This window comes from Dendrobates tinctorius, unplaced genomic scaffold, assembly GCF_039654945.1.
Source record: "Dendrobates tinctorius isolate UK_male_01 unplaced genomic scaffold, ASM3965494v1 ptg000035l, whole genome shotgun sequence".
In the NCBI taxonomy this organism is placed as follows: domain Eukaryota; kingdom Metazoa; phylum Chordata; class Amphibia; order Anura; family Dendrobatidae; genus Dendrobates; species Dendrobates tinctorius.
In genome coordinates, this window is record NW_027361703.1 from 1,748,824 (window position 1) to 1,893,002 (window position 144,179).

Here is a 144,179-nt window from a genome sequence, read left to right on the forward strand (position 1 = left end):
CCATCTATATGCCCCCTGTGATCTCTGTGGCACCAGCTATGCACCCCTCTGTAATCTCTGGCCCCAGCTATGTGCCCCCCAGCTATGTGCCCCAATATGATCTCTGCGAACCCATGTGATCTCTGTCCCCCCAACTATATGCCCCCTTGTGATCTCTGTGCCTCTCAGCTATGAGCCGCTGTGATCTCTGTGCTCCCAGTTATGTGCCCCCCCTGTGATCTCTGTGACCCTAGCTATGTGCCACCCTGTAATCTCTGTTGCCTCAGCTATGTGCCTCCATGATCTCTGTGGCCCCAGCTATGTGCCCCCCTGTGATTTATGTGCCCCATAGCTATATGTCCTCCTGTGATCTCTGTGCCTCCCAGCTATGTGCCCCCCTGTGATCTCTGTGGCCCTAGCTATGTGCCACCCTGTAATCTCTGTTGCCCCAGCTAAGTGCCTCCATGATCTCTGTGGCTCCAGCTATGTGACCCCCTGTGATTTATGTGCCCCGCAGCTATATGTCCTCCTGTGATATCTGTGCCTCCCAGCTATGTGCCCCTGTGATCTCTGTGCTCCCAGCTATGTGCCCCCCTGTGATGTCTGTGGCCCAAGCTTTGTGCCCCCCTGTGATCTCTGTTTCCCCAGCTATGTGCTACCCTGTGATTTCTGTGCCCCATAGCTATATGTCCTCCTGTGATCCCTGCGCCCCCAGCTATGTGCCCCCTTGTGATCTGTTCCCCATGTGATCTCTGTGCTCCCCCAGCTATATGCCCCCTGTGATCTCTGTGGCACCAGCTATGCACCCCTCTGTAATCTCTGGCCCCAGCTATGTGCCCCCCAGCTTTGTTACCCAATATGATCTCTGTGCACCCATGTGATCTCTGTCCCCCAATATATGCCCCCCTGTGATCTCTGTGCTCCCAGCTATGTGCCCCCCCCCTGTGATCTCTGTGGCCCTAGCTATATGCCACCCTGTAATCTCTGTTGCCCCAGCTATGTGCTCCATGATCTCTGTGGCCCCAGCTATGTGCCCCCCTTGTGATCTCTGTGCCCCATAGCTATATGTCCTCCTGTGATCTCTGTGCCTCCCAGCTATGTGCCCCTGTGATCTCTGTGCTCCCAGCTATGTGCCCCCCTGTGATGTATGTGGCCCTAGCTATGTGCCCCCCTGTGATCTCTGTTGCCCCAGCTATGTCCCCCCCTGTGATTGCTGTGCCCCATAGCTATATGTCCTCCTGTGATCCCTGTGCCCCCAGCTATGTGCCCCCTTGTGATCTGTTCCCCATGTGATCTCTCTGCTCCCCCAGCTATATGCCCCCTGTGATCTGTGCCCTCCAGCTATGTACACCCCTGTGATCTTTGTGGCTTCCAGCTTTGTGACCCCTGTGAATGCTGTGCCCCCCTGCTATGTACCCCCTGTGATATTTGTGCTACCATGTGATCTCTGTGCCCCCTGTGATCTTTGTCCCCCCAAGCTATGTGCCCCCCAGCTATGTGCCCTCCTGTGATGTATGTGGCCCTAGCTATGTGCCCCCCTGTGATCTCTGTTGCCCCAGCTATGTCCCCCCTGTGATTGCTGTGCCCCATAGCTATATGTCCTCCTGTGATCCCTGTGCCCCCAGCTATGTGCCCCCTTGTGATCTGTTCCCCATGTGATCTCTCTGCTCCCCCAGCTATATGCCCCCTGTGATCTGTGCCCTCCAGCTATGTACACCCCTGTGATCTTTGTGGCTTCCAGCTTTGTGACCCCTGTGAATGCTGTGCCCCCCTGCTATGTACCCCCTGTGATATTTGTGCTACCATGTGATCTCTGTGCCCCCTGTGATCTTTGTCCCCCCAAGCTATGTGCCCCCCAGCTATGTGCCCTCCTGTGATCTTTGTACCCCCCTTTGATTTCTGTGCCCCCTGTGATCTTCGTGCCCCCCAGGTGATCTCTGTCCCCCTGGTGATCTATGAGCCCTACCCGGTGATTTATGTGCCTCCCTGGCAATGCCTGTACCCCTCAGTGCTGTATATCCCCCCTCCCCCAGTGCTGTAAATCCTCCCCAGGGCTGTATGAGCCCCCAACTGATATGTATATTCACCAGTGCTGCATTTACCCCAGAAGTGCTGTATATCCCCCCAGTGCTGTATATCCCCCTATCTGTGATGTATGTAGCCCCCATTGATGTATGTGACCCCACCAGTGATGTATATTCTCCCCAGGGACATATATACCCCCAGGGCTGACGGTGCTTCCTAGTGATGTATATAGCCCCTCAGTGATGTCTATTCCCCCAGCCTCCCCAGGGAAGAATATGTCCCAGCCTCTCCTGTGACATCTATGCCCCCAGTCCCTCCTGTAATTTATATGAGCTCAGAAGTTCCTGTGATGCAGCAGTCTCAATGTTTCCTATGTTATGTATGTACAGCAGTCCCAGCGTCTCCTATGTGATGTATATACAGCAGTCCCATCGTCTCCTATGTGATGCATGTACAGCTGTCTCAGCGTCTCCTGTGATATATACAGCAGTCTCAGCGTCTTCTATGTGATGTATACACAGCAGTCCCAGCATCTCCTATGTGATGTATAGACAGCAGTCACAGTGTTTCCTATGTGATGTATATACAGCTGTCTCAGTGTTACCTATGCGATGTATATACAGTAGTCTCGGCGTCTCCCATGATTTACAAAACTTATTATGACAAAAAGTTGACTGCGCTCCTGGCCGTCACAAACCTGGAAAAGCAGCTGTGAGAAGCAACTTGATCAATTCCACCTAACATTACAAATGCACCAAAGAGAAGCAGCTCCAGCCATCACAATAAGGGTGAGTTACCGTGATTGATTGATTGACTAAATATACCGGGGTAATTTTCAAGGTGGTTATTTTTCTGTGGCCCCCGAATGATGGTAGAAATTTCCCCCACCAAGAAACAGGTTACCCACCCCTGCTCTAGTGCATTCCCTACTGAGACAGCTAGAATGTATGGGCTGTAGTCAGGATCTGGAAGGAGCCCATACGTTCTAACTACAACCCTGCTGTTAGTCGAGCCCTGCAGTGCAGCTCCAGGACGTATCAGGGACAGCTGGAGCTCCCACCTGCATGCCTGATCTCGGCTGCTGCCTGCTTCCATTTAAGTTCGGGTCTGGGTGAGTGTTCCCAGCCCTGAAACAAGTATACAGCCGGGGTCACACTTGTGAGAAACTCGCACGAGACTGGCACCTCAATACTAGGCACTGCCATCAGAGGTTCAGACCGGAGTGTTCAGCTGCATAGAAAAACATGCAGCCGCACACTCCAGTCCTGAGCAGTGCCGGGTATTGAGGTGCGAGTCTCGTGTGAGTTTCTCGCAAGGGTGACCCCAGCCTACGTGAAAATATGTTCTGATTCCCTTGCCTTTTCCCTTCCCTGGTCCAGAACTGGCTGCAGGCTGCCTACTGGGACTGGGGATATCAGTTATCATAATTAGATTTTCCCCTTCTTAAAGTGGCCAGTCCTCCAGCAAGTTTTGCACCGGGAGCTTATTTGTCCAAGAGATGCTATGATTTCTATAGGGACTGATTTTCCAGAGGTCATATCACAATAAGCCCCTGCAAAGATCACCAATCTTTTTTTGGATGCTGTATGTGATGGAGCCGCGTGAGGACAGTGTGAAACAGTAATACTGCTTGTATACTGAAGGGTAGTTATGAACAATTATTTTTTTTTATGGTATGTGCACACTATCAGTAAACACTGCGGCTTGGACGCTGTGTACAGCCCCAGCATCCAGATGTTAAAGCATAGTGGATGGGATTTCAAGAAATCCCATGTTCACTATATGTCCGTAGATGCCCGCAGAGACGCACATGTCTCTCCAGACCGCAGCATGTCTATTTATCTTGCGTAGACACGAGTCTCCGCAAGATAAATTTCACCAGTAAAACGTATTGGACACAGGTGGAATCACCTGCGTTCAATAGCCAGCAGCGCTTTGGATGCAGTGGACATCTGCTGTGTCCAAAGTGCTGCTAATTACTGACCATATGCACATTCCCATAAAGGGGTTGTCCAGGCTTATGGCAAAGTTTGCACTCTATATGACTAGACAAGCTGTGAGGATTCTCCATCGCCGGCGGGAACAGGCATTCACATGACTGTTAATATGCGGTATGCATGTGGACAGCCATATTCTGACCAGTCTGCATAACCTCACTCAATATACAGTACTTGTATTGAACGAGGCCAGATGTGTCTCACAATGTGGCCTGATATATGCAAATCGCATATGGCCGCTTGGTCTCATCACCGTAAAATCCTGACAGCTGCACCTGCTGGGAGGATTCCCAAATCTGCAGTCATATAGAGTGACACACTGTGATAAATGTTGACAACCCCTTTTAAGAATGCTTGTTTCACAATAATATTTCAGTTAGACAGGCTTCTGATCACAGGTGAAAAAAGATAATAATAATAATAATAATAATAATAATAATAATAATAAATTTTATTTCTATAGCATTTTACATTTCAGAGGGGACTTGTACAGACAATATACATTACAGCATAACAATAATCACATAGATCATAACAGATACCAAGAGGAATGAGGGCCCTGCTCGCAAGCTTACAATCTATGAGGAAAAAAGGGGAGACACGAAAGGTGGGTGGTAACAGTTACCCTGATTGTATGTGGGTCGCCCCTCACACCCAGGGCAGCGGGGTACTCGGTACCGGGCCAGTGTCAGGGGGAATGTGTCACAGCAGCGGTGACCCGGTCCGTGGCCCTTGGCGCCCAATATCAATGGCAGTGATGTTAATGATGTTAAAGTTTATTGGAATAGTTCGTGATGCCACCTGTGGTGTTTGGCAAGCAAAATGTTAAGCCAACGCTGCGTGCAGATCCACTGGGACTGATGGTGTGGTGCAGCAAAGATGGTGTAGCTCCCCACAGGTGGAGCTGTAGTCCCAGGGCAGTGTAGGTGCAATGGATGAGGAGAGGCGCAGAATGGTATAGATGCTAGTACACAGGTGTAGCGGTGCTGGAATAACTGGAGGACACCAGAGTATGCGGTTCCAAAGCTTTACTCACTGTTTGCAGTTCACACAACTGCCTGCCTCTGCACTGTGTTCTTCAGGTCAGGGCCCCAGCCAACCTCCAGGCAGGATAGGATTCTCCTCTCCACACTCCGCCAATATGTACTGTTATGAATGAGTCACCGTAGGAGGCAAAAACAGAAATGCTAGCTAAGTCCAGAAAACCAGAGAAGTTGGCAGCTATCGGATTGCAGACCCCTGAACCTATCAACAACAACTAGCAGTAGCCGTGGGGGGTTCCTACGGTGCCCTAGACCCCCCGATCACAGCCGGAGAACTACATAGCCTAAAGACAGAAAGGGAAATCTAAACTGCCCCAGAGCAGACCCCAAAGCAATAGGCAGCCCCCAACATATAATGACGGTGAAGCAAGAAGAAAAAACACTAACACAGATAGAAAGATAGGCTGAGCAAATGATGGGGCCCAAGCTAACTAGATAGGACAGGATAGAAAAGCTGCTGTCTGCAATCCGCCAAAAACCCTATCAAAACAAGAGCCAACAGACTGACAGGGAAAAGGCCCTGAAGACGCTAGGCTTCAAAAAGACTATATCAGTACTCAGGTATTTTTCTGAAGACAGAGCAAAAAGACAAAAAGGAATTCAGCTCACCCCAGCAGGGAATGGCAGAATCCAGAAAAGCAAGGCAAAATAAAACCAAAACACAAATGCAAAAAGCAAAGCAGAAAACTTAGCTTTTGAGGAGCAATAATCAGACTGGTCTCCTAGAATACCTCAGAGAAATCACCAGCGAGGCAGAAGGGCGTCGGCTGCCTTATATCCAGTCAGCAATTCCCGTCACCCAGTCATCCTCTACCAGCTCAGGTGCTTGGTAATCAGCCTCACTACCTTCCTTCACCAGAAGAGGGAGTTCATTAGACCTCAATGGTGAAGGGGAAAATGAACTCATAACAGTACCTCCCCCTTGAGGAGGGGTCACCGAACCCTCATCAACGCCACCAGGGCGATCAGGGTGAGCCCGATGAAAGGCATGCACCAATCTTTTGGCATGAATATCAGAGGCAGAGACCCAGGAATAATCCTCCTGACCATAACCCTTCCACTTAACCAAATACTGGAGTCTCCATCTAGCCAGACGGGAATCCAGTATCTTCTCTACCTCATATTCCATGTTACCTTCAACCAATACAGGGTCCGGAGGTGCCACCCCAGGAACTACTGGTTCAACAAACCTCTTCAACAAGGACTTATGGAACACATTATGGATTTTAAATGTGACAGGAAGAGCCAAACGAAAAGAGACTGGATTAATGATCTCCAAAATCTTGTAAGGTCCAATAAATCTAGGCTTAAACTTAGGAGAAGCTACCTTCATAGCGATATTTTTTGATGATAACCAAACCATATCACCCACCTTAAACTGGGGACCAATGGTCCTATGTCGGTTGGAAAACCGCTGGGCCTTTTCCTGGGGGAGAGATAACTTATCCACCACTTGGTCCCAGATCTGGTGCATTCTCTCCACCACAGTGTCAACACCTGGGCAGGCAGAAGGCTCCACCTGCCCTGAAAAAAATCGAGGATGAAACCCAAAGTTACAAAAAAAAGGTGACATCAAAGTGGCACAACTAGCTCTATTATTTAAAGCAAATTCGGCCAAGGGCAAAAATGAAACCCAATCATCCTGATCAGCGGAAATAAAACATCTCAAATACGACTCCAAGGTCTGGTTTGTTCTCTCCGTCTGCCCATTGGCCTGAGGGTGAAACGTAGAGGAGAAGGACAACTGAATTCCCAGCTTGGAACAGAAAGTCCTCCAAAATCTAGACACAAACTGAACTCCTCTGTCAGATACAATGTTCTCAGGAATCCCGTGCAAGCGAACCACCTGTTGCAAAAACAGGGGCACCAACTCAGAAGAAGATGGCAACTTAAGGAGTGGTACAAGATGAACCATCTTAGAGAACCTATTACAAATCACCCAAATAACAGTCATTCTCTGAGAGACAGGCATAACAGAGATGAAATCCATTGAAATATGGGTCCATGGCCTCCTGGGGACCGGCAAAGGCATCAACATCCCACTAGAGCGAGAACAAGGTTTAGACCAGGAGCAAGTCCCACAGGACTGCACAAAATTCCTGACATCACGAGACAAGGCGGGCCACCAAAAAGACCGACTCACCAGATCTCTAGTACCAAAAATACCTGGATGACCAGCCAATGCAGAGCAATGAACTTCAGACATCACTCTCTTCTTCCACTGGTCAGGAACATACAACTTTCCACTGAGACAATGCTCAGGTTTGTCCTCCTGGAACTCTTCCAGAGCACGTCTCAAATCGGGCGAGATGGCAGAAAGAACTACCCCTTCGCCTAAGATGGTAGCAGGCTTGGTCACCACAGGAGAATCAGCAAAGAAGCTCCTAGAAAGAGCGTCAGCCTTGACATTCTTAGTGCCAGGAAGAAAAGAGACCACAAAATCAAAACGTTTAAAAAACAAGGCCCATCTAGCCTGTCTAGGGTTCAAGCGTTTGGCCGACTCCAGGTAAATCAAATTCTTGTGGTCAGTGAGGACCACGACTTGATGTTTAGCTCCCTCCAACCAATGTCTCCACTCCTCAAATGCCCATTTCATGGCTAACAGTTCCCGATTCCCCACATCATAGTTACGTTCAGGTGGGGAGAACTTTCGGGAAAAGAAAGCACAGGGATTAATTTTAGATGTTACAGTATCTTTTTGGGACAAAACAGCTCCTGCACCAATCTCAGAAGTGTCCACCTCTACCTGGAACGGGAGTAAGACATCAGGTTGCCGCAAATCCGGGGCAGAAGTGAATCTTCGCTTCAGCTCCTGAAAGGAAGAAACAGCCTCCGGAGACCAATTCAACACATCAGCACCCTTCTTAGTCAGATCAGTCAATAGCTTGGCAATACTAGAAAATTTTGCTATAAATTTCCGATAAAAATTAGCAAAACCCAAAAACTTCTGAAGGGCCTTCAAAGAAGTGGGCTGAACCCAATCATAAATGGCCTGTACCTTGGCCGGGTCCATTTCAATAGTTGACGGAGACAAAATAAATCCCAAAAATGAAATCCTCTGTACCCCAAAAAGGCATTTCGATCCTTTGACATACAGGGAATTCTCCCTCAAGATCCGGAACACAGTCTGAACATGTTCCACATGAGAATCCCAATCCTTGGAGAAGATCAAAATATCATCCAGATAGATAATCAAAAATTTATCCACAAAGTCTCGGAAAATGTCGTTCATGAAGCACTGGAAGACAGTAGGGGCATTAGTGAGCCCAAAAGGCATCACCAGGTACTCAAAATGTCCCTCTGGAGTATTAAACGCCATCTTCCATTCATCCCCATGCTTAATGCGGATAAGATTATACGCCCCCCTGAGGTCAAGCTTGGTAAACCAGCAAGCACCTTTAACTCTGGAGAATAGATCCGAAATCAGGGGTAACGGATACTGATATTTAATAGTAATTTTATTGAGGGCACGATAATCAATACAAGGCCTTAATGAGCCATCCTTTTTGGCCACGAAAAAAAACCCAGCACCTAATGGTGAAGAGGATGGTCTAATATGACCCTTCTCCAACGCCTCCTTAATATAGGATCGCATAGCCTCGTGCTCGGGTACAGATAAATTGAAGAGCCGACTCTTGGGAAATTTGCACCCCGGGCTCAATTCAATTACACAGTCATAACTCCTATGAGGAGGCAAAGACGCAGACTCATTCTCACTAAATACATCATAAAAGTCCGCCAAATAGTCAGGAACATCATGCGACTGAGGAGAGGTGGAAAAAACCAGAGCCTCACTAAGGGCACACCGACAACCCCAACTCACCACAGACACAGATTTCCAATCCAAAACTGGATTATGAATTTGCAACCAGGGAAACCCCAGAACAATGGTATCATGCAAATTATGCAACACCAAAAATCTGCAATTTTCTTGATGGCCTGGGGCGACCCGCATTACCACCTGGGTCGAAAACTGAGATTTATTTTTCGCCAAAGGAGTAGCATCAATCCCCCTCAAAGGGATAGGCATCCGCAGAGGTGTCATAGGAAATCCACAATGTTTAGCAAAATCCAAGTCCATTAGGTTCAGGGCTGCTCCCGAATCCACAAAAGCCTTGGCGGAAAATGTGGACATGGAGCAGATCAGAGTAATTGCCAGAAGAAACTTAGGTTGAACACCACCCACAGAAAAAGTGTGTGCAAAACGTTTCTCTCGTTTAGGACAGACAGAAATAATATGCGAGGCATCTCCACAAAAAAACACAGCTTATTACGCCTTCTGAACTCCTGACGTTGCTCCCTGGACAAAACTCTATCACATTGCATAGGTTCAGACACTTGTTCAACAGGTGGCAACACCTCTCGTGCAGTCCTGCGTTCACGTAAACGCCGATCAACCTGAATGGCTAATGACTAGAGTTGAGCGATACCGTCCGATACTTCAAAGTATCGTATCGGATGGTATCGGCCGATCTTTAAAAAAAGTATCGGTATCGCCGATTCCGATACCGGAAGTCCCATTCAAGTCTATGGGACTTCCGGTATCGGAATAAGAAAAACCCTTTCCTGCCCTTGTACAGCCTCTCTGGGGTCTGTACGGGCCTTTCGGGGGGCTGTGCCGGCCTGCCAGGGGGTCTGTGCAGGCTCCGGTGGGCTGTGCCGGCCTGCCGGGGGGCTGTGCCGGCCTGCCGGTGGTCTGTGCAGGCTCCGGTGGGCTGTGCCGGCCTGCCGGGGGGCTGTGCCGGCCTGCCGGTGGTCTGTGCAGGCTCCGGGGGGCTGTGCCGGCCTGCCGGGGGGCTGTGCCGGCCTGCCGGTGGTCTGTGCAGGCTTCGGGGGTCTGTGCAGGCATCGTCCGATGGGACTACAAGTCCCATCGGGCGATGCCTGCTACCATGACAGTGATTGACACATTAGCCAATGATGGGACAGTAGTAGTCCCATCATCCGGCTAATGTGTTAAATGTAAAAAAAAAAAAAAAAAAAAAAAATTACATGCTACATACATACAACATGCATACTACATACATGCTACATTCATACTACATACTACATACATGCTACATTCATACTACATAAATACTACATGCAACATACATACTACATACATACTACATATATACTACATGCATGCTACATACATACTACATGCTACATACTACATACATACTACATGCATGCTACATACATACTACATGCTACATACATACTACATATATACTACATGCATGCTACATACATACTACATGCTACATACTACATACATACTACATGCATGCTACATACATACTACATGCTACATACATACTACATATATACTACATGCATGCTACATACATACTACATGCTACATACATACCACATATATACTACATGCATGCTACATACATACTACATACATACCACATACATACTACATGCATGCTACATGCTACATACATACTACATATATACTACATGCATGCTACATACATACTACATATATACTACATGCATGCTACATACATACTGCATGCTACATGCATGCTACATACATACTACATACATACCACATATATACTACATGCATGCTACATACATACTACATGCTACATACATACCACATACATACTACATGCATGCTACATGCTACATACATACTACATATATACTACATGCATGCTACATACATACTACATGCTACATACATACCACATACATACTACATGCATGCTACATGCTACATACATACCACATATATACTACATGCATGCTACATACATACTACATACATACCACATACATACTACATGCATGCTACATGCTACATACATACTACATATATACTACATGCATGCTACATACATACTACATATATACTACATGCATGCTACATACATACTGCATGCTACATGCATGCTACATACATACTACATACATACCACATATATACTACATGCATGCTACATACATACTACATGCTACATACATACCACATACATACTACATGCATGCTACATGCTACATACATACTACATATATACTACATGCATGCTACATACATACTACATATATACTACATGCATGCTACATACATACTGCATGCTACATGCATGCTACATACATACTACATACATACTACATACATACTACATGCTACATACATACCACATATATACTACATACATACAATACATTCATACAATACATACATAGACATACAGTACATATAACATAGAGTAACATACTTACCAATACTTGTCACATTGTTCCCCGAAGCCATTGTCGTCTACGGAATAAATATTAACATAACAAACCACAAAAATACTCACCCACGATCCGAAGCAGTCCACGAGTGTGTCCCACGACGATCTTGGGTAGAGAACTGCAGCATCAGATGATGCTGCCGTTCTCTACGGGCTGCAGGAATCCAATGACGGAAGGTAGGTATCCTTCCGCACTGTATTCCTCCGCCACTTAAAAAAAAAAAAGTCCCTAGTCTCACTTTATGCCATTGCTGTGTGGGAATTTCCCACGCAGCAATGGCATAAAGTGAGACTAGGGACTTTTTTTTTTTTAAGTGGCGGAGGAATACAGTGCGGAAGGATACCTACCTTCCGTCATTGGATTCCTGCAGCCCGTAGAGAACGGCAGCATCATCTGATGCTGCCGATCTCTACCCAAGATCGTCGTGGGACACACTCGTGGACTGCTTCGGATCGTGGGTGAGTATTTTTGTGGTTTGTTATGTTAATATTTATTCCGTAGACGACAATGGCTTCGGGGAACAATGTGACAAGTATTGGTAAGTATGTTACTCTATGTTATATGTACTGTATGTCTATGTATGTATTGTATGAATGTATTGTATGTATGTAGTATATATGTGGTATGTATGTAGTATGTATGTAGTATGTATGTAGCATGCATGTAGCATGCAGTATGTATGTAGCATGCATGTAGTATATATGTAGTATGTATGTAGCATGCATGTAGTATATATGTAGTATGTATGTAGCATGCAGTATGTATGTAGCATGCATGTAGTATATATGTAGTATGTATGTAGCATGCAGTATGTATGTAGCATGCATGTAGTATATATGTAGTATGTATATAGCATGTAGTATGTATGTAGCATGCATGTAGTATGTATGTAGTATTTTTTTTTTTTTTTTTTTTTTTTTAACATTTAACACATTAGCCGGATGATGGGACTACTACTGTCCCATCATTGGCTAATGTGTCAATCACTGTCATGGTAGCAGGCATCGCCCGATGGGACTTGTAGTCCCATCGGACGATGCTTGCACAGACCCCCGGACATCAGCACAGCCCCCCGGCAGGCCGGCACAGCCCCCCGGCAGGCCGGTACAGACCCCCACAGGGTGCACAGACCACCGGCAGGCCGGCACAGCCCCCCGGCAGGCCGGTACAGACCCCCACAGGGTGCACAGACCACCGGCAGGCCGGCACAGCCCCCCGGCAGGCCGGTACAGACCCCCACAGGATGCACAGACCACCGGCAGGCCGGTACAGACCCCGGGCAGTCCACACAGCCCCCCGGCAGGCCGGCACAGCCCCCCGGCAGGCCGGCAGAGACCCCCGGAAGGCCCGAAATGACGGCGCATCATGATGCGCACACACCGCGCATCATGATGACGTCAGTCTGTCAATCAACTTTGAACTTCCGATTCCGATGCCGAATTCCGATATTGAAAAAATATCGGAAGTCGGTATCGGAATTCCGATACAGCAAGTATCGGCCGATACCCGATACTTGCGGTATCGGAATGCTCAACACTACTAATGACATAGAATCGTCAAGACCAGAGGGAACAGGAAATCCCACCATAGTATCTTTTACAGCTTCTGACAAACCCTTCCGAAAGAGAGCTGCCAAGGCATTATCATTCCAGGTAGTAAGCACTGCCACTTTCGGAATTTTTGACAGTACAATTCTGCAGAATCTCGACCCTGGCTCAATGCCAACAGGGTCTTTTCAGCCTGATCAATAGCATTAGGTTCATCATACAACAACCCCAAGGCTTGAAAAAATGCGTTCACATTAGTCAGAATAGGATCATCTGGTATCAAAGAAAACGCCCAATCCTGGGGATCGCCACGCAGCAAAGAGATGACAATTTTAACCTGCTGCGCGGAGCTCCCTGACGAGTTAGGCTTCAAGGCAAAAAATAATTTACAATTATTTTTGAAATTCAAAAATTTAGACCCATCCCCAAAAAACACATCAGGAGTAGGGATCTTTGGTTCAGCAGCATGTGAATGAGCAAGGTAGGCGGAAATTCCCCGCACATCCGCAGCGAGCTGCTCCACACGATCAGACAATTGCTTTATCTCCATTGAGAGAAAAAAAATTCCCCCTACGGCCTCAGATATATAGAGGAAAAAATATACACAATTTTTTTTTTTTTTTACAATTCTTTCCTGCTATTGAGTACCCTAGGATCTGCGGTATGGCTGGTGATTCTGTAATGAATGAGTCACCGTAGGAGGCAAAAACAGAAATGCTAGCTAAGTCCAGAAAACCAGAGAAGTTGGCAGCTATCGGATTGCAGACCCCTGAACCTATCAACAACAACTAGCAGTAGCCGTGGGGGGTTCCTACGGTGCCCTAGACCCCCCGATCACAGCCGGAGAACTACATAGCCTAAAGACAGAAAGGGAAATCTAAACTGCCCCAGAGCAGACCCCAACGCAATAGGCAGCCCCCAACATATAATGACGGTGAAGCAAGAAGAAAAAACACTAACACAGATAGAAAGATAGGCTGAGCAAATGATGGGGCCCAAGCTAACTAGATAGGACAGGATAGAAAAGCTGCTGTCTGCAATCCATCAAAAACCCTATCAAAACAAGAGCCAACAGACTGACAGGGAAAAAGGCCCTGAAGACATTAGGCTTCAAAAAGACTATATCAGTACTCAGGTATTTTCTGAAGACAGAGCAAAAAGACAAAAAGGAATTCAGCTCACCCCAGCAGGGAATGGCAGAATCCAGAAAAGCAAGGCAAAATAAAACCAAAACACAAATGCAAAAAGCAAAGCAGAAAACTTAGCTTTTGAGGAGCAGGAATCAAATTGGTCTCCTAGAATACCTCAGAGAAATCACCAGTGAGGCAGAAGGGCGTCGGCTGCCTTATATCCAGTCAGCAATTCCCGTCACCCAGTCATCCTCTACCAGCTCAGGTGCTTGGTAATCAGCCTCACTACCTTCCTTCACCAGAAGAGGGAGTTCATAAGACCTCAGTGACGAAGGGGAAAATGAACTCATAACAATGTACCTTACTGAACGGCTCCTCCAATGTGCCTTTAGGTGCGAAGCACTCCAGTACTTAGTTACCCTGGAATGCCTCTCTCTAGGTGTTCCTAGTCTCTACTTGTATGACAGACAGCTGTAACCTGCTTCGGGGACTCCTCTCTGAGTCCCGGCTCACTATCCAAGTGCTGTTGTGTCCCAAGTCTATGGTGGGAGTAAGGCGTTGGTGGCTCACTACTCCTCCGGTGTCTGTTGCCGGACATAAAGATCCAATCAACCTCGGGGACCGGGCCCCGGCCTTTGCACTCTGGACTGGAAGGGTTCTCTCTCTTTCTCAACCTGCTTCCCACCATCCTTCTATTCTCCTTCGTTCCGATCTGTTCTATCTCTCTTATGGAATCTGTAGTCTCCAGTCTACATCTCTTTCTCCTTCTCTTCCTTCCCGTGCCAGCTGGCCCAGTTCAATGGGGAAGCTGCAGCACTCCTTCCTCCATCCCTTCTTCCAGGGATCCCCACTCCTCACCGAGTGGCTGTTCTCTGCTACTCCGCCTGCCTTCTTCTGCGGACTGACCTGAAATCCTACACCTTCCCTCTCTTTTATATCTAACTCCACCCGCCACCCCAGCACCTCTCGTGTTACGAAGTAAGGGACCACAAAAGGCACCCTATGACCTTTCCAGCATAAAGCATGGATGGGTCCCTGCTGAACTATCCTGTGTGTGGGGTGCAGGTGTGGGAATGTGGAAGGGAGTTCCCACCCTACCTGGATGGTTGGGTACCACACCTTAGGAGAAGGTGCAGTACCTCTGTGGCGACTGAAGCCTCAGGGGAGCCACATATGGACCAGCCATAATGTTAAGTGTGTAACAGTTCAGATGCAGAGGGCTAATGGATGCATAAAGCATGTGGGAACATGATGCGGGGAACCTGGTTATGGTAAAAAACTTTTGGCTATGCCACATAGGGATAGATTAGGTTAATGTGTTGAGGCGGTAGGCCAGTCTGAATAAATGAGTTTTCAGGGCACGCTTAAAATTGTGGGGATTGGGGACTAATCGTATTGACCTGGGAAGTACATTCCAAAGAATTGGCGCAGCACCTGTATAGTCTTGAAGACGGGAGTGGGAGGTTCTGATTATTGAGGATGCTAACCTCAGGTCATCAGCAGAATGGAGGGCGTGGGTAGGATGGTATACTGAAACAAGGGAGGAGATGTAGGGTGATGCTGAGCCATGAAGAGCTTTGTGGGTGAGGGTAATAAGTTTGTACTAGATTCTGGAGTGGATGGGTAGCCAGTGTAATGACTGGCACAAGGTACAGGCATCGGTGTAACGATTGGCGAGGAGTATGCTCCTGGCAGCAGCATTCAAGACAGATTGGAGGGGGGAGAGTTTGGTAAGAGGGAGACCGATTAGAAGGGAGTTACAATAGTCGAGACGAGAATGAATAAGAGAAACAGTCAGAGTTTTTGCAGAGTCAAAAGTAAGAAAAGGTCAAATTCTAGAAATGTTTTTGAGGTGCAGATAACAAGAGCGAGCCAGTGATCGGATGTGGGGGACAAAGGAAAGCTCAGAGTCAAGTATGACCCAAAGACAGCAGGCATGTTGCTGAAGAGTATTAGTAGAGCCACACACGGAAATGGCAATGTCGGGTATAGGTACATTAGTAGCTGGAGGAAACACAAGGAGTTCAGTCTTTGACAGGTTCAGTTTTAGATATAGTGAGGACATGATGTTAGACACAGCGTTTAGACAATTGCCGGTGTTTTCTAGAAAGGCTGGCGTGATGTCAGGAGAAGAAGTGTATAATTGGGTGTCGTCAGCATAAAGATGGTACTGGAAACCAAATCTACTGATTGTTTGACCAATAGGGGCAGTATACAAAGAGAAGAGGAGGGGGCCTAGGACTGATCCTTGAGGAACCCCAACAGTAAGGGGAAGATGAGAGGAGGAGGAGCCAGCAAAAGATACAGCAAAGGAGTGGTCAGAGAGATAGGAGGAGAACCAGGAGAGAACGATGTCCTTGAGGCCAATGGAACAGAGCATAGTGAGGAGAAGCTGATGATCCACAGTGTCGAATTCTGCAGAGAGATCCAAGAGAATTAGCATGGAGTAATGACCCTTTGATTTAGCTGTTAGTAGATCATTAGAGACTTTAGTGAGGGCAGTTTCAGTATAGTGTAAAGAGCGGAAACCGGATTGGAAAGGGTTGAGAAGAGAGTTTTCTGAGAGATAGCGGATAAGACGGGAGTGGACCAGGCGTTCCAGGAGTTTAGAGATGAAGGGAAGATTAGAAACAGGTCTATAGTTAGCGGCTCAGTTTTGGTAGAGGGATGTTTTTTTAAGTAGTGGATGTATGATGGCATGCTTAAATGAGGAGGGAAAGATACCAGAAGAGAGAGAGAGGTTAAATATTTTAGTTATGTGAGGGGTGACAGCAGGGGAAAGGGGCTGGAGTAGATGTGACGGAAATGTGTCACTGGTGCAAGTGGTTGGGCGAGGAGATGCAAGGAGCCTGCTTACTTCTTCTTCTGTGACTGGTTCAAAATCAGAGAGTGAGCTAGATGCAGTGGGGGAGGGAGGACAGTGCATGGTATGAGGTGATTGGGAGATAATTTCCTGTCGGATCTGGTCAATTTTTTCTTTGAAGTAATTGGCCAGATCGTCAGCTCGAAGCTCCGTGGTTGGGGCCTGTACTCTTGGGTTGAGTAGAGAATGAAAAGTGTCAAAGAGACGTTTAGGGTTATGGTTATTGGACAGTGAAGTGATGAGGGTGTTGAAGTAGGTTTGTTTTGAGAGGTGAAGGGCAGTGTTGAATGTTCGAAGCATAAACTTATAATGGATGAAATCTTCGGGTAGGTTGGATTTTCTCCACAGACGTTCGGCGCACCTGGAGCACCGCTGCAGGAAACGTGTTTGCAGGGTGTGCCAGGGTTGTCGCCGTCTGTGTTGTGGTGTTCTAGGTATAGGAGGAGCAAATTCATCCAGGGAACTTTGAAGTGTTTCATTGTAATGCTTCAATGCAGAATCAGGACATGAGAGGGAGGAGATAGGGGCCAATGAAGACTGCAAGTTCTTCATAAGTTTCTGGTTGTTAATGGCCTGTATGTTTCTATAAATATAGACAGTGGGGGTGACCTGAGCTGCCTGGTGGTTCTTGATAGAGAATGAAAGAAGGTTGTGGTCAGAGAGCGGGAGAGGGGAGTTTGCAAAATCATCCACTGCACAAAGCCAAGAGAAGACCAAGTCGAGGGAGTTTCCGTCTTCATGCGTTGGAGAATTAGTAAGCTGCAAAAGGCCAAATGAGGAGGTTAGAGATAAAAGGTGAGTAGCAGATGGGGAGAGTGGAAGAGCAATGGGGATGTTGAAATCTCCCATTATGAGGGTAGGGATGTCACAGGAGAGAAAATGTGGAAGCCAAGTGGCAAAATGATCCAGGAACTGATGGGAGGGGCCGGGAGGACGATATACCACCGCAACTCGCATGGAGAAGGGGGTGTAGAGTCTGATGGCATGGCCCTCAAAAGAAGGAAAGACAAGTGAGGGTACTTGAGGGATAACCTGAAAGGTACATTTTGATGATAGGAGCAGACCAACGCCTCCACCTGCTCTATTGTCTGATCTTGGGGATCATCCTAAAGGACGAATAATCACAGTCATCCATCTAGTCCATGTAACAGAGCCCAAGTTAGACGTGTTGTCTAGTCAGGGAATACTGATCACCCCTCTGCAGGATAAGTAATCATTCTGAGACTTGAGTAGAGTAATGTTTGGATTCGGCTTTACTGGGAGCTCAAGCAGTTGACACATGACTGTAAGTATGCTTTTACCAAGCAGATTCTCATCCATTTTTCTCAAAGGGGTTATCTAGTCTAAATCCATGAGTCTCAGCAACCAAACCTTCTGGCTGATTACACCGTTGCCTCCAACTTGTTCCCATGACAAGTTAGCGCATCAGATTAAAGGAGGCAGCAGGAAGGCACTGAATAAAGGACTGCTAGGTTAAATAAATTGGGCCCCACTTTGTCTGTAGGCAGTCAGGTCCTCCGTGTCTCCTAACCTGCAGGGGAGATGGTACAAACTAACTGGTTTAGGATTTGAGGAGGTGGAATGGTGACCTGAATCCAATAATAATATGACATTCAAAAAATCAAATCCCAGCAAGCAGTGAGGTAACAGCATGTCGGCTGAGGCTTACATAGAAGAATAAAAAGAGGAAGACATCGATCATAAGACATTGTGTAAGAGATTGCATCCTGTATGTGCTGCACACAGATTTCCATCACTCAGCAGGGTTCCCCATCTCATGTATTCCCTCACATTGTCTATTTACTACTTCTCCTTGTTGTAAATGCCACCTCAGCCTTCATTACCCAAATGAAAACTTTGGCATTTTCCTCTGTATGACCAAAAAATATAAAATTGGAAGCAAACAAATGTCACTGGGCTAAAACCTTTTACAGTATCTACATTAGAGATGCTGCGAATTGATTCACAGGACCAGCTCACCTGCATTATACAAAATATAATGACACGTCACTCCTCAAATTATGGTGGTGCCCGGATAAGGGTAACCAATCCTTAATCAATGTAAAAAATTAAACTGGCACTCAAAAGATCAATGCTAATAATGAATATTTTATTTTATTTCGGTGGGCATAATCCAAAAAACATGACGTTTCGGTCTATTCATTGACCTTCATCAGATGGTTTAAGATTGAAGCCCATTAGAAGAGAGAAATCACGGGAGAATCATGAATAGGTCATAGGAGACAATCTGATGCAGAAGCGCTGTGCAGTAACAGGTGGGAGCTGATGAAAAATGGGCTTCAATCTTAAATCGTCTGATGAAGGTCAATGAATAGACCGAAACGTCATGTTTTTTGGATTATGCCCATCCATTGATCTTTTGAGTGCCAGATTAATTTTTTACAGCTCACCTGCATTGTCTGCATAGGGATATGGACATGCTGCCCAGGTTTCCCTCTTTGAGAAACAAGTTTTATTGTTGAAATGTGTTATGTGGTGTAATGTGAAATGTCATACATAAAGTAATAAGTGTTAATGATGTGCAGTGTGAATTGTAATATGTGCTGTTAGTGATAGACTGTGTTCTACCAGACAGTAGAGCAAGATAGAGTTAATGTGGTGAAGCTGTCTTCTGCCCAGCAACAGGTTGTTGACATGAGAGTTAAGAGTTGGGATTAGCCCAGAAAGGGAGGGCTTATGTAGCAAGATCAGAGAGGACTGTTCCTAGTAGTGAGGGGTAGATAGGGTCTGGAGTGCAATGTGCATAGAGAATGGAACAAAAGGTCCAAAGTGAGCAGTGCCGCATTCTGGGGTGGCCCTAAGTGAAAGAAGACCGAAGACAAGGGATAATGAAATCCGGAGCAGAAGTAACTGACAGAGTGAACTTCCGGAAACGGGTACTAGGAGAGAACGCCTAGCCATGGGTCCCCAAGCTTTTAACGCTGGAAGGTAATCTACCTAGAGAGGACTGAGTATGTGGCACGACCAAAATGTCTCGGGAGAGCATTCCAGTGTCAGCATTACTAGCTATAATGGCACCTTTAAAAAGAAAAGGACGTGGAACCGCAGGACAAGTAAAGGACACATAGTAAAGTAGTGAGAAACAGTGGACATAGAGAACCCTGGAGTAGACTACTAAGGAAGGAAACTGTGTGGAAAATGCTTTGAGTTGTAAAGGAAACATTCATAAAACTTTGTACCTGCTATCCCTTGTATTTATCTCCTACCAAATCTCCGTTCAGTAAAAAGTATATTATTAACTGGTGATCTCTCTCATAGAACTGTGAAACATTTGGTCTTGGCAAACCAGCAACATTGGTTACATAAGACCTGTATGGGTGTAAATCCCTCGCAGCAGCACAACTCCACACACCCAGTCAGGACGTCCACTTTCACGTAAGGCCTGTTTCACACATCATTTTTTTCAAATCAGTCAAAATCCGCCAAAAAGTGAAAATGACGGATCCGCAAAAAATGTGTAAAAATGGATGCCAGCTGATGGTACGGATCCGTTTTTTGACGGATCCGCTATACGGATTTTTGTATGGATCCGTCAAAAAGCGGACCCGTTTCATCCGCTTGCATCCGTTTTTTCCATCCGTTGGATCCGTTTTCTGGCGGATCCGTTTTTCCACACCTCCAAAATGGGATGCTCCCAAATATGATTGGCTCTTGGAAAATGCTCCCAAATGTGATTGGATACTGGAAACTAGGGAAAACTATATCTAGGGTGTTGTAATACAAAATCTTTGAACGGTTTTAGAACTAGTGGCAGCGATGGAAGGAGTTATTGCGAGTACTGACAGCTTCTGTGTGGAATTTGATCTTCACTGCAATCAGTTGGCAATTATTGCTCTCCAGAGGGAGAAAAGAAGACTGCGAATCCAGCGTCTGAGTAGACGACGGCAGTGGATTCATCCGATAAATGCACAGAGATTTACCTTTGGCGTGTTTTCTACACTATACCTGGAATTTAGGGATAACCCGGACAAGTTCTTTAACTATGTGCGCATGAGGCAGGACTTGTTCGAGATATTGGTGGAGCGTGTTGGAGCACAAATCCGGAGAAGGGACACCTACATGCGCTTTTCTATTTCACCGGCGGAGCGTTTGACGGTGACCCTTTAGTAAGTTATTTTTTAAAAGGTTTCAGATTCTGCAGACTTTTATTGTTATGTTATGGCTTGTAGTTTGTATTAATTTTACTTTTTTCCCTTTTTTTACAAATTTCCTGGCAACTGGAGAATCATTCACCTCCCTCCATTACCAGTTCCGCCTTGGTATTTCAACTATATCTGGAATTGTACAACAGACCTGCCGGGCATTGTGGGATTGTCTACAGGAGGAATACATCCCACAGCCAATACAGGAAAGGTGGCTGGAGATTGCCGACAACTTTCAACAAATCTGCCAGTTTCCAAATCGCGTTGGTGCTGTAGATGGGAAGCATATCAGGGTTGTGAAACCCATCGGATCTGGATCAGAATTTTACAACTACAAGAAATTCTTCTCCATTGCAGATGCCAACTGCAAATTTATTGCCGTGGACATTGGTGCGTATGGGCGTTCAAACGATTCTCGGGTCTTCAAGATGTCCGCAATGGGCGTCGTTTGTATGGAGACAATTTTGACTTCCCACCTCCAAGACCACTCCCTGGAACAATAGGCCCACCAATGCCATTTGTGTGCGTTGGAGACGACGCATTTCAGCTGTCCAAACACCTTCTCAAGCCATATGGTAGTCGTGGATTGACACACCGCAAAAAAAATTAACTATCGATTGACCAGAGCGCGAAGAGTGGTGGAGTGTGCTTTTGGGATTTTAACTGCCAAATGGAGAGTGCTGTTAACGGCCATAAAAATGAAAACAGAGACTGTGGATGAGGTGAAGGCATGTGTCATCCTGCACAATTTTGTACTTTCAAAGGAACCTGTTTCCATGGAAGAAAATCTTTCTGAAACCACCTTGTGGGATTATCAGCAGTCAACTGTTCGGAGTACTGGGTCAGTGGCAAGAATGAGGGACACATTTGCATATTATTTTCTGACACCAGAGGGAAATCTTGACTGACAAGATGACATGGTATAATTTTTTTTTTATACCAATTGTGGGTAATAAGTGTGTTTTTTTTTACCTTGTACACCACCGGTGTACTTTTGAAATGTTACCAAGTGTTGTGGGTTTTTTTACCTTGTACACCACCGGTGTACTTTTGAAATGTTACAAGTGTTGTGTTTTTTTTTACCTTGTACACCACAGGTGTACTTTTGAAATGTTACAAGTGTTGTGTTTTTTTTTACCTTGTACACCACAGGTGTACTTTTGAAATGTTACCAAGTGTTGTGTTTTTTTTTTATCTTGTACACGACCGGTGTACTTTGAACCATTACCAAGAAATAAAGAACAAAAAAGAAACTACACAATAAAGTTCTTTTAAAAAAAACCTTGTTTATTTCTGAAATTTTTCAGTTATATATTTGAAAACTTTTTTTATGGTTTTTGTTAGAAAAAAAACAACAATTTTTATTAAATCACAAATGCTGATACTGTTGGGTAGAGATACTATCGGAGGCGTTAACAGGGTTGACCACATCAAGGGGGGGTGGAGGACTGGGAAGGGAGTTGGTGAGGATCAGAAGTGGAAGGGGGGTTGAAAACATGAGGTTGGGACGGGAGTGGATGGACAGACGAGGTTTATGGGAACATTGAAGGTGTGTGTGGGGGTGGGTATGGTGAGGGCTTTGGGGTATAATGCAATGGGGAAGGAAGGTACTGGGAAGAATGGAATGGGGAACTAGAGAAAGGAGAGGGAGTGGTAGGAGGAGGGATGGTTGTATGATGGATGGTGGTGGAAGGATGGACGGTAGAAGGATGGACGGTGGAAGGATAGACGGGGTAAGGATGGACAGAGGGAGGTTTGACAGAGGGAGGATGGGATGCTTCTGAGAGTATCTCCACTAGAGCATTGTGACAGGCTTGCATCACACGCATCTGCTGGTGAGTACTTAAACCTTCCATTTGCTGAACAACTGATTGAAAAAAAATATGTCTCTGCGTCTGGTTTGACTCTGAATTCATCCGTTCCATGTATCTTCTGAGTTCCATGATACTTTGATTGATCATGGTCAACCCATAAGATAACTGTTGTCCATAAGTGTGGAAACCCTGCTGGACGGATGAGTTCAGACTCAAACAGTCAGACAAGGTCATCCTTTCCTGACCTCTCAGACGCTGCCGGCCAGAACCAAAAGTTGGTCGAGATGCTGCGGCAGTGTCAGAGGGGTGGGGTAAAGGGTACTGTCAGTCGTCACCAGCAGCTTCATGTGATGAAGTCTGCCCTGCTGCTCCAGTGCTGGTGGAGGGGATAAAGGGACGAGACAAGAGGGAAGGTAGAGAGGGGTCGGATACCTCGATGTGGTCACCGGGGGCGGTCTCACAAGGGATCCCTCCAGAGGGAGGCAACTCAGATGCAGGCTCCCGAGTGCTGCAGACGGTGCTAAAAAAGAGAAAAAAAAATTATTAATTTATTGATATTTAATTTAACTTTGCTGAAAAAAAAGGTGGTTAAACATGTAAACATTTGTACTACAGAAATGGTGTGTGGAATATTTACCTTCTGCTCACCATCGTCGACCGGAGGAACGCCAGGGCTCTGTAATTTTTATACTGGGTGCTCCTGCGTCCTCCCGATCCACTCGGGGCCTGCATCTCCTTGTTGAAGTCCCTCTTGAAGCGATCCCTGAGCGACCGCCACCGTGTTATTACCCTGTCACCTGTGAAGGAAAAAAACAAAGTGGTTAGTATTCAACACTTCACATGCTGGAATATAAGTTACTGAAATGGGAATACTTATGCACAAAATCCCTGGCCCTTGCATCGAGCTCCTCCCAGTTTTCAACAACCTCCAAACACACCTCATCCCAGAGCCGTCGGGTGGTTGGTTGGTCAGCGTGGTATCGGTTTGCCATGTTCCACAGCGGCTCCCGTGGTTGCACTGCCTGGATGAGGTAATCCACATCTATTATCAGAGCCTCTTCCAATGCTCTCTGTGGAGCACGCTGTGAAACCTGTGAAGAAAAAAAATAAAAACAAAAAATAATTATTACATTCAATTCAAACACATGAGGTTCATTAATCAATCACCCAAATAAAGGGTTACTTACCGTTCGCCGACCACCAGAGGCAGCACCTCGACGACGCTGGGATGTCCTGGGAGTCGCTCTAGTGCGGGCACCAGATTGTGAGGACTGTAAAAAAAAAAAAAATTGGGTTGGATGGATGCGTAGTTATTGTGTGTGCTGTGATTAATGTTTGTGTTGGGTGTATTATTTATGTATGTATGTGAGTTTTTGTATGTGCTAAACTTCCACTCTGCGCCCCCCTCCTTGTATTTCTCCACCCTGCATGTCTCCTCCTGGAAGCTCCTCAGCTTCAGCTTCCTGTGAAAACATAATACATGCATATAGGTTAAAAAAAATTAAAAAGTTAAAATACGCGTAAAAAAAATTAAGATTTAAAGAAAAAAAACATTATTTACCTCAGTTCGTTGATGATGTGAGGGGGAGCTTTCAGAAGAAGACATTCCTGCGGCCTGGCTTGTGGGTCTACTCTGCTGCGGCCTGGCGGGTCCTTCCTGAAAGGATCTGCAAGTATAAAGACACTTGCTAAGCTACTATACAAAGGATATTAAAAGCTTTCAGGCCTTTATACTTACTGAGAACAAGGTTGTATGGGGATTCGGCTGCGGCCTGGCAGTTCTGTTGCAGCCTGGCGGGTTCTTCCTCAAAGCATCTGCAAGGAAAGAGAATTTTAATAACATTAAAAAAAATGTGATGGTGTGATATGTTATGTGGATGTCATTTTTTGTATATTCCTATTTTTCTATTTCAGTTATTTTCATAGTGTTTTTCTTGTTACATTGTAAAGGTACTGTCACACTTAGGGATGTACCAGCGATCCCGACCAGCGATATGATGTGGTCAGGATCGCTGGTACATCGCTAAGTGGTCGCTAGTGAGCTGCCACACAGGTAGATCTCACCAGCGACATCGCTGGGGACGGGGGTCGCTACTTACCTGTCACACCAGGCGATCCTGCGTCCTCCCGCCCGGCTCCACGCATCGCTCATTGTCACTGCAGGAAGCGCCGCAGGAAGCTGACGATGAGAAACAATCCTGAACGTTCTCGCGCGATCAGCGATAACCAGCGGGGGAGCGGGTCGTAGGTAAGTATCAGACACAGCGATATCGCTATAACGTCACAAGTTATAGCGATATTGCTAGCGATATCGCTTAGTGTGACAGGCCCTTAAGTCTACAGCCTCACTGTATCTGTCTCTTGATGACCCCCTGTAGTGCATTAATCCCTAAGGCCCTTTGTTCTCCTCTGGGAGGCCTGGAAACCGCCCCAGCTTGTCTGACTTTCCCTGGACAAGGAAGGGGGTCAGGGGAGAACAGGAGCTGGGCAAGTCAGTTCCGGAGTGGACAGGATCGTGAAAAGACTGCATTTCAGAGAGAAGGACCCATTTTATCCTCTGGTGCTAGAGTTTTGGAATCTCATTTCCCTGGACATTTTATGCGGTTACTGGACTGCATTCTTATTCTGGACTATCTTATCCTTTGTGTGGTGGACTGAATATGGACCTTTTCGTATTTTTGCCTGAATAAAGGTCTTGGAATTGTTCACTCTTCGCTTGCTCTGTTGATTGTGTGATACCAGAGAAGGACCCCGTGACAAAAACCTTCATTGCTATTAATGTGTTTAAATTCCCTGAAAATCTCTCACTCAGAGTGTAACCACACTGTGATTGCAGGTGTGTAATTCCTGAGTATACCCACACTTTGTGTTTGCATGTGTGTTAATTCCCTGAAAAACTCTCACTGAGAGTGTAACCACACTGTGATTGCAGGTGTGTATAATTACTGAGTATACCCACTTTGTGTTTGCATGTGTGTTAATTCCCTGAAAAACTCTCACTGAGAGTGTAACCACACTGACTGCAGGTGTGTAATTCCTGAGTATACCCACACTTAGTGTTTGCATTTGTGTGAATTCCATGAAAATCTCTCACCGAGAGTATACCCAAGTGTTTGCATGTGTGTAATTCCCTGAAACTCTCACCGAGACTATACCCAAGTGTTTGCATGTGTGTAATTCCCTGAAACTCTCAACGAGAGTATACCCAAGTGTTTACCTGGTTTTAAAATGATACTACAGAGAGTTTTTAAAAACAGTTTTTATTTTTAAAAAATTTTAGTTTATTTTTTTTTTACACAAGTAGGAGCTACTCTGCTCTTTATTTTAAATGCCACAATAAATTAAAATTAAAAAAACAGTGATATACAAGAGAAACACCACATACAATACACAACACAATCACAGCACAATTGCAAATATTATAATAACATTCAGTACACATGCAACAGAAAAGCAAAGTATGAAAAAAAACCATAATAAAAATACACACACACATGCAACACTGGGAGGCCACAAACATACATGCAAACACACACTCATAAACACACAGACAAGCCACACAAACACAGGCAGACAAGCCACAAACACACACAGACATGCCCCACACAAATAGTTTAGCACAATTGCAAATATTGAAATAAAATTACAGTACTATGACAATAAAATTCATACACATGCAACAGAAAAACAATTAAAGTATGAAAAAAAAGCATAATAAAAATACACACACCCACACACAAACATGCAACACTGGGAGGCCACGAACATACATGCAGGAAGGCAGACCACACACACAAACACGCAGGCAACACACACAGGCAGACAAGCCACAGACACACACAGACATGCCCCACACAAATAGTTTTAATACTCACACAATTGCAGGCTTTGGTGGCTTGGTAGCAGGCCTCTCCATCCTGGCTTGGTGTTGGGCAGGTGCTGGCAGGCCTCTTGCTCCAGGGGTCTTGAAGCTGGGGTATGGCAGGCTGGCAGACTCTCTCTCTTCTCAGCTGGGGGTCTTTCTGCTGGGCAGGTGCTGGCTGGCTGGCTCTGTCTTCAGTCTGGCTGGTGCCGGATGTGTGGGCCCAATGATTAATTAGCCCACCTTTATATAGCTTTGGGACTGTCTGGAAAAGTATCTTTTTTTCTGAGCATGCTCAGTGCAATTTAGCGGATTCCACCGGCGGATTCCGCAAAATAGCGGATCCCCGTGGATCCTCCGCCCATAGGCGCCCATTCTACCACATGGCGGACAACGGCAGATCCGCCGTTGTCTGCCATTTTGACGGCGCCAAAAAACGTTGCATGCTCCGTCCACCTCAGACAGAATCCACCTGGAATCTTGCGGATCCGCCGAATAGCGGACGTAACGGACGACCATCTGCCAAAATCCGCCACTAATGTATCTCAATGGGAAAAAATGACGGATCCACTACAAGAAAAGCGGATCCGCCATTTTCAAATTTTGGCGGATTTTGACTGATGGTGAAAAACTGATGTGTGAAACAGGCCTAAGGTGTCGGAGTGCCACAGACGAGGGCCTCAACCACAGCTACTGACTCGCACCATGTTACACTAGCAAACTGTGGCTGTTAGATGGGAGCCTTGCAAACTACCTCCTATATGCCAGCATCTATAACACTTGATTAGCCAGACTGATGTGACGTCACATTTGCGCTACCCTGCCATGAAGTTTTTGTTCCAGGCGGGCTAATCAAAGGAAGAGCAGAGGCTGTCGTCAGGTGGTTTGCAGTACTTCAGTCCAACAGCCACAGATTACCAGTGACCACTGGGTCAGCTCCTGCAAATCGATTCACACTCTCAAATCTACATGTTTTATGGTCATCCATTTAGAAACCAATTGCACAGTGATTCAGATTGCCCTGCTATCCCTTAACCCCTTAAGCCCCAAGGGTGGTTTGCACGTTCATGACCGGGCCAATTTTTACAATTCTGACCACTGTCCCTTTATGAGGTTATAACTCTGAAACGCTTTCATGGATCCCGGTGATTCTGACATTGTTTTCTCGTGACTTATTGTACTTCATGTTAGTGGTAAAATTTCATTCCTATAACTTGCGTTTATTTGTGAAAAAAATGGAAATTTGGCGAAAATTTTGAAAATTTTGCAATTTTCCAAATTTGAATTTTTATGCCCTTAAATTACAGAGATACGGCACACAAAAAAACTTAATAAATAACATTTCCCACATGTTTACTTTACATCACCACAATTTTGGAACCAAAATTTTTTTTTGTTAGGAAGTTATAAGGGTTAAAAATTGACCAGCGATTTCTCATTTTTGCAACACCATTTTATTTTTATGGACCACATCACATTTGAAGCCACTTTGAGGGGTCTATATGATAGAAAATACCCAAAAGTGATACCATTCTAAAAACTGCACCCCTTAAGGTGCTCAAAACCACATTCAAGAAGTTTATTAAACCTTCAGGTGCTTCACAGGAATTTTTTTGAATATTTAAAAAAAAATGAACATTTAACTTTTTTTCACAAAAAAATACTTCAGGTTCATTTTTTTTTATTTTACCAAGGGTAACAGGAGAAATTGGACTGCAAAAGTTATTGTGCAATTTGTCCTGAGTACATTGATACCTGATATGTGGGGGGGGAACCACTGTTTCGGCACATGGCAGAAGTCAGAAGGGAAGGAGCGCCGTTTGACTTTTTCAATGCAAAATTGGCTGGAATTCAGATCGGACGCCATGTTGCGTTTGGAGAGCCCCTGATGTACCTAAACAGTGGAAACCCCCCACAAGTGACCCCATTTTGGAAACTAGACCCCCCCAAGGAACTTATCTAGATAGTGATCACAACTTTGAACCCACAAGGGCTTCACAGAAGTTTATAACGTACAGCGGTACAATTAAAAAATCATATTTTTTCCACAAAAATGATCTTTTCACCCCCAATTTTTATTTTTTCAAGGGTAAAAGGACCCTAAAAGTTATTGTGCAATGTGTCCTGAGTACGCTGATACCACATATGTGGGTGTAAATGACTATTTGGGCGCATGGCAGAGCTCGGAAGGGAAGCAGCGCCATTTGACGTTTTTGGCTGGAATTGAGATCGGACACCATGTCGTGATTGGAAAGCCCCTGATGTACCAAAACAGTAGAAACCCCCCACAAATGACACCATTTTGGAAACTAGACCCCCCCAAGGAACTTATCTAGATGGGTGGTGAGCACTTTGAACCCCCCAGTGCTTCACAGAAGTTTATAACGCCCGGGCGTGAAAATAAAAAAATCGTATTTTTTCCACAAACATGATCTTTTAGTCACCAATTTTTTTATTTTTCCAAGGGTACAAGGAGAAATTGGACCCCAAAAGTTGTCCCATTTGCCCTGAGCACACTGATACCTCATATGTGGGAGAAAACTACTGTATGGGCACACGTCGGGGCTTGGAAGGGAAGTAGTGATGTTTTGGAATGCAGACTTTGATGGAATGGTCTGCAGGTGTCATGTTGCCTTTGGAGAGCCCCTAATGTACCTAAACAGTGGAAACCCCCACAAATGACCCCATTTTGGAAACTAGACCCCCTAAGGAACTTATCTAGATGTGTGGTGAGCACTTTGAACTCCCAAGGGCTTCACAGAAGTTTTTAATGCCCAGGCATGAAAATAAAAAAATCGTATTTTTTCCACAAACATGATCATTTAGTCTCCAATTTTTTTATTTTCTCAAGGGTAACAGGAGAAATTGGACCCCAAAAGTTGTTGTCCAATTTGTCCTGAGTACCGTGATACCTCATATGTGGGAGAAAACTACTGTATGGGCACACGTCGGGGCTCGGAAGGGAAGTAGTGACGTTTTGGAATGCAGACTTTGATGGATTGGTCTGCGGGTGTCATGTGCATTTGGAGAGCCCCTGATGTACCTAAGCTATTGAAACTCCCCACAAGTGACCCCATTTTGGAAACTAGACCCCCCACGGAACTTATCTAGATGTGTGGTGAGCACTTTGAACCCCCAAGTGCTTCACAGAAGTTTATAACGCATGGGCGTGAAAATAAAAAATCATTTTTTTCCACAAAAATGATACTTTTGCCCCCAATTTTTTATTTTCCTAAGGGTAACAGGAGAAATTGGACCCCAAAAGTTGTTTTGCAATTTGTCCTGAGTATGCTGATACCCTATATGTGGGGGTAAAACACTGTTTGGGCGCATGGCAGAGTTGGCTGGAATTGAGATCAGATGCTATGTTGCATTTGGAGAGCCCCTGATGTGCCCAAACAGTGGAAACCCCCCAATTCTAACTCCAACCCTAACCCCAACACACCCCTAACCCTAATCTCAGCCCTAACCCTAATCTCAGCCCTAACCCTAACCCTAGCCCTGGCCCTAACCCTATTGGGAAAATGGAAATAAATACATTTTTTTAATTTTATTATTTTTCCCTAACTAAGGGGGTGATAATGTGGGGTTTGATTTACTATTTATGGCGGGTTTTTATGTTTGGCAGCTGTCACACGCTAAAAGACGCTTTTTATTGTAAAAATAATTTTTGCATCACCACATATTGAGAGCTATAATTTTTCCGTATTTTAACCCACCGAGTCATGTGAGGTCTTATTCTTTGCGGGACGAGTTGATGTTTTTATTGATACCATTTTCGGGCACGTGACTTTTTTTAACGCTTTTTATTCCGATTTTTGGGACGCAGAATGAACAAAAACTAGCGTTTCATGAATTTCTTTTGGGGGGGTGCGTTTACACCGTTCCATGTGCGGCAAAATTGATAAAGCGGTTTTATTCTTCGGGTCAGTACGGTTACTGCGATACCTCATTTAGGTCTTTTTTTATGTTTTGGCGGTTTTATGCAATGAAAACTATTTTATATAAAAAATAATTATTTTTGCATCGCTTTATTCTGCGAGCTATAACTTTTTTATTTTTTTGTGGATGACGCTGTATGGTGGCTCGTTTTTTGAGGGACAAGCTGACGTTTTCAGCGGTACCATGGATATTTATATTTGATTGCGCGTTATTGCAGTTTTTGTTCGGTGGTATGATAATAAATCTTTATTTTTTGCTTCGTTTTTTATTTTTATTTTTTAAGGGGTTCACTTAAGGGGTTAACTAATGGGACAGTTTTATAGGGCGGGTTGTTACGGACACGGCGATACCAAATATGTGTACTTTTATTGGGTTTTTTTTGTTTTTTTTTTCAAAAAATGAATTTATTGGGGAATATTTTTTTTTACTAATTTATTTGGCGATTTTTTTTAAATTATTTTTACACTTTTTTTTTTTTTTTAACTTTATTACATTGTCCCATTTGGGACATCACTGTCCTGTGACAGATCGCTGATCTGTCACATCACAGATCACTGTGACAGATCAGCGATCTGTCACAGGCATAGACGCAGACTTCCTCATGCCTGCGCTGTGCAGGCACTAAGGAAGCCAGCTCCCTACAGGCCCCCGAAGGTCCCCGTCGCCATCTTGGATCCGGGGGCCTGTAGGGAAAGAGCTCCCCGCAGCAGCGCTGCACATTGCGCTGCTGTGGGGGGCTCAGGGAAGCACGGAGGGAGCCCCCTCCCTGCCGATGCTTCCCTTTAACCCCCGGTACACCGCGATCGTGTTTGATCGCGGTGTGCAAGGGGTTAACGTGTCGGTGGAGGTCCATGACCGCTCCTGACACATTGTGTCGGGTGTCAGCTGTGATAATCAGCTGACACCTGGCCGCGATCAGCGGCGATAATCAGCTGACACCCGGCCGTGATCAGCGGCGCTCACCACGTGGGCGCCGCTGATCGCTATGACGTACTATCCCGTCCCTGGGAATTAAGTCCCAGGGCACATGGACGGGATAGTACGTCATATGGCAGAAAGGGGTTAATGTCTTAATTTTTCAATATTCCTCATTGAAGCTTATGAACTGACAATTGGTTGTTCCCATTCCCCCTGTCACAAGGGCGGGTCGCTACATTGTCTGATATTATCAGAACTAACTGAACAGTGACAAATAGTGTAGAAACACAAACCCTATTGTCAATTTATTTACACATTTCTATGAAAAATAACAGAGGAACAATCCAAAGCAAAACTGTAGGATATCTCATGATGGATACAATTATTTATTAACCCTTCTCTGCCATCTGACGTACTATACCGTCCATGTGACCCGGCAAAATTTTACTATGGACGGTATAGTACACCGCGATCGACAGCGCACACGGGGTGTGCGTGGCCGATCGCCGTCGGGTGTCAGCTGATTCTCACAGCTGACACCCGGCTCTAGGTGCCTGGAGCGGTCACAGACTCCTCCCGGCACTTTAACACCTGAGATGCTGCGATTGAACACAATCACAGCATTCCAGGAGCAGCCAGAGGGTTGACAGCCCCTCTGCCTTTGGATTGGAAACCCCGCGTCGTGACGCAGGGTCCCGATTGCGGCCATGGTAACCCGATGTCGTCATGATGACATACAGGTTACCAGAGCTAAGGAACTTCCTGTCATGCGCAGTGCATGATCAGGAAGTCTCTCATTGTCAGAGCAGTTAGTGCAGCACTGACAGCTTCTATAGCATGCAGATGCTGCTTCAGGGAAGAAGCGTTAAAGTAAGCACTGTTCCCCAGCACCGGGTGCTGATCATGGCTCTCATCATTCTCCCCTGCTCTGCTGGCGATTGGCGCGAGCAGTGGAGAATGATGAGAGTTACATTTAAGTAATAAAAGAGACAGCAGGCGGCGGCTGATGGGACTATTACTCCCATCAGCCTACCCCTGTAGGCTGGTAAGGGGCCATGGATATTGACCCCCCCAGCCTAAAAATAGCAGCCCACAGCTGCCCAGAAAAGGGTTATCTATTAGTTGTGCCAATTCTGGTGCTTTGCCCGGCTTTTCCCACTTGCCCTGTAGTGGTGGCAAGTGGGGTTCATATTTGTGGGGTTGATGTCACCTTTGTATTGTCCATTGACATCAAGCCCACCACCAGCTTAGCAGCTGTGAGTTTTGTCTGGCTGGTTATCAAAAATAGGGGGGAACCCAGTCCTTTATTTATTTTTTTACTTACCATATTTACAGTGCAGGAGCAGCAGATGAATACTCCCATCCGCTGCTCCTGTTTTCACTGTTATTAGCAGCAGCAGGGGTAATAGTCCCATCAGTCGCCATCTGCTGTCTCTTAAATGTAACTCTCATCATTTTCCCCTGCTTGCGCCGATCGCCGGCAGAGCAGGCAAGAATGATGAGAGCCATGTTCAGCACCCGGGGCCAGGGAACAGCGCTTACAGTAACGCTTCTTCCCCGGCGCCGTTGCATTTCACATGGATGTCATCCATGTGTGTTATGCATATGCACTTGTGCTGGATGTTTTGTGGCCCGTGCTGACATTAAGAAACGGACATGTCAGTGTGTTTTGCCCATAGACACACGGTCCGAGCTCTGCCATGCTGCCATGCGCCCAAGCAGTGGTTTACACCCATATATGGGGTATAAGCACACTCATGATAAATGTACAACTTTTGGGATCCAATTTCTCCTCTACCCTTGGTAAAAATAAAAAAAATTGGATCTGAAGTAATTTTTTTGTGAAAAAAAGTTAAATGTTTAGTTTTTTTTTAAAAAGCATTCCAAAAATTCCTGTGAAGCACCTGAAGGGTTAATAAACTTCTTGAATGTGGTTTTTAGAATGGTGTCACTTTTGGGTAATTTCTATCATATAGACCCTGTAAAGTGGCTTCAAATGTGATGTGGTCCCTAAAAAAAAAAATGGTGTAAAAATGAGAAATCGCTGGTCAACTTTTAACCCTTATTACTTCCTAACAAAAAAAAAATTTGGATTCCAAAATTGTGCTGATGTAAAGTAAACATGTGGGAAATGTTACGTATTAAGTTTTTTGTGTGCCATATCTCTGATTTAAGGGCATAAAAATTCAAAGTTGGAAAATTGCGAAATTTTCACCAAATTGCCATTATTTTCACAAAAAAACATAAGTTATATCAATGAAATTTTACCACTAACATGAAGTACAATATGTCACGAGAAAACAATGTCAGAATCACCGGGATCCATGGAAGCGTTCCAGAGTTTTTACCTCATAAAGGGACAGTGGTCAGAATTGTATAAATTGGCCTGGTCATTAATATGCAAACCATCCTTGGGAGTAAAGGGGTTAAAACTGACAAGGCAGGATTGGGAACAGATCCTCTTGTAAGTTATGGTAGGTTCAGGAGACAAACGAAAAATAGAAATTATCCTTTGGGCACAGGCAGACAGACGACAATCACATCAGAGTGCATGGACTGGCCGGCAGCTCTCCTGGCCCGAGCCTGACAGCTGCATAGAAATACATGCTGTCACGCCTGGGTCAGGAGAGCCACCGGCTAGTTTGAGCATTGCAATGTGATCGTCGTCCATGTTGGCTCTCACAGAGATAGCAAAAACCTAATAACAGATATCCCTTTAGAAATACATGCAGTCGCACCCTCCAGTCCCGAGTGCGGGCAGCAGTGCTGGGTATTGGCGCGAGTTTCTCGCATCACACTCGCAAGCGTGACCCCAGCCTAAGAATGATTCACACTGGCGCTAGCAGTGGAAATGTAAGTTCACACAGAGGTGTTGGTGCATTGTGGGATTTTTTGTGCTGTTTTGTGTATGGGGCTTTATTCTGCTTAATTGAAAAGTTTTATCAAGTTGCTTCTTATTCCAGATGGAAGAAACGGCATCATGTGTACTATAGGTGTATTTGCGCCAACTGAATAGGAAGCTTATTGAAAGAAAGTTGTAATCATTTATTTCATGTGGAGCAGAATCCACTCCAAAATCCACATAAAAAAACCTCCATGTGCGTGTACTCTAAGGGCTCACACTCATCTGCATTTACAAAATCGTTCTGATGCTAGTCCCGAAAAGTGGGACGAGTGTCGTGCGAGTACAATGCGATTTTTCTCACCTAGAATCCGTATGACATGTCTATGCAATGCATTTTTAACATCAGCTTTAACATACAGGAATTCTGTCATTTCAAGCTAGTTTACTAAGTAATAAAACAGTCTTAGGTATAGATAATGATGGATAGATATAGATATGGGCAGCACGTTGGCTCAGTGGTTAGCACTGCTTGCAGCGCTGGAGTTCTGGGTTCAAATCTCACCAAGGACAACATCTGCAAGGAGTTTGTATGTTCTCCCCGTGCTTTCGTGGGTTTCCTCCCACATTCCAAAGACATACTGATAGGGAATTTAGATTGTGAGCCCCATTGGGGACAGTGATGATAATGTGTGCAAACTGTAAAGCGCTGTGGAATATGTTAGCGCTATATATATAAAGATTATTAGATATATAATCAGTGCAGTGTAGCTTACCGTATGTGTATTTAGCTCATAATTAAATGCTTAAAAAAAATGGCGTGGGGTCTCACAAATTTTTAATAACCAGCTGAGGGAAAGACGGCAGCTGGGGGCTGATATTTATAGCCTGAAAAGGGGGTAATAAACATGGAGCTTCCCAGGATATCAATATTCGCTTACAGGTGTCTACTTTGCCTTTACTGGTTATTAAAATGGGGATCCCCAAAAAGTGGGGTCCTCCATATAATTAATAACCATCAAAGACCAAGCAGATAGCTATGGGCTGATATTTATAAACTAGGAAGAGTTCATGTATATTGGCCCCCTCCCAGACTAAGAACATCAGCACTCAGCTGCTCCAGAAATGGCACATCTATAAGATGCGCCAGACGCTCTTCCCACCGCCCCGAGGAGGGGTGGCAAGTGGGGTAATAGGGTTTGATGTCAGTGTAATGCCAGCATCCCTGCATGTCGCCTCCTCCTCATGGCAGGGACACTGGCGTACTCACCACTCCTGGCCATAAGCACCGTGTCCTGTACTTGCTGTGCACATTTCCTAGTGACGCGCCCCAGAGGCCGTCAGATACTTGGCGCCGGGCCCGTTAACTTCAATGGGAAATGTCACCGTGGCAGTCACCCGGTCCGTGGCCTCAGGCGGTCATGTAAAAGGGGTTGAATTGAATGGGGATAAAGTCTATGAAGTGAAGTGATTTGTGATGCCACCTGTGGTTTCTGGTCAGATTGACCAGCGCTGCGGTGTTGCTTCTCTGGGACAGATGTTAGGTGCAGCTGAGATTTTGAAGCCCTCCACAGGTAGAGCTGTAGTCCCAGGGCAGAAGAGTTGAGTGGGTAGATGGTGAGGTAGTGTAGAGAGGAAGATGTAGCAGTGCTGGATGAGTGGCACAGAAAGAATGCAGAGGACACAGTGGCATGTAGTTCAATGGGCTTTGCTCACAGTTCTGGTGCGCAGAGATGCCCACTTTAGTGCTGCGTCCTCCAGGTGAGGGGTCCAGAGAACTTCCGGATAAGATGAAATGCACCTTTCCAGCTTTCCCTGGCAGTGTGTGCCTTTCCTGTCCATCTCCACAAAAATGCTGCTTTTCCCATCTGACTTCCACTACAGCACTTCACAGTTATCATTCTGGGCCAGCAGCTGCGAATCCTGTTCAGACAATGCCTCACCGTCTCTGTGACTCTACATAGCCGCCTTTCCAGTCGGACTACCTGTGGTAGGGGCGATGGTCCGTAAAGTAACCAAAGCTGTCGGCTTGCTAGTGGCACCGTGAAGAATGCGATCTAGACTAGGGGCCGTTCCCTTTGTGACCAATTTCTTCCTCCACCTGACCTGTAGTCAGCGTGGATAAAGGACCCACGGGGAGTTCGCTCCAGCTATGTCCCAGAAGAACATTCTTTCCTAGGGAGCTTCCCTTGTATTCCAATCCGTCCAGCAGCCTCTAAGTAGTAGAGCTGCTGCAGACACGTCCTTCTGCTTTCCCTCCCTCAGAGGGATCTGATCTCACTTTCTATCCTGCTCCCGCTCTAAGCTAAGCTCCGCCCACCTTCCAGCACTCTTCGTGTTCCAAGCAGGGAGCCATAAAGGGTGCTCTGCTACACTACTGGTGTGTGTGGGAAGTGGGTGTTGGAATCTGGTCGGGTGCACTCACCTTACCTGGTTGTGGGATACCACACCGCTGGGTGAGGTGCAGTACCTCTGTGGCGACTGGACCCTCAGGTGCGCCACACTAGCATCATGCTTAGGGTGCAGGAACTTACTGGTTCTTAAAGAGAAAGTGCATTCGGTCCTGAATACTCGCTCCTGGGAGGTATCTGATACACATTGGGAGGTGCCTGTTCAACATCATGGACTTTATGTCTGCTTGTCTGTAAGCTGCTAAGGCCATTGTCAGGTCCACGCCTTGCCAGAACCTGCTTACGCCACCCTGGAGGCTGAATACCCAGGCCAGAATCCTGAACCTGTAATGGGTCATGTCTGAACCTGTGTCCCTGGGTCTGTATGCCCAAGCCTGAATCTGTACCTGTGCCTGAATTAGGACCTGACTCTTAGGCTAGTTTCACACGTCAGTGTCTCCGGTACGTGTAGTGACAGTTTTCTCACGTACCGGAGACGCTGGCACATGTAGACCCATTCAAATGAATGGGTCTATGCAGATGTCAGCGGGCTTTCACGGGCCATGTGTCCGTGTGCAAAACACGGTGACATGTCCGTTTTAACACGGACACACGGCCCGCAACACGTGCTGCACACGTGCACATGGAGAACTGTTCACACAGTCCTCCGTGCTCACGGACGGCCACAGGTATGAAGCGGCTACTGTAAGCGCTGTTCCCGGCGGCTGGTGCTGGTGTTTTGCCGGCAGGAGAGCAAAATGAATGAAAACCCGACGTGGGGTTCCCCCTCATTTTCATAACCAACCAGACGAAACTTACAGCTGGGGGCTGCATCCCTCCGCTGTCAGCTTCAGCAAGGTTGGTTGTGAAGAATAGAGGGGTCCCCACGCTGTTTAATTATTTTTGACAACCAACCTGACTAAAGTCGACATCTGAGGGCTGATATTGTCAGGCTTGTAAGGGGCCATTGATCTTGGCCCCCCATCCTAAAAACAGCAGCCCCCAGCTGCCCAGAAAAGGCGCATCTGTCACGGTCACGCGTGGCTGGACACAGCGCCTCCAGCAGGGCGGATTTAGATGACACGCGTGACCCTGGATACACCGCCTCCAGTTAGGCGAATTTAAATAATAAAATGTGCAGCTGGATACGCCGCCTCCAACAGGCGAATTTCGGAAATACACGTAGGTCTGGAAACCCCGCCTCCAGTAAGGCGAATTTAAACAATAAAAGGGAAAACCTGGGTAACAATAACAATGGTGGCCCTGCGATAGGGAACAGGGAAGTGGAGACCTCCTGCACTCCCCTGAGTCAGCGTCTCTACACTCCTAACGTTCCCTAGGCCGGTTCCGCACCGGGCGACGATCAGGAACCTAAAAACCCTGACTCCCCCTGCACCTAAACGCTCACTAGTGAAGTGGACGGTGCGGAAACTAATCCCACTACTGCACTAAAACACACATAAGGAAAAGAGACAAAACAGGGAAACACTACTTAGCTTTGCTGTGCTGCTTACGCTCCCAGCAACAGAGCCCACCACCTGCGTGCATCTTTTCCTCCGACCGGATCCAACACCACAGTGCAGCCTTGGAGCAAACAGAGTCCACCACCTGCGTGCAGCTGTCCAGAAACAGAGTCCAGCATCTTGAGTCCAGCTTTCCAGCAACCGAGTCCAGCATCATGAGTGCAGCTCTACACCATAGCTGCCACTCCACCAAGCCATGCAAGAACTCCTTGCTGACACCATAGCTGCAACTCCACCAAGCCATGCCAGCCCTCCTCGCAGACACCATAGCTGCCACCCCAGGACTCTCACTGAGCTGCCCGGGACTCTCCTTCAGCTCCATCCTTCACCCAGGCTTGCTTGTAACTGAGGACTATCACCAACCGTGATTACCACACCTGACACTCTATTATAGAGCAATCACACCTGTTTTATAATTATGTGCACAAAACTCAAGTAATCAAGTGCAATGACGCTCACCACCACCGGGGGGCAAATTTAGAACAAAAGACACCACAGTGCAATAATCCTAATAGCCACCGAGGGGAAAACTAACCCTGAGCAAAACAGCTCACAGAAAAAAAAGGTTACTTGAGCATTTTCTCTTTCATATCCCACCTGGATCATGACAGCATCTATTAGATGCGCCTAATCTGGAGCTTTGTCCAGTTCTTCCCACTGCCCTGTAGCAGTGGCAAGTGAGGTAATAAGGGGTTAATGGCATCTTTTGATTACAAGGTGCCATTAAGCCAGGATTAGTAATGGAGAGGTGTCAATAAGACACCGATCCATTACTAATCCTACAGTAAAGAGTTAAATAAACACACACACACAATAAGAATAAATTATTTTAATGAAAGAATACAACACACACATTTTCATAATCTTTATTACACTGGTAATTCCATAGTGAGGCCCTCGTTCTTCTGAAAAAAAGTTGAAAATAATAGAACAAATCTATGCATTACCTGTCCGTCGCTAAGTCACGTCCCACGGCGTAAATCCATCTCAGGGGTTATTATATTTACAGTTGGAGCGCTGCTAATACAGCTGCTGCCGACTATAACTGACTGGGGAATGAATGGGTGCAGCCAGCGCCTGCTTAGTAACTAGCGGTGACATCACCGCTCATAAATGAGTGCGCTCTGCTCCATTCATTCCCCAGACAGTTACAGTCGGGAGTGGTTGTATTAGCAGCGCTCCGACTGTAAATATATTAACCCCTGAGATGGATTTACGCCATGGGACGTGACTGAGTGCCGGACAGGTAATGTATAGATTTGTTTTATTATTTTTAACTTTTTTTCAGAAGAACGAGGGCTTCGCTAAGGAATTACCAGTGTAATAAAAATTATAAAAATGTGTGTTGTATTCTTTCATTAAAATATTTTATTCTTATTGTGTGTTTATTTATCTCTTTATTTACTGTAAGATTAGTAATGGATCAGTGTCATATTGACACCTCACCATTTCTAAATCGGGCTTACTGTTACCTTATAATAGAAAGGTGGCATTAACCCCTTTATTACCACACTTGCCACCACTACAGGGCAGTAAGGAAAGAACTGGGCAAAGCTCCAGATTAGACGCATTTAATAGATGCGCCTTTTCTGGACAGCTGGGGGCTGCTGTTTTTAGGCTGGGGGGGCAAGATCAGTGGCCCCTTACCAGCCTGAGAATATCATCCATCAGCTGTCGGCTTTAGTCAGGTTGGTTGTCAAAAATAGGGGGGACCCCAGGCCGGTTTTTTAAATTATTTAAATAATTTAAAAAACAGCGTGGGGACCCCCTCTATTCTCCACAACCAACCTGGCTGAAGCTGACAGCTGAGGGTTGCAGCCCTCAGCTGCAAGTTTCATCTGGTTGGTTATGAAAATGAGGGGAACGCCACGTCGGGTTTTCATTAATTCTGCTCTCCTGCCGGCAAAGCAGGAGAGCAGAATTACAGCCGCGGTCAGCACTAGACGCCGGGAACAGCGCTTACTGTAGCGCTTCTTCCTGGCGCCGTCCGTGTGGTCCTGATGCGGCACACGTGTGCCACATGGAGGTACCACATGTCCACATGGACACGGATAGCTCCGATACCATTTTTTCCGGTACCAGAATTATCTGGACGTGTGAAACAGCCCTTATCCTGTTTGTATCCAGTCTGTATCTTTCCCTGTATCTGCTGTGTCAGTATCTGAACATGTCCTGTATCCTGCTGTGTCTGAATCATCACCTATTTCCATACCTGCTGTGTCTGATTCAGTTCCTTCCTTCAAACCTGTTTTCTGAATTAGTCCCTACCCTATACCAGCTGTAGCAGATTTCTTTCCTAATGTGTTGTCTCACTCTGTGCCTTTCCTTAAACCTCCTGTATCTGAATCAGTACCGATCGCTAAAACCTGCAGTGTGAAAACCAATACCCATCTCTATTCTTTTGTCACTGTGCAACATTAATGATCTGTGTGTACTCTTGGTTCTTCATAGTAAGTACACTGTGTAAATCTGGCTCTGTCTGAAAGTGTGTACTTGTCCTTATGTTCGCCCTGTGTGAACCTGGTCCAGTCTGTCTTGTCTGTACCTATCCTTACCCTGTCAGTTCTATGTGACTTTGATCCTGTCTGAAACATGGGAAACTCCGGTTCCCTGCTAATCTGCATCTGTAGTTCCCTTCTAGTACGCATATGCGGTTCCTGTCCACCCAGTCCGATCTGGGTCCCACCCGTTCCTGTATCCCAGTGATACCCACCAGTGATCCAGTCCTTTCTAAAGCTGTTCCTGTTTGTCCAGTCTGAACTGAGTCCTACCTGTGCCTGCTGGCACCTGTCTACCAGGGTGTCAGCCGTGCCCGCTTGCCTGACAGTATATCAGTTGTGCCTGCACCGACCTGCCTACATACCAGCTGTGGATGTATCTGCCGTGAATCATCTGTGCCAAACAGTATACCTACTGTACCTGACTGCACCCTACTCGTCACTTTGGGGGTCAGCTGCTACTGCCGGACGCTGCCTTGTAGTGGTACCTGGCAGCTACTGGCCGCACAAGCCTGACCTCACCACTAGAGGCTCCAGCGAAGACCAAGGTAGCTGCTTAGTCATGTCCCTCTGGGATAAGTCTGGTCTGTGGCACAGTGGGGTCCACGATCCATGCTCCAGCATGAGCACAACAGTCAGCCTTCTATTGTCAACTGACGCTCTGCCCAGGGATTAGTAATGGAGGCGTCTATAAGAGGCCCCATAGTCCCACAATCATATTGTAAAAAATACACAGCCAGAATAAAGTCTTTTAATTGAAAAAAAGACACAGACTCCTTTATTTTAAATAAATATGGATGTTTATTTTTTTTATTTTACACTAATAGGAAAAAAGGGACGAGGAGTATTTATTTAAAATAAAGGAGTCTGTGTCTTTATGGGGCGACTGAGGGCTTGATGGTCCAGCCCGAAGCTGTCTGCCTAGCCTTTGCTGGTTATTAATTATATAGGGGACCCCGCGTTATTTTTTTGGGGGGTCTCCCATTTTAATAACCTATAAAGGCTAAGTAGACAGCTGTGAGTTGATATTAATATCCAGGGAAGCTCCGTGTTTATTACCCCCTTCCGAGGCTATAAACATCAGCCCCCAGCTGTTGGCTTTCCCTCAGCCAGTTAACAAAATTGTGGGGGATCCTACGCCTTTTTTTTTTAGGTTAGTTTTTAATCATTATAAAAACATGTTAAACAACTTAAAAACGTTGGGCAAGAAAATACACATGAAGATAAAATATAAGGTCCTTATATCCAAAGCAAACTCATCACTGCTATTATAGGCCCTCTTAGGTATTTTAATACCCCTTTCTGTAAATCCGTTAACATAAATTGTTTAAAAATGTATTCATTTTCACTATGGGTAAGTGCGCACGTTGCGGATTCGTCTGCAGATTTTTCTGAACGGAATCTGCAGAACCCACAGCTCAAAATGCCTGCGTTTTACCTGCGGATTTAGCCTGCGTTTTGACATCTGCGGATTCCTATAATGGAATAGGTGTAAAAACGATGCGGAATCCACACAAAGAATTGACATGCTGCCGAAAATAAACCGCTGCATTTCCGCACTGAGTTTTCCGCAGCATGTGCACAGTGGTTTTTGTTTTCCATAGGATAACATGGTACTGTACATCCCATGGAAAACTGCTGCGGATCCGCAGGGACAAATCCGCTGCGGATCCGTAAACGAATCCCCAAAGTGTGCACAAACCCTAAGGGTATGTGCACACGTTGCGGATTTTTTGCCTCTGCGGATCCGCAGTAGTTCCGCAGGCATTGTACAGTACAATGCAAATCAATGGGATTTCAAAACCGCAGTGCACATGCTGCAGATTTTTCCATGCGGATTTGCTGTAGTTTTAAATCCGTAGCATGTCAATTCTTTCTGCGGATTCCTCAGCGGTTTGACACCTGTTCCATTGTCCAGGTGTCAAACCGCAGGGGAAAACCGCAGGCAAATCCGCAGGTCACTTTACCTGCAGTTTTACCTGCAAATCTGCGCGGAAAAATCTGCAGATGAATCCGCACCGTGTGCACTCACCCTTAAACAGTGGACACATAGGGGGTAAGTGAGGGAAGGGGACTAGAGGGGGAGAAGACCCCATGGTCCGGGGTTTTGGGTAGGAAAGGGTTTTCCTTTTCCAAAGATTTTATTCTTTTAAACAATGGGGAGAGGGGAAGACAGGGGTGGGGGGGTGGGGAGGGATGGGAATGGGAAGAGAAGGAAAGATAAGGGGAAGTAGGGAAATTACAAGTTGACATCATGTACAGAAAATGCAAAACATGCATTAATGATGTCATTTTACAAACGTATCTTGCCAACGCCTAAATACATAGAATACAAGATTGTACAATAGAATGATAATAGCAATAAAGAACATAAAAACACACAAATGAGCATAATGAGTGTCATTACAGATCTAACCCTATGTCAAATAGTAGATACAAGATCAGTTATGTCAGGCAAAACTAAAACAGCTTTTCTTATATCGAGATTACTAAGTGTTAAAGGATTCATTCAAGTAATAGGAGTAGGGAAAGTTTGGTCCCATTTAGACCATTTCCTGTAGAAGTTACTGAATTGGTCATTAGCCAATGCGAAATGCAACTCATGAGATCTGTGTTGTGCGATCAAATGTAAGATATCATCAACTTTGGGAAGGAAACGGTTCTTCCAATGGAATGCAATGGAATTTTTTACCACAAGACAAACATGGATGACTATATCTTTTAAGGCAGGGTCCAATTCCTCTACATTAAGGGAAAATAGGGCCGAGTGAGGTGTGAGGGTTGTGGTTTTGCCTGTAAGTTTGCTAATGATGCGGGAGGAGATCTGCGACCACAAGATATTAACCGCTGGGCAACTCCAGAAAACATGTAGGATGTCTCCCTTCTGACCGCAGTCCCTCCAGCATAGAGGCGAGTTCGTAGTCCTAATATGGGCAAGTCTATTGGGGGTATAGTAGCAACGTGATACAACCTTAAAATGGGTCTCCTGCAATGACATGGAGAGTACGGAGTGATATGATAAAGAGAGAGAGTCATCCCAGTCTTCTACAGTGAAGGATGAGTTTAAGTCTTTCTCCCAACTCAGCATTGAAGGGCTTTTTGTCAAGGCCGTATCTTGGTTGTAGTTATCATAAACAAAGCCATGACTCCAGAAAATACGATGACCACAATTATTTAGTATTTTTATGGATGACTCAGTGAAGTTTAGTTTCTTGTCGAGAAATATTTTTATATTATCCTTAAGAGTAAGGTATTCGAGAAACAGGGACGAGGAGATATTATAAGTAGTTTTTAGTGTTTGAAAGGATAAAAATTCCGTCCCATTAAAAATGTCATCTAAGTTAGATATTTTTAAATCTGCCCAGATGGGGGAAAATGAATGGTTAGTAAATGAGTGTTAGGGGGAGTTTCTTAAGGATGGTCGTTTTATGGGATCCTCTCTTTGGTTTAGAGATCTTAAACCAGGCAAGTGCAACAGCTTGAAAGATTGGATGGGCAACAGAGTTTGGAAGGTTGTTAGCTATGGCAATATAGATTATGGATCTAGGGTGCTTATTGTTATTAAGTGTAGACTCTAAGTCAAGCCAAGCCGGGGGATCTGAATCTATTAACCAATGGGGACTTTGTTTAAGTAACAAAGAATAATAGTGGGCTGTGATGTTAGGGAAGCTTATACCTCCATTCAATCTTTTCTTAAATAAGGTTTGAGTGGCCGTTCTGGGCTTCTTATAGCCCCAAATGAAAGAATTAATCTGTGCCTGTAAGTTAGAAAGATGGATAGAAGGGATAGGGAGTGGTATACACCTTAAAATGTATAATATTTTTGGCAAAGTAAAAAGCTTTATTGTAAGGATCCTTCCCCACCATGATAGAGATCTATCCCTGAAAATCACGCAATCCTTATTTATTAATTCAGATAGTTTTTTAAGGTTGGATTTAACTAACCCAGTGAGGTTACTGTTCACCGTGATTCCCAAATAATCAAATTCCTTGTCACACCAGTTAAGAGAGGTTACACTTTTAATACATCTGGTTTGGTCCTTACTGATGTTTAACGGGAGAATGTTAGACTTGGGTTCATTGATTTTAAAATTGGACAATGATGAGAATTTGTTAATTTCTGAGAGAGCCTCAGGGATGGAGATCTCGGGTTTGGTTAAAGTTAGGATAACATCATCAGCAAAAAGACTGATCTTATGATGACGATTTAAGGTGTTTAATTCTACTATTTTGGTTTTTTTCTGATTTGTTTGGCCAGGAAAGGGTTTTCCAAGCCAAATATATCATCCTCATCATATGGTTCAGGTGGCATCTCAGCACTGAACTCGACATTTGGATAACTCCCTCAGCCATTGTGCTCTAGGTTTTGCCACACATTCCAAACACACAAAAGTGTTTGTGGCAGGAGACATGGTGGTGAGGAAGGTGTTGGGTGCTAAGATTGATGGACTGGAGAAGTTTTTGATGGCTTCCAGGAGGCTGGGACTGGAGGAGGTGGTGCTAGATTCCGTGTGGCTGGCACTGGAGGAAGTGGTGGTGGCTGGGGGGAGGCTGGGGCTGGAGGTAGTTGGTGTCGAGCAGGTGGCTCAGCTGAGTGGCCTTCCTTCTTTGGGGTCCAATGGCCAGTTTTGGTTTTCCTGAAGAACTGCTACTTTTCTAGGAATTCGAAAACTGGCATTGGACAATTTGAAGGTGTTGCGGCACTCAAAACAATTTGAATGGCAGCCCTGGTCCTCAGCCTCAAACAAAAGGGGACATGGTGGAAATAGCGGGCCAGGCTATGACAGAAATCCTTCTCCCCATCCTCACTCACAGCAACTTCTATGTCTCAACTGGCAGTGATGGTGTGGTGGGCCCTCCTTCGCTGGTAGCATCACTGGATGATGGGTGGCTGGTGGTCTTCGTTGTGGTGGTCGCCGCTGGCTCATCTACTTCATGTACTTCAGCTCCGGCCTCCAGTTCAGATTCCTTCCCGAACTCCAGCACCTCCGAGCTGGTGGTAGTTCGTTTTTTGCCCCAACCCAATCTGTAAGGTGAGGGATGACAGAAAAAAATATGTTTTGAATGCAACATCATAATGAAAACATTACAAACAACAAAATGAAAAAGGGAGCCACTTATGGGTGAAGATCTATCACTGGGGCGACATTTGGAGCCGGTCATAATAGAGGTATGTTTTTTTATCAGGGCAACACCACCGCTCTTGTTCCGCTGTTGTCTCTCGTGGCAGAAACGGTCCTGGCAACGCCTTCATAGTCTGGTTACTGAACCCACTGGAAAAAAAGTGGAATATACAGTTGTGGCGAAAAGTATTGGCACCCCTGCAATTCTGTCAGATAATACTCAGCTTCTTCCTGAAAATGATTGCAAACACAAATTCTTTGTTATTATTATCTTCATTTGTCTTAAATGAAAAAACACAAAAAGAATTGTCCTAAAGCCAAATTGGATATAATTCCACACCAAACACAAAAAAGAGGGTGGAAAAAAGTATTGTCACTGTTCGAAAAATCATGTGATGCTTCTCTAATTTGTATAATTAACAGCACCTGTAACTTACCTGTGGCACCTAACAGGTGTTGGCAATAACTAAATCACACTTGCAGCCAGTTGACATGGATTAAAGTTGACTCAACCTCTGTCCTGTGTCCTTGTGTGTACCACATTGAGCATGGAGAAAAGAAAGAAGACCAAAGAACTGTCTGAGGACTTGAGAAACCAAATTGTGAGGAAGCATGAGCAATCTCAAGGCTACAAGTCCATCTCCAAAGACCTGAATGTTCCTGTGTCTACCGTGTGCAGTGTCATCAAGAAGTTTAAAGCCCATGGCACTGTGGCTAACCTCCCTAGATGTGGACGGAAAAGAAAAATTGACAAGAGATTTCAACGCAAGATTGTGCGGATGTTGGATAAAGAACCTCTACTAACATCCAAGCAAGTTTAAGCTGCCCTGCAGTCCGAGGGTACAACAGTGTCAACCCATACTATCCGTCGGCGTCTGAATGAAAAGGGACTGTATGGTAGGAGACCCAGGAAGACCCCACTTCTTACCCCGAGACATAAAAAAGCCAGGCTGGAGTTTGCCAAAACTTACCTGAAAAAGCCTAAAACGTTTTGGAAGAATGTTCTCTGGTCAGATGAGACAAAAGTAGAGCTTTTTGGGCAAAGGCATCAACATAGAGTTTACAGGAGAAAAAATAGGCATTCAAAGAAAAAAAACACGGTCCCTACAGTCAAACATGGCGGAGGTTCCCTGATGTTTTGGGGTTGCTTTGCTGCCTCTGGCACTGGACTGCTTGACCGTGTGCATGGCATTATGAAGTCTGAAGACTACCAACAAATTTTGCAGCATAATGTAGGGCCCAGTGTGAGAAAGCTGGGTCTACCTCAGAGGACATGGGTCTTCCAACAGGAAAATGACCCAAAACACACTTCAAAAAGCACTAGAAAATGGTTTGAGAGAAAGCACTGGAGACTTCTATGGTGGCCAGCAATGAGTCCAGACCTGAATCCCATAGAACACCTGTGGAGAGATCTAAAAATGGCAGTTTGGAGAAGGCACCCTTCTAATATCAGGGACCTGGAGCAGTTTGCCAAAGAAGAATGGTCTAAAATTCCAGCAGAGCATTGTAAGAAACTCATTGATGGTTACCGGAAGCGGTTGGTCGCAGTTATTTTGGCTAAAGGTTGTGCAACCAAGTATTAGGCTGAGGGTGCCAATACTTTTGTCTGGCCCATTTTTGGAGTTTTGTGTGAAATGATCAATGTTTTGCTTTTTGCTTCATTCTCTTTTGTGTTTTTTCATTTAAGACAAATTAAATGAAGATAATAATACCAAAGAATTTGTGTTTGCAATCATTTTCAGGAAGAAACAGTATTATCTGACAGAATTGCAGGGGTGTCAATACTTTTGGCCATAACTGTAGAATAATAAATTAACATTAGAATAAAATAATTTAAGTAAAGGATGCTGTATACACGTATAGTGTATGTTCTGAGCTCAGTGATGGTATGGTTTTCATATTTCATTATGTGTGCGAAAACATTTTGTTGGGTACTTTTGTTTCGGTTAAAAAAAAATATATACATAACTTTTTTTTCCCATTTGTATATATTACGACACTCCTAATGTACGGTTTAGATTTGCCATACTTTTATCCTCTTGGACGTGTTATGAGCTGCCTTCGTAATTCGGATACAGTTTGCAGCAAATATAGGTCCAGGAAAAAAATCGCAGCTGAGAACAGAATCATTGCCTAACATTACTCAGCGTGCAATATCATTTTTTATCGGATTTCACTTGTCCGTTTTTTCGCGCTGATGAATGTGAGACCTAAGAGGAAAAGCCCCACCGGCATCTAACAGATGTGTGCAGATATCCTAAGGCTATGTTCACACACGGCATTTTTGCTGCATATTTTAAACAGCGGTTTCCACCACACAATCCACGTTTCTGAAACCACGTGCTGCGCGTTCCTTCCATGTGAGCGATTGCCACGCAGCACATCAATTGTGTCAGTGTCTCAGCAGCCATTTCCACCCATTATTACGGACACGAAAAACGCAAAAACACACTTATCATATGCCACGTTTTTCCTGCCACCCTTCAGGTTTTTGGTGTGGTGAAAAAACGCAGCAAAAATGCAACATGTGAACATAGCCAAAGGGTGTTTCTCCATAGAAGGGTTTTCTGCTGTAAACTTTTCTGTAAAAACTCCAATGGAAAAAGTGAATTATTTCGGTGCATTTGCCATACTTTTGTGCTTTGTTTCATAAAACAAATTTGTAGCAGTTTTTTATCAAGCAGAAACGCCCTAAATGACATGTTACTTCTTTTTCCACTTGGAACACCAGCACTATGGACACTATAGGCGTATATTCACACTGAACACAGGGAGCTTATTAGTGGGTGATTGAAAAGCAATAACAGCTGCCCAAATACACGCTGCTGTTCCTGCACTCAAAGGGATTTTTATGTTGAGATTTTGAAAAGTGACTTGTAGAACTCCAGCATGGAAAACCCCATGAAGCCGCAACCTGGCCGGCAGAACATCGCTGCATGTGACAGGTCAGCAGTCCCGCGTCCTCTGCCAGCCCTATGCTCCCTGTGTGTACTGTCACCTATCAGGCACGCAGCAGCTATCTGCTCCTGCACCGTATGGGATCCCGTGCCCTCATCTAACATGGCGCTGAGCGGTCTTCTCTGACACGCCTCCTTTGCCTTCTGCACCAATCAGAAAGCCGGCTTGTTGTTTTCAGCCTCAGGCCCCTCCCACCGCGGCAGCGGCGCTGATGAGCAGTGCCCGGATTGGCCCCGCCTCCTCCCCTTGGCCGTCCGCAGACGTCATCCTCCTCGTCACCGTCAAGAAAGAGAGAGCAGAGCGGCGGGCTGAGTGAAAGCCACTAAGTGTTGTTATTGTTGCCGTGCTCCGCTTCTCTCCTTCCCGGGGAGCTGCCGTACCTCAGCGCGGTGAGTGCCTCCTGTGTCCCAGCTGCGGCTCCAGCGGACAATGGGACCGACGTCCTCCCCGCTAGTGCGGCACATGTCACCCGGCTCCCGGCCGCTCCGGGTAGGCGAGCCTGGCTGCTGGACAAAGCCTGTGAGAGGGCACATGTACGGGGTCTCTGCCCACACACGGGCCCCGACATTCATACAGGCTGGGAATAAAGTTGTGATCGGGCAGACGGGTCCTGGCTGTGTGCCCACCATCTGCTGAGGCGTTACATGGGACTGCGCGTGTGGTAGAGCCATGTTCACACCACACTGTGACACCCTGTGTGTAGGTGCAGTGCTCACTCAGTTACCCCCTGAGCGCTGGGGTTGGGGGTCTGTGCTGACCTTTGTGGCGCTGATGCTCCTTGTGTAGTGCTGTAGGGTTATGTCCGCCACCCCGTCCGTCGTGGATCGGTAGAGGGGTGTGAATGGCTCCATCACTGACCCCTTTCTACAGCACTGTGTCTTCCCCTTTTTCGGGTGGGTTTCTGGTGTCAGAGAATGGCAGCGCGTTTTGCTCCCAGTCGGTCCATAGTGAGGCCTCAGCTGTAAGAAGGGTCGGTCCTGTATCCCACTCACAGGCTCATTTCTGGCCCGCAGGCTTCCCCACCCAAACTCGCATCTTCAGGCCCCTTCATATGTCCGTGTCTCCCGTAGCGGTGGCATCTGTTGTCTTCATGGATATCACACGTCCCCAGTGTTTCCTCTGGGGCTGCACACATCTATGTGGAACCGGGTGTCCGTACAAATCAGAGACATGTCCGTTTATTGAGAAAAAGGAAATGTAATCCAGCTTCTCCAAAAATTTATTAGAAATTGCTTCTTGGGGAAAAAACCCCATGGCAAAGTTCACATGGCAAGAAATAGTTACGTATTTCAATGCTCACGGCGTCCTTTATCAAACTCAATTTCTAATAAATTTTTGGATTCAAAGAAGTTGGATCACCTCTCCTTTTTCTCATCAGTACTACACGTGTGACCGCACGAGTTCTGCGCTTCAGCAAGCCGTATGCCGCTGGGAGTGAGCTGGTTCATTCTTTTTTCTGTGTCAATTTTTTACCGGCAGCACAGATAAGGGCCGAAACAAGTCTACGGGTCCATGTAAAACACGTACATCACATGGATGGCATCAGTGTACAGTCTGTGTGCCGTACGTGTGCTGTACGTGTTTAGCATTGCAAAGTATCATAGAATTGTAGAGTTGGAAGAGACCTCCTGGGCCATCTGCTCCAACCCCCTGCTCAAAGCAGGATTCGCTAAATCATCCCAGTCAGATGTCTGTCCAGCCTCTGTTTGAAGACTTCTATTGAAGGAGAACTCGCCACCTCTCGTGGCAGCCTGTTCCACTCCTTGATCATCCTCACTGTCAAAAAGTTGTTTCTAGTATCTAATCTGTGTCTCCTCCCATTCAGTTTCATCCCATTGCTTCTAGTCTTTCCTTGTGCAAATGAGAATAAAGATGACCCTTCTACAATGTGACAGCCCTTTACATATTTGTAGACAGCTATTAAGTCTCATCTTAGCCTTCTTTTTTGCAAGCTAAACATTCTCAGATCCTTTAACCATTCCTCAACATAATTTGCAGTCTGCTTACAATCCTGGTAGCTCTTCTCTGAACTTGCTTCAGTTTGTTCGTGGTTTTTTTTTTCCTTTTTTAAATGTGCTGCCCAGAACTGAATAGAGTATTCCGGATGAGGCCTGACCAAGGAGGAGTAGACGGGGATAATTACTTCACGTGATCTAGACTTTATGCTTCTCTTAATACATCCTAGAACTGTTTACTTTTTTTGCTGCTGCTTCACGCTGTTGACTCATGTGTAGTCTGTGATCTATTAGTGTACCCAAGTCTTTTTCTCACGTGCTGTTTGCTTAATTCTATTCCTCCCATTTTGTAGATGTAATTTTCGTTTTTCTTGGCCAGATATAGAAACACAGAAGTTTTCTTAAGCCATACCGGAAAAAAGGATGGCACACTGATTCAAAACACTTTCTGGTACCGGTATTATATGGATGTGTGAAGGGCCTCTTATAGGCATATGAGGCCGTCAAGTTCGGGTCAGATCTGCTGCCGGCCTGGAAATTGCAGTCCATACACGAACCGGGAAACCTGCACATGTGAATACAGCCTATTAATACATTCTAGTAGCTAGTGCAAGCCCAACAACCAAGATGAGGCAAATTTCTTACATCGCCACATCTTCCTAGGAAGAAAACATCAGAGATACTTAGTTTTTTGGCTATCTAACCCTCTTGCTCCAAATTGGGTTAAGGATCCTCTGAAGGAAGCGCCCTGAAACTTCTTTATTAGGAACAAAAGGCGTAAGTCTTGCACCTAAACTGGCACAACCCACTAATAAACCTGGCGCATTCTGAGTCTCTAAATCCATCTTACACAGCACTACTGACACAATGTTGGGAATGGAAAGGCCACTTATGAGCACTATTGAAGATTATCAGTTGAGTAAAAGTGTTTTTCAGGACCCTATTCCAGTGGTCATGGTTCTTGCCCTGTGAACCACCTCCTGACTTAAATGTGATTACCATACCTTTTGGACCATAAGATGCAACTAGGTTTCAGAGGAGGAAATTAGAAAAAAATTGCAGCAAAAAATGTGGTCAATTCTGTACTTAAAGGGAATCTGTCACCCCTTTTTTTTGCCTATCGGCTGCAGACACCGCCATCTACAGCATTCTGTAATGCTGCAGATAAGCCCCCCGATGAAACCTTAAAGATAAAAACACGTTGGATTATACTCACCGGGGGGAGGTAGGTGTCGCGGTCCGGCGCCTCCCATCTTCATACGATGATGTCCTCCTTGCTTCTCCCTCTGCTCCTGCGCAGGCGTACTGCTCTGCCCTGTTGAGGGCGGAGTAAAGTACTGCAGTGCGCAGGTGCCAGGAAAGGTCAGAGAGGTCCTGCGCACTGAAGTACTATGCCCTCAATAGGGCAGAGAAATTACGCCTGCACAGGAGCTGAGGGAGAAGCAAGGAGGAGGACATCATCGTATGAAGATGGGAGGCGCCGGACAACAACACCCATCGGACCAGACTGAACGCCGGGGTGAGTATAATCTAACTTTTCCTTATCTTTCAGGTTACATTGGGGGCTTATCTACAGCATTACAGAATGCTGTAGATAAGCCCCTGATGGCAGTGGCTGCAGCTGATAGGCCGAAAATGGGGTGACAGACTCCCTTTAATATCACCTATCCTGGTATATGGCCCCCTCATCCCTATCCTGATACACATGGCCCCCTCATCCCTATCCTGGTACGCATGGCCCCTCTCATCCCACTACCAACATGGCCGCTGGTTGCACCAGGGGACTGCAACTCTTTTTGCTTAACTCTGTTAATCTGGCTTGTGTTCTTAGTATGGCCCCATACACATTAAAGTCTTCTGAACCTGCCAGTATTGGGACAGGATATATTGTGTATGAGGCTGTCCACCTGCCCCAGCATATTATGTTGGGGGACATAAGGATCGGTTGGTTGGAATCTAATCGCCCGATCCTTCGGTTTGTCTAGGAGATAATCTACTGCCATATGATTTTGGCAGCGGCTCTTCCATCGAGAATTCTTAGCATTCCTGTGTATGTAGGAATTATATCGATCAACTGACAGCTAGCAAACGTGTGTGGTGGTGTGAGAAATGTACCTCTTCCTGCGGAGCCTCAGCCGTCCATATTTAGCAGGACGTTCATCGTTGGATTTCTCCTAACATGAGCCTGTTGCACTCATGTCCATAAGGAGTACAGGGGCCTTCTTTGCATCTACAGGGAGCTTCATTTCATCACATTTGATGGGGAAAAAAAATCTCAACACAGCCTTTATTTGTTTCCACTATGATTTGTAACTTAAAAGGAATATTTTGGTAAATCCGAGAACAAAACTGGGTTGGTTAAGATTCTAAGTAGTCCTAGAGCTGGGAAGGCAATAAAGTACCAGTCCGCCAGTTGTTTTGCTGGTCTTTGTGAATTATTATGCATGGACGGGTGGCAGGCGCATGCCTGGCATGTCATCACCGCTGACAGTTCACACATGGTTCACTGGAGGTATGGCAGGGACTTGCCAGATAAGTTATTTTGTTATCTGATCTCCTGTCTTTCTTTGTGGCCATTTTTCCAATTCTTGAACAACCCCCTTTACTGAGAGTGAAGACAAGAAAAAGAATCCTTCTATAAAAATAGCACCAGGAACTTGACGTGAATGGGGCATCCTACAGTAACAGCTGTGCATTCCTTCAGGGATCAGCACCATAAAGTAGTCCTGGGTTAATCATTTAAGGTGTTGGATATATGGACAGCATATCAGGCACTTGTCAATGGTGATTTTGTGTCTTTAGGTAAAATGCCCCAAATATATGTTCTTATAGTAATGAGTACATTCTTTCTAACGTAGCATATACCTATGTACATCTACATCAGTCGTCTAACTTGTCATTGTTGATTTGCAGGCCAGAATGTACATGGAAAGTACCACAGACCAGTCGCAGTGGAGCTGACACATCTGAAAAATCAAGATGGATAAATGTAGGCATGTGGGCCGATTACGACTCGCTCAAGACCATTCAATATTAAACCCTCAAAAATGGCACTGTGTGGATTGTAACACTACAGAATCTGTGTGGGCCTGTCTGGGCTGTGCCCACGTGGCATGTGGCCGATACATTGAAGAGCATGCACTGCGACACTTTCAGGAAAGCAAGCATCCGATGGCACTGGAGGTGAACGAACTGTATGTATTCTGTTACCTTTGTGATGATTACGTCCTCAATGACAATGCCACTGGTGACCTTAAACTTTTACGCAGCACATTGAGTGCGATCAAAAGTCAAAATTATGACTGCACAACGCGCAGTGGTCGGACTTTGCGGTCAATGGTAGCTGTTGATGACTCATATAGTTCTCATCAAGGTGCTAAAGCACTTCTTCAAACTGAAGACCTCACGTTTACGGCTCTTTGGCATCGAAGACATGCACTCTTGGGGAAAGTGTTTAGATCGTGGTTGGCTTTGACGCCAAGAGGTAAACAAAGGTTAGAAGAAGAATGCCTCAGGGAGAAGTCTGAGAAGAAACGGGAGGAAGCCAGGAAAAGGCGCCAGCTGCAAAAGCACAAATTAAAAGATGAGATGGAAAGTTCCCCCCCAAGAAAGAGCTACCGCTTGCAACAACAAATGCAAACGCCTTCTAAGAAGTTCCCACTAACAAAACAAAAAATCCACCAAAAAACGGTATCTAGCATAAAACAAAAAACGTCACAACCTACCTCTAATGATGAACGTAAAAGAAAAATACGTGATTCTCCAATAAAAAGGAAGCCCACTTTGACCCCTGGAGTGACAGGACTGAGGAACCTTGGCAACACTTGCTATATGAACTCTATTCTACAAATCTTAAGTCACTTGCACGTGTTCCGGGAATGTTTCTTACAGCTTGATCTCACTCAAACTCAGGAGATATTGGCGGCAACAGCCAATGGAAAAGACAGATCTTTCAGCCAAATCTCTCCTGCTATGGACTTCTCTAGAATAGCTAAAAAGCACACAAAAGTGGAGAGGTCTTTGGTAAAGCGCCAAAGCTCTTCATCTGGCCTTAGTGGCGGAGCATCAAAGAGTCGAAACATGGAACTCATTCAACATAAGCCTAGCTCAACGCACATTTCTCTTTGTCATGAGTTGCATACTCTCTTCCAAGTCATGTGGTCGGGTAAGTGGGCACTAGTCTCCCCCTTTGCCATGCTTCATTCAGTCTGGAGGTTGATCCCAGCCTTTCGTGGATATGCACAGCAAGATGCTCAGGAATTCCTTTGTGAACTTTTGGATAAAGTACAACAAGAACTGGAGACAAGTGGGACCAGGTACCCAACCTTGATTCCCAGCTCTCAGAGGAAACTCATTAAACAAGTCCTGAATGTGGTCAATAACGTCTTTCATGGACAGCTTCTCAGTCAGGTAGGTCAATCACCACCATGCTAGTTGGCATTGTGGAGTGAACATATGTCCTGTGTACAGTCACACTGATGTCATGACTTGGCATTAATGATGTCACAGGCAGTCACCGTACATATGCTTTTAGAATTCTTAAAGGCATTTTTGTTTTCAGCAAATACGCATGTTCATTTCCTAATATGTGTTAGAGTTTTCTTATATGCTATGCATATTTCTTGTGTTTCTCAGTGTGTCCTTAAATAGGAAGCTTCATTTACTTTCAGAGGGCGGAAATAGGCGACTTTATAACACAGGTTCTTACAGTGCAAGGCCTTTCTCTTGTAGCGACCTGCGTGATCATTACATGACCTGATTTTATCCTCTTTTCAAGGACTGAAAGCGGCAATGACTTCATACCTGTGAAGATAGAATTCAGATATCATATTAGAAAACTGCATGATTTTATGCTATGTTAGTCATGCCCTTCTCGCCTACAGTAGTTTGAAACCAATCTTGGACCACCATAAAACCTCAAGTTTAGCTCATTAGGGAGCTAGTTGTTGTGACATTATGGCCATGTGATGGTTATTGATGGCATATCCTTATGGGCCATAGATATGAGATCAGTGGGACTCTGACTCCCAGCAGCTCTGCCAATCTGCTAATGGAAAGAGGTCCACAGTTTTCCAGGCATCACTCCACACTTATTGTAATGGCTGTAGCTATTGTCCTTTTCCATTAGAGCAGGCAGCATTGGTATGGCTGTGATGTGGGCAAAAACCATGGCAATGGGCAGCCTTTACAGTTATCTGTTTTACTAAATGGGCACATAAAATGAATGGGACTGAGCTTCAATATCAGTCACAGCTGCAAACAATTGTATAGCACTGTAACTTAAAAACAAGCGTGAGCAAAACAACCACATCAATCCGATACTAATGGCCTAGGAGTCACCATCAATATCAAATTCCTTTTAAGGGAATCTGTCAGCAAGTTTTTGCCATGTAATCTGAGGGCCGCATGATGGGGATTAAGACACTGATTTCAATAATGTATCTTTTATTAGGCTGCGTACTGTTGTTTACTTAGACTGAAGGTTTTATCTCCTTGTGATTATCATTGCTCAAACTACAGAACTGCATGAGCCCTGGTCCGAGTGCACCCCCTCCTGTGATCAGCAGCTCAAGGTGCATAGCTCTGCCTGGTGTGGGCAGGGGCAGCTTTCTCAGCTCTGCGGCATTGCTAAAGCCCCCGTTACACACTGTGATATGATATCGCTGTAAAGTCACCGATTTTGTGACGTTACAGCGATATTGCTAGCGATATCGCTGCATGTGATACTTACCTCCGACCGGCTCCCCCGCTGGTTATCGCGCGAGAAGCTCCTGGATCATTCCTCGTCGGTCACTTCCTGTGGTGCTTCCTGCTGTGACGACGAGCGACGCGTGGAGCCGGGTGGGAGGATGCAGGATAGCCCCGTCTGACAGGTAAGTAGCGATCCCCGTCCCCAGCGATGTCGCTGGTGAGATCTGCCTGTGTCCAGCTCACTAGCGATCACCTAGCGATGCACCAGCGATCCTGACTGCGTCATATCGCTGGTCGGGATCGCTGGTGCATCGCTAGGTGTAACGGTACCCTAAGTCTAAAAACTCTGTGTCAGAACGGCTGCATCCAGTACAGATTCCCTTTAATAAGCACAATCCATAATATGCCAGGGACACCTTGCCTTGAAAGCACTTCTCTTTTGTATGGCACTGACATAGGACTGCTGTTCTTTGGTTTCTTAAATTCTGATTCACACACTAAGGTCTCATTTAGACGTCCATGTATCACGTATGTGTTCTGTCTGTGGAAACCAAGAGGAAAGTCTAGCTCCAGGTAAGCTGAGACAAAGCACGCCGGAGTCCTGTTCGAAACACGTTGCAATGACACACACCTATCTTTCTCTTTTTTTCATGACAAGGATGTATTTTTAAGAAATCTGTTTTTCAAATAAACGCGTTGGTTTGACCTGGAGTTAGACTTTCCTCTTGGTTTCTACAGTTTCTACGTCTGGTCAGGACGACCCCTGAGCTCCACACACAAACTATGGCAGGTGAGCTGGCTTTTCTTTTTTGCAATGCTATGTTCTGTCTGCCGGGGCTGTTCACATGTCTGTGTATCTGAAAAAAAAAAAATCGTTGCGATATGCACGATCCGAGTCACTGATCAAAATTACCTAATTCAAGTCCATGGGTCGGCGAAAATCACAAACGGCCATCAGATGGCATCCTTGTGCTGTCCATGAGTAGCCCTTTTGCAATTTTTTTTTTTTTTCTTTTCATATGGGAAAATCGCTTATGAAACACTGAAAATCTGATTGAGCATGCTGACACACGGACTGTTTTCTTTTTTGTGTATTGGCAAAATCACCTCCGTGTGACTGAGGGCCATAAGATGCCTTTCTTTGTATTTCTCACAGCACTGCCATACAGGAATGTGGACAGGTTATCTTTTGTCTCTGCCTCTTGGGTATTGAGGTCATTTTCTCTTTATAGGGCATCAGGACAGTCTTTGGAGGCCATTGCCCCATATCTGGGCGCTCTATAAGGCTGGTTCACATGGATTTATTTTGTGGAGGATTTGGCTGTAATGTAGAGGGGGGTTTTATAAATTAGACTCCTTTAGGGCACCACTGTCTGAAGGATTTATACATCTGGCCTTGTATATGGGCAGCTCTGTCCATTCTCCCCCAGCAGCCATGGATTTTAATTGTTTAACCTTTTCATTGGAAGGGGCTCAATTCAGCCTTTTTCTTTCATGTCAGAATGGTCATTGAGTAAAAAAAAATCCTTTTCACATGCATTGAAGCATAACGATCCAATCCCACCAAGGGCCGGCAAGTTTTCTGAGCAAGTGTGCTAGTGATCTCCGGACTCCCCCTTTACTATTGAAGTCCTGCTGGAGGGATGTGCAAGCGCCTCTGATTTTTATCCTTCAGAACTTTCTACATGATATTTTATGCTGGTCTTCTGTATATAATGTATTGGACAGGGCAATCTGATAGACTTGGCCATCTTTTCTTTGCCAAAATAGTACTAGTTTGTTTCCAGCCCATTTATCGGCCTACGTGAGCAATGGTTTTACACTCTTGGTGTCACTTGATATATTATTAAGGTACTGTCACACTTAGCGATGCACCAGCGATCCCGACCAGTGATATGACGCGGTCAGGATCGCTGGTGCATCGCTAAGTGGTCGCTAGTGAGCTGCCACACAGGCAGATCTCACCAGCGACATAGCAGGGGTCGGGGGTCGCTACTTACCTGTCAGACGCGGCGATCCTGACATCCGCCCGCCCTCGTCGCTCGTCTCTCCACAGGAAGCTGACGACGAGAAACGGCCCAGGACGTTCTCGCGTGATCAGCGATAACCAGCTGGGGATCCAGTCGGAGGTAAGTATCAGACACAGCGATATCGCTATAACGTCACAAAAACCAGTGACGTTATAGCGATATTGCTAGCGATATCGCTTAGTGTGACAGGCCCTTTACAGTCCACATAGATCCTGCCGTGGGATTTGTACTTCACTTTCTTGATATTTTTTCCAATCATTAATTTTGTTTTTTTCATGACGGGGAATACAAGAGCCAAGATCCTTGGTTATACAAATGCATGAAAATTGCAGCAGAACTAGTCATACAGGTGTAAAGCACAGGAGCCTAGCAAGGAACAACATTCTGATCACAAGTGCACTTCCCAAATAATCCCTTCATCCTACAGTCTTCTATTCATAATTTATTTTCTTTTTTTACGGCGGTAGATTGTCAAATTTATTTATTGGCACAAACTAAAGATGTTTATGGGTTTCTTTTTTCTTTTTTTTTTTTTTGCACTTTTTTCGGATAACCGAAATGCTCTGGGGAAAAAAAAAAAGACAAAGCCAAGTAAATTTGGCTTTGATAAAAGTGCAAATTAAATAAATAAATGACCCAGATATAAAGTCACTTTGATAACCAATTTTACTCCAGAATATGGTGTAAGTGTAGGTAACAGCAGGTATGCAGGATGCAGTGACGAGACGTGAGACTAAGTTGAACTTTGGCTAGAGAACTTTTATAAATTTTAGCCGCTAGGCCTATGCTAAGCAACCAAACACAATAACAGCTATTGTCCTCACAGGGACTCTGCACAAACAAACACTTTAAAAGAGAACACGACTAATCCGGCAAAAGTCGGTTGCTATAGGGCCGCAATATGGCCGACTACCGGTCCTTATTTCCTATAGTGTCACTTATCCGTCCTGACGTCCCTCGGCGTCTGAGGCTGCGTTGGTGTCGCAGCCACTGGGCCCAGCTGCTGAAGATCTGTCGTAGTCTTCGGGCGCCCCCTGGAGGAGTTGGGGCACAACAGGCCCTGAGGAAGTCCTTTGATGAGGTAACCCCCTGTAGAAACAGCGGGGTTCTGCTCGTAAGTGAGTTCAATGAGACTCCAGTCTCCAAGCAGGGTTGTGTCGCAGTTACCAGGAGTGGCGGTTGGCAGGCCACGTGCACGGCCTAGGCAAAGAGTTTCTCTGTAGGCGAGGAGTAGGCCCCAACTGCCGACTGCAGCGGGGTGACGTCCACTGCGGCCGATGATGAAGAGGGGCGGCGGACAAGCCACAACAGGCTGGAGCACAGCAGTAACCGCTGCGGACGACCGTGGGCAGGAAGTGACCCCGGATTGGAGTGAAGCGATAGTCTCTTGTTGGTAGGTTCGGCGCTTACTCTCCGCAGGCCACTGTAAGTCTCCCCTCTGCCGATAATCTCCTCTCTGGTCACAGTCTGTCACTCTGGCTCCCTCAAACTCCCACAGTCTCTTGCTTCGTGTCTACCGTTCCGCCAACTGACTCCCCTGCGCGCTCCCTGTCCCTTTTATACTCGCCCCTCCCCTTTGCTGTCCTGTCACTCCGAGCAGTCCACTCTCCTCCTCTGTTCCCTGGGTACTGTTCCCTTAGGAACCTAGATGGCGGTCCCCTTGGTTCCGGCCCAGACACTCTGCGGGGGCCCTCCTCCCTACATAATCAATGATGTACCTGCACCATAGCTTGCAGAAAAGCTCGTCACCGGTCATCTGAGAGCTCAAACACGTTACACACTCCAGGACACTGATGCCATTTTACTTACAGATTTGACCGTGTCGTTTTGTGACTTAGCTCAGATTTGGGCTTGTTGATTAAGAAAATTCCCAGATTTGTGTTTTTGGTGTACTTTTAAAGCCATTAAGTGTGAATTGCAGGTGCCTGATAAAGAAAAACACTGGGGACCGAGTGTACACTGTAAGCAATGTATAGTTTTTGTTTGAATCCTTGACTGGCTGTCTCCACTTTTGCAGTGTAAGAAAACAAAATGATACATGACATAATAGAAAAGTCATCTCTGTGGAGCCATTGCTGGACACTAGGCATGGAAAATCAACTTATTTGCATATAAATTAACAATTCATGCCATTTTGCTCACTGGATTTTTAAGTAGGCCATTTATATTCATCTGCATGGTGCAAATTGGATATGGAGTCAGATATACATGTATTTCAGTAATATTTGAGCTTCATTCATTCATTCATTCATTCATTCATGACCAGTAACGTATGTGTGTGTATGTGTATATAATATATATATTATATACAGGGCCGCCATCAGGTCATGACAGCCCTTACATGTGTGTGGGGCCCGGTGATTAGGGGGGCCTGAGCACGCTGGCAGCCTGGTCCGCCCTAGGGCCCCCCTAAATTTTGTTCAGGCATCTCCAGCTTTAATAATCCAAACCCAGCGCCTGCTGGGCCCCTCGGGGGGCCCCCCCGCACCATAGTCCAGCAAGCGCCGCAATCTCCCCCCTTCACAATGGTCCAGGCCAGCCACAGCGCCACCCTCACCTGACGTGTCACACTGCTCTGCGTCTGCTCCACTTCCTCATTCCCAGAGCAGAGGAGCTGTAGTGTACCACCACGTGGGACTGGGAGGCTGTGGGAGCAGTTGAACTTGCAGAAGATAGTGGATGGCGAGGCGCAGACCAACGGCAGGCAGAGCCATGAGGCAGCGGCAGGGTAAGTAGTCTGTGTCTCAGTCTGTCTCCCTCTCTCTGACGTCTCCGGTGGTGTGTGTGTGGGCCCTGGTTCATAATGGATGGGGCGGGAGTGGGGCTGTGGGGGACAAATCTCCAGCGTTCATAGGCATGCCGCATGTTGACTGAGTCCTACATGCCTGGTGCAGACACAGGCGAGGGCTCTGCAGCTGCTACCTGACACACACAGCCCTGCTATATGCCTGCCAGAGCTCTCTCCATAATGGGACACGCATGTAGCAGGGCTGTGTTTGTCAGGTAGCAGCTGCAGAGCCCTCTCTGTATAGACCAGGCCAGGCATGTAGCAGAGTTGTGTGTGTCAGGTAGCAGCTGCAGAGCCCTCTCCATAATGGGACAGGCATGTAGCAGAGCTGTGTTTGTCAGGTAGCAGCTGCAGAGCCCTCTCCATAATGGGACAGGCATGTAGTAGGGCTGTGTTTGTCAGGTAGCAGCTGCAGAGCCCTCTCCATAATGGAACAGGCATGTAGTAGGGCTGTGTTTGTCAGGTAGCAGCTGCAGAGCCCTCTCTTTAAAGGCCAGGCAGCAGCTGCAGAGCCCTTTCCATAATGGGACAGGCATGTAGTAGGGCTGTGCTTGTTAGGTAGCAGCTGCAGAGCCCTCTCTGTATAGGCCAGGCTGGCCAGACTTTCTCCACCTGCAGCTCAGCCGTTGTCCTATCCATTTAGCCAGCACAGACTGTGCTGCACAGTGGCAGCATGTTGACTGTCTCCACCTGCAGCTCAGCTGTTGTCCTATCCTTTAAGCCTGCACAGAGTGTGCTGCACAGTACCAGCATGTTGACTGTCTCCACCTGCAGCTCAGCCATTTTTCCAAGAAAGGGCGGAGGGATTTTGGAAGGTTCACATGGTGGAGGAGGAGCTAGGGTGGAGCCGGAACTGGGGTGGAGCCTGGGCGCAGTCTCAAGGGGGGGCCCATAAATTTTGCCAGTATGGGGCCCCGAAATTCCTAGTGGAAGCCCTGTATAGATTATAATATATATCTAATATATAAAGCTCAAGTGTGTGTGTATGTATGTGTGTATGTCTGGGATTGGCATCCGCACCGTCGCAGCTACAGCCACAAAATTTGGCACAGTCACACGTCTGGACCCCGAGAGTGTCCTAAGCTATGTTGTGAGGCGAAATTTTAACCCCCGCGCGTACCAATTCACCAAACAATTTTGCCCCTATCTACATAATGGGGGAAAAAGTGTCTGTATCAAGCCCCGCCCCTCATTATGATGTCATAATCGTTGCCATGGCGACGCTGATGTCGTCATAGGTTGCAAGCCCCGCCGCTCATTATGATGTCATAATGGTTGACTATGGGATGGAGGATGTGTGATGGGTATATGGGCACTGGACTATGGGATGGAGGATATGTATGACGGGTATATGGGCACGGGACTATGGGATGGAGGATGTGTGATGGGTATATGGGCACGGGACTATGGGATGGAGGATGTGTGATGGGTATATGGGCACTGGACTATGGGATGGCGGATATGTATGATGGGTATATGGGCATGGGACTATGGGATGGAGGATATGTATGATGGGTATATGGGCACTCGACTGTGGGATGGAGGATATGTATGATGGGTATATGGGCACAGGACTATGGGATGGAGGATATGTATGATGGGTATATGGGCATGGGACTATGAGATGAAGGATGTGTGGGTATATGGGCACTCGACTATGGGATGGAGGATAATTATAATTTGCTATAACTAACCACAGTTAGTTACTATGCCCGGGCAGCGCCGGGCTCTTCAGTGTGTGTATGTATGTATATATATATATATATATATATATATATATATATATATATATATATATATAATTTTTATCCCACCAGACAAGTTCTTGAGGGGAGATCTGTCAATGCGGCTATTAGCTGCGGTGATGTGAGCTCGGAAGTATGCTCCAGCACCTATATTACTGAGTCATTTGTCATTTGGGCCATACCAGGGCTGGCTTTGACGAGCGGTCATAAGAGATGGGTGGGAATGACCGCTCCCATATCCCAACCCCAGGGGTGTGGTTTGGCTAATAAAATGGAGGCCAGATGTCTCATTCAGTGTCTGTGGCTGAGAGCACCGGAGCTGATCAGCTGATTATCTCCGGTGAACTCACGGCAGCGCATTGATGCACTGTGGGAGCGATTATCTCCTGACCAGTGTATCACCGGAGGCCGGGTAGAGCAGTCGCATCTCCCGACGTGACTGCTCTACACGTGAGATTGCCGTGGGAAACTCTGTATTAAATGGACTACGGCGGACAGGGAGTATATGTTGGTTTATTTTTGATTACTTGCAAGAGGCGTGGGTGTCGGAGATTAGGTGTTCGGTGAGCATGTACTTTGTATGTGAATGTGTGAAGTTATGCAGAAACACAACAAATTGACATGCTGCAGAAAATAAAATACTGCAAATACGGACAGAAATTTATAGATCATGTGTACAACACTTCAGGATTGTCATTGCATTACCTTGCTTTAGTATTCCATTGCATTTTTGAAGCATTTACACTTGTAAAAAAAAGCCGCAAAAAGGCATCATGTGCACATACCCTTAGGGTTGGAGTTAGAATTGGGGGGTTTCCAGTGTTTAGGGTCTCCAAACATGATACCTGCCATTGATTCCAGGCAATTTTGTATTCAAAAATTCAAACAGTGCTCCCTCCCTTCTGAGCCCTGCCATGCGCCCAAATAATGATATAGAATTGTAAAAATTGGCCTGGTCATTAAGATCAAAATCGGCTCTGTCACTAAGGGGTTAAAGCACAATTCCAGCATTTTTCTTTATTTCAGTGCTAGAATGGTGCCACTAATGTAAGTTTACTGACCCTAGTAATGTACTCACCAGCCTCGGTCTTCGACTCTCCCAATGCCGCTCTAGTCCCTCTCTCCTGTCTTGTGATCGAAAATCAGAGGTAATGGTCACAAGCTCTCTAAGTCCATGAGGACCTCGGTCTGTCGCTCATAGACTTGCATTATGTATTTACTTCTGGATCACACAGAAAACACTGGAGCAATCAGGCGGCTCACAACTTGCAGAAGACTACCTGAGCTGGGCCCTGAACAGAAGACTCCCGCTGGTAAGAATAAGACTAGGAAACTTGCATTAGAGATGCTATTCCAGCAGTAAAATATATTGAAAAAATGCCAGTGTGATGCTTTAATGGTCTATGAAATGACACATGTTTATGGAGCCAAATGGGCAGAGCTTGTCCTATTTCCCCCATTATATATGACTTGGATTGTTTAACCCCTTTACCCCCATGGGTAATTTGCACATTAATGCCCGGGCCAATTTTTACAATTCTGACCACTGTCCATTTTTGAGGTAATAACTCTGGAACGCTTCCATGGATCCCGGTGATTCTGACATTGTTTTCTCGTGACATATTGTACTTCATGATAGTGATATCATTTCTTTGATATGACTTGCGTTTATTTGTGAAAAACTGAGATTTGGCGAAAATTTTGCAACTTTCCAACTTTGAATTTTCATGCGCTTAAATGATATGGCACACAAAATACTTAAATAACATTTCCCATTTAACATTTCTACTTTACATCAGCACAATTTTGGGAACCAAATTTTTTTTTTTTTTTTTTAGGGACCACCTCACATTTGAAGTCACTTTGAGGGGTCTATATGATAGAAAGTACTCAAGTGACACCATACTAAAAACTGCACCCCTCAAGGTGCTCAAAACCACATTCAAGAAGTATATTAAACCTTCAGGTGCTTCACATGAATTTTTTGAATGTTTAAAAAAAATGAACACTTCACTTTTTTTTCACAAATTATCAGGTCCAATTTTTGTTATATTCCCAAGGGTAACAGGAGAAATTGGACCCCAAAAGTTGTTGGGCATTTGTCTTGAGTAGGCTGATACCCCATATGTGGGGGTAAACCACTGTTTGGGTGCATGGGGGAGCACGGAAGGGAAGAAGCGCCGTTTGACTTTTTCAACACAAAATTGTCTGGAAATGAGATTGGACGCCATGTTGCGTTTGGCGACCCCTGATGTGCCTAAACAGTGGAAACCCCCCATCACAGCCCTAGCGGGAAAATGGAAATAAATATATTTTTTTTTAATTATTTTTCCCTAACTAAGGGGGGGTTTGATTTACTATTTATAGCGGGTTTTTATGTTTGGCAGCTGTCACACGCTAAAAGACGCTTTTTATTGTAAAAATAGTTTTTAGTTTTTGCATCACCACATTTTGAGAGCTAGAATTTTTCCATATTTTGGCCTACATAGTCATGTGAGGTCTTATTTTTTGCGGGAAGAGTTGACGTTTTTATTGGTATCATTTTCGGGCACATGACATATTTTTATCGCTTTTTATTACAATTTTTGGGAGGTAGAATGAGCAAAAACCAGCAATTCATGAATTTCTTTGGGGGGGGGGTGTTTATAACGTTCCACGTGTGGTAAAATTGATAAAGCAGTTTTATTCTTTGGGTCAGTACGATTACATTGATGCCTCGTTTATATCATTTTTTTTTTTATGTTTTGGCGCTTTTATACAATAAAAACAATTTTATATGCAAACAAAATTATTTTTGCATAGCTTTATTCTGTGAGCTATAACGTTCTTATTTTTTTTGCTGATGATGCTCTATGGCGGCTCGTTTTTTGCGGGACAAGATGACATTTTCAGCGGTACCATGTTTATTTATATCCATCTCTTTGATCGTGTGCTATTCCACTTTTTGTTCAGCGGTATGATAAAGCATTGTTTGTTTGTTTTTTTTTTTTGTTTGTTTTTTTTAAATTGGTTCACTAAAGGGGTTAACTAGTGGGATAGTTGTATAGGGTGAGTCGTTACGGACGCGGCAATACTAAATATGTGTACTTGGTTTTTTTTGTTTGTTTTTTTTTTTTTACATAAAGAAATGTATTTATTGGGGATTTTTTTTTTTTTCCTTAGGATTTTTTACACTTTTTTTTTTTTTCACTTACTTTGTCCCAGGGTGGGACATTACTATATAGTGTCAGATCGCTGATCTGACACTTTGCAGAGCACTGTGTCAGATCAGCAAACTGACAGGCAGTCACTGAGAAGTCACCTCCCTGCTGGACCCAGAAGGACCCCGCGGCCATCTTGGATCCGGGGTCCTGCAGGAAGGAGGCCCTCGGAACAACGCGATCACATCACGTTGTTCTGAGGCTCTCAGGGAAGCACGCAGGGAGTCCCCCTGACCCCCCCCACCACCACCACCCACCCGCGATGCTTCCCTATGCCACCAGAACACTGTGATCATGTTCGATCACAGTGTGCCAGGGGTTAAAGTGCCGGGAGCAGACTGTGACCGCACCTGGCACATAGTGCCGGGTGTCAGCTGTGATAATCAGCTGACACCCGTCCGCGATCAGCCGCCTTCTCGGGTGATGACGTACTATTCCATCCATGAGAATTAAGTCCCAGGGCACATGGACGGAATAGTACGCCATATGTCAGAAAGGGGTTAAATACTCACTGTTGCACGAAGCATTTGCTGTTTTATCTGAGCTTCTGCCTGACTTTACCTTAGGACAGGCATTGTAGTTTTCCAGGGTCGTAGATTCTGACTGAATTAGAGTGATCGCTATTCCAGAAATTATGGATTACCCACACACTACATTTGTCTTGGATTTGGGCCTGGAGGAATCTGGCACATTGCAGCCTTTTACATCATAAGCGTCATTTTAATAATTGAGGATTGTAGTGTAATAAGATTGACCTAAAACTTTTCCAAAATGTATTGTTCAGCAGTACAGAATAACCTATTGTTACAAGCCTTAGATCACAATCACTTCTTAGGATGTGCATGTAATTACATGTGTAGAACAACCAGAAATGCTGTGTCTAAGCTCTGTAGTATGGGTCTTGTGCAATATTTTCTTCCCTCTCCTTTTTTACAGTAAGGGCCCCGACTCGCTAGCGAGATCGCGATGTCTGACGGGGGCTTAAGACTCCGACACATAATTGCTTTTGTGCCCGTTTTGTGTGCTTGATGCCCTTGTATTTGTTTGAACTCCATTCTTTATTTTAAATGTGGATTTTTTTTTTTTTTGTCTATATGTTCTTGGCTGTGGTGTCTTTTTTATTCTTTGTTTTCCGCTTTGTTGGTGGATTCCATGTGTAATGGGCAGCATGGTGGCTCAGTGGATAGCACTACAGCCTTGCAGCGCTGGAGTCCTGGGTTCAACTCCCACCAAGGACAACATCTGCAAGGAGTTTGTATGTTCTCCCCGTGTTTGTGTGGTTTCCTCCCACACTCCAAGACATGCTCATAGGAAAATTAGATTGTGACTCTCAGTTTGAACAGTGCTGATAATGTCTGTAAAACGCTGTGGAATTGCTGTGAGTAAAATAAATATTAGACCGATTAATCAATTACAAAATTTGACACAACTTCACTCCAGTCACCCACTTGTGTGTTTTTGAGTGCCGCTAAGTGTTGGAGAATTTTTTCTTTTTATTTTTTTGAGTTTTGTCGCAAAAAAACGGTTCAAATATCAAAAATTGATTGTCACTTCCAAACAGAAAAAAGATAAGTGTGAAAAGGTGGAGGATAAGAGAGCCACTCTGTAACGAACAAACTAAAGCTGCATGCTGAAACTCTATAATATGTAAACATTGAATATATGAAGTTGGAACTGCATTGCTGCTGGAGAAAAAAAGCTAAATGAAGGTAGTTGGTGCGTAAATTGGCCAATCTGTGTGTGAGCCCAACAGCCAGCTACAAGGTGTACCCCTTTGTTGGTGTACCCGTAAAACTAACATGCCTCTCCCAGGCTGAAAGCCTACTATTATGGGCAGGTAGGATCTAGCTCTAGTTAGAGTGGGGGGGGAGATAGAGACCTTTTTTCCTTTTCCTTTTCCTTTTTTTTTTTTTTTTTTTTGTGCCAAATTCATGAATCACTTGCTCTATTTTGATGAATTTGGTGCCAAAATCATAAACTAATGCTACAAGACAAGAAAGGAAAGTGACTTAAAAGACACAAAATAAAAAAAACGCGAATAATGAATCAAAGCCTGAATGTTCATTTTCTGTCTGCCTGTGGAGTGAAGCTGGAGAGAGAAACCTCGGGCATCGTACACAGTGTATTGTGGCTTTGTACACCTTCCAAGTATACAAGCAACAATACAGGACCAACAGAAATTCATATTTCCAACAGATTTCATATTTTGCATTAAATCTGCAGTGAAAATCTGCAACATGATTTCGTATGCTAATGTATTGAAAATCTGGACAGAGGGTCAATTTTCTCTGCAGTTTTTGGTGAAATGCCATCCACAATGTTTTTACTGTAAGGATGCTTTCTCTAGTCACCTTCCACGACAACCACCTTGGAGGTTGTCTCCCCGCCCTAATAGGGGACAGGAACACACAGAGGTTAAATAACCCTCCCCTTCCTGCTACCTCAGTGCTTTTCCTGTCCCCTAACGGGGCATGAAGAGGTCACAAGGGGCTGCCGTGGCCAGCGAGCGGAGCCCCTATGTACTCACCAAGCTGGGCAGCAGAGGTTGGGGGGTTTACCTCTCCTCCTCCATGGGCTGCTCCCGTCTCCACCGTGGTGTGACTCGGAACTTCTGCCGCCCCTCCCGCGCCCTCCAGGGTAAAGCGGGGCGGTATGGTGCCTGCCGGGGTCCTGCATAGCTCCCCGGCTTCCTCCTTCCTCCCAGCACTGCATTGGAACCGCGCGCACGTCAGAGGGGGCGGGCAATCGACCGGAAGTGGCGGTGACGCGCACTTCCGGTTTGCAGCCTCCGGCGTCCTGTGAGGGGAAACGCGCGCTGGCACCCAGGGGACCTGGGAAACGAATCCAATGGCGGCGGGGGTCGAGCGGTATCCTCCCCAGGGACGGTGGAGGAGGGAGGAGCACCCAGCAAACGAACGCAGCATCATCCTTAAAAGGGTGCAGCAGCTCCAGGTAAGCGCAGTGTGTCTGTGGTGTGTGCAGACATGGATGGTGAGAAGCCCTCAATTGCAGCATCTGCGGAGCCCTGCGTTCCCCCTCCTACAGTGAGTAGCAGAGCCGGTCCCTTGCCTGTCAAATAGTTGGTGGCACAGGTCTGAGTAAGCCTTTTTCTTCTTGCAGGAAGACAAGGCCTCTGCCCCTAAAACCCCCCGCAAGTGTGGTATATGTGGTGCCAGGTTTCCTTCTGATTACAAAAAGAAGTTATGCCAACCTTGTACGCAAAATATCCTGCGTACCGAGCAACTCTCCCTGTTTGATAGCATAAAAACTGTCATTAGGGAGGTTCAAACCTCCATAGCAGCCCAAACCCCGGTGGCCCAGGGCCCTGCCCCGAAAAAGAGGAAAAGGGCTCCTATGGAAGCCGACTCAGACTCGGGAGAAGTCCGTTCCTCAGGATCGGAGGATATTTGGGAAAATGAGGGCTCCACGTCCGCCTCCTATCATGATGCAAAAAATACTATTTCTCCGAGGAGGATATGGAGGAGTTAGTCTCCATGGTAAGAAATACCATGGGGTTGGAGGAGGAGGTCAGGCTCTCAGTCCAGGATGAGATGTTTGGAGGGTTGAAACCCAGAGGTAGAAAGGGTTTCCCGTTCATGAGGTTATACAGGACCTAATGGCTCAGGAGTGGGCCTCCCCCCGAGAAGGCACTTGCGGTGCCTTCTGAGCTAAAAAATCGGTTTCCCCTAGAAGGAGAGAGTTCCATTTGGGAGATCCCTAAGATAGACGTCCAAGTGTCTAAGGTCACTAAGAAAACGTCCTTGCCCTTTCAGGATGCTTCCCAATTGAAAGATCCGATGGATCGCAAAATAGAAAGCCACCTTAAGTCCTGGGAAGCTTCTACGAACCTGCTCAAAGCAAATATTGCTTCCACCTGCGTAGCCAGATCTTTGTTTCTCTGGCTACGTACGTTAGAAGACCACCTATCGGGGGGGGGGACCCCAAGAGAGGAAATCTTAGACTCCCTGTCAATCCTCCAGAAAGCAACAAGTTATTTAGCTGATGCTTCAGGAGAAACGGTACGGGTGGCAGCAAGGTCCCTAGTCCTTTCAAACTCGGCCAGGAGAGCCTTGTGGCTGAAGTCGCGGGGGGGGGGGGCGACGACATCACCTCCAAGACGAAACACTGCGCCATCCCCTTCCAGGGGCACCACGTGTTCTGGGCCTGTCCTGGATGATATCCTTGAGAAGGCTTCCGACAAGAATAAGTCACAGCCAGAACATAAATCCACCAAAAGGGGTGTTTTTTCGTCCCTCAAGAGAACAGACCTCTCAGAAGGCATTCAGAGGGAAGGGCAAGACGGGTCGTTGGAGCTACCCGAAAGGGGGTAAAGGAAGAAACATCCTTGTGCCCCAACAGCAGCAGCCCCCGGAGAAGCAGCGACTCCTGGGTCGGGGTCAACTCACACAGTTTCTTTCCCAATGGCAGGCCACGACCTCGAACCGGTGGGTCCTGCACACTATACAATTCGGGCTGAAACTGGAGTTCGAGCACCCACCCCCCCCGCATGCCCTAAGAATTACCCCGGTACAGTCCCCAAGCCTGCAAAAAGTCCTGTTGCTTCAGATAGAAGAACTTCTACGGGAAGGAGTGGTCTCGTATGTACCTCCATAAGAGGCGGGCAGAGGACATTACTCTCGCCTGTTCCTGACAAAGAAACCCTCAGGAAAGCACAGGCTCATAATAAACCTAAAGCCCCTGAACCACTTCATCAAGTACCAAAGGTTCAAGATGGAGTCAGTGAAATCAGCAATCCCTCTTATTGGACGGATTCATACTTCCAGGGGCAGTGGCCCCAGAACATAAGATCTGGATCTTCGAACCTAAGGGAGTTGACGGCAATGGAAGAGTCACTGAAGGCCGCATCAACCCTTGTCAAGAACCATCATGTTCGGATATACTCCGACAACGTGAACACGGTGGCATATCTCAGACACCAAGGGGGCACAAGGTACGCCAGTCTAAAGAAGGTAGCAGCAAGGATCTTCCTCTGGGCAGAGAAGCACCTGTTATCCATTTCTGCGGTACACTTGAAGGGGTCGGAAAACATCCAGGCAGACTTCCTGAGCAGGAAGGACGTCCAGCCAGGAGAATGGTGTCTAAACCAAGAGGTCTTCCAGGCTCTAGCCTCGAGATGGGGAGACCCAGAGGTCAACCTGTTCGCGATTGCGCAAAATAGAAAAGCAGCGACCTATTTCTCCCTCAGTCCCACGTACAGAGCCCAGGGGACGGATGCATTTGCCATCCATGGGTCTTCAGACTGGCCTACGCCTTTCAACCAATCCCAATGCTGGCAAAAACGTTACAAAAGATCAGTGCGGACGGGGTCGCGACAATCCTGGTGGCTCCCATGTGGCCAGGACGAAGCTGGTACAGCGCTCTGTTGGACATGGCCCAGGAAGGTCCCTTGCTTCTACCCCAGAAGACCGACCGACCTTTTTCAGGGTCCATTACTACACCCGAACCCAACCAAGTTATGTCTAGCAGCTTGGTTATTGAGGCCAACATTCTGAGGGCCAAAGGGTTGTCGGATGAGGTAATCCGGACCCTTCAAAAAAGTAGAAAGGCGGTAACAAATGCAATTTACGGCAAAGTATGGAAAAAAATTTTCCTCCTGGTGCCTTCTGGGGGCCCCTGACCCCACCCACCCAAATATTGCCCAAATACTAGACTTCCTGCAGAAAGGGTTAGATCTAGGGCTTACTCCAAGTACGTTGAAAGTACAGGTATCTGCCCTTAGTTCTTTTTTTTTAACCAAGACCTAGCCAAACACCGCTGGGTCAAGCGGTTCATGACAGCGGCAGGCAGAATTCGCCCTTCGCTCCCTAATCGGGTTCCTCCCTGGGATCTTAATTTAGTACTCAATAGCCTAACGCAGGCCCCGTTTGAGCCCCTGTCAGAAATCCCATTAAAAATTCTCACACTTAAAACGGTGTTTCTAGTGGCACTCACATCGGCTAGACGGGTGGGGGAGCTACAGGCCCTTTCAGTACAGGAACCTTACCTCCTACTCAATTCCGACAGTATAGTACTGCGTCGAGACCCCTCCTTTATGCCCAAAATGATGTCAGACTTTCATAGAAGTCAAGATATCGTGTTGCCCTCATTTTCCCCAAGTCCTTCTAATCCGAAGGAAGGAAAATTTCATACCTTGGATGTCCGCAGGGTAGTTCTCCGCTACCTTGAGGCAACCAAGGATTGGAGAATCGATCAGAACCTGTTCCTTCAGTATTCGGGAAGAAATAAGGGGAAGAAAGCGGCAAAGAACACGATAGCGGGTTGGATCAAGCAGTCCATCTCCCTGGCATATTCTTCAAGACATCTCTCTCCTCCCGGATCGTTAAAAGCCCACTCCACTCGATTAGTCGCCACATCCTGGGCAGCAAGAGGAAATACGTCTTCGGAGCAGATATGCTGAGCGGCCACCTGGTCCTCTGTGCACACCTTTACCAGTCACTATAGACTGGATTTCAATAGGGATCTGACGTTCGGCAGACACGTCTTGCAAGCCGTACTCCCTCCCTAAAAAATTAACGTTGGCGTGACTCCAAGGTGGCTGTCATGGAAGGTGACTAGAGAAAATAGAATTACTTACCAGTAATTCGGTTTCTAGGAACCTTCCACGACAGCACTAATTTCCCTCCCTATATAATATCTGATGATTCCTGCTCTACTGGCGGTAACTATTCATGCTAGTACATTCAGAAAAAACACTGAGGTAGCAGGAAGGGGAAGGTTATTTAACCTCTTTGTGTTCCTGTCCCCTATTAGGTGGGCAGACAACCTCCAAGGTGGCTGTCGTGGAAGGTTCCTAGAAACCGAATTACCGGTAAGTCTAATTCTATTTTCACATTGCGTTCTTCCTCGTGCTCAGTGGTCCCGTCAGGACTTGTGTCCAAACCTTGCAATGCGGTATTCGGACGTATGCGCCGATTGGCAGTAGACTACAGTATAATGGTGCCGGCAGAGTGAAGGTGCGCTCTGACGTGTGGTGTTTTTGAGTGTGTGCGCCTACCAGTGGCAGACAGTCAAGACGTAATAGACTGTCTGAAGGTCTGTCTCTGGTAGCCGTACACACTTGAAAATAATGCTCGTTAGAGCTCACCTTCGCTCTGCCGGCACCATTACAGTCAGTCAGTGCATATGCCCAAATCTCGTTTTGGTGGGGTCTCGGACACAAGCCCCGATGGGGGCCACTGAACATGGACAAGAACGCAATGTGAAAGGGGCCTAATACACAGCTGATTTCCCACACACAATTCTGTGAGAATATACCTTAAAATACCCTTAAAATAGTTTATTATTGTGAAATCGTGCCGTACAAGCTAGAAATAAAGCTACTGTCTAAGTTCCTAATCTCTGCTCCATCCTACTTTCCCTTTCTGTGGAAGATGTCCAGGAAACCTAATAACCAGCCTCCTTAGGCCTTTCTCGCCGGTTATTACTGCCAGCATGCGGACAGTTTGTTTTAGAAAGTTGTACCCTGACGATATTCCAGGCTGTGGAGAACCGCTTCATAGTATGCTGTCATTTTGATATGCTCTTTTGGTTTTTATGTTTTGCATGCACAGACGTTAGTCACAGCAAAGGAAAACATGGAGAATCTGTGCTTCCTGATGCACAGGTTGGCATGGAGAGTTGCAATATTTTGCTATCCTATGAACAGAGAAAATAAGTATTCTCAGGTCTTATCTGTTTGCTAGTGTTACTGCCATGTTGGCATGTGCCATCCTGTGTTCTGTCATCTGAGGTGTCCTTTTCCTGTCTTCTCTTACTCGAAGAGCAGCAGCTGGTCAGCTAGGTATGGTGTGGAGATGTTGTGGTCAGCTGGTCTAAAGCTCTGATGTGGCTCTGGAAATGCTGCCGGATGAATACTCCATGTTTGGATGCAATGCAGAAAGGACTGTTGTGAGCGTGTCTTCTCTGGCTGGACCCTGATGTATGAGGAGCTTTCTTCATGTGCTATTCAATATGTCCATATCAATTACATCAATTGAATGTCAAACCAGGGCATCAACAAAAGTTGGCAGGATAACGTGGCTATGGGGTGTGATCAGGTAGGGCATCTGTGAGTCATTTATTGTTGAATCTATTTTTATTGAAAAAACAAGGAGACCAAGGGAACATACAAGGTAGCAAAGTTATACACCCACCTGTACAAGATCACAATATAGACAATCTCATATAAAGTCAGCATATCTTCTGTGGTAAGAACTCGTAACTTCTCGGGGGTCAATGTCGGTTTATATTCAAATACGCAACCATTGTCAAGATTCAGACCGAGTGACTAGCACTATAGGTTGGTCAACTCAATTATATCAACATTCATTAAACATTTTTGCTTATATGCAATAGTACAGACTGGAGAGTTGTCCTTTCTCTCCTACTATCTTTGGTGCGTTAGAAATATAGATGGGTAGATGCAATAAAACAATAGTCGCAAACGTTCATAGCGCTCTTTTTATGTATCAGCAGAGGTGTATTTCAGAAGAGAAGGAAGAATATAAGAAAAGAAAGGGAGAGAACACGAAGGAAATTAGAGTGGAACATTTAGGGATAGTAGAATAATAAAAGGGAAGGGGGGGAGACGGGCACAAGACCTCCAAGCCAGCCCCTAAGAAGCCTCCTCAACCAGTTGAGATAGTCCGGCAGTTTCCTTGAACAAGATCCAGGGATGCCATATACGAATCAGGCGGGTGTTGTCCCCTTCCATTTCTGCAGTCAGTTCCTCCATACGGAAGATATCTGTGAATTCCGACACCCATTCCGCCATAGTTGGCGGTATTGATGCTCGCCAATGGCGTGGAATTACCATGCGTGCCGCTGTGACACAGAACCTAAGAAGGCTCCGCTTCTGAGCGGATATGGGACCCGGAAGGATCGAGAGGATGGCAATTTGCAGAGAAGTGGGAACATAATCTCCAGAAATTTTGTGATAAGCCAAGAACACCTTCATCCAGAAGGGTTGTATAGCGGAGCACTGCCACCATATATGAAATGGTGTGCCTCTATCGGTTCCACACCGCCAACAGGTGTCGTCTACTGACGGAAAAATAGACTTTAGTCTAACGGGGGACAGATACCATCTGGTTAGTATCTTAAAGTTTTTCTCCTGTGCGCCCCCCAGCCGGGGACATTTTGTGTGTGAAAAGGTAAGCTTTGTTAAGGTCCTCAGCAGAGAATTTACATCCCATCTCCTCTTCCCATGCCCGGATGTAACTCCGGATCACCTCCGAGTCCCCATCGTGGAATTCTTTATATAAAAGAGAAATCAAATGAGAGGGAGGGTCTTGCTGCTGTAATAAATTTTCCATTTTTGTCATGGGGGGGGCAAGAAGTGCGGTCAACCATATGTCCTCTGATAAACGACTTCAGCTGATTGTATTCCATCCAGGAGAGCCCCCCAGTGGGAAATTGTTCCCGTAGGGTCTCCAAAGATTGAATATCTCTCCCATCAATACCTGTCCTAGACGTAAGTCAGAACTGATATGCCAACCTAAAAATCGATCCCTGAAACGACCAGGAGGAAAGTCTGGGTTGCCAAAAATTGGTGTCAACGGATTCAGGACGCTAATCAGCTTCTTTTTAATTTTTATGTGATTCCAGTGTCGTAATGTCTCTCGCGCTAAAAAGCCCGTGGATCCCTCAGAGTCGTTTGCAGTAAGGTCATAGCATCGAATCCAAGGAAGGTGTTGCAAAGGGATGTTAAAGGATGTCTGTTCCAATTGAACCCATTGTTTAGAAGGGTGGCCAAATTGCCAGTCAAATAGGCGTGCTAGTATGGAGGCCCTATGGTAAAGTTCCAAGTCAGGGAGGCCCGCACCGCCTCTGGACTTCGTAGTCGTCAGACTGGTGTACTTTAAACGGGGCTTAGAAGTCTGTCAAACAAATCGAATCAGTGCGGATCTAATGGTTTGGAAGAATGCCTTCAGTGGTGCAATCGGGACCGCTTGAAACAGTTATAAAAATCTGGGAAGAACATCCATCTTAAAGGAGTTCATCCTACCAAACCACGAGATGTTCTTTCGTCCGTACTCTCTCAAACGCTTCAGGGTCGATTCCAGGAGGGGCAAATAATTGAGTTTGTAAAGGGCAGTCATGTCGGTAGGGATTTGAACGCACAAATATTGAATAGCTTCAGCTTTCCAACGAAAGCTGAAGTTCCCCATTGTTCTCATAAGTTCTGCTTGTCCTAGGGATATATTAAGGGCTTCAGTTTTCTGAAAATTAATTTTAAAATTACTGACTGCACCATATTTTTGAAACTCCACCATCAACGACGGGAGGGAAATGTGCGGCGTAGATACAGTAGGAGGTCATCTGCGTAAAGAGACCTTATAATGAGCATGGTCCACCCATAGACCGTGCACACTGGGGTTCCCTCTAATTGCTACTGCCAAGTGTTCCATAACTACCGTGTATAGAAGGGGCGATAGAGGGCATCCCTGTCGTGTGCCGTTCCCGATGGTTATAAGATCTGACAATGCACCGTTGACCCTAACCCTCGCCGAAGGGCCGGAATATAGAGCCGCAATCCTGTGTAGGAAACGGCTCCCCAGGCCTATCTGTCGTAAGGCCGAAAACATGAATCCCCAGTGTACACAGTCAAAGGCTTTCTCCGCGTCGATTGACAGCAGTGCCATCGGTTTGTGTTTTGATTTAGCATGTGCAGTCAGAATAAGGGTTTTGCCTATCCAGTCTCTCGCTTCCCTCCCCCTTACAAACACCACCTGATCCGAATGCACAACCAAAGGTAGAAGGGGAGCTAGTCGGTTAGCTAAAATTTTTGCATAAAGTTTTACATCTACGTTAATGAGTGATATTGGGCGATAATTAGTCACCACTGTAGGATCCCTCCCTGGTTTTGGTATTACTGTAATGAAAGCCTCTAAGGATTGTGGGACAAACGGGGCGTCGCTTGCGATGGAGTTAAAGACCTGTGTCATAATGGGATTAAGTTGCTCTCGAAACATCTTGTAGAAATGAGGGGAGAAGCCATCCGGTCCCGGACTTTTACCAGCCGGGGTGTTCTGACTGACCTCGTCAATCTCCTCAGTTGTAAAATCAGTTTCCAATGGTTCCGTTAGATCTGTGGTCAATGTCGGGAGGGCGGTGTTATGTATATAAGATTCTATTTGTGGTTGGGGGTCTAGGGGCGGCTGAGGGGGACCGTCTTCTTTAATATTGTATAATGTATGGTAATAACGTCACATTATGTCAAGGATTTCAGTTGGATTCGACGTCGCCTGACCACGATGCTTCTGATGGGATGTATGTGGTCTGACAACGTGGGTGTAGAAATCTAGCTAGCATGCGTCCACATTTATTAGCTTGGCCGTATAATAAACTTTTATAGCGATTTCTATGATGACTGGACTTCTCATTTAGCAGGGACTTCAGGTCATCTCTACATTTGATCAAGTCAGTCTGCGTCTCCGCCCTCAAGTCGTTCTTATGGTTCGCCTCCAGAGTTAATAATTTTTCAGTGAGATCCGTAATTTCCCTGTTTTTCATTTGTTTCAGGCGGGAGCCATGTTTAATAAGTACCCCTCTAAGGACGCATTTAAGGGTTTCCCATTTGATAGGCATAGCAGTGGCGTCATGTGCGTGATCTTGTAAAAATGTCGCTATGGTAGTTTTAACGTCAGCCACGCATGTAGGGTCTTTTAAAAGATTTTCATTCAGTCTCCACGTCCACTGGCGCATCCCCGAGTCAGGAGGGCTGATGTCCAAAAAGACTGGAGCATGATCCGACCACAGGAAACTCCCAGTGGACGGTTTCGGGTCCCAAGCCAACGCGCAGTGACTAAGAAGAAAGAAATCTATTCTGCCATATGAGTTATGTGGCGTGGAGAAGAACGTATAATCCTTCCTGTTGGGGTTATGGAGCCTCCAAACATTGGTGAGACGTAGGTCATGAAGGTCTCTTTTCAAAGAGGTCATTTGACGAAGAGAGAGGTAAGACCTTGCCGCCGTGGAATCCAATGTCGGGTTAAGAGTCAGATTAAAGTCTCCCCCAAGTATAACAACCCCTTCAGCGAAATCAGCTACGGTCTTCAAAAAAGACCTAGCCGCTTGAATTTGGTCTTGGCTGGGGGCGTACCAACCCGCTATAGTATATGTTGTTGAAAAAATCTGGATTTTCAAGATCACGTACCTGCCCTCAGTATCAATTAGCGTGTCCAGTATGGTGTGTTGGAGGGATTTGTGGAGTGATATAGAAACACCTCGGGATCGTGAGTCCGGATTGGCGCTGTGGAACCAAGTCATGTAGTAGCGATTGGGTATATCAGGGACATGTCCAATCTTAAAATGAGTCTCCTGCAGTATCAATACATTAACTCTTTTCTTGTGCATACCATATAAGATATGTGACTGCTTCTGTGGTGTATTAAAGCCCCTAACATTCAAGGAGCCTAGTGTAATCTTTTGTGTGGCAATCCTACAAGGCATTGTATTTGCAGTCCGGAATCGAGCGAATCAGGCTTCTTCCAAAAGGATGGGTCTGCCTCAGGGTCCAACGCCTGCTATGGAAAGGGGGGAAGAGACTATTGGGGTGGGGGTAGATTAAACACAAAGAATAAACAAAAAATTAGAAAAAGCAGAAAGTAACAGTAGAATTAACGATGCGAGTGTGAGTAAACACACACCCACAGACAACGTGGTGGAGGTAAGTACTAATTGCTGTACGCCTCAATGGCAGAATAGCACCTCCGGGGGGGGGGGGGTAAATGTACGATAAGAAGGGAGATGGAGACCCGTCTCCTCCGGACCCCAACCTCGTGATGATATAACACTCGCATACCCCTAAAAGTGAGTCATTTATATGGTGAGGTTTTAGGCTTCATTCAGACGTCCATGAGTCGCATGCGTTTTCTGTCTGTGATTTTCACAGAGCATGTACTCGCTAAAGGCTGTGGAGTTGATCACTTGTCCATGTTTTGTGGACCGTATGTGTGCATAAGAATCTTGGAGACATGTCCGTTTTTGATTTGAAGTCAAGGATCAAAATTGCCTATGCAAGTCTACGGGTCCATGAAAAAGTGTGTGCCGTCTGTGATTAACAGTGTAATGGACCGGAGACACTTTTTAGTTATTTTCGGTGCCTGAAAATCACTGCTGAAACAAGGATGGCAGAAACTGAAGCATCAGCTAGACACAGATGAGACTCTGATCCAAAATACTTGATTGTTTATTGTGTAGAATCACGATGTGTGAATGAGGCCTTATATGTATTTCATTGAGAGTTGTACTATGCCATTCACACAGTGAGACCCCAATAAGAGAGCTGCCATTGGTTCCATAGTGACTTCACTGAAATTAAATGGCCGCAATTAGTGAATATAGCACAGCATCATGAACATTGCTTCTTGGGTCACATCAGTGTGAAATTGGATGCCCTGTTCCTCAAACTTAATTATTACAGGAGTGGGCAGAATAGAAAGTTGGTAAATCCCTCTGGGAGCCAGTTAGTTAAGCAATAAAAACTTCTTTTGGACTTTTTTTTTAATCAGATTTTTTATTGAAACTTTTAAAACATAACATCACTTATTTCAAAGTACACTACATTCCCTACCACCCCCCCATCCCGTTCCCTGGTCCAATGCTAAGTTATACCAAAATGGATACAAAGCATACATAGATAAGACACATCCCAAGGCACTTAGTATGATAATGTACACATAAATCATATTCAGAGTATCATGAACATGTTACGATAACAAATTTACAGACGATAAACCTGGAATGTTCAACCATCCTGCCCAAATTTTTATAAACATTGCCGGCCTTCCTCGTTTAAGATAAATGGCCTTCTCTCTGCACAATGTAAGGTTAAGCTTATTTACATTCTTTCCGCGTGGGGACTTTATCCGAGATCCAGTGATACGCTATTAGTTTCCTAGCAATAAAGAGCATTCTAGCAACTGATGTTTGTAGATGATCGTCACCCCTCACCTCCTCCACACATCCCAGTACACAGTGGGATCTCTGGGAATGTCCTGCTCAGTGGCTACATATATTAAGTTAAGAACCATAAACCAAAATATCTGTATGCACGGACACGTCCAGAGCATATGTAGAATATCCGCATTGTCAAGCGCACATTTGGGACACTTTGAATCCGATCTCAAACCCAAATCAAACAACCACTTTGGAGTTCTATAAACCCTGTAGAGGATGTATAGTTGGGACAACTTGGGGATCATTTGCATTATTGATTCCCATTAGTCTGCCGAAATCCCACCTACTTGTTCCCATTTCATTAGCGCCGTTATCGGGTGACCTAATAGCACCTTTGAAAGGAGCTCCCCATACACAAAAGAAATCAATCCTTTCATGGATGTCGGCAGGCCGAGCCTATTAATTACAGCATCGTGATGTATAATAATAGGGTGCATGCGAGTCTGCATTGTATAAGCATGCCTCACCTGTAAATACTGGTAGAATGTAGAGTGAAGTGGGAAATCTCTTCGCAGGTCATCGAATGATTTGAACCCCCCCCCCCCATCTATCAGCTGTGCAAGCCACCAGATACCCACACGTCGCCACTGCGCGAACCCTTTCAATGTCCTCAATTGCGGCAAATGCGGATTATCCCATATGGGAGCATACCTCGTGAACCCAGCAATTCCTCTTAAACTTTTGATTTTACCCCACACCTTAACCATAAGCATTACCATCGGAAGTTTAGCTATTCAAGGTCTGAATTTATTCCAGGGCTGTGGAGTCAGTCATGGAGTCGGAGTTGGAATCGGTATAAAATGGACCGACTCCGACTCCTAAAGTATATAATAAATTGGGTACAGTAGTTCAATGCAGAATATGCTGAATATTTTTTCATAGGAATTTGGGAAAGATATGAAATGTCCTATAAATGACTGTTCTATTCCTGATCTAAGGCTACATTCACACACAGCGTTTTTCCTGCGTTTTTTGAGGATACGTTTTTCAGTTGCAATAGCAGATCAGCTTTTTAAAAAACCGCATCACCGAAAGGTTTTTGAGCTCATAGATAATGTTTTCAATAGCAAAAGCAGATTAGAAATCTGCTCTATATATCCATTTATCCATATCTGTCTATCCATATCATATCTGTACCAAAAAGAATGAAAGCCGGATAGCACACAGACTAACACTCCTTTTTTTTTTTTTTTTTTTTTTTTAGCACCAGTCAGGTACACCTTATAGCTGCCCAAAAGGACGCCCAGGACAGGCATTGCTCGTCTTCAGTAACACATCAACATCAATTGATAGTTGGAATAAATAGACTGCATTCATCACCACATCTTCTTAAGGTGCAGACTTTATTTTCAAGTGTAGGGGTGTGAAGTATGAGGTTCTGCAGCAGCTGAGGTGTGCAGTATGAAATTCTGCCCCCCCCCCCATCCCCCCCTAGGTTTGATCCTGGCTACGCCCATAGTGTGAATGTAGCCTGAGGATCTAGGCTTTCTTAGCCGAGATAAGTCATTGTGTGTGTGTATGTGTGTGTGTGTGTATATGTATGTATGTGTGTATATATATATATATATATATATAATATTCATATTCTGGACCGTGAAGAAGGCGGGTTTTACCGCTGAAACGCGTAGTCCTATCTGCACTACTTTCCTGCGTTATTGCTGTTTTGAACTGCTTGGACCATTGTATTTTAATGGATTTATCAATAAAAAGAAAGAAAATAATTTTTTAACAGCATCCTGGATTGCTCACGTTATTGCTGGACTTTGCTCTGTCGTTGTTCACATATATATATATATATATATATATATATATATATATATATATATATATATATATATGTATGTATATGTACAGACCAAAAGTTTGGACACACCTTCTCAATCAAAGCGTTTTCTTTATTTTCATGACTATGAAAATTTGTAGATTCACTCTGACTGAAGGCATCAAAACTATGAATTAACACATGTGGATTTATATAATTAATAAAGTGTGAAACAACTGAAAATACTGTATGTCTTTATATTCTAGGTTCTTCAAAGTAGCCACCTTTTGCTTTGATTTCTGCTTTGCACACTCTTGGCATTCTCTTGATGAGCTTCAAGAGGTAGTCACCGGAAATGGTTTTCACTTCACAGGTGTGCCCTGTCAGGTTTAATAAGTGGCATGTCTTGCCTTATAAATGAGGTTGGGACCATCAGTTGTGTAGTGCAGAAGTCTGGTGGATACACAGGTGATAGTCCTACTGAATAGACTGTTAGAATTTGTATTATGGCAAGAAAAAAGCAGCTGAGTAAAGAAAAACGAGTGGCCATTTTTAAGAAATTAAGTTTAGTCAGTCTGAAAAATTGGGAAAACTTTGAAAGTGTCCCTAAGTGCATTGGCAAAAACCATCAAGCGTACAAAGAAACTGGCTCACATGAGGACTGCCCCAGGAAAGGAAGACCAAGAGTCACCTCTGCTGCGGAGGATAAGTTCATCCTAGTCACCAGCCTCAAAAATCGCAGGTTAACAGCAGCTCAGAATAGAGACCAGGTCAATGCCACACAGAGTTCTAGCAGCAGACACATCTCTACAACAACTGTTAAGAGGAGACTTTGTGCAGCAGGCCTTCATGGTAAAATAGCTGCTAGGAAACCACTGCTAAGGACAGGCCACAAGCAGAAGAGAATTGTTTGGGCTAGAGAACACAAGGAATGGACATTAGACCAGTGGAAATCTGTGCTTTGGTCTGATGAGTCCATATTTGAGATCTTTGGTTCCAACCACCGTGTCTTTGTGCGACGCAGAAAAGGTGAACGGATGGACTCTACATGCCTGGTTCCCACTGTGAAGAATGGAGGAGGAGGTGTGATGTTGTGGGGGTGCTTTGCTGGTGACACTGTTGGGGATTTATTCAAAATTGAAGGCATACTGAACCAGCATGGCTACCACAGCATCTTGCAGCGGCATGCTATTCCATCCGGTTTGTGTTTAGTTGGACCATCATTTATTTTTCAACAGGACAATGGCCTCAATCACACCTCCAGGCTGTGTAAGGGCTATTTGACCAAGAAGGAGAGTGATGGGGTGCTACGCCAGATGACCTGGCCTCCACAGTCACCAGACCTGAACCCAATCGAGATGGTTTGGGGTGAGCTGGACCGCAGAGTGAAGGCAAAAGGGCCAACAAGTGCTAAGCATATCTGGGAACTCCTTCAAGACTGTTGGAAGACCATTTCTGGTGACTACCACTTGAAGCTCATCAAGAGAATGCCAAGAGTGTGCAAAGCAGTAATCAAAGCAAAAGGTGGCTACTTTGAAGAATCTAGAATATAAGACATATTTTCAGTTGTTTCACACTTTAATTATATAATTCCACATGTGTTAATTCGTTGTTTTGATGCCTTCAGAATGAATCTACAATTTTCATAGTCATGAAAATAAAGAAAACTCTTTGAATGAGAAGGTGTGTCCAAACTTTGGTCTGTACCGTATACATGTACGTGTATTACATATTTACAATTTATTACAATTTTGTGTTCTAAAGTTGTATTCAAATAAATAGATATTATGTTCTATCTAAATATCTTGATTATTGGATCATAGAAATGATTAAATGTCTGATGTTCACATTGTACTACAATACATTTTTCACTTAAATATAAGCAATATATGTGGGAGTCGGAGTCTGTGTAAGGGAAGTTGAGGAGTCTGAGTCGCAGGTTTGGCTTACCGACTCCACAGCCCTGATTTATTCGCCTCCAACTTAGACAATAGAGGTCCCCGACCCCCAAGAAACTGGAGAATCCCTCGACCTCCCCCCATCTCCACAAATGCGTCTTCTGATCCCCCTGCTAGATGCTGACACTGAGAAGATAAAAAATATAACCAAGGGTTAGGCAATGCCAGCCCTCCCTCCTCCTTACCCCTTTTGTAAGTGTTCTAACTTGATCCTCGCACCCTTTTTTAGCCAAATAAGTTCCCTGAATATTGCATTAATTTTAAAGAACCTATTTTGAGGAAGCCAAATCGGGGAGTTATGAAGAACATACAAAAGTTATGGCATAATCACCATTTTCAACAGATTTGCGTCAGAGTCGTGAGAGCTTAGCTAATCCCAAAAAATCCTCAAGATCTTCTGCGGAAGCCCCAGAATGAGAGGAATACAGGTTAGTAAAGAAGGCCCCCAAAACTCCCAGGATTCCCGGCGCATCAGTAACAAGTGTCCCATTTTCACCACTGAGCCCAGGTATGAACGATGACCCCTTTTGTGCTGAGGTTATAACTGAGAGTAGGTGCCCCACACTTTCTGCATTTTCAAAGAATTGGGTCGATTGGAACATACGTTTCTGCGCTGCCACTTCCAGAGACATTTTGGTCACTCGCAACTGAGCATCTTTAAGTCTCTGTTGTGCACGGAGAGTGACCTGTTTTGAAAAAGCCCGCTCTGCATCTTCCAATTCCTGGAGCAAAAGTTTGGATTTCATTCTAGAACTAGACTTAATCTTTGAAATCTCACGTATGAACATACCACGCAAATATGCCTTCAGAGACTCCCAAACCACCGGACTAGAGGCCGAGTTCTCATTAAACCCAAGAAATTCCTGTAATTCAGACGTGAATGAATCAGTCTTGTCCACTAGTTGTAGCCAAAACGGATTTAAACGCCAAAGCGGCCTATCTCGTGACATATTATCTCCTTTAATTAAAAGACAGGGGCGAATGGTCCGACACCGTCCTCGATAGATATTCAATATTCATAATTTTCCCCAGTATGAGACCGTCGCCCAGAGCCAAGTCGATATGAGACAAGGAGGAAAAAGTAGAGGCGAAATATGAGTACTGATATACCCCAGGATTCCTGCATCTCCACAGATCAGTTAAGGCTAGTTCGCGCAGGAGCGCCCCAAATGGTGTGCAGTTGCCTTCCGGTTTTATAGGTGCATGATTACCTCTATCCCAATGTGCATCCAAAATGTTGTTAAAATCACCCACCACTAAATATGGGACTCCTGGAAAATCTCTCAAAATAGTTAGGCTTTTATATATGATTTTGCTACTATATGGCGGAGGAATATATATATATATATATTATAGATTTGAGTACCATCGTGACCGCAGACAGCGTACAATACAAAAGAACAATTCGCACCTCTTCATCTACCACCACCCGATTACATGAAAATTGAGCACCCCGTCTAATTAGTATGCTGACACCTCTAGAGTACTGGGAATATGTAGAATGATACCCCGCCACTATCCACCTTTAATCCAGATTAAGTGTTTCACATGTAAGGTGCGTCTCTTGCAAGCAAATTACAGTTGGTTTGCGATCCATAATAAAAGAAAAAATCGCCTGTCTTTTTACTGGGGATTTCATCCCTCTAACATTCCAGCTAAGAATTTTAACGTCCCCCATAATTGGTATTTTTAAATTTAAACAACAATATCCAACTAATCTTAGCTAAATACCTTTGGACATATGTGCACCTAACACCCCCCCCCCCCCATTCCCTCCCTCCCCCCTAATAACACATCCCAACTTAACTCTCAACCGTATTGGGCCCATCACAAAGAAAGACAATGTTATCCCCCTTAAAATGTATAAAGCCAAATACCGGGTGCTTTAGTTCCTATCTCGCCCCCCACATATTTCAGGATAATGCCCCACAGCACAAACCATCTAGACACAAGAACAGCTCAGAACGTCCAAAAGATTCATGTTTCTTCGCCACAGTCCTCCACCTCCCTTCTTAGATGTTGTTCGTTCAGATCCAACCATTCAGCTGCCTCTGTAGCTTCCAGAAAAAAATGAGATTTGTTCCCAACTTCGACCCGCAATTTGGCCGGGAAGATCATAGAGTACTTGAGGTCGAGGGCCCTCAGTCGTTTTTTAATATCAACAAATTGAGCTCTCATTTTTTGCACTTTCGGTGAAAAATCCGGATAGAATGAAACTCTAGAACCATCAATAGTTAGATCAGGGTGGTCTCTTGAGAACCGAAGAATAATGTCCCTGTCTCTGTAGTGAAGTATTTTAGCCAGGATGGGTCTTGGTGGATGGCCAGGGGAGGGGGAAGAGCCGGGACCCTATGACCGCGTTCCACCACAAACAAGTGAGTCAGATTGTCTGGCCCAACTTTTTCCTTTATCCAGGCTTCGATAAAAGTAGTAGGGTTTTTGCCCTCGCAGCACTCCGGGACTTAGACAATACGGACATTATTGCGCCTGGACCTGTTTTCTAGGTCGTCCGTTTTATTCCATACAGCAGCAAGATCTTTTTTGAGCTCCTTATTATGCTGCGCAGAGTTAGACTGTATTTTCCACCACACCAACTCTTTTTTTCTAATTGCCCAGTTCTGTCCTTAACTGTGTGGAGGTCATATTTTACATTCTGCATTGACTCCCGTAGAAAGCCCAACTGAGTGAGCACATTAGTAATGGCTGATCCACATTGCATATCAGCCACCAGCACGTCTTTTATAGTGGGTTCAGCAGGAACCTGCAGCTTCAGTGCTGTGAGCTATTTCTTATTTTGCTCCACCATTTCTCCCCAGCTAGCTAGAGCCTCCTGGTTCCTCTGCCCTCCAACACTCTGTCTCCTCCTCCCCCTCTTCACTCATTCCCCGCTCTGTACCTTCTCCTCCGGTGCCTGGATCTTCTCCAGCTGTTTGAGGAGATTCCTTCTCCTCTTCCTCCACTCGGGCAAACCGCTGCAGACGAGCCGCTACTTCTCTATTTCTAGCTGCACTATCAGCTTCTGCATCTGCCAAAGCACGCGCTGAAGAAGCGGTGCCATCTTGGAAACCAGAGGTCATCTCTCCTGCAATCCTCCTTTGACATTTTTTCGGCATGTTGCACGCCAGGAATGCTCCCACGATGGCCCTATGACCTCCACCAGTCCCCAGGGCCTCTCCACAGGTAATTACCAGCTGTGCTGTGGGGATTTAGCAGCAGTAATTAACTAGGACATGCGGGAGCTCTGCAGGCACACATCCTCCTCACATGCCGCTAGGCCACGCCCCCACTTCTTTGGACTTTAATATAAAATACCCCAAAACTTAAGGCCTGTTTCACACTTCCGTTTTTGACCATCAGTCAAAATCCGCCGTTTTTACAAAAAAACGGATCCGCCATTTTTTTTGGCGGATCTGTTTTTTTCCCCCAGTGAGTTGCATTACCGGCGGATCTTGACGGATGGCCATCCGGTGGATCCGTTTTTTTGCGGATCCGCCAAATTTTGTGTGTCCGCCGACATGCCTGGACGGACCATGCAACGTTTTTTTTTTTTTTTTGCTGCAGGATCCGCATTTTACTGTGCGCATGCACAGAGGAAGTCAGTCAGCCGGAAATTTTAACCCTGAAATCCTTTCTGGCGGACAGAAAAAATTCTCTCCCTCTCCCCCTCCCCGGGCTGCGGTTCCTTTAAAATTCTTCAGTCTCCGGATCCGTAAAAAAAACCCAGTCTGCTGGCATCCGTTCACATCAGTTAGCAATGGATCCGCTTTCCGCCATTTTGGCGGATTTTAACTGACACAAAAAACTGAAGTGTGAAACGGGCCTTAAGCAACCGCGACACTTTTCTAATCCTATTGTTCCGGATTTCTGCTTCCAGAAGATTTAGTGTGCATTCTGAAGTTGTGGGAGGATGAACGGTTTTACTTGGAACATACCGCAACCATTATCTGCATCATAACATAAGATTTCAGGAAGAACCAGAAAAGCAAACCAGAGCCGTCATACAGTATAGTCTATAAAGAACACCTCGCCATCTGCTGCCTACTAAAGATGGTCCCTCCACAGCAGTTGTATACGCCAAGCAAGACCTGGGCAAACTGTTGCACACAAGCCTTACTGGCCCCTTTTGGCTGTTCCTGTCCAGCCCACATGGGGGGGGCTTTGAGGATGATCATGCCGAGAGGGGACCATCATACTATGTTGAGGTGGCTGTGGGGGGCTGTCGTACAGCGTGTGGAGCTTTTAATCGAAGTTCAAGGGCTGAATAACAGGAGCAGTGTAAATCTTATATAAAGCAGTAAATGATATGGTTATGATTGGCTGCTACTTATAGGAATGTGTTACACTGAGCCCTATAGTAACATGTAGCAGCAGTACAGCCAGTCATATACTGACACTGCTCAATCTTAAGTGCTAAAATGAATATAAAGTAACCTGTTAATATTCATATTGAGCTGAATTAATCTCATCCTATTGGTTCGACCCCAGACAATAGTCACTTTCATGTAGCCCCTTGGGATAATTGCTGCCTCCTGCTCTAAAACATTGGTTTCCTGAGATCTGACCAAACCTTGGTGTAATATCTATACAAGAGACTTTGGATTAATTTGCGTGAGGTTTATAAAGGAGGGGAATGACTCCATCCTGAAAATGAAATCTGTGCAGCAAAATTTTCCCCATTTCTGGCTTGAGGTTGTTAGTAACGCTCCCGCCTGATAAACCACAGCTGTTTTGCAATGGTTTGAGCTCATCTTCCAGCAATAACCCGCCCGGTGTAAACTGAGCTGTACTCTGCCCTGTTATACTTAGGTTGTGCAAGCCTGTTGACAGTCTGGTGTTTTATGGACCCCTTGTCCAATGCTATTATTTTATATCCGATAAACCGCTCCTGATATCTCGACAGCCCCTTGCCATCTTCCCACTATTATAACGATAGTGTCTTGGGAACCCAAGGAGAATTTGCTGCTGATCACAATTAACCCACTGGCACTAGGCTGTGTTCAAGGTTTGGGAGCCAAAATCTCAGTCATGGGGGGGGGGGGGATTGAAATATTCTTTTCTTTGCATCTACCCACATATTCCATTGCCTTCTGTACATTGTCACATGCCACACACCGCTTCTCTATCCTTCACTGAACAAAGGCCTATGTATTTATTTGACAGGTCACTTGTCTTGCCTGTGATAATAAGTCTAATACCATAGAGCCCTTCTGGGACCTGTCACTGGAGTTTCCTGAGAGGTATCACTGCAACGGCAAGGAGACGGCCTCCCAGCGACCCTGCCTTCTGACTGAGATGCTGGCTAAGTTCACGGAGACGGAGGCACTAGAAGGAAAGATCTACGCCTGTGACGAGTGCAACAGTGAGTAGATGCAGTATGTATTCACAAGGATATTCTGATCTAAACCCAGGAATAATAGACCTGCTCTGCGTTATGCTTTCTCTTTTCTTCTGCACCACTTATACATGTTATAAATCTGTAAATGCCCCTAAAATAGAAATCAGACAGTAACCTGTGTTGTCATTGACCATCTTGTTGGCTTTTGATGAATTTAAAGTAAAGATTGAACAGGTGTAAAAGAATCTACAAACTGTATTTGGGTTTCTGCATCCAGTGACAGCAGCTGGGTGCACTGTCACATGGACATTAGCTCGTCCTTACCGGGGGGGCTGTCCCTTGGTAAAAGGTGAGGGGCACAGCACATGGAGAAGAGCTGCGGCACCTCCATTCTATTAATATACTGGACTGCCAGGGTCAGCTCTTGCCAATCAAAGGGAGCACTTTTAAAGAGGACCTGCTGCCTAGTCAGAAGTGGTCAATTTATCCCATTATTTTATTCTTGCTGTTACACGTAGTATTGTTTTTTTGTTTGCATGTTTTAACACCTTAGTGACCAGCAATATATTTTTGATTGACTTGAGATCTAAATATCACATCGCTCCCAACGGGTGAAAATTCAGTAGCTGTACTCTATATCTGACTTTATAGAGAGCGATATATAATCTATATCTATCGTATATAGTGTGTGTGTGTGTGTGTATATAATATAATCTCTACATCAGCCACGATCAGAGTTGGCACCAACCATGTCTATTTAACCGCTTAGGTTCTGCAGTCAATGACTGGCATCTAGATGGTTAACACAGGACGCGGGGGGGGGGGCTCTTCCTTTTAACCTCACTGTCAGGAATTATAATTGTGTAGTCCTGATGCTCGTCATGGCCAAATTATGGCTTTAGAGTCTGCCAGCTATAGCGGACAGAGGTTAGCAAAATTTAGGTGGTAAAAATAAAAAAATTTTCATTCCTGTCGTGCCACTGCATTAAATCACCAAAGTCGTTAATGTATCTGATAAGCTTTAGGAGTATTAGTTTTAAAATGGTATCATTTTTTTTTTGGGGGGGGGGGGGAGGCTTCCAGTATGTGGGTGCACTTCAAAACTGAATATGTCCCTAAAAGATACATTTTGTAAATTTCCTTGAAAAGATGAAAATTTGCTGCTACATTTTAAACGTACTAACAAAATAAAAAATTACAAATGGTGCTGATGTAAGGAAGACATGAGGGAAATGTTTATAAACTTTTTTGTGTCACATGACTGAACGGGATAATCATTCAAAGTTTGAAAATTGCAATTTTTTTTAAAAAATTGGCAAATTTCTAATATGGTTTTAAATAAACAGAAAACATCGACTCAATGCTAAATTTAACAAAGTGTCATAAAAAAAAATCTCAAAGCCACTGGGAAATGTTTAAACATTCCAGAGATATTGCCACATAAAGTGACACTTCAGATTTGAAACATTTGGCCTGGTCAGTGGGGTTAACTCCACAATCCAATTTCAGAGATGTTCTTCTTTTCAGTTAGTGCTGCTTTTTATAGTATTTACAAATAGTGTGTTGCTTAAAGAGAAGCCTAAGGGTATGTGCACACTCTGCGGATTCCGCTGCGTTTCCGCAGCGGTTTTGGCCGCTGCGGACCCGCAGCAGTTTTAGCTGCGGTGTACAGTACCATTCAAATGAACGGTAAAAAAAAAACGCTGTGTAGACGTTGCGGAAAAATCCGCGCGGATTTGCTGCGGTTTTGAAACCGCAGAAAGAATTGACATGTCAATTCTTTCTGCAGAATCCTATCTCCACCATTGTGGAGATGGTCAAACCGCAGGCAAAACCGCAGATAATCCGCAGGTCTTTTGACCTGCGGTTTATCTGCGGTTTTTGCAAAATCCGTGCGGATTAATCCGCAGCGGATTCCGCAGCGTCTGCACACACCTTAAGGCCATGTGCACACAATGCATTTTTTCTGCGGATCCGCAGCGGATTTTACCGTGCAGAAACGTTGCATATCCACGTTGTGATGTACAGTAGCATGTTAATCAATAGAAAAAAAAAAAACCCGCTGTGCAGACGCTGCGGTTTTTTCCACGCGGTTTTTGTGCGGTACAAAAAATGCAGCATGTCACTTCTTTTGTGTGGTTTTACACCTGCTCCATTCTCCAAATCCGCAGGGGGAAAACCACACAAAAACCGCAAAATAAAACAGGAAGAAATCCGCAGGAAAAATGCAGGTTATTTGACCTGCGGATTTCTTCAAATCTGTGCAGAAAAAGCCGCAGGAAAAAAAAAGTACACGTGCACTTAGCCTAAAAATACCACCCCACTTAAAACTGTAATGACCAGAAAAATTAGCACTAAATAAACGTCAAATCTGTAGAACTAGAAAAAAAATCAGGATCAGCGGGAATAAAATGAAAGCAAAAATTGTCCACTAAATATGGTGACAGGTTTTTTTAACCCCTTAGGCTAGTTTCACACTTGCTTTTTTTTGCAGCGCGTTTTTCCCGCAAAAAAACGCATTAAAAAAATGCATACAAACGCTGCGTTTTTTTCCAGCATTTTAATGCGCATGCAGGAAAAAAACGCAGCGTTTTTGCGCGTTTGTATGCGTTTTTTGTGCGTTTGCGTTTTTTTACAGATTTTGGAAAAACCCCACAAAAAAGAAAAAACAACCATTCAACAACACACAAGACCAATGGGACTTCATTGTGGGTGTGGTATGTTAATATATATACACCCTGTCTACAGTATTCTTCACATTTGCTTGATTCTTCTCGTGACCATGGATCTGCGCTGGAAGAGTTTTCACTTCAACTTGGATTTGGACATCGCGATGGCTCAGGCGTATGCAGTTGCTTGCCATGAACAAAGGAAGAGAGAGAGGCAGCGAAGACGGCGGCGTATGTGGATACATCCGATTGTTGAACTCCGGGAGAGCCGTGGGGCATACCATACCCTCTACAGCGAGCTCCAGTCAAACCCGGAGAAATTTACAGATTATATCCGGATGTCCCACGAAAGTTTCATGGATTTGCTTGCTCGTGTCCAACAATCCATCCGGAGACAGGACACACAGCTCCGTCGTGCGATTCCTCCTGAGGAACGGCTACTGGTGACATTACGGTATGTTTTAAAAACAAAGGGGTGTGGTCTGATGTTTTTTTTTGTAAATTTAGTATTCAAAACCTTGGGTAATTAGTTTTCGTGAATGTACTAATATTTTTTTTATAGTTTTTAAAAATAATATACATAAATATTAATTTTACTTCTTTGTCTGTTCACAGATTCCTGGCGACTGGAGAAACCCTATCCTCACTACACTTCCAGTACCGTATTGGAATCTCTACCTTGTCTGGAATTGTTGCTGACACCTGCCGGGCTCTCTGGAATGTTCTTTGCCCAGAATTTATGCCCCTGCCCACCGCTGAAAAGTGGATGGAAATTGCTGACAAATTCTGGACAGTATGCAATTTTCCCAACTGTTTGGGAGCTGTTGATGGGAAACACATACGGATCATCAAACCCCAAAGAACGGGATCTGAGTACTATAATTACAAAAAGTACTTTTCAATAGTACTCATTGCAATTGCGGATGCCGGATGTATGTTTGTAGCAGTGGACATTGGAGCATTTGGCCGTGGTAATGACTCGCAGGCTTTTAAAAACTCAGACATGGGCCGGAGGTTGTATGGCAACCAATTTAATTTCCCTATGCCACGGCCTCTTCCTCACACCGAAGCTCCGCCACTGCCCTTTGTAATGGTTGGCGATGAGGCTTTTCAAATGTGCGGAAACTTACTGAAACCCTACTCCAGCCGGGACTTGGACCACACCAAAAAAATTTTTAATTACAGGCTGACCAGGGCCAGAAGAACTGTCGAGTGTGCTTTTGGGATTCTTGTTTCCAGATGGCGAATTCTGGGCACGGCCATTAATCTTAAACTTGAAACAGTCGATGAGGTGGTGAAGGCCTGTGTGGTTCTACATAACTTTGTGATGGCTAAAGAGCACCCGACCTTTGAACTGGACGATGATGCTCCTAACCCATTGCCTGAATTCACTCAGCACACTCTCAGGTCATCCGTTGAAGTTGGCCAAATGAGGGACAAATTTGCGGCCTACTTTATTTCTGATGTAGGACGGGTGCACTGGCAAGATGAAATGGTGTAATGTTGTTGTTTATGGTAATAAAAATCCTTATTTGATACCATTACTGAGTGCACTATATTTTTTAAACTCCGATTAATTAAAAAACTTCCCATGTATAACTGAATTTTGTTATGTTCACACACCTGGGCAGGTAAATACACATACGAGTTAAAATGCAGCATTGCTAGTCTGCGTGAAATATATTGGAATGAGCAAAGCTGCAGGCCATGAATCAGGAAACCATTTTTTTTCAAGATAAAATTGTGCAAATAGTTTAAAACAAAGTATGTGATTTTCTCAAAACACAACACTCAAAACCCAACCCCAATGAAAGTCCATGGGGAATACAAGTCAGCATTGAGTGGATGAATGTAATCTGCTCCATTAAAAGTTATTACACTAGGCCTTTGAATTGACTATACTAGGCCGTGGTATTTCAAATATGAGTATACTAGGCCTTGGGGCTAGTAGTATAGTAATATGTGAAATACCACGGCCTAGTATAGTCATACCAAGGCCTACTGTTATAACTCGATTTTTAACAACTAGCATCTTGTTTCAACAAAAACAAACTGGTGAAACTAGAAAGAAACTTATTTTTTAGACAAGTTTCAACAGTTTGTTTTTCATGAAACCAGATTCTATTTGGTAAAACTAGAGTTATTACACTAGGCCTTGGAATGACTATACTAGGCCGTGGTATTTCAAATATGAGTATACTAGGCCTTGGGGCTAGTAGTATATGTGAAATACCACGGCCTAGTATAGTCATACCAAGGCCTACTGTAATAACTCGATTTTTAACAACTAGCATCTTGTTTCACCAAAAACAAACTGGTGAAACTAGAAAGAAACTTATTTTTTAGACAAGTTTCAACAGTTTGTTTTTCATGAAACCAGATTCTATTTGGTAAAACTAGAGTTATTACACTAGGCCTTGGAATGACTATACTAGGCCGTGGTATTTCAAATATGAGTATACTAGGCCTTGGGGCTAGTAGTATATGTGAAATACCACGGCCTAGTATAGTCATACCAAGGCCTACTGTAATAACTCGATTTTTAACAACTAGCATCTTGTTTCACCAAAAACAAACTGGTGAAACTAGAAAGAAACTTATTTTTTAGACAAGTTTCAACAGTTTGTTTTTCATGAAACCAGATTCTATTTTGTAAAACTAGAGTTATTACACTAGGCCTTTGAATGACTATACTAGTCCATGTTATTTCACATATGACTATACTAGCCCTTGGGTTGGTTTTTAACATGTATTTACCCATCAGTGTTTGTGAGTGGCGCAAACAACATTAATGAAACTTATTAATGGTGAACCACAAATGTAAATTTATTTTTTATCACAAAAAAAAAATTTAAAAATTATTTTTTACGGCGTTTGGGGGCAGATGGTTTCAATTTGGGGGTGTGCAGGGAATATGCAACACTTGCAGTTGAAGACGGTGTTTGAGGGGAAGGGGCAACAAAACTTGTGGGGGAAGGTAGTCCAGTTAAGGGAATTAAACTTGGAACACTTGTAGGAGAGGAAATCTGTTCAGTTACATTAGTTGTAATGGCATGTCGCCGTAGGCTTGTGTGCCTGGACCGACTTTGGCCCAATGCCCGCCTTGATTGATTTCGCCTTGAAGTAGGGGCAAATATGGAATGTAGGTCCCCCGTCTGCTGGTATGGCTGCTGCTGCAGAGGTTGCGGCTGCTGCTGCAGAGGTTGCGGCTGCTGCTGAGGTGGCGGCTGCTGCTGAGGTGGCGGCTGCTGCTGAGGTGGCAGCTGCTGCTGAGGTGGTTGCTGCTGCTGAGGTGGTTGCTGCTGCTGCTGAGGTGGCGGCTGCTGCTGAGGTGGTTGCTGCTGCTGCTGAGGTGGCGGCTGCTGCTGAGGTGGCTGCTGCTGCTGAGGTGGCGTCTGCTGAGTTGGCTGCTGCTGCTGAGGTGGCTGATGCTGCTCTTCTTGTTCAGTGCTCGTCCTTGCAGGAGGACTGGTGGCGGCAGTGATGGCCCAGGTTTGCAGAGTGGTGGTGGCAGGGCTACTACATGTTGTTGTAGCGGCAGGGCTGTTCCATGTTTGCCTAGTGGTGGCTGAGCTCCACGCATGCATGGGATTGGCGGTGGTGCTCCAGACAGGAGCAGCGCTTGCCATGGTGGTGTCGGTGAAGTGACCAGCTGCACTCAGACTTGTGGTGGTGTAACGGTGGGTGTCCAGCCTTTGAAGAGAGGTGTCCGTGCAGTGGTATGCAGCACAAGTCGGTAGTGAGGTGAAGCGAGTCAATGGTGGCACAGGTGGAAAGGACACCACTGACTGCTGACCGTACCGATTATGCTGCATAGCCTGCAAGAAAGCATTGTTGCAGGCCTGCAGCACATTCAGCTGTTGATCAGGACTAAGGTGTTCCGCCATGCCCTTTTCAATCTTACTAAAAAAATGGTGTGCTGGTCTGTTGAGGTCGGCCTCCAGACGGTCAAGGCGCTGTTCTACAGAATTGAAGCGGTGTTCAAAGTGGTTAAAACCACGTTCCATGAGTGCAAAACCGCTTTCAACTCTGTCGGACAGTGACTTGAGGCTGGAATTAAATGTCTCGCTCAAATGCATAAACTCGGGCAAGACATTCCTGTCCAAGGCCCTCTGCCGCTGGCGGGTAGTGCCCGCATAACCAGTGGCAGAGACCTGGGACAGGGGAACACCTGATGGCCCAGCTTCCTGGTCACCAGCTGTGTGTGTGTGGGACCTGCAAGGTGCTTCCTGGCTGTCGGATGGCTGGGACGGGTCAGAGGACGTCCGACGAAGGACCGCTCCAGGGCCAGGTTGCAGGGTGCTGCTCCAGGTGCTGTGGAAGAAAGGAAAATCATTACTACCATGCCTTTACAAGAAGCATCAGCTGTGGATTAGAAAAACACAGATTAATAAAAATAAAAACCCAAAATGTATAATACTTACGATCTTGTGGCAAGGACCGGTCTTAGGAACTGCAACGCGTGATAGTGACGGTATCTAGTTCTGGTCCTTGACGCAGATCCACTGCGAACCTGGCCCTCAGCACGAACATCACTGTTGAAGCGGTCCTTGATCGAACGCCAACGTGTTCGGACTTTGTCCACTGTTGATAAAAAAAAACAGTGCCGTCAAGTACAACAGTCACTGCGGCACAATGTAGCAATACAATACTCAAAGCAGTCACTGTAGACCACGATGACACTGTTGGGTTTCCTGCTAGAATACGCCTAGCACGAAACCCAACAGTGCCGTCAAGGACAACAGTCACTGCGGCACAATGTAGCAATACAATACTCAAAGCAGTCACTGTAGACCCCGATGACACTGTTGGGTTTCCTGCTAGAATACGCCTAGCACGAAACCCAACAGTGCCGTCAAGGACAACAGTCACTGCGGCACAATGTAGCAATACAATACTCAAAGCAGTCACTGTAGACCACGATGACACTGTTGGGTTTCCTGCTAGAATACGCCTAGCACGAAACCCAACAGTGCCGTCAAGGACAACAGTCACTGCGGCACAATGTAGCAATACAATACTCAAAGCAGTCACTGTAGACCACGATGACACTGTTGGGTTTCCTGCTAGAATACGCCTAGCACGAAACCCAACAGTGCCGTCAAGGACAACAGTCACTGCGGCACAATGTAGCAATACAATACTCAAAGCAGTCACTGTAGACCACGATGACACTGTTGGGTTTCCTGCTAGAATACGCCTAGCACGAAACCCAACAGTGCCGTCAAGGACAACAGTCACTGCGGCACAATGTAGCAATACAATACTCAAAGCAGTCACTGTAGACCACGATGACACTGTTGGGTTTCCTGCTAGAATACGCCTAGCACGAAACCCAACAGTGCCGTCAAGGACAACAGTCACTGCGGCACAATACAGAGCAGGGAAATACTCACTAAACGCCTTTTTGGCGGATGCTGTGGCGCTGTCCCAGCCATCCATCAACGCTGCGGCCACCTCATTCCATAGCCGCCGTGTCACCACATTGTCCTTGTACAGCCGGTCACGGCTGTCCCACAACGGCGAACGCTCCTGGACCAGGCTGATGAGCTGCTCATTATCCAGGTAGACGTCTTCATCCCGTTGTGGAACCTAGACAAAACACATTCATTAGAATAATCAAATTTAAATTGACTAAAAAGTTACAAAAAAAGAAAAAAAAAAAGAGTAAAAATAGAAGATAAAAAAAAAAAAAAACATTACAAATCATTTGATACTTACATTACGTATCACCACCGGGACTTGGCTTCGCTGCTCCTGCTGTTCGCCCTCACTATTCCCGTCCGCAGATGATGATGACGATGTCTGAAAGTTGAAAAAAACGTAAGAGATTTGGAGAAGCAGCAGATATACTTACCAGATGCACGAAAATAATCACCTCACGGTCTGCTTGCGCCAATTCCTGCCACGATGGTGAATACTCCGATTCTGAAGACATACTGCATGTAAAAATAATAAAAATCATTAGTACATACATAATTTAAAAGGACAGGCATATAATGTAATATACTCACATTCTTCGCTGATATAATGTGTTCTTGGTTGAATGTCTGCTCTTCAATCTGTCTAGTGTAGTAGTGGCAGAGTTTTGGCAGGCACCTCCTTTATATAGCCTTTTTTTTTTGGACTTTAGAAGATTCTAACTAGGATAAAAAGTGGACACCACCCAAAAAACGCTGCGCTAAAAAAGCGCATACCTGCGCATGCCAGTGCGCACGTATGCGCATCCATAGGCTATAATGGCCATTTTTAGCGCAAAACGTGCGCATACGTGCGCATGCGATTTTTTTCAAGGGCCAAAAAATGCAACATGCAGCGTCTGGAAAATACCATCGCACACCCCAAAAAAACGCAGCGCATGAAAATCGCATACATGCGCTTACAAGTGCGCAGGTATGCGCACCCATGTTAAATATAGGGGAAAAATCGCATGCGCACGTATGCGTTTTTTTCCAGCGCTAAAAAACGCAAATGTGAAACCAGCCTAACCAACATATGAAGTACTGGTACGTCATACGCCGGCTCTCTGACTTTGTTGACCGACTTTGATGCAGGATTGCATGCCGAGCTCACATTTCCCAGCAAATGATGGCTGATTTAATCATCCATCACGTGCCTGTAACAGCCGCAGGTGAATCGGAGCTCTGCCCACTGCTCTTTACCTGTTAAATCCCGCTATCAATCTGACATCGGCATTTAACACTCACCGACAGGCCTGCGCGAGATTCCACACGACAGAAGAGGGTCTGCTGTTAATCCACTTGTCTGTAATTACGATGCTGCTGTGAAAGCCATCCTGTGGCTGGCGTTCATAGGAAATCATGATTTTAGCTATGCATAGCAGTGTTGATGTACTGCTATGTTGCTAGACGATCACAGCAGTGCTGTGGAGTCAGTCGGATTCCATTTTGGTGGAGTCTGTATAATATGGACTCCTAGAATAGATACTGCATTGAACTACTGTACCCAATTATGCGATTAATGCTTTTTTTCAGAACTATCCTAAATTCTTATGAAATGTTCTGTTCCTAATCCAAGGCTCTGGGCTTTTAGTTGCGATGTATCTGTGCTGCACTTTACGTACATGCTCAGTAGTGAAGCGCCTCCTCTACAGATCAGCATTTTGCTGTCATGAAGGTCATACTGTAAGGTCATACATTAGGCTTGTAAATAAACAACGTTCTCCTAAGACATTGTTATAATGTGACCCCGGAGCTGGAATATTTATTGTGCTGCGTGCGAATCACTCTAGAAATGATGGGTTTAATGGGTTATTTCAATTTTAAAATGGGCAGCAACTTTCCAGTTTTCTTTTTAATAAAGTTATGCACTTAGCCTTTAGATTTTTATTCTATACAGCTTTTTGCCTAGGTTACTGGCTGAACATGTGCAGTGTTTACAAGCTTTCCAATAATTTGTAAGCACTGCCCTGAAGCTGGCAAGCAGGAAGACGGGAGACAGAGGAGCAGTGCGCTACTGAAAAGAAAGTTTAAGACAAAACTTTTAATGCTCTTTTATAACTTCTGACCACTAACTGTCAATAGGGGATTAAGGGTTTTGTAGCTGCTTTTTATCAACACAGCAAAAAAGGCAGTAGTATTTACCTAGTTTCAGAACTAATGCAGTAAACAAGTAGACTAAAGATGGCGGCAACACAAGTGCAAAATACTGATGATGATTGCTTAGTATTAAAATTGCCCACACACAAAAGACATATAGGGTGCTGGTCACACACAGGTAGTGCAGTGTGTCTGGCTTGCATCCTATTTTGTGACGCCCATGAACGAGGGTTAAAAACATGATTTTTTTCGTTTTTTGCTAGCCCAGTTCACGTCTTGAAGGAATTAAGTGGTATTTAGGTAAAGAAGAAAAGTTGAATGTATTTTTATGTAATTTGCAGCAAAACGCAGGAAATTTTCATCAAAACCAGTTGTCCTTACAGAAGCCCAGAAACAACTGATGGTGTGTGGCCTACCTCAAGTTCTGAGACTGCATCTCAAGAGGTTCAGGTGAAGAACAATATTATGTGTGATATTGGTTGTCATAAGTGTTACTGCCTTGGTCCTCAGCCAAGTATTCGGGGTCTGTTCTTATTTTATTCTTTATCCATACACCATTACAGAGTTGGATAGATTTAGCAAGTCATATTGTCCAACACATCCAATCACAGGGCAGCTTTCATTTTACCAGAGCAGTTTAAGAAATTGAATCAGAGCTCTGATTGGTTGTCTTGATAAATGAGGCCCAGTGTTTTTAGTTGTGCCTATCATAAAAAATGCTATGCATGAAGAACTACAGAAGTGATATTAAGACCTTTTTCCCCCCTTAGGTGGTCTGGTCGCAATCATCGGGAGAAAATCGGCGTGCATGTCCAGTTTGGTCAGATGCTAAACATGGAGCCATATTGCTGTAGAGAATCTACTACAAGCCTGAAACCGGATTCTTTTATCTATGATTTGTCTGCTGTAGTGATGCATCATGGGAAGGGATTTGGTTCTGGGCATTATACGGCCTTCTGCTATAACCCAGAAGGAGGTAATGAATGTGCTGATTTTCAGTTGCAGAAATTTTGGCAATAAATCCATTGATGTGATTGCTTCCATACCTGTTAGATTTCAAGTCTTCCTGAGGGAGAGCCAGTATATAGTTCTAACTTTAAGGCACGGTTTTCAAAAAGCACGTGTGTCCACGTTATGATCCCTCTCCGTTATTGAAAACAAACCATACATTGTTACTATAATGCAGGCACTTTGGTTACTGTATCTTTGCTCATTAAAGAGGACCCGTCAGAAGGTCAGTACTGTCAAGTTTTATTCCAACTGCTCCTGAATGTTCAATTTTTTTTTTTTTAGTTCTAAATCTGCCATAGTGTTCCAGAGATATTTTGTTTTAAAGTTATTTTTATATAAAGATCATGGAAATTTGCAGTAAATAGACCCTTTTTCTCTCTCACCCATGACAGCACCACGGAGAGAGGGGTCCGCCCATCAAGGACAGGAACCTACAGATAAAAAGGTGGCACCTCTCCTCCGCCCCAGTTGGGTTCTTGTCCTTGATGGGTGACCTGTGGAATCAGCAGCGGCAGCAGCTTACCTTAATCAGGAATCCAGGGCCTCCCATCCGTGATCTTGACAGCGGGGAGGCCCCTGTCGCGGCGGGGTCGGTTCCTGAAGCCGCCACCGCTGCAGCCGACGGGCTCGACAGGGTGAGCGGGGAGGAGAGGACCAAGCCGCCGCTCCGGAAAGGAGGCTGGGGGAGACCCGGGACACGCGTCGGCAGCACCACGGTACAGAGGTGTACCAATTTGGCGCTGCCCCAGAAATGGAGGAGACGACTTCCGGGTCCCCACGGTTGGCGCATGCGCGCTCCCCGGGGCAGAGAGCTGTGCAGGCTGGGAGAGGAAGTGACGTCACGGCCGGGAAATTTAAAAAGGAAAGCGCTGAAACTACTCCTTGCTGGAAGCATCTTGTAAGTATGGAGGACAGCGACCAGCAAGGGGAGCAGCCTGAGCAGCAGCCTAAGCAGCAGCACAGGCAACAGCAACACCACCGTCACTGGCAAAAGGAGGAGGACAGGCGCGAGGGCCGGTCCAGTAGACACTCCTCGCAGCGCAGCAGGTCGGCTGCAAGGAGCAAGTCACCTTCCTTGGATCAAACCCGTGAGGGACCTGAATCCACCTCCCGAACCGGTACCTGCTACCGCGCATACTCGGGTGAGTGATCTACGTGAATGTTCAACATTGCAATAGACTTCTTTTCCCTTATTAGGGAAAGAAGAAAGAGAAAACAAAGAACAGGGAATGACCCACCTGTAGCAGAGCCCTAACAGCTTCTTGGGATAAAAATCTCTGCGAATCCTGCATACAGGAAGTTCTTTGTGATGAAACCCCGGAGTACGCCTCGGATCTAAGAGCTGTAATCCAATCGGAGTTTGAGTGCCCTTTCATCGCTAAAACACAAAGGGAAAGCAAAAAAGAGGGATGTAGTAGCAGGCTTCCAGTCAGAGATCTCAACGTCAGGGGAGGTTACCTCACAGACTTCGGACACCGACTTGTCATCCTCAGACGAAGAAACGGGGGGCCGTCACTGTTTTTTAGATGAGGTAGACATGTTAGTAAGGTCTACCATGGGGCTGGCAGACCCTCGGCCTGATAGATCAGTCCAGGACATAATGTTTGGGGTACTGGGCCAAAAGAAACGCAGAGTGTTCCCGCTAAACGAGAATGTACAGGGCCTGATAAAAAAAGAATGGGAAAGACTGGATAGGAAGAACTCCATGGTCCCTTCCCTTAAGAGGAAAATATCCATTCGACGAGGTGGTGTCCACGTCTTGGGACAAAGCCCCAAAACTAGACGTAGCGGTCGCCAAGGCCTCAAAAAAATTTGCTCTCCCCTTTGAGGATATGGGTACTCTAAAAGACCCCTTAGATAAAAAGGCTGATACCTTCCTCAAGGGCACTTGGGAATCAGCTGGGGGAAATCTTAGGCCAGCCATAGCGGCAACGAGTACCTCCAGAGCCCTCATGTTATGGGTGGATCAACTAGAGAAACAGTTAAGGGAAGGTACACCCAGGGAGAAGATCCTGGAATCCATTCCACTAATAAGGGGAGCGGCAGCCTTCTTAGCAGACTCATCAGCTGATTCAGTAAGGTTGTCATCCAAGGCAGCAGCCCTGTCAAATGCAGCCCGAATAACAGTGTGGCTCAAATGTTGGCCAGGGGACTTACAGACTAAGATGAAGCTATGCTCCATCCCCTGCGAAGGAAAATTCCTATTCGGAGAGACACTGGATGACATCCTCCAAAAGGCAGGGGATAAAAAGAAGGGATTCCTAAACCTGGGTCCTACAGGCTTTAAAAGGTCCTTTCGAAACAAAAAGTTTTTTCAGAGGAGACCCCCGAGAGAACAGAAATGGGATGACAGGAGAGATAGGGGGTTCTTCTTCGGTATCTCGTCCCGAGACAAGAAACCCTCCAAGTGACTGTTTGCCAAGGGTGGGAGGAAGGCTAAGCCTTTTTCTCCCAGCCTAGAGGAAAATATCAAACAACCCTTGGTTACTAAAGCTGATAGGATCAGGCCTAAGGATAGACTTTCTCTCTTTCCCACCTCAAAAATGTGGTAACTCCACTAAGATCTTCAATACGAGAACAAAAAGCTCTCGAAAAAGAGGTCCTAAGCTTACTAAGCAAAAGAGTCCTCCAGGAGGTTCCCCTGCAGGAGAGAGGCAGAGGGTTCTACTCCCCGCTTTTTCTAGTGACCAAACCGGACGGTACCTTCCGGACAATTATAAATCTAAAAAGGCTAAACGATTCAAAAAACAGAAGTTCAATGGAATCAATCAAGTAAACCACCAAAATTCTCATCCCACATTGCTTCATGACAGTATTAGATCTCAGCGATGCGTACTATCACGTCCCCATCCACAAAGACTCCAGAAAATACCTCAGACTGGCGGTCTCTATAGAGGGCGAAATAAGGGAGTTTCAATACAGGGCCCTGCCATTTGCAATTTCTATAGCCCCACGAGTTTTCCCAAAACTAGTAGCAGAAATGATGGCTCACCTAAGAGAGCAGGATATTTTAATCCCATATTTGGAAGACTTTTTAATAGCAAGCAACTCTGCCCAAAAATGCAGGGAACAGAGGGACAGGGTAATGAAAATTCTACAGAACCTCGGCTGGCTTCTAAACCTGAAAAATCGAGGTTGGAGCCCAGCATAGTTCAGGAGTTCCTAGAACTAACACTGGACTCAAACACCCAAGAGTGTTACCTCCCGGACTGCAAAAAAGAGAGAATTGTTCAGATGGTAGCAAGAGCGATTCAGAACCCTTCCATGACGCTAAGAAAAGCGATGTCACTACTACGGTCCCTCTCCGCCTGCCTACCGGCAGTTCAATGGGCACAGCTACATACGAGAGATCTCCAATGGGATGTATTAGCCAACCAGTTAGCATTAGGAGGTCACTTGGAAGGTCACGTTACACTAGACTCAAACTATTCATTCCCTAGCTTGGTGGGGAAACGTAGGCAACCTATCCCAAGGGATTCCCTGGGTAATAAAAATCACACACATAATTACCACGGATGCCAGTCCCATGGGATGGGGAGCACATAGCAACAAGGTGGCTCAGGGGGAATGGGGAGGTCAGGAATTAGAAGCCTCCTCGAACCTAAAGGAACTATTGGCAGTAAGTTATGCCCTAACACACTTCCTACCTGTGCTGCAGGGTCATCACGTCCTCATATTGTCAGACAATTGGGTGACGGTGGCCTACATAAATCAACGGGGGAACCAGGTCCCGGGCACTGATGAACACATCCTCCAAAATCTTCACCCTAGCCGAGACAAGCCTACTATCCCTCTCTGCACTGCATATACGGGGAACAGAAAACCAGAGAGCAGACTTTGAGTCGCACCCAGTTACACCAGGGAGAATGGGTCCTAAAACAGTCCATTTTTCGGCAGATTGTAAAAATGTGGGGAACCCCGGACATAGATCTGTTTGCCGACCACAAAAAACAAAAAAGTGGAAGCATTTTGTTCCCTAGACCCCAGGGGAAATCCCCGGACCCTGGATGCGTTTATGCTCCGGTGGACACCGGGCCTAATGTATGCCTTTCCGCCGACCATTCTCAAACCCGCAGAAATAAGAAAAGTCAGAGAGGACAAAGCAAAAATGATACTAATAGCCCCCTTCTGGCCAAAAAGAACTTGGTTCTCCTGGCTGAGAATACTGTCAATAACCGACCCTTGGGTCCTACCAGATCTCCCGGACCTACTGTCTCAAGGACCAGTGTTACACCCTTGGGCAGTGAACCTCCATTTAACAGCATGGAATTTGAAAGGGCACTGCTGAGGGGGAGGGGGTTCTCCGAAAACCTGGTTTCTACACTACAAAAGAGTAGGAAACCGATCACAACGAGAGCCTATGGGAGAACTTGGAGGAAATTTCTGTCCAGCTCCGGGGCAAGGGTTCAGGATGGAGTCCAGATTGACAAAATTCTTGAATTTCTGCAAAAGGGTTTAGAACAGGGGCTGGCGACTAACACATTGAAGGTACAGATGGCGGCCCTAGGTGCCCTTTATAAACAGGACGTGGCAGGCAACCCTTGGGTAGCACGGTTTATTAGGGCCGCAGCCAGGTCTAGACCAATACTTACCCAGAAATTACCATCATGGGATCTAAACTTAGTACTAGCTGCACCAACAGGGCACCCATTCGAGCCCATCCAGTCAGCACCCCTAAAAATCTTGCCATTAAAAACTGTACTTCTAGTGGCCCTAACATCCGCTCGCAGGGTGAGCGATATTCAATCTCTGTCAGCAATGCCACAGTTCACTAAAATCCTAGACGATAGTCATATTGAAACCTGATCCGGCATATCTACCTAAGGTAGCAACACACTTTTCATAGATCCCAAGAAGTAGTCCTTCTTTCCTTCTGCCCAAATCCTAGGAATAGGGGAGAGGAGAGATTTCACACCCTAGACGTGAAGAGGTGCCTAGTTCAGTACTTAGAGGCCACCAAGGGATGTAGGAAGGAAGGCTCTCTTTGTGTGTTGGCAGGGACCTCGGAAGGGACTCAAGGCATCCAAGAGTACCCTAGCAAGATGGATAAGGGATGCGATTGCCCTGGCATATTCATCCAGTGGGAATACCATCCTGGAGGGGTTAAAAGCTCACTCTACAAGGGCAATGGCGACCTCATGGGCAGAAAGATCAGAGGTATCGATAGAACAGATCTGTAAGGCGGCCACCTGGTCAACACCTTCTACCTTTTTCAGACACTATTGTTTAGATCTAGCCTCTACATCTGACCTGACCTTCAGGAGAAGGGTCCTTCAGGCGGTGGTCCCTCCCTAAGCTACCAATCTCTGAAATTCTCTCCGTGGTGCTGTCATGGGTGAGAGAGAATGGCTTAGTTACTCACCGATAACGGTGTTTCTCGGAACCCATGACAGCACCCGCTTATTCCCCCCCTTCACGTGTGCGGTGAGTACGGTTTACTGTGTGTAGAGTGTTTTCGTTTAGACACTGTGCTTCTTGATAATATGCAATATTATGTTATGTATATACTTTTGTTGTTAACTAACCTGGAGACCCTCTGATGCTCTGTAACCAACTGGGGGCGGAGGAGAGGTGCCGCCTTTTTATCTGTAGATTCCTGTCCTTGATGGGCGGAACCCTCTCTCCGTGGTGCTGTCATGGGTTCCGAGAAACACCGTTATCGGTGAGTAACTAAGCTAATCTCGGGAACTGTATGATGGATTTATGAAAAATGAAGTGCGGGAATAAAATAAAAGAAAAACTGTCATCTTGACCTGGGGACAGGTCCTCTTTGGTACTTCGTTGGTCTCTGCTTATAGTATCTGTAGTTAGTGTTCTACCTGATTATGGACTGCATGGTCTTAGGCTAGTTTCACACTAGCGTTTATGAGCGCAGCGACGGCCTGCGCACGGCCGCCGCTAAGCCCTGCCGCGCCCCGCCGGTAGCTCCGCCCACCGGCGCATGACGTTGCATGCGCCCTGCGTCCCCTATCTTCATCACAGGGGGCGCAGGCCGTGCGCAGTATGCGTTTGGCGGCGCATGCACCTTTTTGACGGTGCGCCGACGCAACCAAACTGCAGCAGGTTGCGTTTGGCGCAGGTCGGCGCACCGTCAAAAGGACGCATGCGCCGCCAAACGCATACTGCGCACGGCCTGCGCCCCCTGTGATAAAGATAGGGGACGCAGGGTGCATGCAGCGTCATGCGCCGGTGGGCGGAGCTACCGGCGGAGGTGCGGCAGGGGGCGGGGCTTAGCGGCGGCCGTGCGCAGGCCGTCGCTGCGCTCATAAACGCTAGTGTGAAACTAGCCTTACTGAGCTCCACATGGTAAAATTCTAATAGTCCAAATCAGTGGCTATTTCCTAGGTCAAACCCTGGATTTGCATGAGCACTATAAAATGTCCTCATACTCTTACCAGTTAACCCACACAAAGTTCTGGAGTAAGAGGTCCCAGGCCATTAGGGTCAGGAATAGAAAGGCAATGCCCAGGGATCTGGAAATTCTGTGGCAGTGCAAGATGGACCTATGTCTTATCAAGCACTCTAGTGCTTTTAAAGGGGTTGTCCAGTGCTAATGATTAACCCCCAAACAACTCCATGTGGTCTGAAATATAAAAAAAAGCGTAATACTCACCATACAGATCCCATGTTCTCTCGTACTGCTGATTCTTTGGTCCTTTCAGATTGGAATGAAGAGATGTAGCTAATAAACTTAGCACTCAACGGATGAATAAGAAGTCATTTTTAATGCAGTCCAAAATATAGTACATACAATGCAGACGTTTCAGTCATGTATCGACCTTCATCAGTGTACCGACTGCAGTCCGTATATATGTGCTCAGTAGGGTGACCGGATCTCATATGGGGGGGAAAAATGTCAGAATCTTGTTCGTCTGGACCCCACAAAACGATTCCCCTTTCCAGATATTGAGAGAGCCAAAATTTGAGCTTGATCAAACGACGTTAACCCGTGCCGCTCGTCGCTAAAAGTTTGAAAAAATCCAAATTGAGGTATTTTAAGATTTAGGTATTTTGCATAGTCTGTTAGACTATAAAGAATGTGACAACAACATTGCAGAAATAGCCCTGACCAAATTTTCAAACCATTTGTGGTATTTGAATGCAGAGTTGGTGGGATTATAGTTTTTTGATCCCACCATTACAGACAATGAAAAGTTGTTAATGGCTAATAAATTGCTCAGTAGCACAGATGAACCATCAGAGCACGCTAACCTACATGAGTTGATAATTTTACATAGTTATCTAATCTATTCTAGAGCTTTTGTTAAAGTAGTTTTTGAAACGTCAGAATATAATGCTCGGCATTTGCTTACAACTTGCAGGACATATTGCTTTTGTTCTTCATCTTTTGTCAGAAGGTCGTTAAAGTCGGTTACTTCCTACCTCTTTTAATTTTTCTTTCCTAACTTTTGGATTTACAACCCTAGCGTGCTCTGATGGTTCATCTGTGCTACTGAGCAATTTATTAGCCATTAACAACTTTTCATTGTCTGTATGACATAGTTGTCATGGGAGATTTCAACTATCCAGACATTTGTTGGGAATCTCTCTCAGGCAAAACTAACAGGTCAAGGAAATTCTTATCCTCTCTTGCTGACAACTTTATCTTCCAAAAGGTAAGGGAGAAAACAAGGGGAACTGCTACCTTGGATCTAATCCTTATAAACAGGGAGGAAATGGTTGAGGAGGTAAAAGTGGCTGGGACCCTAGGAGGTAGCGACCATGCTATTTTAGAATTTTGGATAACTAGAGGCGGAAGAACTGTGAAGACTCAGACGTCAAGGTTAGATTTCAGAAAGGCAGATTTTAAGGGATTCAGAAAGAGAATTGGAGGAATCCAATGGCTGGATATCCTTAAAGACAAAAATGTCCAGGAAGGATGGGAAATCTTGAAAAATGAAATTCTCAAAGCACAGTTAACAATTCCGAAAAGAGGGAAGAATAGGAAGCAGTTAAGGAAACCAGGATGGATGAACACAGAACTTAAGCACATGCTAAAAAGGAAGAAAAAAATGTTTATAAAATGGAAAGAGGGAGGCATATCTAAAGAAGAATATAATGCTGTCTGCAGAACCTGCAGGGCACAAATCAGATTATCTAAAGCTGAAAATGAATTGAGGCTTGCAAGAGATGTCAAAAGCAATAATAAAGGATTTTGGGGATATGTCAAAAGTAAAAGAAAAGTCAAAGATGCTATAGGATTTTTACAGGATGAAAATGATGAAATGGTAAGACAGGATGTTGAGAAGGCTGAACTTTTAAATTCCTATTTTGCATCTGTTTTCTCTCAGAAAGGAAATGTAACATCAACTGTTATTCACTGTCCTATTAAGGGAATAGAAGAATCCAGGATATCTATAAACAGAAAGATAGTGAGGAAACACTTAGCTAGCCTAAATGAATTCAAGTCTCCAGGTCCAGATGAATTACACCCCAGAGTACTGAAGGAGATAGCAGAAGAAATTTTTGAACCCCTCTCTATAATCTTTGAAAATTCTTGGAGAACAGGAGAAGTGCCAGAAGACTGGAGAAGAGCAAATGTTGTTCCTATCTTCAAAAAGGGGAAGAAGGTGGACCCAGGTAACTATAGGCCGGTGAGTCTGACTTCTATACCAGGAAAGATCTTTGAACAAATTATTAAACAACATGTATGTCAATACCTGGATAAGAATGAAGTGATTAAACAGAGTCAGCATGGGTTTGTAACTAATAAGTCATGTCAGACTAACTTAATTTCCTTCTATGACGGTATCACTGATTGGGTGGATCAAGGAAATGCTGTAGATATAGTATATCTTGACTTCAGCAAAGCATTTGACAAAGTCTCTCATACAATCCTTATTGAAAAAATTACTACGTATGGAATGGACAAGGCAACTGTTAGGTGGATTCATAACTGGCTTAGTGATCGGACCCAAAGAGTGGTCGTAAATGGCTGCACATCCAGTTGGAAGAATGTCTCAAGTGGGGTACCACAGGGCTCTGTCCTGGGCCCTGTATTGTTCAACATCTTTATCAACGATTTAGATGAAGGAATTGAGGGTAAACTGATTAAATTTGCTGATGACACAAAGCTAGGAGGGATAGCTAATACTAGAGAAGAGAGAGAGAGGATTCAAAAAGATTTAAATAAACTGGAGAAGTGGGCAGCAACAAACAGAATGGTTTTTAACAGGGAGAAATGCAAAGTACTACATCTGGGCAATAAAAATGGAAAAAGCATATATAGAATGGGAGGAATAGGGCTAAGTGACAGCACATGTGAAAAAGACTTGGGTATACTAATAGATCACAGACTGAATATGAGTCAACAGTGTGATGCAGCAGCAAAAAAGGCAAATGCAATTCTAGGATGTATTAACAGAAGCATACAGTCTAGATCACGTGAAGTCATTATTTCCCTCTACTCCTCTTTGGTCAGACCTCATCTGGAATATTGTGTCCAGTTTTGGGCACCACATTTTAAAAAAGACATCAACAAACTGGAGCAAGTTCAGAAAAGAGCGACCAGAATGGTGACCGGTCTGCAAACCCTGTCTTATGAGGAAAGGTTGCAGGATTTGGGAATGTTTAGTTTGCAAAAGAGAAGACTGAGAGGAGACTTAATAGCTGTCTACAAATATCTAAAGGGCTGTCACATTGTAGAAGGATCAACTTTATTCTCATTTGCACAAGGAAAGACTAGAAGCAATGGGATGAAACTGAATGGGAGGAGACACAGATTAGATATTAGAAAAAACTTTTTGACAGTTAGAGTGATCAATGAGTGGAACAGGCTGCCACAAGAAGTGGTGAGTTCTCCTTCAATGGAAGTCTTCAAACAGAGGCTGGACAGACATCTGACTGGGATGATTTAGCGAATCCTGCTTTGAGCAGGGGGTTGGACCAGATGGCCCAGGAGGTCCCTTCCAACTCTACGATTCTATGATTCTATGATTCTATGTAATGGTGGGATCAAAAAACTATAATCCCACCAACTCTGCATTCAAATACCACAAATGGTTCGAAAATTTCGTCAGGGCTATTTCTGCAATGTTGTTGTCACATTCTTTATAGTCTAACAGACTATGCAAAATACCTAAATCTTAAAATACCTCAATTTGGATTTTTTCAAACTTTGAGCGACGAGCGGCACGGGTTAACGTCGTTTGATCGAGCTCAAATTTTGGCTATCTCAATATCTGGAAAGGGGAATCATTTTGTGGGGTCCAGACGGACAAAATTCCGACATCGATTTTTTGCGGTCACCCTAGTGCTCAGTCACTCAGTGAGTTCAATGACACTCAGAGTATATCTTATGATAGTATTAAGGTGGAAAATATTATTAAAAGATCCGATGTATATGGTAGTTGTTAGTTTATAGCTTATACCTGAGGCATGGAATAATAGCTGTATAGGGCAATAGATCCGGTGTCACCCGTTGATTTATCCAATTGTATGGATCCATTGCCCCATACAGCTACAGTATTACTCCATGCCTTAGGCATGATTGTACAGATGGATCAAGGGGAGACACCAGATCTATTGCCCTATACAGCTACTACTCCATGCCTTAGGTATAAGCTATAAACATGTTTTGTCATACACGTTTTTTCTTTGTCTGTATTGGTACAACAGGAAAAAAGGCAAGTTGGAAATCATGTCACATAAAACCCCCCAAAATTGGCCAGACAAAATCTTTGGCACCCTCAACTTAATATTTTGATTGCACACCCTTTGACATAAAATCTCTCCCTATAACCATCAACATTCTTATAATGCATCTCAACTGGAATTTTGGACCACTGTTCTTTTGCAAACTGCTCCAGGTCGTTCATATTTGAAGGGTGCCTTCTCCCAGCAGCAATTTTAAGATCTCTCTACAGGTGGTGCTCAATGGGATTTAGATCCAGACTCTTTGCTGTCCACTTCAGAACTCTCCAGCACTCTTCCATCCATTTCTGGATGCTTCTTGAAATATGTCTGGGGGTTATTGTCCTGCTGAAAGACCCATGGGGCTTCTTATCCACCATCCGGACTATCCTGTGTTGTAACCTTTCACCAATTTTTCTCTGCCGCCCACATCAAGGGACATTAGCTATAGTGCGATACAATGGGTTGTTAAACGTATTGATTATGTTGTGCACCGTGGACAAAGGAGCATCAAGATCTCTGGAGATGAACTTGTAACCTTGAGATTGTTTAAAAATATCAGCAATCTTAATTTTCAAATTCTGACAGTTCTCTTCTCTTTCTGTTTTCCATGCTTAGTGTGGCACACACAGACACACATTGCAAAGATTGAGTCAATTTCTGCCCATTTTTATCTGGTTCAGGTATGATTTTCATATTGCCCACACCTGTTACTTGCCACAGGTGAGTTTGAACGAACATCACATGCTTGAAACAAAGTAGTTTATCCACAATTTTGGAAAGATGCTAAGAATTTTGTTCGGCCCATTTTTGGGAGGTTTTGTGTGAAACTGTCAAATTTGCCTTTTTTTTTTACCTGTGTACACACAAAGGAAATAAACATGTTTATAACAAAACCTGTGTAATTACAATAATTTTTTGGAAAAAAATACTTCATTTTCTGGAACAATTTGCAGGTTGCAAACACTTTTAACCCGGCTGAAATTAATCAATATTATATTGTGTGTGTATATAAATATCATATTTTCTTTGTGCAATGATGAATTTTAACAATGTTCTGTTTCTCCATTAGGATTCTGGGTGCATTGTAATGACTCAAAGTTGCACACTTGCTCAGTTGAAGAGGTCTGCAAGGCTCAAGCTTATATTATCTTCTACACCCAGCGAGTCACTCAGGAGAATGGACACTTATCGAATAGGCTTCTTGTTCGTGGCACCCCACCTACCAGTCCGCCGTCCACACCGTCCTGAGATAATTAATAAATACTTGTTGGAATCTGAACCTAATGGCAGCTTACAATCTGAGTGTTTTTATCTTTCCCCAAGTCACGTGGCAGAAAAGCATTGCCCTGTGTGATGTGGGCACGGACACAATTGTATGACTTTTTTAACGTTTTTGAACATGTTGCATACAATGTTGGTAAATCATACCATACCAGAAGGTGTCAGCACCACAAACGTAAGAATGTGATACTTCTCCTGTACATTGTTTATATAGTCTTGTATGGTATTACGCACTCAAATAGAATAAAATGATTTTAACATTTGTATATTAGCAATGTATAACTTTCTATAAAATCATTTTTTTTACTGTTCTCATGTAAGTTTTATTATTCATACCTCAGGCTGCATTTTTCACTTTGTGATTCATGAATGTCGTTTTCTGGTTTTAGAAAATCTTATTTCTCCTTTTCATTTTAATACATCATGCCTTGTATTTTTACAATCCTTGTGCACTTGTCTGTTCTTGCGCACGGCAATCCAGTCTGGTTATTCATCAGTTTTTGAGCATTGCTTCCAATTACAAAAAATGTTGTAGAATTTTGATTTCAGATGGTGATTTTCAGACCTTTGCCAAAGCCTTATTCACACTGGCAGGTTACTGATCTATAATTCATTACCCATAGCTTGCTAACGGTTCTAGCTGCACCTCAGTGATGACTGTGATTTATGGCATAGCTCATGGGTAGTTTTTTTTACAGTTATTCATACAGATTAAGGATATAGTGACAAGCGGTAGAACACAGACTATATATGGCGTCACAGTTCCCAACCTATCTGAATTCTTCAATCTTTAACCCTTTCCCTGTGAAGGACTTGTATATCTTTGCAGGTTGGCAACTCTGTAGCCAAGGATGTATGAGATGGCCATATCTCAGCCTGGATTGGGGAATCCCATGGTTAATTTTCAAACTGTCATAACCAGGATCAAGATATGGGTTAGGCCTCTTTCGCACGTCCTGATATTTCCAGTACCGTAAAAAACAGTACCGGAGATATCTGTGACCGTGTGTAATACGTGCGGCAACCATGGTGCCGCATCAGTATCACATGTACGGACGCTACAGTAAGCGCTGTTCCCCGGCGGCAGGTGCTGAAGGACAGCTCTCATCATTCTCCCCTGCTCTGCCGGCAATCAGCGCGAGTAAGGGAGAATGATGAGATACATTAAAGTACGAAAGATGACAGCAGGCTGAGGCTTTTCGGACAATTACTCCCATCATCCGCCACTTGCTGCCACTAATAACAGTGAAAGCAAGAGCGGATGATCGGGGTATTCCTCAGCCGCCGCCGCCTGCAATCTAATGAAATAAATGCATGAAAAACCCGACATGGTTCCTCCTTATTTTCTTCAACCAACCACGCAAAACACAGCTGGGGGCTGCAACCCTCAGCTGTCAGCTTCAGCAAGGTTGGTTATCAAGAAGAGAGGGGTCCTCACCCATTATTTTTTTTATAAAAAAAAAGTGTGGGGGTCCCCCCCATTTTTTGACAACCAGCCTTGCTAAAGCACACAGCTGGGGACTGGTATTTTCAGGCTGGTAAGGGACCATGGATATTGACCCCCCCCCCCCCCCCCAAAGCCTAAAAATAGCAGCCCACAGCTGCCCAGAAAAGGCACTTCTGTTGGATGCGCCAATTCTGGCGCTTTGCCCGGCTCTTTCCACTTGCCCTGTAGCGGTGGCAAGTGGGGTTCATATTTGTGGGGTTGATGTCACCTTTGTATTATCAGGTGGCATCAATCCCATGTCTTAGTAATGGAGAGGCGTCTATAAGAAACCTGTCCATTACTAATTCTATAGTCACATTGTAAGAAAACGCAGAGACACAGCAAGAATAAAGTCCTTTTATTTGAAAAAATTATACTCCTTTTATTAATCTCAATTAAACTATACTTGCTGCATCGCCTCGATCTCCTGTAATAAAAATAAAAAAGCAACATTATACCATACCTGTCTGTCGTGTCCCATGCCGTAATCTGTCTGTGGGCTAAATATAATATATGTATGTGTGGTAAAGCGCTGCGGAATATGTTGGTGCTATATAAATAAATTATTATTATTATAAGTAGTTTTAACCTTGACGGTGCCAAAATGTGACCGTCCCGGCTGAAAACCAGTGGTGAATGAGCTGCTGAGAGCGCAGCATCAAGGCCGGGCTGAACTGCAGTGACCTCAGGACCGTGGGAAAATGCCAGTGATGTCACCGCTGGTGAATGATGCTATGCTCTCAGCAGCTCATTCACCAGTGGTTTTCAGCCGGGACGGTCACATTTTGGCACCGTCCAGGTTGAAAACTATTTAGCCCCCAGACGTAGATTATGGTATGGGACATGACGGACAGGTATGGTATATTGTTGTTTTTTTACTTTTATTACAGGAGATCGAGGGCTTGGCTTGGATTAGGCGATGCAGTAAGTATGGTTTAATTGAGATTAATAAAGGAGTCTGTGTCATTTTATCAAATAAAGGACTTTATTCTGGCTGTGTCTGCGTTTTCTTACAATGTGACTATAGGATTAGTTATGGAGAGGTGTCTTATAGACACCTCTCCATTACGAAGCTGTGGGCTTGATGTCACCTGACAATACAAAGGTGACATCAACCCCACAAATATTACCCCACTTGCCACCGCTACAGGGCAAGTGGGAAGAGCCGGGCAAAGCGCCAGGAAAGGTGCCTCTAATAGACGTGCCTTTTCTGGGCAGCTGCGGGCTGCTGTTTTTAGGCTGGGGGGGGGTATATCAATGGCCCCCTACCAGCCTGAGAATAACAACCCTCAGTTGTCTGCTTTAGCAAGGCTGGTTGTCAAAAATGGGGGGACCCCTCTATTCTTGACAACCAGCCTTGTTGAAGCTGACAGTTGAGGGTTGCAGCCTCCAGCTGTGAGTTTTGTCTGGTTGGTTGAAGAAAATAGGAGGGAACCCACATCGGGTTTTTCATTCATTTCATTAGATTGCACGCAGTGGCTGAGGAATACCCCGATCATCTGCTCTTGCTGTCAATGTTATTAGCCGCAGCAAGTGTCGAAAGATGGGAGTAACTGTCCCAAAAGCCCCCACCTGCTGTCATCAATCTGACTTCAATATAACTCTCATCATTCTCTTCTGCTCGCGCTGATCAACCGCAGAGGCAGAGTAAGTTAGAATGATGAGAGCGACTTCAGCACCTCTCGCAGAGGAACAGCGCTTACTGTAGCGCTTCTTCCCCAGTGCCGATGCGTGTCACGCGGAGGACATCAATGTGTGTTCTCTGTGTGCACATGTGCAGGACGTTTTGCCGTCTGTGCTGATGGTAAAAACACGGATACATCAGCATGTTTTGCCCACGGACACATGGTCCGTGGAATCACACTGACATGTGCACAGACGTGTGAAAACTGTCACCGCACCTACCGGAGACATTGATGTGTGAAAGAGGCCTTAAACTGAGCGCTGCAGCTGACACTCCTTACTCTCACTTTAATCTGTGCTATCTCAGGCTGGGTCGCAATTCCGGTCCCATATTTTGAAGCTAAGAAAATGAGCCCTAGTTTGCCTCTAGCTGTGATTCCAACTGAGATATGGCCCGTTTAAAACGTTTCTTCCCCCTCCCCCGACGGTCATTAGTCAGGAGTGAGGGCAGTGGGGAAGCTGACAGGTTGCAGCAGAGGCAGAAGAAAGATGATGTATGATCTCCTGTCTCTCAAAAGAAAGTATTGCACAATTGTGTGCTGAATGCTATAAATATAAGCCAGGGCTGAGGAGATAAGTCATGGTGTTGCTTACTTAAAGGAACCATACAATTCAGATGCGGTATAACAAAATACAGCACTCAGTTACAAAAAAAAAAAAAAAAGTCTTCCTTTATTTGAAAGTGTATGTCCATGGAAAGAGTTTATAACAAGGTGTTATTCCGGTCAATAGCTTTTTTGCATTCAAATGCTCTTCGCTGTCTGACTCTCCCCTGTCACTGTGTAACAGTTTTGCCCAGCTTTGCCACAATGTATATTCTAAAGTTTGAGGATATAGACAGGATCAGATACATTATGGATACAGCAAATTTAACACGTTTTGATGTCCAATAAATCATTACCCGGATCAAATATAAGTATATTTAGTACATACATGTAGTAGTAACAGTATTAAAGGTATTGCAGAACAGATAAAGAGCACCTGAACAGAATATAATAATCCTTATTTTTTATATAGAATACAGAATATCTCAAAACATCTCAGTGGGTTCAGCCGACAAACGGAAAATCATACTAAATAAACTAAGTTCAACAGTAGACATTGTTGCTTATCGATTTAGTGAGAGAGGTTGATAGAGGGCGATTCGAAGCACACAAAGAAGAGCAGCCCCAGAAACCTTCCTCCTCTCAGCCACCACCCCACCTCTGTGCACTCACCATCGGTAAAGTCACACATTTTCGAGCTTTAAATAGAAACTCCGTTAAGAATAATCTATCACAGATGTTTGGTTTTCATAGAATGTTAGAGTTGGAAGGGACCTCCCAGTGTCCTTGTGTCCAACCCCCTGCTCAATGCAGGATTTGCCAAACTATCTCACAGATGTCTGTCCAGCTTTTGTTTGAAGGCTTCCATTGAAGGAGAAATCACCACCAATTGTGGCAGCCTGTTCCACTCATTCATCACCTTCACTGTCAAAAAGTTTTTTCTAATATCTAATCTGTATCTTCTCCCTTTTCAGCTTCATTCCATTGCTTCTTGTGTTTCCATGTGCACATGACAATCAGGATGATTCCTTCACAATGTGACATCCCTTCAGATATTTGTAGACCACTATTAGGCTTTGTGCACATGTTGCGGATTCTGCTGCGGATCCGCAGCAGATTTAGCTGTGTTGTACAGTACCATTGTTTTCAATGGTAAAATGATAAATGCTGTGCACATGCTGCGGGTTCAAATCCGCAGGATGTCAATTCTTTGTGCGGAATCCGCAACGATTTCACACCTCCATTGTACAGGGCTAATCCGCAGGTAAACCGCAGGTCTTTTGACCTGTGGATTTTTCCAAATCTGCGTGGGAAAATCCGCAGCACCTTTCACTATGTGTGCATAGCCTTAAGTCTCTTCTAGGCCTTCTTTTTTTGCAAGCTAAATATTCCCTTTAACCATTCCTTGTAGCTCTTCTCTGAACTTGCTCCAGTTTTTCAATTCCTTTTTTGTTTTTTTGAATGTGGTTCCCAGAACTGCACACCATATTCCACATGAGGTCTGACCAAGGAGGAGTAGAGGGGGATTATTACTTTGCGTGATCTAGACTATGCTTCTCTTAATACATCCTAGAACTGTTTGCCTTTTTGTTTTGCTTCTGCCTCGCACTGTTGACTCATGTGCAGTCTTGTGATCTTTTAGTATAACCAAGTCTTTTTCATACATGCTGTTGCTTAGTTCTATTCCTCCCATTCTGTAGATGTAATTTTTGTTTTTCTAGCCCAAGTGTAGAATCTTGCTTTTCTTCCTGTTAAATACCATTCTATTAGTTGCTGCCCATTGTTCAAGCTTATCTAGATCCTTCTGAATCCTTTCTGTGATTTCTCTAGTGTTAGCTATCCCTCCTAGCTTTGCATCATCTGCTAATCTGATTAGATAAGAGAATTGAAGATCATCTAGATCATTTATAAAATTGTTAAACAGCACTGGGCAAGGACTGAGCCTTGTGATACACCACTTGCAACACTCTTCCAATTAAATGTGCACCCATTTATTACCACTCTTTGGGTACTGTTACACATAACGATGTCCCAACGATCCGACGTGGATGGGATCGCTGGGAAAGTGTTAGCTGATCGCTGGTGAGCTGTCACATAGACAGCCTCTCCAGCGATCAGGACCAGCGAGCACGCTGGTTACCAACGTAAACTTCGGGTTTCTAAGGGCTGCGGGGCCCTTAGAAACCCGATGTTTACCCTAGATACCAGCGTTCACTGCAGGCAGAGCGGTGCAGACGTTCCGGCGTAGCTCTGCTATCTGCTACTCCAGTCTGTACGCCGCTCTGCCTCCACCTCCCGCCCTGCCTGCAGTGCTCGCTGGTATCTAGGGTAAACATCGGGTTTCTAAGGGCCCCGCAGCCCTTAGAAACCCGATGTTTACATTGGTAACCAGCGTGCAGCGTCGCTCATCGATGGTTCGCTCTGCCACACGCAGCAATGCGCGCTGACCAGCGGGAGACCAGCGATGAAAAAATGGCCCAGGACGATCCAGCACGATCAGCGATACCCCCTGGGGGGGCCGATCTCTGCTTGATGTCACGCACAGCGATCTCGCTGGAGAGATCGCTGATTTGTCACAAAATCGCTGATGTGCCAAACCCAATGCCAGAGCAAGATCAATACGCAATAGGTAGTTGGGTGTGGGAGTACACCTTTGCAGAGGGGTTAAGGGAGTGCCATATATAACCTGCAGGGATGAGGGGGCATCCACGTCTATTGTGGGGTTTGACTTCCGAGTCCAGCCTCTATTCTTGTACCAGACAAAAAGTTCCCAAACCAGATTAACAGCAGAGTGGTGTACTGTAACATTAATGCTGTAGCTTTGTGTACAACCTCATGAATAAAAGGAGGGGGAATGTATACTTGTAATAGACTAAGAGGAGATGTAAATACTATGCAGTGTATAAATGTGTATCTGCACTTTGACTATTTCAAGGTAATGTAGTAAATTTAGAACGTCTATCGTGGGTTCAAACCCCGCAGGCATAAGTAGAAAAAAAACATATGCCCACCCCACCTATAGCTTCTCAAGAACCAGTGTTTTGAAACAGACTAAGTGGGTCTCCTGCAGGCATATGATATAAAAGTGTTTGGTTGGGAGGTATCTTAACCTTATCTCCAAATCACCACATATTCCACGATAGAAAAATGACAGTTTTACCCCTACACACAGGGTGCTCTGATGTCAACCGTGGGAATAAATAAGTGGATCTTGCATCAGGATAACAGCCCTGTCTGGTTTGGCCCCACTATGACATTAAAAACATCCCTATCTCCAACCCACCCCATCTCACCCACTGGACATAGTGAGATTTGCATCCCAAACAAACGGAATTCGAAATTACAAACAAATCTAAGAGAAAGTAATGTCTAGAACAGAAGTTTGCTGCTAAAGTCCACCAGAAAGTAATGTCTAGAACAGAAGTTTGCTGCTAAAGTCCACCTGTCTTAAAACATAAAATGTTAACCATTGTAACAGTTACACATAGGTGTATTGTGCTGCATATTACAGGATTTTGTGACTGTCAAGGTATTATTGAATGGTATCCATGTGAAGGACCAGCGTGGGTCCTCAAATATGGTACTACATGTGTCCTACCAATGTTATTCATCTTAGCAGCATATATAATGGTATTTATTTCAAGCTACTGCACTGAATCATGCATGTGTCCTACCGATGTTATTCATTTTAGCAGCATATATAATGGTATTTAAAGGGAATCTGTCATGCGCTGGTATTTTCCAGCGCGGTCTATGCCCCGGATGTGTGTCCTGCATGTGTAGACTTCCGGGGCATAGACCGCGCTGGAAAATACTGGCACATGCGCAGTAGCGATTATATGCTTCGCCCACAGTTGGGCAAAGCATACTGCGCAGGCGCCGGGGGCTTTACAATGCGCAAGTGCAGAAACCAACGTTATCTGTGATATTCACAGATGAAGATTACATGCAGCAAGCCGAGGAGGGGGGGGGGGAAGGCGACTAAGCCACGCCCATTGGACCCGACCGTGGCGATTTGCATATAGTACATCCCCAACAAGATAAAAAAGGTATTTATGCCTCAAAGGTGCGGGGTTGGGGGAGTCAAAAGCCCTAATAGAATCCTTATGGGACGCACAATTGGGTGATATCTTTACATGATATCGCTAAATATGGGTGAGAGATTCCCTTTAACTATTTCAAGCTACTGCACTGAATCGTGCATGTGTCCTACCAATGTTATTCATCTTAGCAGCATATATAATGGTATATAGTTATTTCAACTTACTCTGCTTGTCCTCTTATGCTATGAGGCCATGTAACTTTTCAAAGTGGTTTATGATCCATGTAGGCCTGGACACTTGTTTATCTGTTCACTACATTTATTGTGTCCTGCTGTCTCAACTTAGTTTGATTGATTGCTAAGGAAAAAAAAAAAGTAAGAGATCTTTGAACTGGCCTCCTATATAATCAGACATAGTCTGGAGAAGCATTTATGCAGTGGGCATTTATGTACATTTAATCGAAGTACTGGCATAGAATCGTAGAGTTGGAAGGGACCTCCTGGTCCAACCCCCTGCTCAAAGCAGGATTCGCTAAATCATCCCAGTCAGATGTCTGTCCAGCCTCTGTTTGAAGACTACCATTGAAGGAGAACTCACCACTTCTCATGGCAGCTTGTTCCACTCATTGATCACTCTAACTGTCAAAAAGTTTTTTCTAATATCTAATCTGTGTCTCCTCCCATTCAGTTTCATCCCATTGCTTCTAGTCTTTCCTTGTGCAAATGAGAATAAAGTTGATCCTTCTACAATGTGACAGCCCTTTAGATATTTGTAGACAGCTATTAAGTCTCCTATCAGTCTTCTCTTTTGCAAACTAAACATTCCCAAATCCTGCAACCTTTCCTCATAAGACAGGGTTTGCAGATCGGTCACCATTCTGGTCGCTCTTTTCTGAACTTGCTCCAGTTTGTTGATGTCAGTTATAACATGGCAGTTAGACGAGACAGGTAAGACAAATCTATTCCCTGTACATTTGTATTACAACAAATATATACCATATGCATTTGTATAATTTATATCCTGGCTGCTGCATTCACTCACATCCACCGCCCTTGCATTAATTCTTTACACTCCATCCATATCGGCCCCTTTGTCCTTTCCTCTCCTATGTATAGCACTCCTGCTCTTTTCACATTGCTAAACAGCACAGATCCATTCATTCGCACCATCTAACACATGAGATGCTCTCACAAATCACTTAACCATCTGCTCATTCTTTCTATCCTCCTAGTCGCAGGAGATATCTCTCCCAACCCTGACCCCCCCATGTCATAGTAAGTCGAACCCCTCAACTGCTACACTCAGAAACCCCTCTAATCTTATTAATATTCCCTGCATGCCTTCTATCTCTTTTAATTGTGTCCTTTGAAATTCTCGCTCAGTGTGTAATAAACTCTCCTTCATCCATCACGTCTCCCTTTCTGATTCTCTTAGCCGTCTGGCTCTTACTGAAACCTGGATCCAGCAGTCAGACACCACCGCTGCTGCTGCTCTCTCATATGGTGGACTACACTTCTTTCATACCCCAAGATCGGACAACAGAGCACATGGAGGCGTTGGTCTGCTATCACCCAAATGTACCTTTCAGGTTATCCCTCAAGTACTCTCACTTGTCTTCCCTTCTTTTGAGGTCCATGCTGTCAGACTCTACATCCCCTTCTCCATGCGAGTGGCGGTAGTGCATCGTCCTCCGGGCCCCTTCCATCAGTATCTGGATCACTTTGCCACCTGGCTTCCACACTATCTCTCCTGTGACATCCCCACCCTTATCATGGGAGACTTTAACATCCCCATTGATCTTCCCCTCTCACCATCTGCTTCTCACCTTTCATCTCTAACCTCCTCTTTCGGCCTCTCGCATCATACTAACTCCCCCATGAAGATGGAAACTCCCTCGACTTGGTATTCTCCCGGCTTTGCTCCGTGGATGATTTCACAAACGCCTCTCTCCCGCTCTATCACCACAACCTTCTATCATTCTCTATCAAGAACTGCCATCCCGCCCAGGTCACCCCCACTTTCCATACTTATAGAAACATACAGGCCATTAACACCCAGAAACTTATGAAGAATTTGCAGTCATCATTGGCCCTTATCTCCTCCCTCTCATGTCCTGATTCTGCACTGAAGCATTACAAAAGATTTCATCCATTATAAGTTTATGCTTAAAACATACAACACTGCCCTTCACCTCTCAAAACAAACCTATTTCAACACCCTCATCACCTTACTATCCAATAACCTGAAACGTCTCTTTGACACTTTTCATTCCCTACTCAACCCAAGAGTGCCGGTCCCAACTATGGATCTCCACGCTGACGATGAGTCCAATTATTTCAAATGAAAAATTGACCATATCCGACAGGAAATTATCTCCCAATCATCTTATACCATGCACTGTCCTCTCTCCCCCAATGCATCTAGCTCACTCTCTGATTTTGAACCAGTAACAGAAGAAGTAATTAGGCTCCTTGCATCTCGCCCTACTACTTGCACAAGTGACTCCCATTCCATCACATCTCCAGTCCCTTTCCACTGCTGTCACCACTCACCTAACAAAAATATTCAACCTTTCTCCCTCTTCCGGTATCTTTCCTTCCTCATTTAAGCATGCCATCATACAGCCATTACTTAAAAAAACCATCCCTCGACCAAAACTGTGCCACTTCCCTTCATCTCTAAACTCCTAGAATACCTGGTTCACGCCCGACTTATCTGCTAACTCTCTTCTCGACCCTCTACAATCCGGTTTCCGCTCTCTACACTCTACTGAAACTGCCCTCACTAAAGTCTCTAATGATCTTCTAACAGCTAAATCTAATGTTCACTACTCCATGCTAATTCTCTTGGATCTCTCCACAGCATTCGACACTGTGGATTATCAGCTCCTCCTCACTATGCTCCGCTCCATTGGCCTCAAGGACACCATTCTCTCCTGGACCACAAGTGTGACTTGCGATAAAATCGCAAGACTTCTCCAGGTCAACAGGAAAGAGCATCAGGCATTGGTATTGGATGTCAAACGGATGCTTAGATGCGAATAAAATCGGTTCATCGCCGGAAATTTGGATGACAGACGGATCCCTGGACAAGAAATCTTTGTGCGATTTCATACCGTAAAAATCGGACCGATTTTTTAATGGTTGTGTGCGACTCCAGCCTAAATAGGATTTTATTGTGAGAACACAGTCAAGTGTAAAACTACTAGATGTGTGCCCGATCGGGAGGGCAGTGACATCACAATGGGGGCAGCTCTGTGGCACTGGCGGCTGTCACCGTGCAGTCACAGCCGGCAGGAAAGACGGTGGTTTGTGACCTGTGCTGTAGATGGGGTGCGGCGCCACCAGAGGGTGCCCGCACCCCATCTCCAGCACAGGCCGCAAGCCTCTGTCTTTCCTGCCGGTTGTGACTGCACGGAGGTGGGTGGGCAGGCAGCGGCGGGATCCAGCACGTGTAGTCAGTTGGCAGGGGTCCAGCGGTGTGTCCTGGCGGCAATCCGGCAGCGGGTCCTGGCGGGGGTCCGGCAGCGGTGGGGGTTCAGCGTGGGTGTCCCGGCAGTGTCCCGCTGATGGTACTGCGCAAGGGCCTGGTACCACCAGCGGATGCCATATTGGAATACCCATCACTTGGGTATTCCAACATAGCGGTTGGCGTACTTCTGGTGTGGCGCGGTTGATTGTGGGATTCAAGGACGTCCGGACGGAAGTGGATGACGGAAAATTTTAGGTAAATATATAATAGATACCTGTTTGGTGTTTCCCATGCTGTAAACGCCATAAAAAAGACAGAATTGCCCAAAATGGTAAAAATAAAACAATACCTCTGGGGGGGTTTTCCTTGTAGCAGGGTCCCAGTAGCTCCCGTGTGGGAGCTACTTAAGGCAGGATCGGTGGGCACAGGGTTCTTTTTTCAGCTTTTTTAGGTTGCACGCTCATCCCACCCCCTGCCTTGTCGGCCTCGTTTACTAATTTAGGCCCCAGCATGTGTGCGGCCTAGTTGCAGCGGTTTCCGGTGATTATTTGCTCTCGGTGCAGTTCCCTGACTGACCTGGAGCAACTCTTGGCGCCAGAGAGCTGATCCCTGCAGGTCCTTCTCTCCCCTCCCCCAAGGTGAGCAAAGTCGACGCCCCCCTTCCCCTGTGAGATCCTTTACAGCATCAACAGGTTTCTTGCTTCGGCAAGAATCATATCCTTATCAGTATTTTCAAAATTACATATTCTCCTTTATATGTGGTTGGTTGTGACTCATGCCTAGGTAAGCAGGTACACACAAGAATCCTCGCCCCATCCCAAATAGCCAAGGACCGACAAGGTCGCCCAGGACGTCATAGTGAGGATTGTTCCTTTTGTCAGTCAAGTTTTCTTCTGGATGCTATGTGCTCCTTCCCATGGCCAGCTTTCCATGGATTTGGCTGGTCTCCTCCCACATGTGATGTGGCATACTGTTCTTCAGGGGCTTTTCCTTCTTGTCTTTCTAGGAATTTTCCCAGATTCCCTAGTAACTGGACAAGGGCATCTCAGCATTCCTTTTGTCCTTTCGGGAAGTTTTTTCCGAACGCTCAAATTCCCTGTTTGCGTCCGGACAATTGTTTGTCCTCCTTACTTCTCTAGGCATCTGCATGAATGGCCTCCCGCAACATTCTTTCTGGGGTTCCTAATAGCAGCTCTCTAAGCTGTTGTTTGTTCTCTGTTATGTTTTTTCCTTTCCTTCTGCCATCCTGGCGTTTTTCACCTGGGTAGTAAGCTCTTCTCCATATTACAGAGGCCGGTCTCCGTCCCACGATTCTTGCCTCTGCTTGTGTTTTTGACTAGTCCTTGTAGTCTTCCCACCCTTGGGTACTGCATTGGGACATCCCATGGTTCCCTGTGTCCCCCAATGAAGCAATAAAGTAGATTTTGGGTTCTTACAGTAAAATCTTTCTCTGAGCCTTCATTGGTGAACACAGCACCTACCTTTTTATATGGTTGCTTCTCCTACTGCTTTGTCACTAACTGACCAGCTTGGCCCCGGTCGGTGGGGTGTACACACTGCGGAGGAGCTTACTTTTTTATTTGCATAGTGTCAGCCTCCTAGTGGCAGCAGCATACACCCCATGGTTTCCTGTGTCCCGCAATGAAGGCTCCGAGAAACAGATTTTACGGTAAGAATCCAAATCTACTTTTCTCAATTTTTTTTTCTTTCAACTTTGCATTAGTTTGTTAAGCACCTGAAGGGTTAAACTTGCTGAGTTATTTTGAATACTATAAAGGGATGTACTTTTTAAAATGGTGTGATTGCAATGGCTCCTCAAAGGCATTTGAGAACTGAATCCACTCCCAAAAAGCTAGATTTCTGGACTTTTTTGAAAAATAAAAAAAAGTCCTGTTACTTTGTAAAGATATAAAAATATAGACTTTGCAGGTGTTTTTTGCTAATTATTCTAATTTACTAAGATAATGACTTTTGGGTTTTCATTGGCTGTAAGCCATAATCATCAACATTATCAGAAATAAACACTTGAAATAGATTACTCTATAATGACTATATGAGTTTCACTTCTTGTATTGAAGAACTGAAATAAATTAACTTTTTGATGATATTCTAATTTGGTGAGAAGCACCTGTATATAGTATAGCAGTATATAGTAAATGAGCGCCTAAACTAACTCTGTGGCTGGATCATTGCAACTGAGCCATGTGTGGTGCGGGCTCAGTTCATGATCGAGATCCGCACACCCTGACTTACTCCATGACATATATAGCTTTCAATTATCGTTGAAGATGATATTGAAACTCTATAGGCTTTCCTCCTCAATACCTTAGTTCAAATGGCCTTTGGTTGTTCTGAGGCAGCTGGCAACACTTTCAGGAAGCAGCTACTGGTGAAAACAATGATTAACAGGCAGCCATCATCTCCCTCTTCCACAATGGAGCCTGCGCATCTGAGAGCATGTGCAATGACATCACCACATTGCAACAGCTGTGCCTCAGTACACAGCGCAGACTGACATGGGGGTGGGGAATGGGGTAAGGAGAGTATATATATTTTTGATATGCATAATATATTCTAGAAAATTGTGGAATCATCATAGTGCACCAGAGGGGGCTGTGCATAGACATTATACTATAAAAAGTGCCGTTTGAGGACATCATACTGTCTGCCTTACTGTGTGGGGGTCTTTTTATTGCATAGGGTAGTCTAGTGAGTGTGGGAGGGGGACAGTATACAGTGAGTCATCTGTGGGGGACATAATACTGCGTAGGGGACTATGGGGCATCATATTTTGTTGGGAGCTTTTCAGTAAAGTGCAGTTACTAAATAACAGAAGCAGTATGATTTTTATATAAAAATGAGTACATTATATTGATTTGATCAGCTACTACAACTAAATATACAGTATAATACAATAAGCCCTACATCAGCATATTAAAAGTAGCAACAAATCAACAAAGGGGTTGTCCTGAGAACAAAAGTTCATTTTAATCAATACATCTTGGAATAATGATAATTTCCACAATTGGATGTGCTTAAATAAAAGGTTTCTGTGCTGAGATAATCTTATAAATGTGCCCCTGCTGTGTACTGTGTATAGGCGGTATCTGACCATTGATCATACCACAGGTCCTTTTACCCCGTTTTCACCTTCACGACCAGGCTAAATTTTACAATTCTGACCAGTGTCACTTTATGAGGTAAGAACTCTGGAACACTTCTACAGATCCCAGTGATTCTGAGATTGTTGTTTCGTGACATATTGTACTTCATGATAGTGGCAAAATATCTATATAACTTGAGTTTATTTGTGGAAAAATTGGAAATTTGGCAAAAATAACATCTCACACATGACTACTTTACATCAGCACAATTTTTTTTTTGTATGGATGTTAGAAGGGTTAAAAGTTGATCAGCGATTTGTCATTTTTCCAACAAAATTTACAATACCATTTTTTTAGGGATCAACTCACATTTGAAGTGAGGGACCTATATGTTAGAAAATACCCCAAATTGACACCATTCGCAAAACTGCACCCCTCAATGTGTTCAACACCACATTTAAGTTCACTAACCCTTCAGGTGCTTCACAAGGATTAATGGAAAGTGGAAGGAAAAAGTGTTTACTTTTTTCACTTTTTTTTTTTATTTTTACAAGGGTAACAGGAGAAAATGGACCATACAAATTGTTGTGCAATTTCTTCTGAGTAGATCAATACCCCATATGTGGCCTAAAACTACTGGTTGGGAACATGACAGCGTTCAGAAGGGAAGGAGTGCCGATTGAATTTGAGCGCAATTTTGGCTGGAATAGATTGCAGATGCCATGTCACATTTGAAATGCCGCTGACATGTAAAAACAGCAGAAACCCAAACAAGTGACCTCATATTGGAAACTACATCTCTTGAGGAATTAATCTAGGGTTGTAGTGAGCATTTTTGACCCTCAGGCGATTAACAGAATTGTGTAACACTTGGCTGAGCCAATGGAAAAAAAACAAATTTCCACTAAAATTTTGCTCTGGCCCCAAGTTTTTACATTTTCAAGAGATAGGATGAGAAATTGAATTGTTACGTAATTTCACCTGAGTACGCCAATACCCCATATATGTGGTCAAAAACTTCTTTTGAGCCACAATGCAAAGCTCAGAAGGCAAGTCGAAGTGCCATATTGTAATTCAGAAGTTGGTGGAATGGTGAGGGTGCAATATCACCTTGGAAGAGCTCCTGAGGTCCCAACTACACCCCTAAGAATTCCTCTAGGGGTGCAGTGATTATAATGACATCACGGATGTGTCACAGAATTTTATATCATTGGGAACTGACAAAAAAAATCCATTTTTATCACAAACATTTTGTGATTACTTTGAGGGGCCTATATGCCAGAAAATACTCAAAATTGACACCATTATAAAAAAAGTTAGACCCCTAAAAACTACATTTAAGAAGTTTAATAAACCTTCAGGGGCTTCACAAGAATTAAAGGAATGTGGAAGGAACAAAATGAACATTTTACTCTTTTCACAAAAAATTTATTTTAGACCCAAATGATTTTATTTTCACAAGGGTAACAGGAGAAAATGGAACTCAAAATTTGTTGTGCAATTTCTCCTGAGTACACAGATACCCAAAATGTGGGGGGAAAACTACTGTTTGGGCACAAAACAGGGCTCGGAAGGGAAAGAGCACCGTTTGACTTTTTGAACGCAAAACTGGCTGTAATAGAGAGCAGATACCATGTCGCCTTTGGAAAGCCCCTGATGTGCCTAAACAGTGGAAATCCCCAAATGACCCCATTTTGTAAACTAGACCCCTCACGGAATGCATCTATATTTGTGGTGAGCACCTTGAACCCCCATGTGCTTCACAGAATTTTATAATGTAGAACTGTAAAAAAAAAAAATTATATATATACTAGCTGAAGAGCCCGGCGTTGCCTGGGCATAGTAACCAACTGTGGTTAGTTATAACAAATTATAATGATTATATTGCACATAAAAACATTTCACATTATATATTCAACACTACAGATTTGCAACACAAATTAACTAAACGATTACCCAAGTATTGATAGTATTTTATTTTCAACTCATTCAAGAGCCTTTTGATAAACAACATGTTTGGTTTTTCCTTTCGGTGAAAAGATGAACAGATTTTTGGCACGTCCAACTCTTGAACAGATCACGTAAAGTGAACCATGAGAAAAGCATGGAGATTGGAAATCGATCTCTACTACTTTCAAGGACTGTCCCTGAGCCTTGTTAATAGCAGTTGAACTGGAAACTGGAGGCGTTTAAAATCAAAAAACAAAATCAGATGGAATGAGTGGAATTCTTGGAATGAAAATGTCCTCTCCTTTGGCACGTCCTGTTTCTGAGCTGTGTATCTAACCCTATCCTGTGTGATAAGGTCTGCTGAGCTGTGTACCTAATCTTCTGTGTGATACTTTCTGCTGAGCAGAAGATTAGCTACACAGCTCAGCAGAAAGTATCTAATCTTATCATGTGTTACTGACTGCTCATCCGTGTATCTAATCCTATCCTGTGTGAAACTGACTGCTGAGCCGTGTATCTAATCCTATTCTGTGATACTGTGCTGAGCCGTGTATCTAATCCTATTCTGTGTGATCCTGTCTGCTGAGCCGTGTATCTAATCCTATTCTGTGTGATCCTGTCTGCTGAGCCGTGTATCTTTTTTTCTCTTTTTTAGAGTTGGAAGGGACCTCCTGGGCCATCTGGTCCAACCCCCTGCTCAAAGCAGGATTCACTAAATCATCCCAGTCAGATGTCTGTCCAGCCTCTGTTTGAAGACTTCCATTGAAGGAGAACTCACCACTTCTCGTGGCAGCCTGTTCCACTCATTGATCACTCTGTCAAAAAGTTTTTTCTAATATCTAATCTGTGTCTCCTCCCCTTCAGTTTCATCCCATTGCTTCTAGTCTTTCCTTGTGCAAATGAGAATAAAGTTGATCCTTCTACAATGTGACAGCCCTTTAGATATTTGTAGACAGCTATTAAGTCTCCTCTCAGTCTTCTCTTTTGCAAACTAAACATTCCCAAATCCTGCAACCTTTCCTCATAAGACAGGGTTTGCAGACCGGTCACCATTCTGGTCGCTCTTTTCTGAACTTGCTCCAGTTTGTTGATGTCTTTTTTAAAATGTGGTGCCCAAAACTGGACACAATATTCCAGATGAGGTCTGACCAAAGAGGAGTAGAGGGAAATAATGACTTCACGTGATCTAGACTGTATGCTTCTGTTAATACATCCTAGAATTGCATTTGCCTTTTTTGCTGCTGCATCACACTGTTGACTCATATTCAGTCTGTGATCTATTAGTATACCCAAGTCTTTTTCACATGTGCTGTCACTTAGCCCTATTCCTCCCATTCTGTATATGCTTTTTTCATTTTTATTGCCCAGATGTAGTACTTTGCATTTCTCCCTGTTAAAAATCATTCTGTTAGTTGCTGCCCACTTCTCCAGTTTATTTAAATCTTTTTGAATCCTCTCTCTCTCTTCTCTAGTATTAGCTATCCCTCCTAGCTTTGTGTCATCAGCAAATTTAATCAGATTACCCTCAATTCCTTCATCTAAATCGTTGATAAAGATGTTGAACAATACAGGGCCCAGGACAGAGCCCTGTGGTACCCCACTTGAGACATTCTTCCAACTGGATGTGCAGCCATTTACGACCACTCTTTGGGTCCGATCACTAAGCGAGTTATGAATCCACCTAACAGTTGCCTTGTCCATTCCATACTTAGTCATTTTTTCAATAAGGATTTTATGAGAGACTTTGTCAAATGCTTTGCTGAAGTCAAGATATACTATATCTACAGCATTTCCTTGATCCACCCAATCAGTGATACTGTCATAGAAGGAAATTAAGTTAGTCTGACATGACTTATTAGTTACAAACCCATGCTGACTCTGTTTAATCACTTCATTCTTATCCAGGTATTGACATACATGTTGTTTAATAATTTGTTCAAAGATCTTTCCTGGTATAGAAGTCAGACTCACCGGCCTATAGTTGCCTGGGTCCACCTTCTTCCCCTTTTTGAAGATAGGAACAACATTTGCTCTTCTCCAGTCTTCTGGCACTTCTCCTGTTCTCCAAGAATTTTCAAAGATTATGGAGAGGGGTTCAAAAATTTCTTCTGCTATCTCCTTCAGTACTCTGGGGTGTAATTCATCTGGTCCTGGAGACTTGAATTCATTTAGGTTAGCTAAGTGTTTCCTTACTATCTTTCTGTTTATAGATATCCTGGATTCTTCTATTCCCTTAATAGGACAGTGAATAACAGTTGATGTTACATTTCCTTTCTCAGAGAAAACAGATGCAAAATAGGAATTTAAAAGTTCAGCCTTCTCAACATCCTGTCTTACCATTTCATCATTTTCATCCTGTAAAAATCCTATAGCATCTTTGACTTTTCTTTTACTTTTGACATATCCCCAAAATCCTTTATTATTGCTTTTGACATCTCTTGCAAGCCTCAATTCATTTTCAGCTTTAGCTAATCTGATTTGTGCCCTGCAAGTTCTGCAAACAGCATTATATTCTTCTTTAGATATGCCTCCCTCTTTCCATTTTATAAACATTTTTTTCTTCCTTTTTAGCATGTGCTTAAGTTCTGTGTTCATCCATCCTGGTTTCCTTAAATGCTTCCTATTCTTCCCTCTTTTTGGAATTGTTAACAACTGTGCTTTGAGAATTTCATTTTTCAAGATTTCCCATCCTTCCTGGACATTTTTGTCTTTAAGGATATCCAGCCATTGGATCCCTCCAATTCTCTTTCTGAAACCCTTAAAATCTGCCTTTCTGAAATCTAACCTTGACGTCTGAGTCTTCACAGGTCTTCCGCCTCTAGTTATCCAAAATTCTAAAATAGCATGGTCGCTACCTCCTAGTGTCCCAGCCACTTTTACCTCCTCAACCATTTCCTCCCTGTTTATAAGGATTAGATCCAAGGTAGCAGTTCCCCTTGTTTTCTCCCCTACCTTTTGGAAGATAAAGTTGTCAGCAAGAGAGGATAAGAATTTCCTTGACCTGTTAGTTTTGCCTGAGAGAGATTTCCAACAAATGTCTGGATAGTTGAAATCTCCCATGACAACTATGTCATATTTTTTGGAGAACTTGGCCATTTGATGCATAAAGAGTTCATCCATATCTTCAGCTTGCACAGGCGGCCTGTAGTAAATGCCTACAATGGTGTCCTTTCCATTGTTCTGTCCTTGTATTCTTACCCAAACAGTTTCCACAGAACTTCCAGTCTCTGAAGCTTCAATCTCTGTGCAGATATACGCGTTTCTAACATACAATGCGACACCTCCTCCTCGTTTATCAAGTCTGTTTTTTGCAAATAAGTTGTATCCTTCTAGTCTTGTATTCCAATCATGTGTATTGTCCCACCAAGTTTCAGTGATTCCAATGACATCATATTTCTTTTCCTGTGTTAGTAGTTCCAATTCTCCTTGTTTGTTGCCCATGCTTTGTGCATTAGTATAGAAACATTTTAGATTGTGATTGGTTTCTCTTTCTCCAATATTTTTATTAATTAGATTCTTTTGTCTTTGTTCTTGCCTTCCACTTCTAATAGCAGAGTTCTCAATAGCATTTGTCAGGTGTATGGCTTTTTCTGGTCTTTTGCTTCCCTTCCCACGTTGTTCTAGTTTAAAGCTCTCCTTACAAGTGTAGCAAGGCGACTTCCAAATACATGCTTTCCAGTCTTCGTAAGGTGCACCCCATCTCTAGCAAGTAGTCCATCGTATAAGTAATTCACTCCGTGATCCAGAAATCCAAATCGTTGCTGACGGCACCATCGACGTAGCCAGTTGTTCACCTGCAGAATCTTATTCCACCTCCTTGTTCCATGGCCATCCACTGGGAGGATGGAAGAGAAGACCACCTGCGCTCCCAGTTCTTTCACTTTCTTGCCTAAGTCTTCAAAGTCTCTGCAGATGGTTTCCAGGTCATTTCTTGCGGTGTCATTTGTCCCCACATGTAGTAGCAGGAATGGGTAGTCATCTGTAGGTCTGAAGAGTCCTGATATCCTGTCAGACACATCTTTAATTTTTGCACCTGGAAGACAGCACATTTCTCTTGAAGTTATATCCGGTCTGCAGATAGCGGCCTCTGTTCCTCTCAACAGGGAATCCCCCATGACCACCACTCTCCGTTTCTTCTTCACAACATTTTTCTTTCTCCATCCAGGAGGACTCTGAGGGCGTACAAGGTTGCTGTTTGTTGGCAAAGTCTTATCCTGATGTATTTCTTCTTCGTTTTCCTGCATGAGAGCCTGGTACTGGTTTCTGAGCAGTATGGGTGCTGACTGCCTCCTGATCCTCCTGCTTCTCTGGGTCACATGTCTCCATTCCTCTGTTTCTTCAGGTGCACTTCGAATTTCTTCTCTTTCTGTAACATGAAGAGATAATTCTGCTCTGTCCAAGAACTCTTCACCTTCCTTAATGATCTTTAACGTAGCTAACCTCTCTTCGAGATTTTGCAACTTTTCCTCCAACAGGGACACAAGCTTGCATTTGTGGCATGTGAAGTTTGGCTTTTCCACTGGTAAGTCTGTGAACATGTAGCAAGAAATGCAGCTCACCAAATGGCTCCTGGCCTCTTCCATCTTGAGATTTCTTAAAAACGATGAAAAATGAGGTTTTATCTATTCCTATCCTGTCTGATACTGACTGCTGAGCCGTGTATCTATTCCTATCCTGTGTGATACGGATTGCTGAGCCGTGTATCTAATCCTATTCTGTGTGATACTGTCTGCTGAGCCGTGTATCTATTCCTATCCTGTGTGATACTGACTGCTGAGCCGTGTATCTATTCCTATCCTGTGTGATACTGACTGCTGAGCCGTGTATCTATTCCTATCCTGTGTGATACTGACTGCTGAGCCGTGTATCTATTCCTATCCTGTGTGATACTGACTGCTGAGCCGTGTATCTATTCCTATCCTGTGTGATACTGACTGCTGAGCAGTGTATCTATTCCTATCCTGTGTGATACTGACTGCTGAGCAGTGTATCTAATCCTATCTTGTGATACTGACTGCTGAGCAGTGTATCTAATCCTATCCTGTGTGATACTGCCTGCTGAGCCATGTGTCTAATCCTCTCCTGTGTGATACTGGGCTCCCCCTGCAGTCTGTGTCAGAGGGTGGTCTGTGTTGGCACGGTAATAAATTGTGTTATTTCCAGCTTTACAGAAGGACGATAACACCATAGAAATGATAAGAATAATAGGCCTGAGTTACCACAACTGCCTACAAAGAAAACTGTTGCTGATGGCAACCAATCACAGCTCATTTTTCATCTTTTATACAGCTCTGGGACAGCGTGGCGAGTTTTGAGTGGCGACTTTTGTGTTTCGACTTTTATGTGGAGAGGTTGGTGTATGTGTGGTGAAATGTGTGCTGAGGGTGGTATATGTGTTGAAGAACGTGGTAGTGTGTGGCGCATTTTGTGTGTGTGTTCATATCCCCGTGTGTGGTGAGTATCCCATGTCAGGGCCCCACCTTGCCAACTGTACGGTATATACTCTTTGGCACCATCACTCTCATTCTTTAAGTCCCCCTTGTTCACATCTGGCAGCTGTCAATTTGCCTCCAACACTTTTCCTTTCACTTTTTTCCCATTATGTAGATAGGGGCAAAATTGTTTGGTGAATTGGAATGAGCGGGGTTAAAACTTCGCCTCACAACATAGCCTATGACGCTATCGGGGTCCAGACGTGTGACTGTGCTAAATTTTGTGGCTGTAGCTACGACGGTGCATATGCCAATCCCGGACATACACACATACATACACTTTTTCCCCATTATGTACCTAGGGGCAAAATTGTTTGGTGAATTGGAACACACGGGGTTAAAATGTCGCCTCACAACATAGCCTATGACGCTCTCTGGGTCCAGACGTGCGACTGTGCAAAATTTTGGGGCTGTAGCTGCAACGGTGCAGATGCCAATCCCGGACATACACACATAAACTGTGTTCCAAATTATTATGCAAAAAGAGTTTAGGAGTGATAAGGTTATAATTTTTTTGTTTGTCATTTAAACTCATTGATGGTGATGTGTGTCAGGGCTCTTTATATCACTGAAAGCAATTGCAGATACCTGTGCAAATTAGTTTGGCAGGTGTGTCCAAATAAAGGCAAGACTACTTAATAATGTGGAACAGCCTTCTTAAGCAGCCTACATTTTTTTCCAAAATGGGAAAGAAAAAGGATGTGTCGGCTGCTGAGAAGCAACAAATTGTGGAGAATTTAGGTCAAGGCATGACTACAATCAACATTGCCAAGACATTTCATTGTGATCATCGCACAATCAAGAAGTATGTAGCTGATTCCCAGCACACACGTGTGCGTGCTGATAAGGAAAAATTGAGGACTCTTTCCAACAGGCAATTGCGTCAGGTTAAAAGAGCAGCTGCAAAAATGCCTTGTCATAGCAGCAGACAAGTTTTTGAAGCTGCTGGTGCCTCCAACGTCCCCCAAACAAGATGCAGGGTCCTTCAGAGGTTTGCAGCTGTGCGTAAGCCATCCTGTCAACCACCTCTATCCACTGCACACAAGCAGAAACGGCTCCAGTGGGCCAAACGATACATGAAGACTGACTTCCAAACTGTTTTGTTCACCAATGAGTGCCGTGCAACGCTCGATGGTCCAGATGGATGGAGTGGAGGATGGCTGGTTGATGGACACACCATGAAAACACGGCTAAGGCGCCAACAAGGAGGAGGTGGAGTAATGTTTTGGGCTGGAATCATGGGGAGATTGTCAGCCCCTTTAGGATCCCTGATGGGGTAAAGATGAACTCCATAATCTATGTGGAGTTTCTAAAACAGCACTTCCTGTCATGGTTCAAGAGGAAGAACCGTGCTTTCCGCAGCAAGATCATGTTCATGCATGATAATGAACCGTCTCATGCTGCAAATAACACATCTGCATCTCTGGCTGCTATGGGCATAAAAGAGGACAAACTTATGGTGCGGCAACCATCTTCCCCTGACCTCAACCCCATTGAGAACCTCTGGAGCATCATCAAAAGGAGTGTCTATGATGGTGGGAGGCAGTTCACATCTAAGCAACAGCTCTGGGAGGGTATTTCTGTCCACATGCAAAACAATTGAAGCACAAACTATCCAAAAACTGACAAATTCAATGGACGAGAGAGTTCAGAAGTTTCTTTCCAACAAGGGGTCCTATGTGCAAATGTAACATCACCTAGAATAAAGTTTTGACTTGAAAACTGTTTGATTTCACTTTGTAATAAGCTGATAATGCTTATAATTTCACAATTGACCATTTTTCTGTTCAAAATAAAAAGGTTGAAAACTCTGCTGTGCATAATAATTTGGAACATGCATTTTGAGTGTTTCTTTTTTTAAAAATATACTGTTTTCATAGGCAGTTTGTTCAAAAACATTGCAATTATACTAGAATATTAGATGACTGGAAAATAACAATGACTGCAATTCATATAGGTAATTTAGAGAAAATGAGGAAATATTTTTTGCATAATAATTTGGAACACAGTGTACAAACAAACACACACACATTGAGCTTTATATAATACTAGCTGAAGAGCCCGGGCATAGTAACTAACTGTGGTTAGTTATAGCAAATTATAATGATCCTCCATCCCATAGTCCCGTGCCCATATACCCATCATACATATCCACGATCCCATAGGCCCGTGCCCATATACCCATCACACATCCTCCATCCCATAGTCCCATGCCCATATACCCATCACACATCCTCCATCCCATAGTCCCATGCCCATATACCCATCATACAGTTGTGGCCAAAAGTATTGACACCCCTGCAATTTTGTCAGATTATACTCAGTTTCTTCCTGAAATTGATTGCAAACACAAATTCTTTGGTATTATCATCTTCATTTAATTTGTCTTAAATGAAAAAACACAAAAAGAATTGTCCTAAAGCCAAATTGGATATCATTCCACACCAAACATAAAAAAGAGAGTGGACAAAAGTATTGGCACTGTTCGAAAAATCATGTGATGCTTGTCTAATTTGTGTAATTAACAGCACCTGTAACTTACCTGTGGCACCTAACAGGTGTTGGCAATAACTAAATCAACCTTGCAGCCAGTTGACATGGATTAAAGTTGACTCAACCTCTGTCCTGTGTCCTTGTGTGTACCACATTGAGCATGGAAAAAAGAAAGAAGACCAAAGAACTGTCTGAGGACTTGAGAAACCAAATTGTAAGGAAGCATGAGCAACCTCAAGGCTACAAGTCCATCTCCAAAGACCTGAATGTTCCTGTGTCTACCGTGCGCAGTGTCATCAAGAAGTTTAAAGCCCATGGCACTGTGGCTAACCTCCCTAGATGTGAACAGAAAGAAAAATTGACAAGAGATTTCAACGCAAGATTGTGCGGATGTTGGATAAAGAACCTCGACTAACATCCAAACAAGTTCAAGCTGCCCTGCAGTCCGAGGGCACAACAGTGTCAACCCATACTATCCGTCAGCATCTGAATGAAAAGGGACTGTATGGTAGGAGACCCAGGAAGACCCCACTTCTTACCCCGAGACATAAAAAAGCCAGGCTGGAGTTTGCCAAAACTTACCTGAAAATGCCTAAAACGTTTTGGAAGAATGTTCTCTGGTCAGATGAGACAAAAGTAGAGCTTTTTGGGCAAAGGCATCAACATAGAGTTTACAGGAGAAAAAAAAAAAAGAGGCATTCAAAGAAAAGAACACGGTCCCTACAGTCAAACATGGCAGAGGTTCCCTGATGTTTTGGGGTTGCTTTGCTGCCTCTGGCACTGGACTGCTTGACCGTATGCATGGCATTATGAAGTCAGAAGACTACCAATAAATTTTGCAGAATAATGTAGGGCCCAGTGTGAGAAAGCTGGGTCTCCCTCAGAGGTCATGGGTCTTCCAGCAGGACAATGACCCAAAACACACTTCAAAAAGCACTAGAAAATGGTTTTAGAGAAAGCACTGGCGACTTCTAAACGTGGCCAGCAATGAATCCAGACCTGAATCCCATAGAACACCTGTGGAGAGATCTAAAAATGGCAGTTTGGAGAAGGCACCCTTCAAATATCAGGGACCTGGAGCAGTTTGCCAAAGAAGAATGGTCTAAAATTCCAGCAGAGCATTGTAAGAAACTCATTGATGGTTACCGGAAGCGGTTGGTCGCAGTTATTTTGGCTAAAGGCTGTGCAACCAAGTATTAGGCTGAGGGTGCCAATACTTTGTCTGGCCCATTTTTGGAGTTGTGTGTGAAATGATCAATGTTTTGCTTTTTGCTTCATTCTCTTTTGTGGTTTTTCATTTAAGACAAATTAAATGAAGATAATAATACCAAAGAATTTGTGTTTGCAATCATTTTCAGGAAGAAACAGCATTATCTGACAGAATTGCAGGGGTGTCAATACTTTTGGCCACAACTGTACATATTCTCCATCCCATAGTCCCATGCCCATATACCTATCATACATATCCGCCATCCCATAGTCTCGTGCCCATATAACCGTCATAAATATCCTCCATCCCATAGTCCAGTGCCCATATACCCATCACACATCCTCCATCCCATAGTCCCGTGCCCATATACCCATTATGACCATCACCATGGCAACCGTTATGACATAACCGTCACCATTGCAACCTATTAAGACATCATCACCACCATGGCAACCATTGAGACAGCATCTTCGCCATTGCAACCTATTATGACATTAGCGTCGCCATGGCAACCATTATGACATCATGAGGGGCGGTGCTTGCAACATATGACAGTGCCGCCATAGCAACCATTATGACATCATAATGAGGGGCGGGGCTTGATACACACCCACTTTTTCCTCATTATGTAGATAGGGGCAAAATTGTTTGGTGAATTGGAAGGCACGGGGTTAAAATTTCGCCTCACAACATAGCCTATGACGCTCTCGGGGTCCAGACGTGTGACTGTGCCAAATTTTGTGGCTGCAGCTGCGACGGTGCAGATGCCAATCCCGGACACACACACCCACATTGAGCTTTATATATATATATATATATATATATATATATATATATATATATATATATATATTAGTCGGTAACATGAGAAAATACACTGTACAATTTGTTGTGTAATCTCTCCCGAGTATGCCAATATCCAATATGTGGGTTAAAAATACTGTTTGGGCGCAAGACAGGGCTCAGAAAGGAAGGAGTGACGCTTTGGAACACACACTTTAATGGAATGGTCTGCGGGTGTCATGTTGCTTTTGGAGAGCCCCTGATGTGCCTAAACAGTGGAAACCCACAAGTGACCCCATTTTGGAAACTAGACCCCCTCAAGGAATTTAGATGTGTGGTGAGGACCTTGAACTCACGGATACTTCACAGAATCTTACAACTTTGATCTGTGAGAAAAAAAAAAAAAAAAGTTTTTCCCATAAAAGTTTTTAGCCCCCTTTTTTTTTTTTTTTCATTTTCACATGGATAGCAGGAGAAAGTGGACCCCAAAATTTCTTGTGCAATTTCTCCTGAATACACAGATACACCATATGTGGTAGAAAACTGCTATTGAGGCACAGTGCAAAGCTCAGGAGAAAAGATGCGCCATATTGTAGATTTTGCTGGAATGGTTTCATGAATTAAAAGGGAACCTGTCACTCCTTTTTTCGAATATGAGCTGCCGGCACCGCCATCAGGGGCTTATCTAAAGCATTCTGTAATGCTGTAGATAAGCCCCCGATGTAACCTGAAAGAAAAAGGAGATTTTTGTGTACTCACCGTAAAATCTCTTTCTCTTAGCCTCTAATTGGGGGACACAGAACCATGGGTGTTATGCTGCTGTCCACTAGGAGGCGACACTATGCATAATCTGAAAAAGATTAACTTTAGCTCCTCCTCTGCAGTATACACCCCTGGACGGCGTCAGCCTTCTCCAGTTTTGTGCAAAAGCATTAGGAGGAACATAACCAAATAACATAACCATGCCTGTAAGAAGGCTACTATGTACGAGCTCAAAGAACAATATGAGAACTCAACCGTAAACAACGGCCCATAAGGGCAACAGGGTGGGAGCTGTGTCCCCCAATTAGAGGCTAAGAGAAAGAGATTTTACGGTGAGTACACAAAAATCTCCTTTACTCTGTCGCCTCATTGGGGGACACAGAACCATGGGACGTCCCAAAGCAGTCCCTGGGTGGGAAGCAATGGACGAATATTGTGCTAGCAGATCCCTAAATTTGGGGCACTGCCGCCTGCAGAACCAGTCTACCCAGGCTCGCATCCGCTGAGGACTGGGTATAAACACTGTAGTGTTTCGTAAACGTGTGTAGGCTAGTCCAAGTGGCCGCCTTACACACTTGTTGTGCCGAAGCCTGGTGCCGAATGGCCCAGGAGGCCCCTACTGCCCGTGTAGAGTGTGCCGTGATACCGGCCGGAAGAGGGGAACTGTTAAGTCGGTAGGCCTCATGTATGGTGGACTTGATCCACCTGGCAAGGGTAGCCTTGGAAGCCGGCAGTCCCTTGCGACTACCTTCTGGAAGAATGAAGAGGGAATCAGACTTCCGGAAAGGTGCAGTCCTGGACACGTAAATCCGCAATGCTCTGACGAGGTCAAGCGTATGCAGAGCCTTCTCCACTCTATGAACCGGAACCGGGCAAAGGGATGGCAGTGAAATCTCCTCATTGAGGTGAAAGTTGGACACAACCTTCGGAAGGAAGGATGGTACCGTGCGGAGAACCACCTTGTCCTGGTGAAAGGCTAGGAAAGGCCGTCTGCAGGAAAGTGCTGACAATTCCGACACTCTGCGTAACGAGGTGATCGCCACTAGAAAAACCACTTTCTGAGACAGAATGGAGAGTGGAACTCCTCTAAGAGGTTCGAAGGGTGGAGCTTGCAATGCTGTCAGGACCAGATTGAGGTCCCATGTATCCAGCGGACGTTTGTAGGGAGGAACCAATCGGGAAACTCCCTGGATGAAAGTCCTTACTTGCGGTTTAGTAGCAATGCGCTTTTGAAAAAGGACTGAAAGCGCCGACACCTGACTCTTAAGCGAGCCTAAGGATAGCTTGGCGTCTAGACCCGATTGAAGAAAACCTAGTACCTTCGGGAGGGAATAAGGGAGTGGGACTTGTCCATGAGATTCGCACCAAGAAAAGAAAGCTCTCCAGGTACGATAATAGATCTTGGCGGAGGCAGGCTTCCTTGCCCTGATCGTAGTCGCAATGACTGCCGGTGAAAAACCTGCCTGGGTTAGAATCCAGGTTTCAAGGGCCATGCCGTCAAATTGAGAGCCCCTGAATTCTGATGGAAGAACGGACCTTGAAACAGAAGGTCGTGACGGTCGGGTAGACGCCAGGGGACGTCTGCTGTAAGTTGAACGATGTCGGCGTACCATGTACGTCTGGGCCAGTCTGGCGCGATGAGGATGGTTGGAACTCCCTCTCGCTTGATCTTCTTCACAACCCTGGAGATTAGGGGGAGGGGTGGAAAAACGTACAGGAGTCGGAACTGGGACCAGTCCTGGACCAGGGCATCCGCTTCGAGCGACCGCGGGTCGTGTGTCCTGGCCATGAAATTGGGGACCTTGGTATTGAGATGGGATGCCATTAGGTCCACCTCCGGGGTTCCCCAGCGTTGACAGATCTGGTAAAAAATCTCGGGATGGAAAGACCACTCCCCCGAGTCCATTCCTTGCCTGCTGAGGAAGTCGGCTTCCCAGTTTTCTACACCCGGAATGTGGACCGCAGAAAGTACCGACCTCGTGTCTTCCGCCCAGCGGAGGATATGCACAACTTCTCTCATCGCCTGGGCGCTGCGGGTCCCGCCTTGGTGGTTCACGTATGCCACAGCCGTGGCATTGTCCGACTGTATCTGTATGTGCGAGGCTGCAAGCAAGTGATGAAAGGCTCTCAGTGCCAAGAGGATGGCCCTGATTTCCAGAATATTGATGGGCAATGTCACTTCCCTCGGTGACCACTTGCCTTGTGCCCTGTGATGTAGGTGCACCGCTCCCCAGCCTGTCAGGCTTGTATCGGTAGTCAGGATCTTCCATTGTCCTGAGAGAAAGGGCTTCCCTCGTGTAAGCGAGGGTGGTTTGAGCCACCAATGCAGGGACCTCCTGGTTGACGACGTCAACCTGAACTCCCTGTCGAGGGAGAAGGGATTCCTGTCCCAAGAGCTGAGTATGGCTAGTTGAAGGACCCTGAGGTGAAACTGGGCAAATGGCACTGCCTCTATTGCTGCTGCCATCCGGCCGAGGACTCTCATGGCAAACCGGAGAGATCGAGGAGGACTGCGAAGGAGTGTACGAACTCCCAGGCGGATGGCCAGTGTCTTGTCCTTGGGAAGGAGCACCAGGCCCCTGGAGGTGTCGAATAACATTCCCAGGAATGTTAGTCTGACTTGGGATAGTCGACGATTTCTGTAGGTTGACTAGCCATCCCAGGCGACTCAGTGTGTCTATTGTGATTGAGACACTGACCTCGCAATCTTTGAAAGTGGGAGACTTGATGAGGTGGTCGTCCAGGTACGGGATGACTAGAATGCCTCTTGAGTGCAGAACGTCCATGGTGGCCGCCATGACTTTGGTGAACGTTCTTGGAGCCGTGGCGAGTCCGAACGGAAGGGCGACAAACTGGTAGTGGTTTTGGTTGACCGCGAACCTGAGAAACCTTTGGTGGGCGGGGGCAATTGGTATGTGCAGATACGCATCCTGTATGTCTATGGAGGCAAGGTATTCTCCCTGCTCCATGGATGCAATGATGGACCGGAGGGACTCCATGCGGAAGTGACGGACCCGTACGTAATTGTTGAGCTGTTTTAGGTCCAGTATGGGTCGGACACTGCCTCCTTTCTTGGGGACTACGAACAGATTTGAGTAGAACCCTCGGAATCTCTCGTTCGCGGGAACCGGCACCACAACTCCTGCTTGAAGGAGAGAGGAGACCGCTTGGTGGAAAGCACGAGCCTTGTCTGGTGGTGTTGGAGGAATAGAAAGGAAGAACCGGTTCGGTGGAGCGGAAGTGAACTCTATCTTGTATCCGGAAGACACTATTTCCCTGACCCACCTGTCTTCTGTAATAGGCAGCCAGACTTGCTGGAAGAGTAAAAGTCAGCCGCCTACTGGTGGGATGTCTTCCGGAGTTCGTGAGTCATGATGAAGCGAAGTTCTGAGGTTTTCCTCCCTTGGGTTTCGCTTGGCCTGTTTTCGACTGCCAAGACCTGTCCGGTCGCTGCTGCGTCCGTGGGTTGTCCCTGCGTGGAGAGCGGTTATGGTTTTGCGCTGGGCGCGAGACGGACCAGCCCGAGGAATTCCGAAAGGATCGGAATCGCGTCTGGTTTCTTCGTTTAAACGTGCGTTTCGGTTTTAGTTGAGGGAGAGAGGTACTCTTACCCCCAGTGGCATTGGCTATCATTGTGTCCAGCTTTTTGCCGAAAAGTCTTCCAGTAAGATACGGAAGACGCGTGAGGGACTTCTTTGAGGCCGCATCCGCTTTCCATTCTCGCAGCCAGAGGATGCGTCAGATCGTGATGGCGTTTGATGCTATTCTCGCTACACCTCTTGCGGAATCCAGGGCTGCATGAAGCATGTAGTCTGCTACCACTGCTATCTGGACCGCTTGGTCCGAGAGCTCGGGATTTGAAGCTTGAAGACCCTCCTGTAGTTTTTTGGCCCAAGCCAGGATGGCCTTGGCCGCCCAAACTGAAGCAAATGCAGGGCCCAGAGAGGCGCCTGCCGCTTCGAAAATAGAACGAGCCATGCGTTCTACTTGCCGGTCTGCTGCGTCCCTGAGGGTTGAGCTATCTGGCAGAGAGAGTAAGGTCTGTGCTGCTAGCCTAGAAACCAGGGGGTCCACTTCAGGTGGATCTGTCCATTGTTTGGTGTCTGTCTGTGGGAAGGGGTACTTCGCTTCCAAATATTTGCAATTAGCAAATTTTTTCTCAGGCTGCGCAAACTGTTTGGTAAGTATTTCCTCAAACTCATGGTGATTAGGGAAGACCTTAGGTGGTTTCTGAACACTTTCGAAGCAAATCCTATGTTCTGGGACTTCCGGGGCAGACTCGAATTTTTAGCACCCGATGAATTGCAGAGATTATGTCCTCAACTAGCGCTGTATTGCTAGGGGGAGAAGGTACCACGGACCTCTCCGTTTCGTTATCTGAGTCGGAGTCACAGATGCCCTCCGAATCCTGTGCCTCACTAAGGTGATCCCTGGAGGGCGACCTGGGGCAGGGGTCTTCTGTGGTGGGGGATCTCTGTGGTAAATTGCACTGTCTGTGACAGGGGACTGCCTAGGAGACCGGGAAAGACGCTGTCTCTCCCTGGGGGGGGGGGGGGGACGACCTTGTGCTATAGGCCGACTCAGGTGATCGAGACCTGTGGGTCCACTTACGTCTGAGAGTCGGAAGCAGCATGTTCCTGAGACAAGCTGTCCGTTTGCTGTGTAACGTCCATAGCCGGGGCCCGACTCTGCAGAGCTTGCAGCAATGCGGCAGTT

At 45.0% G+C, this 144,179-nt stretch overlaps 1 protein-coding gene across 2 annotated transcripts; it reads left to right on the forward strand.

Moving 5' to 3' along the window:
- The first annotated feature begins 49,063 nt into the window (after positions 1 to 49,063).
- Positions 49,064 to 112,752, forward strand: USP44 (ubiquitin specific peptidase 44). 2 transcript variants are annotated; one of them, XM_073573202.1, is made up of 6 exons: positions 49,064 to 49,249; positions 53,729 to 55,225; positions 89,112 to 89,310; positions 99,898 to 99,964; positions 100,285 to 100,490; positions 112,230 to 112,752. In XM_073573202.1, the coding sequence occupies exons 2-6, from the start codon at positions 53,795 to 53,797 to the stop codon at positions 112,406 to 112,408; spliced, it is 2,082 nt and encodes a 693-aa protein (XP_073429303.1). In that variant the 5' UTR covers positions 49,064 to 49,249; positions 53,729 to 53,794; the 3' UTR covers positions 112,409 to 112,752. The 2 variants fall into 2 exon arrangements, with proteins under 2 accessions (XP_073429303.1, XP_073429302.1); XM_073573201.1 differs by having other exon boundaries at positions 49,065 to 49,249; positions 99,856 to 99,964.
- Positions 112,753 to 144,179: the final 31,427 nt, after the last annotated feature.

Bases quoted from the DNA above. Each gene is read 5' to 3' on its own strand.
- USP44 (XM_073573201.1), top strand. From the start codon at position 53,795: ATGGATAAATGTAGGCATGTGGGCCGATTACGACTCGCTCAAGACCAT. The intron at 55,226-89,111 runs GTAGGTCAATCA...TTTATTTGACAG, and splicing joins ATGGACAGCTTCTCAGTCAG to GTCACTTGTCTTGCCTGTGA. The intron at 99,965-100,284 runs GTGAAGAACAAT...TTCCCCCCTTAG, and splicing joins CTGCATCTCAAGAGGTTCAG to GTGGTCTGGTCGCAATCATC.